General features: G+C 38.7%; 1 protein-coding gene and 1 long non-coding RNA gene across 5 annotated transcripts; both read left to right on the top strand.

The window, feature by feature from the left end:
- Positions 1–40,510: 40,510 nt before the first annotated feature.
- PIK3C3 (phosphatidylinositol 3-kinase catalytic subunit type 3) lies at positions 40,511–115,230 on the top strand. Of its 4 annotated transcripts, none has more exons than XM_048049995.2 (26): positions 40,511–40,727; positions 42,727–42,915; positions 43,444–43,587; positions 45,613–45,742; positions 48,643–48,729; positions 50,139–50,234; positions 57,849–57,920; positions 58,364–58,453; positions 59,043–59,147; positions 59,604–59,696; positions 60,335–60,520; positions 61,752–61,906; positions 63,142–63,229; positions 64,393–64,460; positions 67,991–68,096; positions 68,937–69,053; positions 70,739–70,870; positions 72,958–73,086; positions 73,381–73,477; positions 74,122–74,186; positions 78,164–78,248; positions 79,872–79,946; positions 94,436–94,604; positions 98,569–98,659; positions 111,276–111,401; positions 114,427–115,230. In XM_048049995.2, the coding sequence occupies exons 1-26, from the start codon at positions 40,660–40,662 to the stop codon at positions 114,439–114,441; spliced, it is 2,778 nt and encodes a 925-aa protein (XP_047905952.1). In that variant the 5' UTR covers positions 40,511–40,659; the 3' UTR covers positions 114,442–115,230. The 4 variants fall into 4 exon arrangements, with proteins under 4 accessions (XP_047905952.1, XP_047905953.1, XP_013038664.1 ...); XM_048049996.2 differs by having other exon boundaries at positions 40,513–40,727; positions 73,408–73,477; XM_013183210.3 differs by lacking the exon at positions 58,364–58,453 and having other exon boundaries at positions 40,513–40,727.
- A 23,528-nt stretch (positions 115,231–138,758) lies between these two features.
- Positions 138,759–143,310, top strand: LOC106037307 (uncharacterized). Its single transcript, XR_001207938.3, has 3 exons — positions 138,759–138,960; positions 140,117–140,350; positions 142,168–143,310. It is a non-coding gene; the product is annotated as an uncharacterized lncRNA (long non-coding RNA).
- Positions 143,311–144,179: the final 869 nt, after the last annotated feature.

Here is a 144,179-nt window from a genome sequence, read left to right on the forward strand (position 1 = left end):
CACTCTTTCTGAGAAGAAATGTCTCCTCATTTCCAATCTGAACCTCCCCTGGCACAACTTGAGGCCATTCCCTCTTGTCCCAAAGAGTTGGAGCATCCCTGAACTGCTAAACAGGCAACAAGACATAAGATAGGAAAGAAAACTTCCATGAAGGCACCTGGCCAGAATTATAGAATAGGTTAAGGAGGAAATGAAATATGGATCACAAATCTCTTATCTCATACTAAGTGTCTTTGACACATGGTAAAATATGAAAAGAAGTTGTTCATCTAGACTTTCTATTTCAGTAACAACCACTAGATGAGATTCTCCTACTCTTTGTCCAGACTAATTATACAATTTTAATGTTCCTGACTTAGTAAGGAATTCAAGTCCTGAAAGACTGAAAGTCCAGTTCATTCTGGACTTTTGTTCAGTATGAAAAGCAAAAGAAAATTGACCAGGAGAAGTAAAATCCATTTTCTTTAGCCTTACTGCAGAGACGTTCACGGGACACATATGTGTCACCACCTGATTTTCCCCAGAGAAGTCTACATAACCATATTGCTCTGTGCTCTTAAATAAAAATGAACATGCAGCCTACACACTCTACTTTTCTCCCCAACACCTGCCAAATACCTGTAAAACCCTAAATAGTTCAGGCTTTTCTCTTTGTAAATGTGCTTACTTGGGATATGAATTCAAGTCTGAGCCATGCTTTGCTCAATCTGGAACTCACTTTGCCAAGAGGATGCAAACAAGAACATATAAGTGCTGACAGTTCTCCAATGCCATCTTCACAAATCCTCCTCCAGGGACAGATAAATAATGAAGCAACTCAATGGGAAATAACACTAAAGCATCTCAGCCCACAGAACCACAGGATATGCACCAGACATACATGGGTGAATGCAGAAACGCTGAGAACATTTAGCGACACGGATAGGACTTTGGGAACCTTCATGCTTGTCTAGGCTAACCAAAGCGTAAATCTGGAGTAAATGGAGCATCAGTGATGCAAACTGTCATAACGGATTGAGAACCAGACTCAGAGCTCCTACTATCTACCTGCATGATAGAAAAATCTCCATCATCTCTGTATCACAGCATATTTCTTAATATTTCTCTTTCCAATGCCTACTCTGCCTGTTTTAGCAGTGCTGAAATGCAAATTGTTAATCTTACATTTTCCACAGCTGACTCCCATTCCACTAATTCAGTTATGCAACACTTGACCAAAATGATTCCTCTCTCTCAATTTTTTTTTACTACTTTACTGATATCTATAGCAGCCTTTATGTCCAAGCCTGTCAGTGAACTGAGTTTGATCAGGCAAATTTTTACTCCCAAGACTGCACTGCTGAATTAGAATGGCAGAGTGTGCTCTCAGCTAGTGCATTAAGTAAAACAGCATAACAGCATGCCGCATTTTAGACTTGTAGCCTACAATTTCCCCTCCTGCCCAGAACTTATCAGGGAGATCTATTAGCATCCTGCAAGCACAGGATTTTTCCATTCAGTTATCATTTCCTTTCCTATTCATTACTAACAAGCTATTAACTATTTCCATCACTACTGAGCATTGAGCTGATGTTTACAGAGAACTAAAACGATTCTAAAACAGTCTTCCTGACTGTTACGTATTTTATTAAAGAACTCTCTGAGCTTTCTTTATAACTACTGTAAGAATATATATGTTTATTTCCTTATTTAGGAGGATGGACCCCTCTAATTAGAGGGGGGCCATAGCCAATCACAGACCCACATATGACCTCTGAAACTTCTCAGACACATGAGGGTCTCCAAGATCAAGGATTTAATTCTTGTTATGGATAGGAATGACTTTAGTTTTCTCTAAGCAAAAGGCAAGTGTAGGATCTAGTTTTGCGTTGCAGTCATTAAGCCACACACAGTCCTCCTCTCCCCATTCAAGAGTTTACTCCTGACTCCACTCTTCTGAGCCAGTGAGATGAAGAATTGGCTCTGTTTGGAGAAGACATCATCAGTGACCCAATTTTCAATCACTGACTTTAGGTAAAACACATCTCTTTTTGTTATCCAGTACCATTATTTTTTTTTTTTTTCTGTCAGTATGGCTTTGGAGTACACTGTAGGCTCCTTTCCATTAATATGATATCTGTTTTTCTTTGGGAGGGTTTTTCTGATTTTTATGCAAGACTGCAGTGTCCCGGTCAGATCCACCTGAACAAGAGGCAGGAAAGGGCCTTTAACCAGCTTAAAAGGGAAATGCTTTTCATATAGCAGCTCTTCAGTTTTCATATGGCTCTTGCTCATTGTGCTTTGATCCTATTGACACTGAATGCTCTCTTGCTATACCTCAGTGTGATATAATGGAAGGAACGCCATGTGGTAGTCTGCAGAAAAGTCGATTAAACTAGCAGACATAAAACTGCAAACAGCTTTTATGCGTCACTAATGGACTGGGACCGCTTGGCTTTTATGATAGCTCAGAAAACCTTACACACCTGAGGTGTTGTAAAAATGAGTAACAGTTAAAAACAGGAAGAAATGTAAAGGATGAGGGGCAAGGCTAGATGGCTTTTGGCGTTAGCTGTTGAACAATGCCAGACCATGGTCTGTTTACAGGTACATACAAAATGAGCTCTCCTTCTCATGGGAGATTGCCTTTATCCCAAACACACCCTAGAAATTTGGTGATCAAAACTTCTGCTGTTAACAGAGTCCCTTCCCATCTGTTGTAAAGAGGTAATAGCTTTGGTCAATAGGGTTATTTAAATTGTAGGTTCAGTGTTTGGCTAACTAAGGATGTGCTTTGGCATTTTCCTCTGAGTTAGCAGAAATACTAGTCATTAAATATTTCCCCATATTGTGTTTATCTCTGGTTAGTGCTGTCTGACTTTGGCTTTCAAAGGAATTAGAGCCTCAAGGCTTTTTCCATTACCATCATGTTGCCACATGCAAGTCTTGCATGGTGCTGTTTTCCCTTTTAGGGCCCAGGACTGAGGAGGACAAAAGTTCTGCAAAATCCTTTTCTCCTGTCCTCAAGTTGCAGACACATGGGTTAATTTTCCAAGATGAGCTTCAGAAAGCGCTATCCGAGAAATGACAAATTTCTATAAATAATGCTGAATACTGCAAATTATATGCCTGAAAAATCACTTGATCACTAAACAATAGAAGATGCCTTCTATAAAATAAACAGTGAAAGGAGAAGGAAAAAATGAAGCTTATGATTAATATGGTCTGAACAGTTCAGGAAGTTGTTGGCCAAATGCTAAGACGCTGTGTGTGTCATATACCTTTGAGAGACCCTGTCCCCAAAGCAAAACTGGTTAGGTCTGACACTTGACTGATACCAACAGGGAAGACAGAGAAATCTCCAATGCTGGCTCAACTAGGCAGCAGACAGCAGGGTTTTTTATGGCAAAATCTTTTGACCATCATAAATTTTCATGGTCTGTACCTGGATACCACAGTGAATGGTGATAGATCAGATCCATTTGTCATTCCTCTCTGAGTCACTGCATTAAAGGAATGTGACAGTTAGCAATCTAGTCATGAAAAAATAAAATCTCGGTGTTGTCTTATTAATATTCCTGCATGTAGTTGGAGGAAAAAAGTTAACTTGCAGATAGTATAGCTCAATTAAGCGGAAAACACACATCCTAAAGAAAACCCGACCTTAATTGCATAGCTTTGACCTAAAATGAATTGGGTTTGATCATAACTGGCTGGGCACCAAAATATATATTCTATTATTTTTTATCTTGCTGTGCTAATTAATGTAAGAAATGTTTAATGCCAAGCTAGCTTTGCCTGTAGTGTCCTCAGATTAAAGGGAAATGGAAATAGCATCTCTGTCAGAGTGGTTGCACAGTGTTCTCATCCCCTGAAGGAAACCCAACTCTTGCTGACTAAGAAGACTTCAGCTTTTTGATCATGAGTTATTGGATATCGACCCGTCATTCAGCCAGGGTTGCAGACTGACTGTCCTGAACTGAAAGGGTTGGAATCAGATCATATCCAGGGGGAACAGCTCTCCCAGCAAAACTTCCTTCCCATCTAAATCAAGCCTACAAATAGCAATTCACGTTTGTCAGACATTCATCAAATGTGACATGCTTCATGGAGCCAGGCCACAAAAACACAGGAACCTGTCATAATAACCTCATGGAAGACAGCAGACAATTCTGATGCTGTATGACATGCCAGGTAGCGGATAGTGTGTTTCCTGAAAAGGTGAATGTAAAACTCGATCTCGTAGAAAGGGAAATTGTCACTCATAAATTGAAAACAAACAAACAAACAAAAAAATAGAAGACTATCTGATCCAATTAAAATGTACATTGATTACTGTCAGGTTGTGAAAATGCTGACATGCAGGGATTGATCCTGCTGAGGGATGTTGCAGAAAGCAGCAGGCCCCATAACTGGAAGCTATTGGTCTCTCCAAACACACAAGGAGTAGCTGTTAATCTCCAAAATTAGATATCTCTGCCTATCACTTAAAAGCACTACTGTTTCAGGCATCAATAATCACTATTTTTGTTATTTTGCAGTACAGCCAACTCTGATTTAGACATTGTGGAAAGGGCAGACTCTGGAACACCCTCACCCTGAACCACTGAGTCTCCTGCACTGAAGAGCAGCCTGCAGGGCTGAGGCTGGGTATGGACTGATGCAAAAAAGTCACAGAGAAAATCTGCAATGAGCAAGAAGACTCGGTGTTTGTCCAAGCCCAGCTTGATTCATAAGTGCAGCAGGACTGCATCAACAGGTAATGCAAGGGGAAGATTTTCAGGTGTAGCTGAAATCACCAGTGAAATAAAAGAAAACCAGGCAAAACTTTTCAAAAAAAAAATGTTTTTATATACTGTCTCGTTTTCAAAACTGGGGAACAGCTTTCTATAAAACTATTTTCTCCCACAATGATTTGTCTCTTCTCAAAATTTTCTCTTTTTGAACTGGATATTTCTTTCCTCCATCATTTTTTGATATACCTTTCTTTCTATCTTTCATCCTACCACTTTCCCAGTTTTCAGTAGGGGAAAGCAGAAATAAAACTGGGAAAATTAAATTACAGCTGAATATTTTTAATAATAATCCCATGACAAATAAAAAATAAATGAAAATTTCCATGTCTGCTAACAAGATCATTTATTTTCTTGTCCTAAAATAAATAATAATAATAATAAAAAAGGTGTGTAGCTTTGGTTGTTTTGTTGGCTTTTTCTTTAAAGCTTATTTTCCTATATGCTCATGTGCCAGTTTGATTGCATGTTGGGAGTAAAGGCCAAACATGGATCAAAGTACAGATGAGTACTGCTGAGGTGAAAATACAGTCAGTGAGGGCTCCCACTGTGTGGCTGAGGTGCCCAGCTGAGTCTGGCAGTGTTACACATGTGGATGTCTCCGTGCCAAAGACGGTATAAAATGACACGTACATTTAGGTAACTGAAGGGCCCTGTTGGATACTACTTAGATTGCATTCCCTTAGGTGAAATTACATTGATTTTCCTTGTATCAATTCATTCATCTTCAAAAAAAAAAGAATACTAATACATCTTGTGCATCACTTGGAAAATTCTATTTAATCCATTGACAAATTTATAGACACACAATATTAAATTTTTTGGACTTATTTATCTAACATATTGATATATTTTAAATCAGTAGATGAAGGGACACAGATACCAGGAAAATATTCTAATAGGATGGTGAGAGGAATGCAAAACTCAGCTTTCCACTGAAAGAAATCATCATTGTTCTACTGTCTTACATCCTTTAGCACAAGAGATAGTTGCTATAGGAGGTAAGAGCTTATAGGTGATTTTTCAGGTAAAATGATAGATGCCAGTAGTGTGCTGATAGAAAATTTTGCCCTTCTATATTACTGTTTCAGACATTTTATTGACAGCCTGTGACAATACAGTCTGTTTAGAGGTAGGTAGCAGTTTATGCACACCTATCAGTCTGTGAGCTAGAACTTACAAACCTCCCAGAACTGCAAGTCATCTCGGAAAATCTCCACATGGAACTTCACGCATCCTTCTTCTTAACGCAAGACATAAGAGATGTTGTATACCATGACAAAAAATGAACAAAAAAGAGCCCCGGATTATTGACAATCTGCAGCTAGAATGAGGAGCTGTATGATTAATGCCCCATGGGGAGGGTGCTGTAAACAAAACATTATTTTGTATTGCAAATAAATGGGTCTGCTAAGTACTGTGTAAATCCCCCCAGGTACCAATGGTCCATAGCTCTGACAAAAAATGCATTTGCAGAGCACTTAGTGTCAAGAAATCCCATCTCTTGATGCCAAAGGGTTGAGTGTCTCCAAATCACAGGATAAACTCATTAGAATGGGCCATTACTGAAGGAAGAAGAAGCCCCAAGACTCCTTCCCCATTTCTTTGTAGGGTTAGCAGGAAGAACCAAAAAGCATAATACAGGTTTGAGTGAACATAAAACAATAGTAAGCTCCATAAGGAGTGAGGATTCCTAGGTAAATAAAATACTGAAAGTCAGCAGAGGCAAAAGTTAACTTAATATAAAATACTTGACCCTCAGGTAAGGCATTAAGATGCTGTTTTGGCAGCCAGAACTGATAGCAGACTTGCTGAAAGGGTATTGGCTTCAGAAAGAAGACAAATACAATCCTAATCCCTTTTTCCTGCCACACGCTGGAGATGAGTGAAACCCAAGGGGGAAATTCTTATTACAGCAAATAGGTGCAAGTCCAGAGGAAAAATTAAGTCAACTTGACAATTTACAAATTTCCTTTCAAGCTTGAGAGGTGGATGAAAACAGAAGGTTATTTTTAAATCCAGACCGCAGTATTTTGTATGTTAATATCACTGCTAAAGAATAAGGGACACAGGAAAAGAGTTCATAATGAACCCAAGCTTCATCTCACTGGAATGAAGCCAAGACAAAATAACTTTTGTCAGACAAGCAATATTAGGAAATCTAATACAGGGAAGAGACATCCTTCCTTCTTCCCATAAGGGGCAGTGAGACCTGGCAGTTTAAATTTAGGCACAGCTTTTCAGGTGAAGATACAAACCAAGATAAAATCTGCTTATCCCTGACTTTGCTGGGATAAGGAATATACATCATGAAGTTCCTTGGAAAAGAGATATTCCTTTGCTGTTTGCTTCATGTTTGTCTTGATTTATTCCCCCACAGTCAGAAGAGGATTAGATATAATCAAAGTTTGGTATCAGCATACCTGTACTATTCCACAAATGAAAGACCTTGAGCTTTGTGGAAAATATCCATACTGTTAGGTGGGCATCTGCTTAACTTTTATGGGCCCTTAACATGTGCTTTAAAATGCTCAAGCATGCCAGGACCACAGACCTTAAGTCCTAGCAGTGTTAAATGTTGTTTTTGTAGGTGGACAAATTCCAATCCCTTTTGTGTTGTAGAGACGTGATTGTACAGATCTAGTTATATCCTGACCACTACACTAAGCTAGATACTCTCTGACGTTGAATCTTGGGCTCAGTTTTCCCTCTGATATCAAGCAAACTGCACAGTCACTCATCATTTTGCAGCTGGAAAATAACCCCTCTCCAAATTCAGAGCAGTTTGGGTTTACATCAACACAGGCATGATAGTGTCAGTGAAGATTATACGTGGGGTCAAAATAGCTAGTTTGGGATGAAATGCAAACCAGTTGAAATTACATCTTTTCTTGATGTTCCAAGAAGCATTTTCTTGACTTTTTTTTTCCCCGCTGTAGAGCCAAATGCGTCTTCCTCTTGAGTGAGGATATCAAAGCAGACTACTCTTTTCAAGGAGCTACATGAGCTCTAGGCACATGTGGCTGCCATGAAAGCATATTCTGCAATGAGAAAAGAACTCATGCTGAGGAGCAGAGAAATGCTGGAGGAAAAGAAACCACCTCTCAGGGCTGAGAAGAAGGAGTTTTGCCCTTCTTTGCAGACCAAAGAGGAGCTGAAGCGAGGTGGCAGATGACATGAGAGAATTTGTCCAGAAATCTGTTTTGTTTCTTCTCTCAGAGGTCAGCTAGGTAGAGAAATGCGTCCATTCCTAGGGGCACTCTGTGAACTTAAGGCTGAAGCTGTGGAGAGTTTTGTAGAGATAGTTGCCAAGAGAAGAGAATATCAGTTAAAATTCTGAAATGGAAAACCTCACGGAAGTTCATAAACAGACAACATTTAAATGTCTCTGTCAGCAGATAGGCTGGATTATCATTTGCTACCTCAGATTGCAAAAGTATGACGAGCCAATAAATAAAACAAAAATACCATGCCCGAATACAACAAAATGTCACTGAAAACTTCCATACCATAAGAGGAGTCCATATGGTGGTATATTTTTATGCTTTTCTTCCATACGACTTATAGATGATTTATAGCCAAATATGATATATGTGTATCTCAGCTAGCATAATGGGGTCTAGCGTTACACAGATAATGTTAATTATATAATTGTTACCATAAATAACACTGTAGTGGTATTAATATATAGAAAGTGCTTACAAGATTGGGGCCTAAGCTGCTACCTCATGCCAACTTTCCCCAAATCCCAAACAATCGTTTTTGAAAGACGGTTCTTCTTTGACAACATCTAATTAGAGAATTGCTTGGTGGAGAGATCTATATGAATATCTATACGCACATGTAAATATGCATGTAAATAAATATATAAATATATACCAATGAATATATAAATACCTTTATATAGAGAGATTTGAATAAACATTAAAAGACATCCTGGTTCCAGCAATGTAGACAAAACAATAACTAAGACAGAGAACAAAATTTCTGTTACTTTGGTTTTTAAGATGTCACCACAGATCCATCCTCTCTAATTCTATATATTTAGTTGATGGCAGTAAGTTATAAGTTGGTCACCTTTGAATTTTTCTATAGTTCAGAGAAAGGCAAAGGGAGAAAGATACTCTTTGAGAAGGCGACCTTTTGGGGGTTGAACGACCCTCCGGAGATGCCTATTTTATTCCCTGCCCAAGCAGCCAATGTAGAACTACTCATTTAGCATGCTGTTTGAAAAGCCAAACATTGAATACAATTTGGTTCCTATTTCCAAATTCCTTGATCATCTACATAAAGTAATGCCTGTACTTATTTGTTGCAGAGAAGCACGGTCCTTGAAATCAATGAATTTAGCATGATTTGTACAGCAGTTGTTCTCATCTTGGAACAGGCATCTGCAACTAGTGACATCAGTGCTAAAGGTGTCAGCCTGATGTGACTAGTCAGACATTAATGTCATAACTTCGCAACTTCTGAAGTTACATGATATCTTCTCTCCGCTTCACGATATGCATATTACCAGTCATCTGGGTGAATTCCAGATTTCCTTGCAAAATCATCTCTTAAAATTCAGGCTCAGTTGAGAAACACAGCAGATTTTTATCATTGCTAACAGCATTGTACATTTCAGGAAAGAAAATGATCGAAGTCTGAGCTAGACATCTAGGCTCTAACATAGATAATAAAAAGTGGTAAACATCTTCAGAGGGCAATTAATTTGCGGGCTCAGTCTTGCTTTTGGTAAAGTGAAAGTCATTTTGGGGTGGATATGAAATGTAGGACTGTCGTGCAAGAGTGATAAATATAAGAAGAGGTGTTGTGAGACAAAAACAGGGAAGATAACAGCACAGCTGCTAAACATCTGAGCTAGGAATGCACAGGCTGGAATTTATCTCATCCACCTTTATCCACTTTAAAGCTCATCATCAGGTCCAAGTTAATCATCTAGGCTCTTTTCTAGCTGATGAGACAGTGTGACCAGTGAGTGGTCAGTTCTCTGCATCCAATATTGGCAGGCTGAAATGCCCATGGTATGTGTTGGGTGTTTGTCATCAACTTCAGAAAAAACAAAATACTTCTTGATCCGATTACTGATTACTTACAGACAACTTAAGTGAGGTGAGATGAATCCCATACCACATATTTCCTATGCAGTCATGTTTGTTTCATTTAACTGTTGAGGTGGGAACTGGCCATGGTCCTTCAAAAAAAAACCCTCCTACTTTATAGGCTCAGAGAATGTAAGGCCTGGAAAGAGTTTCAGCACACCTAGTCTAACCACTTGGTTATCATCATTTATGGTCACACACTTATTGTATTAAACTCAATTACATGGGTTTGGCTAAAACATAATCTGTATTTTGCTGCATTAACTCTTCAGTCTTGAACTGAACATATCAAAACTGGAAGAATTCCCCTCTTTTTTTTTTTTTTTTTTTTTTTTTTTTTTTTTTTTTTTGGTCCTGATAGTTAACTCCCTGGTCCACTACAAATGTGCACCTTTTTCTGCATTTGAATTTGTCTGGCTTCCAGCCACTAACACTTGTTAAGACTTTATTTTTGAGATTCAAGATCCTTTTACGACCCAGCATATTTCCCTTAGGAGGCAATTTGCACATGGTCACAAAGGTAACGTGTGACAGAGCAAGAAACCAAACCTTAGCCTCCAAAATCTCATGATAATACACAGATCATCAGCTCATCCTTGCTGTTGACAGCCCTTTGGAGGATGGGGACGGATAATGGTTATTAATGCATAATGTAGAAGGGGTTTTAAAGGTGAGACTGCAAGAAAGGACAGTGTTACCTCTGCCTCTTCCAATCACACACCAGCTCACTTGCCTAAGTGAGCCACAGCTGGAGGACAAGAGAAGAGATCAAGTTTTACACAACATAAAGAGCTCCTGATCTCAGCTCTGTATGGCCCTGGACCCTCATGAGGCAGACTGTTTCCTATAGTTCTGCTTCAACCCTTTGCTAATGCAATGGCAAAGGCCTTCTTTGTTGTCCTCTGTCTGTCATGGCCTTGATGATGCTACAGCCACCAAGTGCCCATGACTCCAGCACCCTTCTCTTCCAGCTTTTCCTGCTCCCGGCACCCTGAGTACCCCATGAGTTTGTCAGTGTTAGGCGAGGTGCAGAGTGCAGCCACCTCCTCCAGCTGCTTGGGCCGAGCCCAGCTCCTGCCCAGCCTCTGGCACCACAGCCCGGGCCTGCACCCCTGGCCTGACTCCAGCAGCTGGCACTAAATTCACTCACACACACACACAGGTCCCACTGGGAGCTGGCACCTGGTCCTTCAGCACACATACACATGGGAGAGGGTGAATATGCAGAGAGAGTTGAGAAAAGATTTAATGAGAAAATATAAGAGCACAGGACAGACTGCAGTGACGAGGCACAGGCTTGACCAGACAAGAATACTGACCGCCCTGTTTTACACTCAACCAGCCCTTCTCCACCCTTTCTACTGATTCCCCTTTGATCCTGCTGTTCCTCTTGCCCTGCACCATCGATGGCACCCAGTTTCTGCACCCTCCCAGTCTGGGCCCCTCTTACCAGCTGCAAAGTCCAGGTTTATCTTCCTGGAAGTGGGCCTCTAGTTTGGAAGCCCATCGACTAGTGTTGACTGGGAGGTTTGTTTCTGGTCATTGTCTCCATTTTACTTTATCAGGTCTGTGTCTCAGCATTCTGACTATTGTTCACTCTGCTTTTCTTATTATCCCGATCCAGAAATCCTCAGTCAGACAAAACCATGTTTGAATCCACATCCCCATGTTCTCTCTCTCCTTATCAATTTGTACAACTGACTAGGTTTGCATCTGGTCTTTGTCTCCCAATGTAAGTCCTCCTTCAGATAACCCTGCTGGAATAAATATTCTCATATTCTCACATAATCATCAGTGAGTGTGACTGACCAGACTTTGTTCCCATCACTGCTTCCCTTTCTTATTATCCCTCCTTGACCATGTACCCTTAAAAGGAGCAGGGAATCTCCTTCTACATACATTACAGCCAAGAGCCATGAAAGGACTTGCAGCTTTTATAGAAAGTGGCAAATTTCACATATGAGAAAGCACCTTCCCCCTCCCTTGAACTTCACCTTGCAGTTGTGAACTGAAGCTCTTCTCTCTGTCTGCCACAGCCCCACATAAAACGAAAATTGTTTCTCATAAATTACTTTGGAAATGCACATAGCATGTTAATTGTAAAATAAACAGTTTAAATTCATTTCATTGAGCACAACATCAGAAAGAAAATGAGCCAACTGCAGTAGATTATTTTTGTTGGATAGGTTTCAATCATCTTTACTGATGCCCTTCATTCTTCTCCTGATTACCATCACTAAAAACCCCCACAGCAAATTTCATCTGAGTATCTAAAAATAGAGATATTTATAACTTGGCTGTTTTTGTCTCACATCTCTCCTCCCCCTTTCCTCCTTGCATTTCTGATCAGACTTATTTCAAACCCTGCTGAAATATGTAAAGCATCCATACAAGGACTATGTACGGAAGAGAAGCTGGGGGTTTCACCACCTTTTTTGCTATCTGTACCATAGCAGGCCAAAGGGGTAGCCACAGTCCATTCCCAGTTGCTCTGCCAGGGGTTGTCATCCCGTGAGTGTTGCCCTCTCAGCTGCTTGTGTGAATACTGTCTGTCATCACCCGGATTCAGCTGGGTTTGCAAAGACTCCTTAACCAGTGCTGTTAAGCTAATCTGCTTTTTCACTAGAGAAAGAGAGGTAAGAGCAAGCTACACAAATAGTCCTTCCAGAAAGCCAGGGAGAGCAGAGGTGAATAGATGATGGGGCTGTAACAGTAACTTCTTCAGCTGGTGGCGCTGCAGCCACAGAGACTGTGTGATCAAGGCCTTAGTGCTCGTCCTCATTTTGGAAGAGGAGCGGCATAGCTCCACTGCTAAGGAGCTGGCTGATAAAATAGATGCAAACCCAGCAAGTTTCACAAGTCTCAAAGAGATGGGTGAATGACACCCTTCAGACTTTCTCTTTGATCTTTTGGTTGACATGCCAAAAATTAAACAATTCATATTGAAGCCAGGAGTCTACATGTTGAGCCTACACGATCACTTTGTAGGTTGTAAGTCATACCTTAAGGCACAAGATAACTTGAAACTTAGCCCAGGCTTGTTTAAAATTCAGCTCAGGTTCACAAAACTACGAACCTCAGAGAACCTTGTGAACTTGGCTCGATTTTAGGGTTTGAACAGTCCAGGTCTAAACACATTTCAAATATACTTTTTTTTTTTTTTTTTTTTTTTTTTCACAAGAAGCCTGGGTAACAACTAAAAGCCTTGGGAAAAGTTCCCCTGCATAGGAAAATAGCTAATGCATCAAGTTATGGTTTCTTAATGGCATTCAATTAACACATCACCGTTGTTAGTTGATTAAAAATTAACTGTGAATACACATTTAACATTTAGTACTTACAAATGTTCCTTGATTTATTAAAATTGTCAGGAGTTAAGGAGTCTTGGGATAAGCAAGGAATATTTTCTTTGCCTATTTTGGTAGCTCTGTAATGAAGCAAGCAGCTTTTAATAGAGAATTCAGATTTGCCGAAAACTTTTCTGTAAAGCACATTATAAATCATTCTTCACATATTAAATACTCACTTTGCTCAACTCATGTTGTTTGCAAAAGCTTGTATCAGCTAGCAGCAATTGCATGAGAAGAAATCCCCCTTTTCAGGAGTGCAGCTGAGTTTCCACTTGTATCAGTCTCTCCTAACTGGGAACCTTCAGAGCAACACTTCTTCCCTTGGAATAACCTGATGCCTCATCCCTGGGTCAACATAGCCAAGTGGCACTATGGAGGTATTCCACAGTGAATTTTTGGGTTGCAATAGACCAGGAAATGCCACCTTTTCTGCTTGTCACCTCAGTGCTGATGCTGCATCAACAGGGCTAGAGGTGTCGTCCCCAGCCTGAGCCAGGAGCAAGCAGGCAGAGAGCCATGCTCAGATGCAGAGGCATGTGCTGGACAGTGGTGCTCATCCTCCTCATGGAAGTTTTGTAAGAGGCTGGTGGTCCCACCCAACCTCCGATGTTGTTTACAGGACCACCTCTGACAGACCTGATGATGCAGGCAGCCACTATTCCCTATCGTTTGACCCCAGTGTAGTTCCTCCTCTCAAGCGTGATTTGCCTAAATTTGGACATGTCAGTACTGATGCTGTATACAGGGCTGACTCTGACTGCACGTGCGGTTACTGCAATCACATGTTCAAATAGACATTTAAGCCTCTGAAGAAATATTTGTACTCTCAGATGTGGCTAATGTGTTTATTGAACCAGGTCCAAGCAATGACAGGCATGAGGACACTGTGGAAATAGAAACAGTCCAACCAAGAAGTAGCAATAGGAGTGCAAGTGCTCAACATCTCAGCTAAAGAAGTCAGGAGAAAGAGGGATTTCTTTCTACCTGAGCACTGACATTTCAGATCTGCCTGCTTTATCCCACGATTATGACTCTCTGATTAAGTGTGTGACATATGGATCCAGATCATGAATACAAGACCCCTACAATGTGAGCATTTGGTCACCCGGCTCATGAGATGCTGACAAAAATCTTTTAAACACAGAAGTTGGTTTCCAGCACTATAATTTTCTGCCTCTGCCCTCCCACGTTGCTCTGCCCTCAGTATAACACAAGCGCACACACACACACTCACAAAAGCTTGAGAGCACTTTATGTCACATCCCCCTCTCTGACTCACTCCTGGGGAATGCAACAGTGTTTTTCCCCAGTTCTGCACCTAATGTAACTCTTGATGCAGGGATTATTCTGATTATTTATTATTTGCATTAGGATGATGCCATCTGCCCTTCCCTCCCCTCTCCTCTCTCTGTCCCTGCATGATTAGGGATCTATTGTGTTGAGCAAGATGGGTACTGTGTTAAGAAAAGGTTGCTATCCCTGTTTCAAGGAAGGGAAGTGAGGTGGGGAGAATTTCTTGATTTAGATGGAGTTCACTGAAGCACAGTGGATAGCATCCTATCCATTTCTGGGGGCTCTGGACAAGCCTTTAATCATAAGCCCGCGCTGTGTAAGACATCACTGTGAGACAGAGATTTAAATTGGCTCCAAAATAGCTGGGTGTCTGCACTGCAGCATCATCGCCTGAAGAGAAGCCAGCCCTGACTGCAGGAGCAGGATGGCCATCCTAGCTTGGGGCTGGTAAACTGAGGTCCTGCAGCCTCCTTATTCAGAGCTGGCTCAGTGTGTAGTACTCTGAGGTGCATTAAGCAAATAAGAGCACAGATGCCCAGGATAACTTTCCTAAAATCACTGAGGAAGCAGTAAAACAACAACAGCAACAACAAAATAATGCTTCCATTCATAAGCCCTTCTTTACAACTGCCCAGTGTATAAGCACAACTGCCATGCAGGTAACACAGGGTTCAGGATGAATCCAAAAGCAAGATATAAGTTTTGCTTTTGTTTCTTCTCACATCTTCTGCCTTGTTTAGTGTGATCTTTATCGTGTCCAAGAATCCAGTTTAGCCAGCAGTTTAGTGAATATCCATTCCCCAGAAAAAGGATAAGCATTGCGTTATGATACCAACAGTATAACAACTAAACAGAAATGTTCCTTAGTGTTCACTTTTAAAATGAAGAACTTTTTATATAAAAGTTCCCAGGGAAATTTCTAAAGACATCTAGATATTCTAAGGATACTAATAGGTGGCAACTGAAGTTACAAAATAATGCTTATCTTCTGCTGAAGTTAATAGGAATGAAATTCATAACAACTTTTGAAAATCCCCCCTCACATCTGCTGATCTTTAATCTAAGCATCCTTGAAAATCTGTCTTGTGTGCACTTAGAAATGAGATTTCAATATTACCAGTGGCTTACATGTCTGACACTAACAGCATAAGTATTTTGCTAGCATTACTTTCAGCCTCTGATGCCCCAGGAGAATGCTAGCAGTAATATCCTCTTTTGTCAAATGGGGATGCTGACTTTCATCTGGTGAGAAGTCCATGAGCTGATCCAGGACTTCCAGAGCACTGCTAGGTACATCCTGCTCTATTTACTAGACTGCTCGTTTCACCATCTCTCTGCATGAACCACATTTCTGCTGTTACCAGCACTCACTGCTTAAGTCTGAGCCTGACATTGTTCAAGAAAATGAAGGGAAAGGGCTTTCTCACCCTGATGCTCTTCATGTAACGAGTATGACAATTTATGTGCCTTGGAGACAGAGCAGGATCTACCCAGGCAACAAAAAATCTCACAGAAAGCAGATATTTGTCAGATTGTGAGATAAAAGGCTCATCTCCACACACACAGGAACACAGAGCCTGGTGGTGGGGAGGAAACAAAATAACCCAAGGGTTCCTCCCCCCCCCCCCCCCCCCCCCCCGAATTAGGTTATTTAACCCGTTAGGTTATATATACAAAAATGATCCCCAGTCCTTCCCAGGGCTGCCCTGGGAGAGCAGCACCCCACAGTGAGTTACAGGAGCTGCTCTCTGGACCAGTTTGGGATGGAGAGGGATCACTGCTCACTGCTCAGGGACACGTTATGGGATGCACTGGACGAGCATTTGGGAACTGAGTGGGATTTCTTTGGGGATGTTTAGGGGAGGAAAACAAAGGTGGGAAAAGCAGAGATCAAGGTGGCTCGGGAGGATCAGCATCTGAAAATTGAGTAAAAAGGGGATTAAAATAGCTGTCTTTGTGTGAAAAAGGGCTGGTCAGCGCTCCTGTCTGGATCCACTCAGTGCGTGTGTGTGATGGTGTACTCAAGGGGTCTGTGCTCCTGGAGCAACTAGAGGGGGGCTGCAGCCTCAGGACATCCTGCGTCCAGGTGCCAGCAACTGGTAAGGCTGGGACCCAGGAGCAGTTACTGGGCAGACTGAGTGGCTGAATCCAACTACTGGAGGATCTGTATTTTATATTTATATATGTATATATGTACATATACGTGTATTTTGCACTGACAGACTTTCATCCTTATCAGCCAGAGAGGGGACAGGATGAGGCTGTTGGTGCAGACTGTTAGTGTGAGTGCTCTGTGTGTTTGTCTGTGACCTGTGTAGATCTGTACATATATATATATATATATATATATGCTGTATACGTGTGTATATGAGTGTGTGTCCACTGGGAATACATGCCCATACTGGTTAGACCTGGGGCATGGAGCTGCAGTACTCTTGGCTCTGTTAGACTGCTGTCTTTACCTAACAATATTCTCAAGCCGCAAAAAAATGTAGGAGTGCCATATGCTAACCTGCAACAAATTGCTGCAACGGTGATCTCAGTATTTGGGGTCAGACTTCGGAGAGTTAGAGAGGCTACTTTTGTTGTGATGCTCTGCTTGATAAGCTTCACCAGCCAGATCTGAGAAAGGGAATGAGAAAAGGAGGTGCTTTTGGTCAGGTCTGCCAGGAAGATGGACAGGGGAGCCTTTCTTTTCAGTTGAATGATTCCAAGCACAATTGCATGGAACAGTTGATGGTGCAAAAGAAAAGATAATAAGAACCTAATGTGGAGGAAATTTTCAGACAGCAACTGTCTTTTCTCTATCTACAGGCAGATATTGCTTGGTATTTTCATTTTCTGTTACTCCTTACATCCAAGCTGTGATCTATGTTGATGAAGGTGATGAGACAAATAGCAGTTGGGTGCCAAAATTTCTGTGGGTCTAAATCTCTCAGTGGATCTAGCTGTGAAGACGTTGAACACTCACAATTCAAAATGGGGTTAGATTTCTCCAGCTGCAGAGTAATAACTCTTAGAGCCTCTTAAGTCTAAAGTTGGAGACTTTAATAAGAAGCTTAGTGCAAATGAAGTCTCTTATTCTTTGAATGAAGACAGCCTGGAACTTGGAACATCTGATTTTTTGTTTAAATAGATAGACTTGTTTTATCTTTGAAAGGGGCCTTGACTGAAGGCCACGTGCTGAACTTGAAGATATCAATGATGGCTCAGCTTGTACCTATCAGATTCAGAGGCTTAATTTTGCCTGATTCCTGGATCTCATGGGGATTTATACAGAAGTTATCCACCTTTCTTTCAAATTGGGTTGCCCAGGGCATGTTTTCAAAGAAAAAATACACACATGGAGAGTTTATGCTTCCCCTGGATTAGTTGAAAGGAGGTGTGACTTGGATGATAATCTTAGACTACTTTTGGCACCAAAGTCCTTCCTTGGGACAGCTGCTGAGATGCACTCATGAGCTACAGAGCAATGAGCTTTGCAGGCAGTGTCCATAATTAGAAGAGGTTTCATCTCACCTCACTTCTCCCATTTCACTGGGTAGCACTGAGCCTAGAGGCATCTGGAGACACCTGGGCTCCCTCCAGTGACAGAGAGAAGCAGCAGGGACTCCCTTGTCTACCTATCCAGCATGAACTACCTTCTTCAGAGTTTTGTCTCTCGTTTGCCTACGAGAAGGAACCTGGCTGTTTAGCTTAGGCAGTGACTGACTTCAAGTAACAAAGAAGAAAAGATGGATCTTGCCCTATGTAAAAATCCTCAAAGCGCTGTCCTGGCTGGCCACTGAGCTCGAACCAGAGAAAACTTTGGGAACTGACCACTCATTTCAAAGTCTTACTGCATAATCAGCAGACGTTCACTAGAGCAATGCAGCTTGTTAATTATGAAGCACTAAACCCACATAGCCAGATTTTGATATCTTGACAATGATGGCAATGTACACTAACAGTCCTGCTACGATAAATGGGGCCATTTGTGCAGTGGGTCCTACCCAAGGCTGCCAGTGACTCAGAGTGAATCCAAGCCTGACACCTCATATTTATAACCGGGGGCTAGGCGACTCAGGGCTTTGTAACAAAACAGAGAGTTTTTCAGCCTCTGGCTACCTGCTTTAATCTCACCGCTGTCAGCAGTGACAAAAAGTCAGCACCACGTGACAGCTGTTCAGAGACATCCTAATGAGCGGGTGATGTTGGAGGACCTGGTGGACATCACCCGGGAAAGCAGCACCGAGGAAGCAGCAGAGGAGCATCAGCCTCCAGGTCGGGGTCGGAGCACATCGGGTGGCACAAAGAAAGCAGCATCTCAAGAGGAGAAAGGCTCGCCGCCGCTCACCCAGCGCGGTCTGCCCATCCTGAGGGCAGAGCTCCCATCAGCATGCATGGCAAACAAAACATCCCCCCGGCTACCTTGGCTCACCAGTGAGGCCTAAATCATGTATTCTTCAGGGAGCACAGCAAACCCAGAGACCATAATTAAAATATGTTAATCTACACTGGGCACTTACCCATGGATAAACACTTCCATTTGGCACCACTTCCCACACTCTTCTTCTGAGATTTGAGACTGATCTCAGAACCCCACTCCTTTCCCTTTTGACATTTTTTGGTCTTACTTTTGATCCAAAAAGAAAGAAAGAGGGAAAAAAAGAAAAAAGAAAGAAAGAAAAAAGAAAGAAAAAAAAAGAAAGAAAAGAAAAAAAGGAAATAAAATTTGAAAAAAATAAGGAAAAAGAGAAAAAACAACACTTGTTTTCTTCATAAGCCTTGTAATTCCAGTTCATTTTACTGGGTGTGGGGGAATGCTGTAGCTAAGCTATGTGTTCATTACAGCCAGGGGGGAAAAATGAGGTTGGCTCCCAGTTTTGCTTATGTTGTTAAAAGAGCCTCTGAAGCTGCAGTTCTGGAACAGGTCTCCTCTTTCTTTGAAAGCATGCTGTTTGATAGACTGTCATTTGTCCCCTCCTTTCAGAAGAGCCAGCTGGCAGCTAAGTGCTAAAGCCAGTGACTTGCATGTGTTTTTCTGACATTTAACAAATGGGAACAGCTTGCAAATCTGCATTAACTCACTCTGTCTCACAAATAATCATCGGCTACGCGGTGTAGACATTCGGAACATTAGCGCAAACACAAAAGGGAGCGGGAGGCTGTGGGAAAAACAAGTTGGCAAATAAAAGATGTTTTACTGAGGGACAGATATAGCTTTTTGGTTCAGATGGAGGGTTCGGATATAGATGCTGAAGGTGGGGGGGTGGGCGGAGGTATGAGCAACGTGTGGCGAAGGGAACTAATCCTCTCCCTCTAACTGCAGGGGAAGCTATCGGATTTGCACCTGAAATGAGAGCTCCCTTCACCTACCATTCACAAGTGTTTATCGGCTGAGCATTTCCATTTTGCAGCCACCACCTGAAATAGTCTGCGAAAAACAGAGAGCGCACCCAGTGCTAAGTTTTTTCCTCATCAGTGCCTCTGTGTGGGAGCTTACGGACGTCCCTGAGATTTTCTCTTTGTAAATTAACATAGTGTCTGTTACCGGGATAATGAATACCACGGTATGGTTAAGGTAATACGGGAGCACGGATAACCCAACACATGGTCAGTTCTGAGGTTAAAATACAGCAAGCAAAACATTTATCTTATAGGCTTAGCTCAGAGATTTGGACTTTTCACTTGAAAAAGAAATGGATACTTAATTCCTTTAGCCTTTCTAAAAAACATAGCCACAGCTTGTAGAAAGTAAAAGAAAAATCCAACTGTTCTTTCATCTCAAACACACTTTTTCCCCATCTGGGAGACTGAGAAAGACACGTCCACTAGTAACAATGTGCACATTTTCCCCTTCTCTAAACAAATAAAAAAAAAAAAACAAAAACAAACAAAAAAAAAACTTCTTTCTTTGCAGTCTCACACTCTTGTAGGTCATGAAGGGATGCAAAGCACATGCAAAATAAATGATGAGAAAGCCTCATGTACAGGCCATATCAGTTTGGGGTGATCATCACACTTTGCAATAGCACCCAGCCAGCATGTAGACTAGACCAAAATGCCTCTGTTGCTCAAGGTAAGGACTGAGTCCTGTCCCTGGGTGTCACCTCAGACTGGTGACACCCTCAAAGCAATGAGCAGTGAGTTGTGATTGCACATTTGGTTCCCTCCTAGGGCAGAAGAAAACCATCACAACACTGGCATAATTGACCGGATACTGAGGCAGGACATCTGATTTCCAGACAGTACCTGATGGATTTCAGTACAATTAAAAATTGTTTTGCACATGGGACAGGTATTTTACTTTCTAATAGTGGCAGCTGAAAAGGAAACATGCGTTGGTACAATCCATGAAGCACACTAATATTTCAGAAAATAGCATTCAGTGTGATCCTGGGATTTGATCTTTCCAGGGGCTTGATCCTGCCGGAAGCCAGACAGCACCTTGGAAAGGCTGCTCTGCTGTTTACCCAGGACCAGTCTCTATCCCACTCCCATCTGACACACGCAGGCTCCCCAGCCTCTCCAGCGCAGGGTGTTACCCTCTCCAGACACAGAGGTGTGTAGGCAAAGCTGCAGTGCATTCATTAAATTATAGACATCTGGACTCTCCTTCCATCAGCAGCAAAGCAGACCCGTACTTTCCTGGGGTGCCCTGTGCTGTGAGTGCTTCTAGGTGTGCAAAACCTGTCTCAGAAAGAGCAACAGACTATTTCCCTTCATCTTAACTTATGCAGGCATGCCTTTTTTATTTTGGGGTTTAAAGATATAGGATCCTAGTTAAATAAGAATTTTTGTTGTTACCCAGTTCTGTTCAAACCACCCCACTCACCCCAAACACACAGTCTATAAGAAAAAAATCATCTGGTCATTCATATCAGCTGCAGGACGTTCAAGACCAAGGACGATAAATTATATGCACCACCTCTAATTACTGTGTCATCTGTTTTCCCGTAAGTACTGGGCAATTTCAGTGAAGCCTTAAGTAGGGAACTCAAGTCACACTTCCTTATCACACGTGCACTGTAGTGTGTTTGCCTTCCTGAAATATAAGAGCTGCCATTTCTCCCGTAGCATCAACGTTTCTTTTCACTATATCCCTCTACCACCTTTTCTCTCTCTTTCCCTCTCTCCCTCACAGCACTTGGCAAGTTTCTCCCTGAAAAAACGTCCATCTGTAAAAAATAAACAGAACAATAACACCTTGTAGGCATGATGTAAGTGTTGCTTGGGTTTTATTTTTGTACTGATATTAATATATTTAATTAAATACAGTCCTGGCAGCTTTGTAATTGCTTAAGAGTATTCTAACAAAAGCCTAACTGCTGAAGTGGGCAGAATTGCATGTTCCTTCATTTTTCTTGTTCTCCTTTAGCGTACTCTGTGCAGCGCAGCAATGAGTGTATGATTTACTACTGTCCTGGAACAATCTCTGCAAAACCTTACCTTGGATTCCCCTCCCCGCCTCTGATGGTGCACAGACACGCATTTTGTGTCTGGAGTGGTCCCCAGCGAAGACTGTGGATCAAATTCATCCCCTGTATAAAATTCTTGACGTCAATGAAGTTTCACCATCACAGATGAGTTTGGCCCCCTCAAGTAAAGCTTTGCTGCTTTGCAAGAGGTTACAAGAGGTACATGAAACAACCCAAAAGGTTGTCAGTCCCTTCTAGACTGCAGAGCAGCAGGTTAGACAGACAGATGGAGCAACAGACAGAAACAGATAAGATTTGCTCTGATTAAAAGAAAAGGTGAATACTTTCACGGCTGTGTTAGGAGCTGTGCAGTTCAGGACATAATTTTGGAAAGGAATTTCAGAGGCTTGGAGGAAAGTTGCAATTACTACAAAACAAGTTACCAGCTGGAAGAAAGAACAAAGTGTCCTCAAGCATTCTTCAGCTGGGTCTGTGCCTTTACATCCTCCATATTTTAGGACACATCTGGCCAATACATACAACCAGCGTGTGACTTCTGAAGATGCCTGTAACGCATCATTATGAAACACCATAGAGCAAAATGAAAACTGCCCAGAAGTTTACTTTTAAACAACCTTGATTCAAGAAAATAAGTATGTCCTGTCCAGCAGATACTCAGGAATTGCAGGGTAATCCTCACGCTCCAAGATTTCACACACAAACTCATTACCAAAGCCAGGTCACCTGGTGCAAAGCTATTAATTCAAGAGTAAATCTCAGTGATGAGATCAATGCTACAGCTATTCCTGAACTGGTTATTGTGAAAAATATTCCTGCTCACTGGGGCTGCCGTGAAGCTAATAAATAGATTTGGACCTCAGAGAAAGCTTGTCCCAGACACAAGGAGCTCTGGATCAGGCCCAAATTGTTGAATTGGTGACACTTGTTATGATACACAGAGCTTCATCTTTTTCCTAAAGAAAAGTTAGGTCTGGGTAATAAAGCCATTGCCTACTAACTCTCTGTATGACCTAATACTTTATAACATTTCTAGACCCACCTTTCCAATTTGAATGTCTCTCATGGTTGTCTACATAAAGATGTAGCAGGATTGTTTGTTTGGTTTTGGATAATTAGCAATACCAAATAAATATTTGCCAGTTTTAGAACTCAATGCCACAGAACATCTCAGAGACAAATCTCAAAAATGAGATACTTTTAGAAATGATCTAGTGTTATTTTTTTTAAAGAATAGGAATCAGAATAACCTCTTCATGTACATTAAGCAATGGTATTGATCTGCATACCTCTGGGCGCAGTTTATTGGCAGAAGAGGTCAGGAAGAAGTGCTCCCTGTTGCAGAGCAGGGTGTTTGATGGGAGGAGCTCCAGGGAAATATTTGCTATTCCCAATTTTCTGAAAAATCTCATTGACCTCCTCAGTGTTCTTTCTTGCTGGAAAAACTTGTGTGAGGAATATCTTTTTGGAAACCAGAGCTGGCAGAAAGGAGCAGCTCTAATTGAGCTATCTTTTCTGTAGGTCCTGCTCCCTACCTCTTGCAGCCTTTTCCCGTGAAAATATAAAAATTGCGAAAGGTCAGAAAGTAACACATAGGCATTTCTGGGTTTGTGAGCATGTGGTTGCATGCATGTCAAAGAGAGAGATTGGGGAGAGGATTTCTACCCCAGAAGTGTGATTAAAACCAAAGAAGGTTGATAAAGGATCTACTGTAGTAGGATGTATTAAAAAAGAGAGTTATTGTATCTTCTGAACTGATCAAGGTGATAAAGTAACTGATCACAGAGAAGAACTGCTGGAACTGCACCCAATTCTACTGTATGAGTAAACAGAGTCCTGTGGCTCATTCAAGAGGCTATAAATTTGAGCTTACTATTTCAGGTCTATATCTAAAGAGTGACAGAACCTCATATCTCCTGATTCATCCAGAAAGAATGCATCATCTTTTTGTACCAATCTAATCAGGAACACTTTTGCCATGTCCATTTTTCTTTTTAAGTCAAAAAAAGTCAGATAAGACATTTAGTCTTTTTTTTTTTTCTTTTTCCCCGCTCCTTTTTTTTTTTTCCTCCTGGATATGGGGAAAATAAAAACAACCTCTACCTCGCTAAGCCTCAGACATAGGTACCTGTCTATCCATTTCACGCTACAGCAGTTCACTTCAACGCTGTACTTTAAGCACCATCTAGTGGTTAAAAATATATTTGCAGGTCTGTCGGAGGATTTTCAGATTTAGATTTCGGTACCTTCTAGAGATTATGTAGTCTCATCATTTTCTAAAATAAAATAAAAAGAAAAGGAAAAAAATACTTTTCCACTTATTAGTGTTCTATTTCTTTTTTTAAGAAACAAAACATTCGCGTCTTTTTAACCACTTTGCCTCGGTTCCACCAGAAGAACTGCAATATTTAGCAACTTAGTGAAAAAAGGGCTCAAGAAAAAATGTAGCTTCACCTCTTTTTTTCTTTTTTTGGATAAATAATAAATATAAATGCATGATCTTTCTTCTACTTATATTAAGAAAAAAACTAACAAACAAACAAAAAAAAACCACCAAAAGCCACAATAATTTTTTTTTTTTTTCATTGAGAGCTGAACCCATCAGTCTCTGAATATGCATTTCAGATCTGGCCTTCAATTTGAGCTATTTATTTGAAAGTATTGTTCCATCTCCCTGTCTGTCTTAAATTAATATCTCTCTTTGTGTGTTCCCCTCTCCATATTGCCTGCCATCTGTTATGTTATCACTGAGAGATAATGCCTGGTTCGCTTGTTTGATTAGTTATCTTGCTTTCTATTTCAGTGGACATTGGTTAAACGTACCCACAGCGCTCTGCTGCTGATACCAGCAACGTTACACCATAATCAGGTAGAGGTGACCCCCTCCTTTCCACTAAATCTCTGTGATACTTTTCCAGCAGAAGGCTCCTAACATAAGTTATGTAAGTCTTAGCTAGTCACATTCAAATAATCATTTGGGAGAAATTAGATTTTGTATCATCCTAAAATAGGCATTTAAGATAGATTAAATGACAATGCTGCTGAAGGCACCTGTCTGCTCCTCTAATTACAGAGGGAGCTTACCAGTGCAGGTTGGGTGAGGAGCATGATCTGACCACGATTCAGTTCCTCACCATCAACACCAAGCTCCCCCGGGCTGTGCAGGGTGCCTGGGGCTGGGTGAACATCAAACACCTTGCAAAAGACCTGTCCTCTGCCTGACCAGCAGCCCATGCTAGGGGCACTAACAGCAGGACCTCAAAGAAACTGAAATCAGACAGCCTGAAGTGAGTCCCGGCATGTCCTTAGGCTGTCCCAACATGCAGGGGAGGGACATCAGTGCAGACCCTGCGGCCTGGGGGACAAGGCTGCTTGCACAAAGCAGGCACTGGGACGGCTGAAATAGCTCCCCGGAGCCACTGGCAGCACTGACTAGCTCTGTGCCAGCTCTAATGACAGCTTAAACACCCACCTGAGCATCAGCATCCCATGGTATCTAAAGTCACGTGTTTCCCTTGTGCACACCATCCCACTCAATGTTTTAGTCAGCTAAAATTTGGCAAGACAAATTCCGCCTCGGAAGGTTGCTAATTTCATCCTGTAAGTCTAACTGGCAAGTGATGTGAGAAAAATAAAGACAATAAAACATTTATCATTCTCACACTGCCTCAGCACGGGTTATTACCCCCTCAGAATTTGTCCCCACAAACATTCAATTTGGCGTTTGTCACAAGTGATGGAGCAGAATCCCATAAAGAAGGTCCTGCTGCTGATGCAAAATGTTTCTGTCCCTGGTTCTTGGTCTCTACTGCTCATTCCCTTTCCCTTGCACTGGAGATTTCCAGCCAGAGCTGCAAGTAGCCATAATCTGATTCTGAAGATACCAAGAAACTGTGCACAGGAGGAATTCTTACATGACAGTTTAAAAAAGTCAATTAAGTTCCAATTGGGAAAGGCAAGAATCATTTAACTGCTTCCCATTTGACAAAATTTAGATTACCACTTCTCCTGTTTGAATACTGCTCATGCTGCCTGGATCATATATCATCAATTCCTGCGTAATGGCGAGCTGTGAAGTTTCATCCTAGAAATTCTGCTGGAGACATTTTGACATGAGCCCAAGATTTATTGCTGGGCAGCTAGTAGCTTTGAAGTCTGTGACGACAGATATTCTTTTCTTTCTTTTCTTTCTTTTTTCTTTCTTTCTTTCTTTCTTTCTTTCTTTCTTTCTTTCTTTCTTTCTTTCTTTCTTTCTTTCTTTCTTTCTTTCTTTCTTTCTTTCTTTCTTTCTTTCTTTCTTTCTTTCTTTCTTTCCTTCCTTCCTTCCTTCCTTCCTTCCTTCCTTCCTTCCTTCCTTCCTTCCTTCCTTCCTTCCTTCCTTCCTTCCTTCCTTCCTTCCTTCCTTCCTTTCTAATGAGTATAATGACACTGAAAGGAACAGGATCAACCCTAAAGTCCCTGAAATCTTTTTTTTTTTTTTTTCCTGTGTCTATACCCACATGCAGATTTCTGAGGACTCCCCATCAGCAGAAACAACAGCACCATGCAGGCTTATGGAGCAAGAAAAATGTATGTTTCTGTATTATAAGGCAAATGTATTTCACCTTCAGGAATGGGGGGCAGGAGGGTGTGATGAAGCCCTGGGCTTGAGACAACCTAGGGGGGAGATCCTGTTTTTACACTGGAAGATCCTGCACATCTGCACACTAAAGCACATTTTTGTTACTTTACCCAGAGCAAATAGTTTATTACGTATCATTACCTCCGAACAACAGATAATCAATTTGGATGTGTCCTTATTTACCTGGACAAACACTGGAAGGCTTTGCAATTTAATGGCCTAACTGTTTGTTAGAACAAATAGACCTATTCAATTCCGAGATCACAGTCAATCTGACGGTTTATAGCTAGTTGGTTTCTGCTTTCAAACTGTGAAACCCTGATTTGTTTTCAAGGTGTAAAATTAGTGGTAACATTTTCACATGCTAGCGGATAAGTCCCTTATTGAAACATATGACTGCACTTGCTCGTCGCAGAGTGAAAATAGCCCTGCTCAAACACCCAGCACAAAGCCCGTGGCCCACCTGAATTTCACGTGAGCCCTGGTGTGATGCCAGGTGTGAACCGGCCCAGACACCGGATGTCTGCACAAGAGCACGTTTCAACTATTAATTTACAGGTTGAAGCAGGAGGCTTCCCATTCATTATTGAATTGTACTATTTGTATATACTCTGTAGAACAGCAATGAGGTGCTTGAACTGCACGCAGCCGTTTAAAACCACAATTCTTCATTTCATCCCTGAAATGACTAGCTGAGGTTTATCTTTGTAACGTTGGATATAGGTGCTAAATAATGTCCCTTTGGTTTAGCATATTTCACCTTATAATAATACCAGTGTAAATAAGCACAAGGTTAAAAAAGAATAAAGGAACATTTGAACCCCGATCCCTGTCTTTAGATCTTAGAAGCCAAAGGAGTCAGAACAATATTTAACGAAAGAAAAGCAACAAGGAAAAAAATATATATATATATATTTTACTGCATTAAAGGGTCAGTTATTTTGTTGTTGTTGTTGTCTTCTGTTTAGTTATGTAAGTGAGATTTAACCCTCAAAGTCAGAGAGGCAAGGTAAATTAAAAAAAGAAAACATCAAAGTGGACCTCAGTGAGAGATTTGAAGATGGAGGAAAGAAAAGGCTGGAAAATGAAACAGGCTGCAGAAGTAGCTGCAGTAGTGGAAATCACTGGGTCTATAAATCTGCTTTTTGGCCACCGTGGAATGAGTTACTGTTTCCAGTATAAAACCCAACTCATCCAGAAATATCCCAGCATTAATCTGCTTGAGTGACTTGCCGAGTTTAGGCTGCTAAAGAAGCCACATATTAGACATGCTGAAGCACATATGTGGAGTGCATGTGATAAGGAGGTACTTGGGAATACACAGCAATGTTACACTGGATGTTTCAAAATGCCAATGTGAATCTTCCAGCTCTCTCCATCCGAAGACACCCAGCTATCCAGTTTATATGTATTTATCTTCATGCTTTTATTTATATTTTTTTTCTTTCACTTTGATAACTTTTCCTCTTTCCAGGGATTTGCTCCCAAGATGAAAGATACTTATACATTCATAGTACTATTTTCCTGCTTCCCCTCGCTTCCTTTGGTTTAATAACCCTGTCTCTTTTAATCGTTCCACATCAAATAGGTTCTTTATTCCCCTCTTCATTTTAATAGTCCTGTTCTATAGCTGCATTTTGGATGTGTCTTTTTTTTTTTTTTTTTTTTTCCTTTGGTCATTAGTGCCTCAAAGTTTCTGTCAGAAATCATTTGTACTTGTTTTATAGTTGCACCACCTTAATAATTCATAGACACATACAACTTCGAGAAAGTCCAGGTCTTTCCCCATTCTCAGTAAAAACTGATGATCTCTCTATTGAAATCAGAAATGGCTAGGTTAAAGTGTCTCCAAAGCTTACAGATGGAATCACAGCACTGGTTCAAGCAACTCTGAAGAAAAGATGTATGCCTGACACAATGCTTTGACATGTGCATGTGCAGTGAGATCATCTCACCCTCGTCCACATGGATATTTAATAAATATTCACACAAATCATATAGATTGAATATAAATACTTAGTGAATTGGGTGCTGCTTAAGAGGTAAGATTCACTAATCGACAGAGAGCATATGCTTTATTAGAGACACCATAAGCACCCCAGGAAGGTGAGAAGCAAAACTGCAGAGGACACAGAGAAGACAGCTGACCGGCAGCTCTGGCTCAGACAGAGGTACCCATAAATTTAGGATTGTCTTATTCAACACCCAGTGATACCATTAACATCTCTGTTTAAAGGCTCCACCCCCTTATATTAAAGCTAGTACATGCTGACACTTTGATTTCCCCATTGTGGAGCTTCAAAGCACTTTGAATAACTGGCGTTTTGCTTACACTTCCAAAGCCTGAGATTTTTTTGTTTTCAGTTCTTGACATAAGTGATCATATTTGTCAATCTTCCCTTGCATTCTCAATTGAAGGTTTTCATCAAATAGAAGGAAAAAAAAATCCCACAGTGAAACCTTCTCCTTCTTATTACCATTACTACTAATATTACCATTGTCATTACCAGATGCAGACATAATCTTTAGCTCCTTTTACAAAGACTTCGTGCATCAGAGTATCTGCAAGTGCCATCAGAAGGCTTTTATTGAAGGTCCCAAATAAACTTCCAGAAACATATTAGGACCAGGGTGCTGTGAGGATTTAGTTATTGCCAGGGATTCATCTTTAAATTAACTGTGCCTTTATGGTACTAAAATTCTCCTTTTTCATTAGTGACATAGCTTAATTTCTTCACAATCAGGGGAAAAAAAAATAGAAAGGAGAAGAAGAATGAAAAAAGAAGAGTAGCAAATACCTGCACGACTTAGCCACATTAAACAGCATGGTGCAGAATATAACTTAACAGTCCAGTGAACTGTCAGTGGCAGAAGTAATTGGAAATTGGTGGGATAGTTCTTCATGTGATGGGGATGGGAGTTTTTCATGCCCATTTTTAATAGGCAAATAGCTCTCAGGGCAGCTTCATATTCTGTCATTAATTTGTAAAGATCCTTTATAATGTAGAAAAGTTAAGATAGGAAAAAAAAATTCCAATTACATGTTTAATGACTTGGCATTTGTGGTAATGTTATCTAGCACTAATTCACCTGTTAGAAAACAGTCTATCTTGTAGCCCCTGGGGTTAATAGAGTGCAAAAGCCTAGTCTTATCAGAGGGTGGGAGAAAAGTGATTAATTTTTTCCTACAAATAAGAAAGCAAGAATGACAAAATTGATTATGAGTTTTTAACTTGCTTTTTGAGCTTAGGCTATTTATTAAATATCTTTTTAAAGAAAGGAAGAAACTTCCAATTGCTGGTGTCTGTCTAGCCCTCCCTTTTACAGGGAGGCCAGGGGGACTTCAGTCCCTCTGTACCCACAGGGGTAAGGCATATACCCATATGGTGGCATGGGTCTGTAGCTGAGATGCTACATGCTGCAATGGTTTGATCAACCAATAGGTGGATGGATGGATCTGTCCTGTCCTCAGCTGCCCACTCCTAGCTACATTGAAATCAACAGCTGATGCCTTAGTATAACTAAGAGCAGAATTTGTTCCACAGCTGCAAAGAAATACAGTTTAGGCAAACAACCACATTCATTTACATGTCTGTGTTTATCAGTCGCTGTTGTATTCTTGTCTTACTCTGGATAAAAGGCTAGCAAAGGCATTTGCAACGAACCCTTCCATTTTAAGATAATTAAATATTCTGAAAACTGGACATTGCAACTGACTGCCCTGGTGTGAATTTCTGTGCCTACTGAAAGGAGGAGAGACAACATTTACTGTTTATGCATGTTTAGATGTTTATGCAACGTCTTCCTTTGCTTAATACCAGATTTATCTGTGTCAAGGCTAAACCAGGATTAGCAACAGAAATATAAAATCATATTAGAATTCATGCTGTTCTGTCTGTTCCATGGAGAACATGGAGATACTGGTAATATCAAAAAAAGAAAAACAAACAAACAAAAACAAACAAAAAAAAAACACCAATTGTCATCCGTCCAATCTCTAAAACTAGGAGTTTAACGTTAAAGTGCTGTCTAATGGCTGGAAAACAAGCCCAGAAATCAAGGCTTATCTCCCCTGTTCTTAACTCAACTCCTGGTTCATCTGTCAGGAGCTAATGAAAGCTGAATACTGAGCAAGCAGAACACTGAAATCCAGTGATTTCATCTGGAACTCTGTAAACCTGGGTTTTCTAAGCAGTCAGACCATACAACTTGTTCCTGATCCCTTTAGGGTAAATTATAGAATCACAGAATCATAGAATATCCTGAGTTGGAAGGGACCCATAAGGATCATCAAGTCCAACTCCTGGCACCACACAGGTCTGCCCAAAAGTTTAGACCATGTGTCTAAGTGCACAGTCCAATCGCTTCTTAAATTCAGACAGGCTTGATGCAGTGACTACGTCCCTGGGGAGCCTGTTCCAGTGTGCGGCCACCCTCTTGGTGAAGAACCTCTTCCTGATGTCCAGCCTAAACTTCCCCTGCCCCAGCTTAACACCATTCCCGTGGGTCCTGTCACTGGTGATAACGGAGAATAGGTCACCTGCCTCTCCACTCCCCCTTGTGAGGAAGTTGTAGACTGCGATGAGGTCCCCCCTCAGCCTCCTCTTCTCCAGGCTGAACAGGCCCAGTGACCTCAGCCGCTCCTCATATGTCTTCCCCTCTAGGCCCTTCACCATCTTCGTCGCTCTCCTCTGGACACTCTCCAACAGTTTCATGTCCTTTTTATACTGTGGTGCCCAGAACTGCACACAGTGCTCGAGGTGAGGCCGCACCAGCGCAGAGTAGAGCAGGACAATCACTTCCCTCGACCGACTGGCAATGCCGTGCTTGATGCACCCCAGGATACGGCTGGCCCTCCTGGCTGACAGGGCACACTGCTGGCTCACATTCAACTTGCTGTCAACCACAACCCCCAGATCCCTCTCTGCGAGGCTGCTCTCCAGCGTCTCGTCGCCCAGTCTGTACGTATAGCCAGGGTTGCCCCGTCCCAGGTGCAGGACCCGACACTTGGTTTTGTTAAACTTCATGTGGTTGGTGATTGCCCAGCTCTCCAATCTATCCAGATCTCTCTGCAAGGCCTTTCCACCCTCATCCGAGTCCACAACTCCTCCAAGTTTGGTGTTGTCGGCAAATTTGCTCAAAACACCTTCTAGTCTTACATCCAAATCATTTATAAAAACATTGAAGAGGACCGGCCCTAAAATGGAGCCTTGAGGGACCCCACTAGTGATCATCCGCCAGCCAGATGTGGCCCTATTTACCACAACCCTTTGAGCCCTGCCCGTCAGCCAATTGCTCACCCATCGCATGATGTTTTTGTTAAGTTGTATGCTGGACATTTTGTCCAGTAGGATCCTGTGGGGAACCATGTCAAAAGCTTTGCTGAAGTCCAAAAAGATCACATCAGCTGGTTTTCCTTGATCGACTAGATGGGTGATCTTATCACAAAAGGAAATCAAATTTGTTAGGCAGGACCTACCCCTCATGAACCCATGTTGGCTGGGACCGATGACTGCATTGTCCCCCAGGTGCGCTTCAATAACTTCAAGGATCATCCTCTCCATAATTTTACCAGGCACTGACGTGAGACTGACAGGCCTGTAATTGCTAGGTTCTTCTTTCTTGAAAATTGGCACAACATTTGCCAGCTTCCAGTCCAATGGGACCTCTCCAGATTCCCAAGATCGTTGAAAAATAGTTGAGAGAGGTCCCACGATGACATCAGCCAGCTCTTTAAGCACCCTGGGATGGATCCCATCCGGACCCATGGACTTGTATGGATCCAGGTGAAGCAGCAAATCCCGCACACGTTCAGGGTCGGTTGGGAGTTTGTCATTCCCACCATCATGGTCCTCCAGCTCAGGGCACCCTGGGTCCCGAAGCCCATCACCGGTGTTGAAGACAGAGGCGAAGAAGGCATTAAACGTCTCTGCTTTGCCTATGTCATTGTCTGTGAGGAGACACTCCCCATCTAGTAGCGGACCTATGTTTTCTTTGGTTCTCCTTTTTCTGTTCACATATCTAAAAAAAAAACTTTTCTATTGTCTCCCACAGACGTGGCCAGCTTCAACTCTAGTTGGGCTTTGGCCACACGAATTTTCTCCCTACAAGCACAAAAAGCATCCCTGTATTCCTTCCTCGTCACCTGACGCTCCTTCCAGCAGCCGTACACTTTCTTTTTTTCGCCTAAGCTCCAGTAGAAGATCCCTGTTATTACATTTTTGTCATTAAATTCAGTTGGAGAAAAAAATTGAACTTTATATTACCTATCTCTCAATATCTCCCATCTGTGGTGTGGAAGCAGAAAAACCCGCCTGAAAGCTTTAGGACGGGTCTGGTGCTAAGAAAACTAGCATTTGCAATGTCCCCTCTAGTGGTCTGGTGGTTACAGAGAAAAATATATAAATCTCAACCTAAGTGTGGGATCCACCTCACCTAATATTTTTATAAAAGCAGTATTTAATACAAGTAGGTTATCTAGGCTCCTTTCACAAGTTTGGGAGAAAAACCAGATTTGTAAACAGTGGTACATGCCAGCCTAACACAATTATTGAAGGTAAATGTGATTATATTGCTCTTAAATGTTACTGTCTCCTTCCATTGACTCTAAAGCAAGGTGAGGCTAGCCTAGATGAGATAAAATGATGCATCTTGCTCTAGCAATCTAATTTTAAAGAAATGATCAATCTTTTGTTGATGGCCTGAAGTTTTATTTGGATTCAGATGAGAACAGACTCTCCTGTAAGTAGGACGGTGGGTGGGCAGGTGCAGGATGCGACGGAGAGAAGGAGGAAGGGATGGGCAGGCTACATTTTGCCTTTCACTGTACAGGCAAAACACACATTTGTTTGTTTGTTTTTTTTTAAAAAAAAAAAAGTTGCTATTATTGCTGCTTCTTATTTGGAACAACCTAAAAGAGATGTTCAGCTACTTTTGGAAAACAAGGGGTGCAGGTGAAACTACGAGCTCATTCTTACAAAAGAGTCAAACTTGTTTTCCCTAAGTTAGTTGAAAGGGATGTGCCCTCATTCCCATGGCAAGAAACATTTCCTTTAGTGCAGCTGACGGGTTTTTCAAGGTGTTTCTGCACATCCTGTAGGGAAAGCAAATTGTCATCAAAATTGAAAATTCAGAATATGTTTCCCCCCCCCCCCCGAAGGTCCTTAGGGCTCTTGAAATGCTAAGTAGAAAACCTAGCTCAATGCATATGGAGGAGATTTTCATATTTTAAAAGACAGACAGTGTCAGCCGGCAGACGCAGCAACTCCAAGAATCTTCAAAAAGGCAGAAGCAGAAAAGTTTACTGCTTGTTCGGCGGACATGTTATTTTAGCCTGTGTTCTGCAGATTGAGAGGCAGATTGCCTGGGGTGAGAGGGTGACCCTGCCCCGCAGCATGAGTATCATTCCTCTTTTTTTTTTTTTTTTTTTTTTAAAGTGCAAATTTACATTTGGCTGCAACCTGCCTCCTTAATGATGGATCAGCCTTTTGTGCAGGTATAAGTTCTGATTGATGGGGCACAGGGATAGGAGAGGAGAATGGAGAAAACAAGTTTATAAATTTGACATAAGATTTGAATCGCAGCAGGAACTCTGCCAGTCTCCTTAGGCATAAAATTGGACTGGCTGGAGATATGTACTGCATGTGTGATGTTTCAGCACTTATTGCTTTCATTATATCTTTACTTACTCAGTTAACAGACTACTGAACTTGCAAAATCTGCCAGACTGGATTTTTTTTAAAACAAATTTTGTGATATAAGGGATAGAATGGGGGTGGGAGAGAGAAAGAAAGAAAACTAAAAATTACATACCAGATCCTCATCTGGTATAATCCAATACCATTTAATTGATTTCACTGGAGTTACACTGATTTTCTCTAGCTGATGACCCAACTCAGTAGTTTTGTTTTGCTTTAGTTTGTTTTTTTTTTATCTTCTTCTTCTTCTGAACAGACTGTGTTGACATTTTATGTTTCCTATTATTATTATTACTTCTCTTTCTTTGTTTTGGGAATTATATGGCTTATTGACTAAATAGCATTAGAAAACTAAAGTTAATGGGCCAAACTCTTCCCTAGTGCAACTTTATTGAGTTAAAGTTATATGGGGATGAATGAGTTTAGGGACTCTTCTAAAGAGGGTTATTGCAGAGGATGATTCTATAATAAAAGGGAAGTCCACGGCTTTGTTGTCATTTCAATGGAAATTAAATGTTGCAAGAAGCTTAGTGCTTTCAGCTCCAACCGATGTGACAAAACCTGAGGGTACAGAGCACAGAATGGTAAAATCATACCTCCTTTTAATGGATTATAACAAATCCTTTAATATTATCAGGAATGTACTTAATAACACTCCTTTTCATGTCTACCTAGAGCACTGACTTCTGTGGCTGACCAGAATGGCCATTTTCTCTTCTCCACAATGTCTACATCAATGCCAATACAAAGAGGGATTACAGACGGGTATGACACTGGTCCTAGAAGCAAAGTGACACTGTAAGGATCTGTCTTCTTAAAACTGCAGAAATGCAGCACCAGTCTGGATTGGGTCCAGTGAAAACAGACTCTCATTGGTCAGAAGAAAAATAGAAGAAGGTTCCTAACCAGAAGTGTTCTGGGACAACCTTCTCATGGGTGAGCTGAAACACTTTTCACCTGTAAAGTGGAACTTGATGTGATAGATTTGAACAGTTGTGACTGGTAATAGTAAAAGATGGGACTGAACATGTGAAAAGATGCTTGCAAGTCCCAAGTTTCTCTAAGCATAAGGAATGATGCTGCTGTGCTTGGGCAGAAGGTTGAGAAAAAACGAATTTGAACTGAAAGCTTGTTCAGTGTCAGTGTCACTGAGAAGAGGGCTAGCACACACTAATGTTTAAGTGCTAAACCCCGTAAAAGAGAAGCACAGTAGAAATGCAGAAGGGTAGATGATTTCTTTCTCAAAGAACTCAAACCTAAATCTAATAGTCTTTAATTACGAAAAGATATATAATCAGCTGGAAAGTGCATCTTGTTAAGTAAAACATCATTCCATAAACCTAAGTTACTGGTGCTCTCTGTTTTCAAAAAGAGTTTTATGCATGGCTTTGTGCTATGTGATGAGAATCCACAGAATCACCCTTGTGAGAGCCTCAGCTCTCTACAGATGTATATGCTGTTGGCCAGACACTCTCTGATAGACTTTTCCCTGCTTTCTATCTAGATCTAAAGTTTTCTTAGCACATTAAAGGGACAGCTTTGTTCCAAGGCTAGAATTGTGAGAAGGGTAATTTTTTCTGGACCAAAATGATACTCCAATAAGTATCTCCGATAATGATACTTATTTTGTAACAACTAACTATTTTTCTGCATGGATATTTACAATTCTTAAATATCTACAGTGTCTGAATCAGTGGCACTTTCACTCATCTATAAATAAACATAAAACTTACATTTGAGGAAAGGAAAGGTCTTTTCTTAAACCTGCTTCTAATCCATTTTGAAAGGAAGTATGATAATCACTCCTGTGTTTCCAAAGACCTGTCCATCACTGTGGTTTTCAAATAGCAGAAATTCTCTTAGCTGTATATTCAGTATGTAAAGTCTTTCTCAGGATATTACTAGAGGGAAAAAGGCTGTTGCCTATTCAGTTTTGTTCCAGTTCATTAGTGACTGAAAGTCATTACCATCTGACAGATGTATAAAGGGTTATGTATAGTTTTCAGTCCTGTTTCTAGTGGACAGATGTCCACACTCAGAAAGAAAGAAATACAGCAAGTCTGTCAACTCAGCTACCTTCAGCAACTTTGCTGAAAGTCTTTGCCAAGAATGTGAGACCTGGCTGAACACCCGAAATGATCAATTGCCCTGCTTATCATGGTAGTCCCACTAGCAGAAGATGGATGGCATATGAGGAAGCATGCTGTTCTCTTGCAGATGGTATGTATTTCTTACCAGGACTGAGAGATGACATATTTATCTGTGGCTATCAATAGAATATGGACTGCGAGTGGCACTTTTGCTTCAAAACAAGGAAATAGCTCCATTCCCTCCGAAGAGCATCATGTCAGCAGCAGTGCTCTCTACTGCTCCCACTGTTTTCTTGATGCTTCACTTCATCAGACCTCAGGGACCTCCCAGGGAACTATCAAACTGAGAAACAGAAAAAGTAAGGAGGAAAAATTTAATGCATGAGCAAAGTAATGAAGAGTGCCCATAGTTTTGCATTGCTTACTACAGGTTTTCCAGTGACGGGAAAGACACAGTAGTAGTAGGTAACTAAATCTAGGCATAGCTAGACAGTTCCTTATACTCTTCATGAGAGAAATAGAATAGATTTCTCTTTGTGTACCTTTATTCAAAAAAAATGTAAATGCTTCCATGTATAAATCGGTGTTTCAAGACAAAAGCACTTGGGTAAACCTAGCTGTCGCAGAAAGCCAGGGCCTGTCCCACGACCCTGGCCAGTGAGCAGGCCAGGCTAGGAGGCAGCCAGAGCAGCCGCAGGCATCAGGCACCCCCATGGGGGTGGGCCAAGGCCAGGCCAAGACATCAGTCCATGAGTGGGACCTGATTTAATGGAGCCCATGGCCCAGCCATGGACAGGCTGACATCTATGAAAGGGTGTCCTGGGCTGTGGGCAGGGGAAACTGGTGACCATTAAGGCCTATTTGTCCCTCAGGCCCCTCATAGTTTCACCAGAGGTCTAGAAGTGATTGATGCCTTTTTTCTGTTTTCTGTTGGTATGATGAAAGTCGGAGTTTGCTTCACATTGTGCTTAGAACACTGAAAATCTTGATACTCCAGTTTACTTCCAGAACTTGATCATGCTATCACTTACATGCATATATACATTTCCCTGAACAATATATATGTTCATGTGGAAACCCCAGTAGAATTGCCAGGATAGTTTGCTTATGGGTGTACTGTAGGGTGAACAGATGTGCTATGTTTGATACCCAGTGTTTGGAAAAATCCTACACTACTTTGGTAGGACACAAACACTTAAATACCACAATGTGTCTTCATGCCATGCCCTAGATGTCATGCTATAAAAGCAACCTTCCTGTAGGCTGAAAAACAGTCCTTACGCAACACTAGGCACTTTGAGCTGAAAATCACATACAGAAATAATTATGTCTTTTGGCCACAAGAGTGGCCATCAAAACCTAGAGAGACAGGCCAAATTTTATTGCAGTTGGGATACAGATGGTCCAGTCTGCAGGGGTCAGGTCAAAATAGGGTAGATGTGAGCCACATGTGCTAGCTGATCCAAAGGCAACAGCCTACAGTAACTGTTTTCAACAGCACAGACATTGCCATCAAAGTTGAGAGCCCTGAAGGATTCACAAAAGTAGCAGCAGAAAGTAAATGGGATAATGTCCTCATCTAGCTCTGCATCTGCTCAATACCAAATGCACATATTCAGCTTTACTGTGTTACCCCAGTTGTAGCAGTATATATAGACACTGTAGACACTGCACCAGCTTAGGTATGTCATCTCTGGCAAGCTGTGTTTCAGTGGTGTAGACAGTGATTCACAGATATGCATGGTATGTTCATTTCTGCATCTTTATAGTCTTTTAGGATCCTTCAAGATGAAAAATACTCTTTCTGTCAGCCTCTATGACATAATCCCCATCACAGCAGTATTTGAGAACTTCTAAATGTAAGGTTATTAATATGAGAAAGTAGTATAAAATGACATTTTTGATTGAAATTGCATCTTTCCACAATTTTACTGTCAAAAATGTCGTTCCTAAACATTTTTCTCTTCTCTTGCCTCCCACAGACCTAATTTACTTACTTACTTAGACACACCAGGATCTGAGAAAACTGGATAATACACCACTTTGAAAACTTTTTTTAAAACACATGCCAGTTTCAGAGGTCTTCTATATTTTTCCCTGTTTCTAAGAAACAAACAAAACTTGAATAATGACCTAAAAATGTTTCTGTAATGGTGAAATCGATGGTGGGATTATTTAACTGATATTACTAATCCAGTTAACTGAAAATGGATCCAATTTTTCCTGAGATAAAATAATACTAAATAGGTACAGACATATGAATGTCTGAATACTCTGTGCACACAGAGCTAACCAACTGTTTAACTTTAAAACTGTGAGTTTTATATGTCTTTTACATTTTTACAGTTTTAGGTTTTACTTTTTCTCCACAGCCCAAAAGAGCAATATGTTTATTTATCTCTCTTCTGGAAAGCTGATTTTTTAATTTTAATTTTTATTTTTTGTAAAAAACTGGCCTGGAACCAAGCTAACAAGTAAACAGAACCCATCCGAAATTATGAGTGGCAGCTGCCAGAGTAGTAGCAATTATAAATGTGGTCAAAAAGTGACCAATTTAGATATAGAAAATGGAATAAATGATAACTTAAAAAAAATATATAATCTGTTTAAAGGAATTTGTTAATTTTATTGAGTTTAAATTATGTTTTTCACTCATGACACAGACCAGCTTGGCAGTGCTGGAAAGCCAAGGCTTCATTTTACTCATACATGGTTCTGGGTCACAGCCTTCTCTAATTTCCTAGAAATTTTGGAGAAAAAGTTAAAAAAGAAAGAAACAAACAAAAAACTCCTGGTTACTGCCTCTGAGGAAGCAAAAAAATAAAATAAAATAAAATGTTGAGGTGAAATGGTCCTTCTTTCCTTAAAGAGGCCTCCTTTCCCTTTGCAGTTAACTAGCAAGAGGAGAGGCCTAGTTGATGAATGCCCTTCCACACCTTCCAGTTAATGGTTCTTGTGAAAATAGAGTAGTAGAACATCATGGTTCCAAATATCAATTACATCTTTTTTTTTTTTTTTTTTTTTTTTTTTGTAGTATGAACAGCACAGATTAGGAGAGTTCACCTGTCCTGATGCTCCCTCAGTACTACTACTGCTATATTCCATCGCTCCAGTCAGCTACACCAAAATAGCACTTTTATACTTGCATTCAGGAGTTTTGAGAAGTTTGGACTGTCTGTGACCATGAAACACTAACCTCCTCTTTAATCACCCCCTTGCTGCTCTGCCTAGATAGACAGAATTGGCGTACAATAGTAATGACATGTATATTTATGTTGCTTGAAGTACCTGCAATCCTTATAACCCTCAAAATATTAAGAATTTTTCTACAACCATATCTTTATTTATAAAATATAAGTTCTGTGTGATTTTTGGTTGCCTGTAAGGCTCAGTTATAGAGTCATTCTGCAAATATATTTTTGTTGTTGTTGTTAGGTGATGACTGCAGATAAACTACAGATTCTGACAGCTGAGGCTTCAGAAAACAAATGAACAAAAAACCACCACCAACAACAAAAACGAATGAGCAAAAAATGCTGCCAAATGAAGTGTAGTGAGACTTATGACAAAATCATTACAGTGACTACAGCCTTCAACCTGTAATTTCGACATCTTGGCTGGTACTGTTTTGCTGTTTTGTGGGAGAAGACAACTGCTATTTTCGCTTGGCCTTCTTCTGTCTGTAATCTGAAATAAAAAGGATTGACTATATAATTAAATAGCACGTGACTGCTCCTAGAAATGCACAGGTACACCATGCAGATCATCCCTTTCCTCTGTGAGAAAGCAGTATCTCTGGGGGCACAGAAGGGTTTCAGTCAGGAAGAATTTTGCTGTAACTGCCCCAGATGTGCTGCAGCATGGAGAATCACAGCCTGAGGAGAGAGAAGGGGGTAAATGTAGGTGATGCTGGGGGCTCCTGCTGGAAAACGGGGCAGGAGTCACCTCTTTGACGCTCTCAGTCCCATCGCCCTGGAGGCAGCTGCAGCGTGGCCTGACCCTGCGCTCTCGACTCAGTCGGCCATCTCGCATCTAGCCGGGGGGAACGTAGGGGACGGAACCGCCATCTTGCGCACCGTACACACGGGGGCAGCCATGTTGGTGAGCGCGCCGTGGGCGCAGCCATCTTAGGACCGCCCCCTCAGCAGGGGCAGGCCGGCGGCCATCTTAGAGAAGGGCAGCTGGGAGGGGGGGCCTCCCTGCTCCTTCCTCCCTTGAGTAAGATGTCGGCGCCTCTCGGCAACGCCGGTCGTTCCGCTGCAGGGTTGCGGCGCCGCTGAGGCGGCGAGCGGACGGCAACAGCAGCAGCAGCCATGGGGGAGGCTGAGAAGCTTTATTATGTGTATAGCTGCGACCTTGACATCAACGTGCAGCTGAAGATGTGAGTGAGAGAGGCACGGACTTCAGTCTCCGCCGGCTCTGGGGGTGGCTGAGGAGGGGCTCGGCCCTGTCCGGCGGCTGGGGAGCGCAGCTGGGAGCCCCGGGCATCCCGCAGCAGTGCTTTCTGGGGGTCTCCGGGGCCGGGTCGGTGCTGCTGTATCCCCACTGAGGGCTATGAGCTCCCCCGGAGCCCAGCAGCTCCTCGGGAGGGAGCGGGGCACCCGTTGTAGGTTTTGCCCCGGCCGTCGTAGAAGCGCTCGTGGCCTCAGGTCCTGTGGGGCAGGGCAGTGCTGTAAGGCACAGGTTGATTGAGCTGAGTCCTAATGCCTCTGATAACCTGTCATCTGCTGGTGCTGCAGCTCCTCAGTGATAAAGGCAGGAGATAATCCGAAAACACTTCTTTAGCCTACTTGTTTGCATAATTTTTTGAAAGCACGTTGCTCTTAGGTTCTCTATTATAGGCAGAGATGCAGCTTGTAAGTATGTGCTTAGCTGGTTGTATGCAAGCACTCCTGTTGAACCTAGTGTTTGCACACACTGATGTATTTTCTGGTTCATATTTCCTTAAAGTTTATTTTCCTGCATCACAGGGATGCTTAAATTCTTGTAGAGTAGAAGTGGCTGGTTCTGAAATGTGTACCTAATGTAGTTACACTGAGGTATATTTCTCTATGGTGAAAAACTAACTTGAGAAAGCTTAATTAGGGCCTAAATAGTTTCATCTGAATAGAAAATAGGAACTAAAGTCAGTTGCATGTGTTCTCTTTGCTAATTGGTACTGCCTATCAAAAACTCTGATTCTGTTTGTGCATCAGAGTGTGTGTCTTCCTGGAATGTACTGTGCTTGTTTCTTGCAAGAAACTTGTTCATCTACTCTGAATATTTTATGGTACTGAAAGATTATTATTTGCTGGAAGATACATCTTACTTATTTCCACACCAACACCAAAATTCCTTTTTTTTTTTTTTCCCCTCCCACTTGTGCATCCACAATCAGGTATTTAATATGCACAACTGTTTCATCGCTGTATAGCAGAGGCCTGAGAAATTACATCTATTTGATCAAATGCTTGTGTCCTGCAGGTTGTTGCAGGGCTTTAATCATTTGGTTTGAATAGTTTGCTTAGCTGACCTTTGATTTGATGTTGAGTTTAGAAATGAATGGCATCCAAAGCCAGTCATACATTTCAAATTTCATGTGGCTTTAAAATAAGGTTTGCTCTTTTTTTTCTAAATTGTATTTGGAGCAAGTTTATGCTGATACTTACTGATGTAATTTTTATTTTGGATAATAGCAGTATATATCATCTCATTGTTGCCCTGCTTTGGGTACAGTCTAAGAATCTACGAGTTGTATTAGAAGTTACCTCCATTGGAAAGGCAAACAAGTAATTATTCCATTTGATATTCTTCCCCTAAATCAGTATTTCAATGTATTTTGTATTTTTTTCATCACTTCTAATCATAGAACGGCTTGGGTTGGAAGGGACCTTAAAGATCATTTAATTCTAACTCTCCTGCCATGGGTGGAGATGCCACCCACTAGACCTTGTTGCCCAGGGCCTCATCCAGCCTCCAGGGGTGGAGCATCCGCAGCTTCTCGGGGCAACCCGTGCCAGGGCCTCACCACCCTCTGAGTGAAGAATTTCCTCCTAACACCTAATCTAATTCTCCCCTCTTTGAGTTTAAAGCCATTTCCCCTTGTCATTGTCTGCCTGAGTAAAAAGTTGCTCTCCGTCTTTTTTATAAGCTCCTTTTAAGTATTAAAAGGCTGCAATGAGGTTTACCTGGAACCTTCTCCTCTTCAGGATGAACAAATGTAGAGTTTCTCTCAGATATTTAGATTTCACTGCTTGCTAGTAATTCAAAACAAATATAGCTGCCGTACTGAGTAGTCTAAATATACCTTATGGAAATAGAGTAGAATTTTTAGCGTGCATAAAATAAACTTTGATTTATTTCTTTTTTTCCTTTTTCTCTTCCCTCCCTTTTTTATATAGAGGAAGTCTGGAGGGGAAAAGAGAACAGAAGAGTTACAAAGCTCTCTTGGAAGACCCCATGCTGAAGTTCTCAGGACTGTATCAAGAAACTTGCTCTGATTTGTATGTAACTTGTCAGGTGTTTGCAGAAGGGAAGCCTCTTGCTCTTCCAGTTAGAACTTCCTATAAAGCTTTTAGCACTAGGTGGAAGTAAGTGACTGCCTTTTGTTTCATATATCTTAGATACTGGGGCATCAAGTTCTATAAGTAATTGTGTGGGTTTCATTTGTCAGAAAAAAATATTTTGTTGTCTTTTTCAAATAATTTATGTTTTAAGTCTCTGTATAGTTATTAACTGTTGCCCTGACAACACTAAAGCATTTTTTTTTTGTGTAATGGGTAAGAAAAAATATAATTATCTGTTTTGGTATGGTTCACTAATGTAATAACTTTTTGGGGGCCTGAACTAGCACATTCTACACTGTTTACTGGGTAGACTGATCTTGGGTACTTAGTCATAAATTTCAGGAACTATTCCTTTGATTGATGGCCTTTTAATCATACATGAATGTAGTGACTCAAGACAACACTTAAGTGTTTGAATAACTAAAGCCCATGGGGAAATTGTCAGTCTGTCGTTAGAAGTTCATAGTCCGAGGAGAACTTGTATTCTGTAAACTACTGTAGGGTAACTTGAATTCTGAGGTTTTATGACTAATAAAAATTGTTTCTTTGCAGCTGGAATGAATGGCTGAAACTGCCTGTGAAGTATCCAGACTTACCTCGCAATGCACAGGTGGCTCTAACCATCTGGGATGTATATGGGCCTGGTAAAGCAGTTCCTGTGGGAGGAACAACGGTCTCGCTCTTTGGGAAATATGGGTAAAATATATATATACACCTATATACGTACATATATATATATATATATGTTTAGAAAAATCAGATTTATTCTATTTCTTCCTCCTCCCCCCAAGCGTAGCTTCATATGTGTTATGGTTTTGAAAAAATACAGTTTCTCATGTAAAAAGACAAAGTTTAGGCTTTTTAAAAATACCACTTTCTTGTATATTCTTTTAATGAATTAATTCCAGTTCTGATTACTTAACATAATTTGTTTAATTGCCTTACAATTTGTCTGTTAATGCAGCTGTTAACTATCTGCAAGAAAAAAACATGTAATACAGGAAATAGGGAATTTTCAAAATTAATAATCTGTATGATTTAGTAGAGAGCAAGGTCAGTACATTTGCAGATAACATGGAGCTGGATGGGATTACAAGTACGCTGGAATGTGGCAGTGCACCAAAAGGATCTTGACTGAGTACAAAGGGGACTGAAAAATACAGGATGCAGTTTAAGGATAGTGTGTGTAATTTAATTCTTAATTAATTAATTAATTCTTAATTAATCTTTAATTTAATTAAATCTTAAGATTTACATGATTCGTTCATGATGTTGTGAAATATGTAAACAACATTGAATATATAAACAGTTCGCAAGTACGCACATCAGGGACAACGTTGTATCCTTCTGCTTCTTATTTGCCTCTGTGGGAATGTGTCCAGTTCTATGTAATTTCAGGCAAGTTTCTGGCAGCTGGGAGCCCAAGGGAATCTGTATCAGTGGACATCTAGTAAATAGGTGTAATGGAGGAGGAGTAAGGAGAGGTGGGGCTGAAGAAAAGTCTGTGGGAACACTTTCCAGCTATGTAGGTAGTGTTCGAAAATGGAGAGAAGTAACCTTTGTGTCTTGTGTGTGGGTAAGGAGTAATAAGGTTATGCTGAGCCAGGGCAAGTTTAGGTTGGCATTAGGAAGTGGTTGGCTCTAGGAAACCTGTCCTAGTGGTATTGAATGTAGAAAATCTCTGTAGTGGGAGGTTGCATCTGTCATTAAAGGTTTTCCTTTGACAAAAAAAATTGACATTGTCTTAGGGCAGAAGATTAGACTGGATCAATTGGACTGTGGCCTGAAGATTGCTGGTAGTTTTTAAAATATTAAATCATAATTCCTGAAAAAGATAGTATTTATAAAATTTATTTCCAGAGTGTGGGGGATGAGAGAACTAGGTGTACAGAAATATTTCATTTTTTTTTCTTGGCTTGTAAATGTAAACCATTGTAGTAGTATTCAACAATGTGTGAATTTAAGGTGAGATGGTCCTTCTCGTCAGTATTTCTTGATAATTTTTAATTTATTCGAAGTTGTATATCCCTGAAGATGTTAGTCAGCTGATCAGCTCTTATTTGCAAAAATATTGCACTTGATTTGTTGGGGCACCTTTTACAGGTGGATCGGTGCAAATATGCAAGGGAAACAGGGCTTTGAAGAGAAGAGGTGTGGTGAATTTCCCTGTAAATTTCTGCTCTCTGCACAATTTCAATTATCAATTCAATTTCAGGCATAGATGGAAAAAATGGTGTGATGAGGGTTTTTTTTTTCAGCTGAGAAAGCTGCTTTTTATCAGTTGACCTTCAGATGAAACTTACATCATTTTATAGTTTAATTTTTTTGGTGGACCTAAAGTCAATATTGTAATTTGCAAGTCAAGAGGAATTCTTTATGCTTCATTACAAATAATAAAACTATGAAGGTCAAGCTCTCTCTTCAGTTCATGTTTGTACCACCCTGTTGACTTCGGGAATTATCCATTTTTCTTCCACTTGCCAAATAAGTTATCTCAGATTTACTCATTTTCTTTTAAACTTCACGTGCCGATAAAAATGAAGGCCACAGAGGGCATAAGGTGCTAGGCACTTCTACAGTTCAGTTAACTTGTGCATGGCAGTATATGTTTGTAGGTTTGGCAGAGGAATCCCGTTCATTTTTGTACAGCTCCTGCTGTACTTTGATTCCTGACAGCTATGTTCTCGATTTGCCAAAGTGATCCCACATTTTTCCTTGCAGTATGTTTCGTCAAGGAATGCATGATCTGAAAGTCTGGCCCAATGTAGAAGCTGATGGCTCGGAGCCCACCAGAACTCCTGGGAGAACCAGCAGCACAGTTTCTGAGGATCAAATGAGCCGCTTGGCAAAGGTATAGCAACCTTTAAGATGTACGTGGAAAGTTTGAACTATCATTGGAGCAAAATTAGACTTTAATGAAGACAAACTTCCCATGTTGTTTTCTCACATGAAAATTATCTTACTTTGACTTAGGTATTTTACAGGATTTACACAAATGGATAAAGTACCTTGCCACAAGTATTCCTTAAATTGGCACATAAATACATTGAACAGCGTAAGAGACTTCTAATATGTGTAGCATTCTGTTGTAGCAACTTAAAATCCTTATTCTTTGTGAAAAATGAAAATATCAATGCACCTTGAAAATGTTCAGAAACAGAACTGCATCCAGTTCAAGAGGAGTAGCTCCTGAGAGTACCTTGTGAGGACAGTCAAGTTTCCTTCAGTAGCTGTCCTTTGGATTTAGGGCTGTCTGGTGTACAGTTCAGGCATGTATGATATACCTCTGCATTAGAGAAGAAAAATGAGTAGACCTGCAAAAATTAACCGAAATTGCATTAATTTAAGATCACGCATATGTGTGCATATTAATATTTCTATTCACAGCTTGTTGGCAGACTGTATTTTTGCCATCAAAGCTACCTCTGGAATTCAACAAAATGTTAGCTCTTGAACTTGACTAGCTGATCTCTCATTCTTCAGGTGAGCTTACCTCAAGCTTGCCAGATGTCTCAGCCCTTCTTATTTAGTGTATGTACTTGCATCTTAATCTTGGTTGCCTAGTTTTCATCCTCACCTTTGTTCAGCTCCAGGTGAAAGAAAGGGCCAGTGTCATAAATACGTCCATTTGTGATCTAGAGTTCTGTTACAGAAATAAACTTTGATTTACAGTCTATTTAATTAGTCTTGCTGACCTTGAATTTATAATGGAAAACTCATCATAAATGTTTTCTGACTTGTAGGAAGTAGGTCACTATAATGAATAAGGTTTGTTTCAAGAGTGGCTTTACAAGAACACTGAGATGCAGACATATTTTTCTTTGGGAGATACAGAAGTGATGTAATTAAATAGTGATTTTTTGTTGAGAGTTCAAACTAACATTGTATAGTATTCTAAAGAAAGCATGCGATGTGCAAACCTGCTTTATTCAGTGCAAGCTCAGGTGTGAGCATACCTTTTTTGGAAAGAACTACGCTAGGCTTTGGTTTGGGAAGAAGAGCAGGAGAATATGCCAGGAGACTTTTATATACCTGACAGAGGACAAACTCACCTTTGTCTTGGATTAGTGTAGTTGTATGTTCCTGTTCTGCTTAAGTGCATCTACTCCAAGTTTTCTGCCAGCCATGGTGTCCCATTTCTTGATCGTAGCAGAATAAATCCCATCTAGCCCAAGGAACCTCTGTAGATAGACACTGACTATCAGGACTGTTTTTACAGTTTGTTGCATGGTTATGTGATGGAGGTGGTGGGTCTCTGAGAAAGGTGTTAGTGTAGATCTTCACTTTCATGTTAGTTTTGTTGCAAATGTGATCATACCCTATCAGCGCTTTTCTTCCCCATCACTCCTTTCTGCTCCCTACTCAAGAAGAACAAATAACTAAGTATTGCAATCTCAAAACACATGGGTCTGTTCTAGCCTGTTCTTTTGCAGATGGGAAATGAGGGCCCAAAGCATTTCAGGAAGAGGAGGGGATTCTTTAACGTCCCAAATGAGAATTCTAATGAATAGCTAGTGAATAATTCTAATGAATAATAATAATTCTAATGAATAGCTAATGAATAGCTTTTGAAAGCTGTTTTTTCAAGATACTAATTTCTGAAAGATATTACTGTTTTCTTCACTGGTATTTTGTTGTGTTCCTTTATAAAGGCATTTTATCCACAGATGCTGCTGGCTAGCAAAGCAAATACGGTTTCTGAGTAGTGTCTGTGTGAGCTTTCATCTGTATAGCTGTTTCCATAGCAGACAAGGTTCTTGTGATGTTTCGTTTCTAAATAGCCATTGTTTGCATACAGCCAGCTTCAGATTTTCCTTTGATTGGCTCATCAGTTGCTGGATGCCTATTAATGCTACTGTGTGTAAAGGTGTCTGTGCAAACTGAAACACAGAACTTTTTTTTAAATGTAAGAGTAGTCCAACGTTACTACAGCAGATTGCTAGGAAAGGTTTTGGAGTCCCTGTCCTTGTGCAGTTAAAACCTGACTGCACAATGTCCTGTGCAATGTGCAGTCAGTAACCCTGCTTTGAGACTAGGTAATTTCCAGAGTCCTTCCAACAGCATTCTTTGGCTTCTAAAAAGAAGGCTGTGGCAGGCGAGGGTGTGCTGGGCAAAGCAGGGAGGCGGAATATTGGTGAGATGCTGCCTGCCTTCTGAGTGGCAGCTTCTGTGTACCGTGGGAAATAGCAACGAAGCAAAGAGAACTTTCCTGTCCAGATACTATCGGGCTTTCTGGTAGGCTGTTTTCAGATGCCTAAAAAGAAAAGGAGAACGAACTCTGATTTGCTGTAAGTCTTCATTGACCTTTTTCAACGTGTAAGTCTCAATCTGAGACCTTGCTTTTGTAAGGCTTATAAATGCAGAATTACTCAGTTTGGATAATTTCTGAAATACCTTCTTTTTGTGTTTGACTTGGTAAGTTATGCTGTATGAAAATCAGTAACTCAGTCAAGTGTTTTTGTTGTGTGACTGCTTAAAAAATAGGTTCCTGTTTTAATGTTTCACACATTCAAAGATTGTGTGCTTGTAGCGTGGTTTTGATTTTTGCCGTGATATTTTGAGATATTAGAAGTATTGCTATGGCACAGCTTAACTGTTTACAAGGATCTACTGTATGCATAATGTACAGGCTTTTTTCTACAGTTTCTTTTTTCCCTGATTTCCTATGCTAACGTATCTGTAAAACTGAGTTTGATATTCTTTTTCTTGCTCGAAACAATTTAAATATTATCATTGTGATTTTGTATGCAGCTCACAAAGTCTCATCGACAAGGCCACATGGTGAAAGTGGACTGGCTGGACAGGCTGACCTTTAGAGAAATAGAAATGATAAATGAGGTAGGTCATCCTAGATCAGATTTGTAATCTTCGTTTTGAATCTTGCTAATGTGGAACCTTCACATGCTTGGGAGACTAACCTGTCCTATTTTTCTTCAATTACTGATGTGTACAATCAAAGAAAAAATAATTCTTTAAGCTTCCCATTTGGACTTGATTTTGGCAATTATGAGAATAGAAAGCTCTCTTATCAACTTTTAAGTGACTTGTATTTATTAATAATTTGTTACAGCTTGGAACAAATGTTGTTAGATATGATTGAATAACCTCTAGGATTTAGATCATGATGGGAAGCTTTTTGGCCATACAGACTGTTCTTTGGCTTTAGACCTGTTCAGCTTTATTGGTTTTGATTTTTGGGTGTTGAGGAAAAACACTTATAAGATTCGAGTGAATTAAATAAACACAAAAACCACAACCTAACACCTGAATGAGGTGTTAATCACTGAGAAAAATGACTGCAGACTTGCTAACTGATTATACTTACCTTGTACAAGAGAACTCCGTTGTATTCTGCTTTGTATTCTGAGTTTTTTTATTCATACTTTAATTAGAGCTAATTAGAACTCTGGGAATTTATATTTATACTTGTGTTTTAACAACACCTCCAGTCTTTTTGAGAACTCAGCCTATCCTTTGTTAGAAATGGATATTTTTGTCTTCGTCCTTTTTTTATATAAAACTACAAGAAATTCAACATTTCTGATTCCTAGAGCTGTGTCTTAAATGCAAAATTGCATTGTTTCTTCTGGCAAGTGGAATCCATTATGAAGGCGTAAAATGAGCTTGAGTTGCTTGGTATCAAAGGGCATGTTTTTTTTTCATTAAATGTTCCTGATAGTGGTTTTATATATAACTTCTTTGTTACCCATCTAGATTTTAAAGATTTTAAAATTCTAAACACTTTTACTAATAAATCATTTAAAAAACATGTACACGAGCAAATCTTCCTCTAAAAGTGTAAAAGCTGCAAGTCTAATTTTGGTCCAAGCTTAATTTGTCTCTTTCATTGTTTCATCTAAAGCAGTGATTTTTCATGTCTTCTGGGTTTTGACTGATGTGCATAATTACATGTAATCATTTAAAAGAAAAGTCAGCTGGTTACTCTTCATTGCTTCTTTGTAGACTTTTAAATCCATAATTGCAAGCTACTGATGAAAACAATATGATTTTGTTACATGTGGATGTTTATTGTGAGTTGGGAATGTAAGTTAAGGAAGAATGTCAGGAAAATGGTCTCAAGTAGTGCTATGAAATGATTAACTGAATAATTGCTTCAACGACTGATAATCTAATTAATCAGTTACAGCACAAAGGAAGTGCTGTACTGTGTACAGATTGCTGTACTGTGAATGCTAAAGATTGATGCTCTTTAGTATGTGATACACATCTGGTGGTTCTCTTCTCAGAGGGAAAAACGAAGTTCTAATTTTATGTACCTGATGATTGAATTCCGTTGTGTCAAGTGTGATGATAAAGAATATGGAATAGTTTACTACGAAAAGGTATGTGCCTTGCAGACTTTATTATCTTCTTTAAAAAGCAGTGTGTGCATCTGAAATGGATATTTTTTTTCTGCTGAGGTGAAATATTCTGCTGCAGGATAGTAGCAGGCAGCTGACAGTGGCAGCTGTTTATGTACATATAAATCAAATGGTATGGATGCAATGAAATTACGGAAGTCATTCATTCATGTAACAGTTCAAGATTATAGAATTTTTAAGTGAGTGATTAAAAACTTTTTTGATTTATTGTTCTTCCAGTCACCCAGTGGTACTTTCAGAGTAGCTGTATGTAAAATTGTCTCATCAAGAAGAAGTGTACCTGTATTGATTGGTAATTTTACAAAATACAAAAAAACTTTAAAACTTTGCACAGGTGCTCAGCTTGTGAACGTTCTCTAAAGTCAACAACTAAAAGCTTATACTTCGATGCTGAAAATGTTATGAAAGTTAATTTAAGAAAAGACTCTTGATCAGAGTGTCTTCCATCTTTTCCTCCTGTTTATAGGAAACAGATCTCCAAAGCAGTATCTGAAGCTGGTAACTATTTTAATATTCTTGCACAGAAAGTGTGTATGTAGAAATCGCTACTAAAAGGGATATCCTGCTGTTATTTTTCAGTGTCTGTAATAGGGCTTGCCAATTTGTATGTATGCATGCAAAATTTAATTGTTAAAACACCACAACTCAAGCTTCTTGAGCAACTTTTAAATTTTGTTATTCTGAAGTATCCAGAAAAATACAGTTTTTTAAAAATAGATTTTGAAACTGAAAAGATCAAGACGTAAAGTTGTAGTGAGACATTTAAGGAGTGACATCAGTATTGTGAGTTTAAATTTATTGAAACAAAGGACTAACAGTGAGCTTTACAGGCAGTATTGTGGCTTTGGCAGGCATTATCAATGCTTCTATGGACCTGTGCGTTGTAGAAAGATCCACTGAAATAGAGAAGACAGCATCTGTATCACTTGGTTTCAAAAAAAAAGAAAACTTGACAGAAATTACCTTTTAAAGTTTTCAGTATGTTTCTATTAATAAGAATTCAGAAAACTACTGAATAATGCAGCTGTATGGAAAAGAGAAAGTAGAAGATGATAGACTGGAGTCCTGTTAAGCTTGGAGACATGAACTTTAAGTAGCATCTATTCTGAGAATTTAAAAAAGAAATGTGATTCAATATAGAAAATATTAATACAATGGAAGATAGGTTAGAATTATTTTTGTGGCAACATTACCGGTTGGTCTGAAAAGTAGGACTGTGATCTAGGTAAGGTACTAGAAGGCAGTGAGAAATACAGCAATAAATTGCAAAAAAACAATATTCCACCAAAAAAAAACACCCAAGAAAACAAATCAGAATCTGCCTAAGTTCTATTCTGTTGGAAGTTAGTTTTAAAAATTAGTTAAATGTAGTTATTTAAATAATTAGCTTTTCCTGTTGTCATAACAGAAATGAGCAGCTGTTTAAGAAATTTTGCAAGCCCTTGTAAAAGTTCAGTCTTGCAGACATGATATAGAACAGATGATGACAGATCATCTGATCAACAGATGCAGACATGATATAGCAGGTGGATGCTATGTTCTGTCCCATGTAGTAGTGGCTGTCTCTGTAGTGCTTCTGGAGGCGACAGTGGTTCTACTTGGCTCTTAGCAAATTCTCCTGCACACTAAAGCAGATCTGTGATGACCAAGCAGTGGGTTGGTGTAACTCTGAAGATGGTATGCAGGAAAGATCAGTCCGTCTGTAGGACCACGGACAGCAAGAGGCTCAGAATGTACTTGAGACATTAATCAGATAAGAGGGAACACTGCTGGGTTTGGGGATGAGTACTCCATTGCAGAGCTATGTTTTATGTGTCTTCTATGTTCTAAGGTGTTCTGGGTTCCAAGTAGAGAGGTGCCTTCTAAAAATGGCTTCTAGCATCTTGTCCCACTGTTGTGTTTCTTGTCACAGAGCCAGCAGTTAGACTTGAGTCTTCACAATTCCGTTTTTGATGACAGAGCTGATGTCTTAAGGCAGAAGTTATTTGTCCTTTCCTCTATGCACCTCTGGTGAGGAAACTGAATATGCTTATGCATCAAATACTACAGTCTCTGGTTATGTCTCGAAGTTCTGAAGTATTTGTCCTATTTGAACGAGTCACTTGTGAATGAGCGCTTATTGACCAGAGGGAGTGTATTAGGTGCTTTGTTATGGCATTAAGCACTAAAGAAGAATTTAAGGCTGACGTTTTAAATGAGCAGAGCTCATTTAAAATCTAAGAACATCCTGAGGAGTTTAAAAAGATAAAATGTTGATACTCTGTGCTGTAGGCAGGTGTCTAGGTTAAAAACCTGCTCAGTTTACCAGCTTACTGCCTGAGAGTCCAAGCGTTTAGCATTTGTTCTGGCAGACTGTGTTTGAAAATGGGACCCACCTTCCCAATTCTTTTTTTTTTGCCTTTAGAATACCTTGTTTGTTAGTGTTTCTGTAGATTTCTCTTAGAACCGTCTGTTTTAGAGGATCTTACTGTGACAAAATTCCATTATGTTACAAAGCACAAGGCAACTTAGTATGTGTCAAATTCCTCTTCAAAACCAAATAGTTCTTTACTTCTTTGGGAATCAAGGAAGTATTTTTTTTTTGAGAGCATAATGGAACATGGTCAAAACATTGAAATATCTTACTAAAACTTGTTAACAAGTTTACTCTGGAGTAGGATGAAAGCTTAAATTAGAATGTGTTGTATGTGTCACAGGTGCAAACTAATGAGCATGGCTAACGTGCAGCTTTGTATTGTCTTGACACTTTGTATAGTTGTATGTAATATTCCTAAAAGTGGTTTCTTCCCTCAGCCTCCAGAAACCTACCATTATAGATAAGTTATACCTGATTTGCACACACAATTTTTTCCAGTCGTCATTATAGTCTTAAAGATATAAAAAGTGAGGGAAAGAAGACTCAGACTGGAAACATGCATCTATTTCTTGACAGATTTTACTGAGGCATATTAAAAATGCATGGAACAAAATAGCTATAAATTGTCTGCTCTTGTGATGATAAAGTAATTGAATGTGTAATAGTACGTATTAAAACTCAAGCTGCAGTTAGTTATAGGGGTTTGTTGTTATGAAGTAGCTTTTCAGCAAGTTCTTGACCCTTTTCTGGCAGCAGTAGGAAACTACATAAATTAGTGCCTGTCTTCTCAGTATTTTCATGCTTTCAATTACAGTGTACAGTATACATACCCAGGATATTGAAACTAGGTTCTGTTGTCACCTGTCTGTGACCGATAGGTAAAGTGAAGATTACATGTCACAGTTGGGTGATAAATTTGTTTTCAAGTGTTTACAAAGAAATAGCCTGTTAAAGAATCTCAAATTCTATCATCTACTGCTTGACTTGGCCTTCAATTATAATGACGTAAAGTGGCAGTGGCTCTTTCCATGTTCTCTGTTAATTTTAATACAACATTCGTGATGTGAAGGATAGGAGCCTTATAGTGACAAGAGCGTCATTTCTGATTCATTTAGGCAAAAGTTCCCCGTGATTTTCCAAGTGCAAATAACACCAGGATTTTTCATTAATATGTATTCTTGCAAAGGTTCCAAATGAAACCTTTGAATAAATTGATGGCACTGCTGCATTTGGCTTCAAAAGTGTCACGTTCCCAGAGAACCTCTTTCATGTCTTGGAAGAAAGTAGTAAAGAATAAGATAAATAGAACTTCCTTATTTATTTATACCGTGAAGCTAATTTTCAGGAAAGAACTTTGTGGGTTTAGAAAGCTGCAAATTTTGTTGACTTTAAATAGTTTATAATGTTTATATAAAGTTCTACACTGACCTTAATGTATTGAAATACTTCTAAAATTCTTAAGATTAATTTAAAGCAAGTTAGTGCTTTTCAGTATTGTCATTGTTTTTGTTTCCCATTTGCAAAACAACAAGTCATGTCCAGCTCTGGCAATGTTAACAAGTAATGCAGCAAAGAGAAGCAGATTTCCCATGAGGAAATGGTTGCTGAAGGCCTAATGTCTGCATTGGATTCTTTTACTTGGGCCTAGTTTTACTCAAGTCCCCTGAGCTGAATGACTCTTAACAGTTGGAGGGTATATTTAAAACTTCAGTGTTGTAAACCAATTCTTATTACATGGGGATAATCAGGAGAGATATTTCAAAAGCATGCACCTGACCAAACTCAAAATGCAAATTTAAATTTGACCCTCGGTCCTTGGTGTGGTTTAATAAGTTTGTATGGTCGGGGTCATGGTGATCCGTGTGATGTTATTCAGGTATGACACAGAATTAGAGCTATGCACTGATCTAATTAGAAGGTGAGTAAAACAGCTGACTTCCTTCACAGGCAAACTATTCACATTGGCCTTCTTTGAGGATTTCACAGTCAGTTTTTAACATGTTTGTAACTGCTGACAGCAATTTGACATAAGTGCTTCATAGCAAGTTTGGTTGAAGCTTGTGACTTTGTTTTCTAAAATGTAATGAAATGCTAGGAAACAAAGGAAACAAAATTTTCCTAGTACTTGAGATGAATAGCTAGAACTTTCTAGCTTGGCTCTTCAGCATTATAAAACTGCATTTGAGCAAAGGTGGATAAAGAAAACCTTATTTTTTTCAATAGCTTACAGAGATGCATTACCAATGAGCTTGCAAATCATTATTTTTTTAATACTAGTCTTGCATTTAGAGGGCACTATAAACATTTTGACACTAGTCATTGGAAAGCTTGGTGTCTTTTTAAATTTTTGTTTGTTTGCTTGTTTAAGCAAGTTTCAGGCACTTGGTCATTTTCATCCTAATAAACTCTGAATTGGTACTCTCTGTCATAGACTTTTGATTGTGGTGCTCCATTTTTACAAGTCTAAAAGCTTTGTCAGAATTTTTCCTTCTTTCAGCTGCCTACTTTATCTGAGTGTATTTACTGAGGGAAAGATATAGTATGGGTATTGTTACTCCCTATCCCTAGAGACTCTACATGGGGTATGGATGTTAAAAATGCCTCAGTATGGGTTTTGAACATCTATTAGTTGCTAGTGACTCCACTGCTGTGTCAAGTTTTTCCTACAGAGCTGTTGTGGGAAGGGCCCAAACTGAGGGGAAGCATTGTTTGTCTCTGGAGCATTTGTAATCCTCCATTGCTTTTAAAGGCCACATCACATTGCGGCCTTACTACAGTTTTGATTAGGAAGATAACTAATTATTTGATGGAACTTTGTCTGTCATCCTTTGTCACTAAATTTATTTCTTGGAGGGTTTTTCCTGCCAAAATATTATTCCTTAATATTTCATTAGTTTTGAATAATATTAATATAACATGATTTGAAAGCATGTTTGCAGTGAGGTGACAGAAGTTTTAGTATAATGTGATCGCTGATGTGTGTATCTCCTACTTTATTCAGTCTACTGTTTATATCAGTGCGGTAGTATTTTTGCTATAATAGAACTACTTCAGAATTGATATTTCTATGCAGTTAGGTTAAGTGTCCTCTTCAGTGTGCATTTGCATGCATTTTTGAGGACTGATGGGAAGAGCAATACTGCTCATTCTGGGACCGTCATCAGCCACAGAGTGTGTGTGTATATATATATATAAAACATTTAACTAAGATGGATAGATGTGTAGTTGTTGCCATTATTTTGACCATAGCGTTGTACTTCAGAAAGACATCAGACACTAATAAATGCGGCGTTGTCTTCTTGAACATGCTTTTTTAATATTAAGAAATCTTTTACTGTAGTCAGCAATGCAGAATATACATAGATTAACAAAATACTCTTCTCCTGAAATGGTGAAGACAGCATTAATTCCTGTTTCTTGATGTTGATAATTATTTCCTTTTCCTCCTTGATACAAGTTCCTAAATTCTTTGAAAGTTACCTCTGAAAAATATAAAAGCAAAAGCATCCCAAGAGACATATGGGACTGAAGAAGGGAAAAAAAAAGGGGGGGGGAGGCAGAAGCAAACTGAAGCAAATTACCTCAAAGCATTACTGACAGAAGAGTTATATTTAAAAAAAAAAAAATTGATTTGAGTGGAAATGTCTGTTTCCCTTATAATGAAGCTGCTGAACCTATCTTACTGAAGTGCTTAGCTTTTACCTTTGTAATGTGTATTATACTCTAAAATGAAATAAAACTAGAATAGATTCCTGTGAAATGAAGGTTTGATACTTTTGTATGTTTAATGTGTGTACATTTATTAAAAAAAAACACACAACAAAATATATATATATAGTGTGTGTATATATAAAGTGTATATATATACACACACATAAATACATATATATAAATCAAAATATAAGAAGCTATTCTATTTGTGATTTGAGTAGACTACATGGAACATCTTTTGGCCATTAACTTTTAGTCTTGTTTTTTTTTAGCTAAGGCTGCATACTTCTATGAGATCTAGTAATTCTTTCCCCTCCCCATGCATCCTATGGAAACTGTGGAGAGGCAAGGCATTGAAGATGAAAAATAAATTAAGCTTGCTGAAGTCAGTGGGAAGATTCAGTGTTAGCGATAGTCTTTTTGATTAAACCCTCAGGGCTTAGTTTTTGAAGGTAAAATATATATTGTGATTGAGATAATAATTCCAGTTGGCACCTTATTTGCATCTTTAGTTCCTGCTCACATTTGAAAATTGGACTACATGTTCAATTCAGCCTTTAGAATTTTTGCCATTACTTCTGTCCTGTTTGACCATGCTGGAATCAAATCTTTTCATTAGGATTCATGCCTGAAAGTTACTCCAAAATAAATGAGAACAAACTTATTTAAATATAGTATAGCATGTATTATGCGAGTGGCTTGGTGGTTTTTTTAGTGACTTTTCTGTTTTACTGTTTTTATATTGTCTTTTAAATATTCTGTAGAATATTGTCAATTAATGCTTGGTTGCATTTCTAAAATAAAACAAAACCAGTCTTCTGGACGTGACTGAAAAGAAGGGAAACAGTATTGCTGGATCTTGTCTTGTGGTGGCAGACTTTATTATTTCTTTCTGCCAGGGTCAAACAAGAAATATTTTGCTTTTTCCAGTGAAACCAGCAACACCTTAGTCTTTTATAAGGAAAAACCATCAGGCATCTGCCTTATGGCTCCAGAGTAGCAAGCACAGCATGAACTTCCAGAAAAGACCATACCACACTGCATGTGGAACCTGCAATAGATGGGCACAAATCTTCCTAAATTTGGCTGTTTCAAAGGGCCTTTATTGTTGAACTGTTTTGAAATATTTTCTGCCATGTTGCTGCTGTTTCTAGGAAACTGTTTGTTTTTAGTGCAAGTACGGATCGGGATTTAGTTTTTCTTTGCGTTTCCAGAGGACATGAGTAATGATAACAGCAATTTTTTCCACTCACTTGTTTGCTTCCATGGTAGTGAGTTGCCAAGATGCATCTCCTCAGATGAACTTCGATCTCTATTGTGACCTTATTTATCATCTAGTGAAAACTAACGAAAAAATCGTTTTTTTTCCGCTTTATACCCACGAAAGTCTGCAAGGTGTAGCTGTATCGTTTTTTACTTCAGTATGTTATATAATGCTTTAATATGGCATGCTATTTTATTTTTAGAATTGGAAATATTTAATATGCTTTTAACTTTCTGTCATTCAGGACGGTGATGAGTCATCTCCAATTTTAACAAGTTCTGAAATTGTTAAGATTCCAGATCCGCAAATGTCTATGGTAAGCAGTGTGTGTAAAGCTTCCATGTAAAGCAATGTGTATAACAGTACTTTGTTAAGAAGTTTACAGAATTGGAGTTAAGTTTGTCATATCACTATTTGCAGTAGTTCAAAATTCCACTGGAAAGATGTATTTGACCAGTTGAAAAATATGTTGTTGTAACTTTTTTTTTATTCCTGCTTCTGGTAGATTTAAAATACCAGAAGTGATTTAATGCTAATGATGCTTCTCTTCCTTTCCATACCTCATGTGCTTGCTTCTGAAGTGTAGAAAAGCAAAATAGGGGGATTGTTGGTAAAAGAGGGGAGAGGGTGGGAATATAAGGTAAGAAGGAGCTGAAGAAGAGAGAAATCAAGTATAGAAGAAAGTGCAGTAACTCTTGGTCACTTCATCTGTTAAAATATTTTCTTCCTACACTCTCTTGTATGTTGTCTTTCATGTAGACAGTGCCTAAATACAGTTCTAGAAAAGATTTCCATTATTGTGGATGCCAATTCAGTGGGACTGGTATTGGCAGCTTTGGGAACCTTAATGTAAGTGGGCTTCTACTGGCAACACTGTTTGAGCACTGTTTAATCTAACACTGCAAGAGCAAGTCTGACAATGCTGAAAACTGCCTTGGCTGCTGAAATCTTGTTGACACTGTGGCTCCTATTGTGGCTCCTACTGTTGCTAACATGTTATTAACAGTGGGAAAACTTTTTGAGAATGTTTTTCTTGCATACAAAGCTTTATACTGCGAACATCCTAAAAATGTTTTCAAAGCAGCTAGCACGTTTGAGTGCTGCCTAAATCACAGATGCGTTGACTGGAACACTTGCATTCTGCAGCAATTCACCAAAAGGCAACATAGGGCTTGTAAGTCAAGTGAAGTTAAATAAACTAAAACCCCAACAAACCTTACTTTTAATGAGTAAAAGAGCATATTGTTGAAGGATTATCTTGTTAAACAGCAATGACGAAAAATAAACAATCCGGAAGATGCTGTAGTTTTAGATGTGAATTTTAATTGTCATGCATTATTTAAGATACTGGTGAGTTTTTGCTAGGATTTTTCACTTCAGTAGTAACTTTCTCTCGAGTTTAAATATTTATAAATATTGACTTACCCTCTGCATTTAGGAGAACTTAGTAGAAAGTAAACATCACAAGCTTGCTCGAAGTTTAAGAAGTGGACCTTCTGATCATGATCTGAAGCCTAATGCAGCTACACGAGATCAGCTTAATGTAAGTCACTCATCTGATGACTAAATTTGAAGTTACTAGGTAACTTGGTATAATATGTAGTGACAACTTCAGGGAAATGTTTCACCTCACTTTAAATAAAATCATTAATAAAGAAAAGTTGTTTCTTACACAGTTATATGGGTCCAACTCAGGAATGAGCAGAATGTACTTTTTTTAACTATTGCCGCAGTTTTGTTTGGATAAGAACACATATTGTACCTATATGTTGGTGTCGATGGTAGTCTTAAAAATAACTGCTTATGTTTGCCTACACTGCCAGTTCATTCAACATAACTGAGGAGCATCACCACAATGGCATGAGAAATTTGTGTTGTTGGAAAGCTTTTTTCTAGCTGTATTTGTCTCATCAGTGTTCTGTCAGAGTATAGTCTCTTAACTCGGTGATTATGCCTGCTTGTATATTTTAAACTCACTTTCTGACTGTGTGTCTAATAGATCATAGTGAGTTATCCACCAACAAAGCAGCTGACATATGAGGAACAGGATCTAGTTTGGAAATTCAGATATTACCTTACTAATCAGGAGAAGGTAAGTTGAATTATTTGAGAAGATTTACTAATGCAAGAAGCATTTCATCTGGCACTGATTTTTACAGTGTTTTGTCCATGCAGATACAGAGTTTCTGTCTTAGCTATTCAATATTATTTTAACTTTTTCTATAGTTGTACTGATTTAAAAATTAAAGACCATAGTTTTCCTTTTCAAATCCTAATAACTATTATTGCAGCAGTCTTTCTGCAAAGCCTGAGTGACGGCTTAATATACTAGTGGTGCCAATTCTTCTGAAGCAAACTAAAATGCTTCAAAAGTAGTTGTATATCCCTTTTAGACAAGGGTTAGTGTTACCAAAATACGTAGCAGAACACCAAAACCCCAAAGTATATCAAAGTATATTAAGTAATCACCCAGCAGTAAATACTGTTGTGTAGTTGCAATGGTGTTTGAGCAGTAATCACTGACTTTACATTTTGCTTAAAGATCACTCACAGTTTCAAAAGACGTATTAAAATACTTCAAATTGTATTGTCACTTATGTCAGTAAAGCTCCACAGGTCTGTGCTTATATAAAGGTAGTTTCAATCTGGTTCTGCCTTAACTTTTCATTTCTGAAATAGATTTGTTTGTCCCAGGTTTCAGTTGTCAAATTATCCAATCTTTCATTTTAGGCCTTGACAAAATTTTTGAAGTGTGTCAATTGGGACCTACCTCAAGAGGCAAAGCAAGCACTGGAGCTACTGGGCAAATGGAAGCCGATGGACGTGGAAGACTCTCTAGAACTACTGTCATCTCACTTCACTAATCCAACAGTTCGACGATACGCTGTTGCTAGGCTTCAGCAGGCTGATGATGAGGTATTCGCTGTTCCATGAGTACATGTGGAAGTTAACTGATCTCAGGGCTTGGAGCACGGAGGATTTTTAGTCTTACCAAGTACTTCAGGTGTTTGCTACATTTAAGTGATAACAGCAATAGATAAGTTTAAAACAAAAATTCACCATGATACTCTTTACTAAAACCTTTTTATGGAGGGAAGTTTAAAACATTAATTGCTATTATTGAATACTCATTGATAATTGTCTTAGCCTGAATGGTCAGTGACAGCTCTTTTTTGTCAAGTTGAAACAACCCTATGTTCTCCCCACAAAGCAGTGATAAATTTTCTATGTTAACCTGTTAACTATGCTAAACTTGAATAGTCTAATACAAGATTTCCAAACAAAACTGCCTGGTAGATTGAAGCAGAATATCATCATAAACTTTCTGAAGAAAATGAGTAGAAAAACATATGTGGAAATAAGGTATTTCTAATTGTATACTGATTAGAATGTGATGAGGTGTGATTTGTGAGTAGAGCCCACTTAATAGTTGCTAATCTTCAACATCTGAGTGGAAAAAAAAAACAAAACACAAAACTGTGAATGTATTGCCATAGCTCTTGAATCCTTGGTAATCAATTGAGATTAAAATAGGGAGCATAAATTTCTCTAATTTTAGCAAGCCCTCTTCAATAGCCAAGGTCATACTGCTTTGTCTGTAAAGAGTACCTTTTACAAAACATTTAAAGCCAGCTGAGCAAGTTGAATAGTAGAGGAAATTAATTCATTATAAGCAGCAAGTGATTAAAATTCTATTCTTCAGTCTTAAGTAGATCAGATGCATTGATTCATTACTAAGGATAAAAATAAATACTGTACAGAAGAGAGGAGGAAAAGTGAATTCCTGGTACCATGGTCCACATTTTGTGCTCAAGTTTCATTCTCAGAAGCCCCAAACCAGAAAGTTTATTGTGTGGATGCTGGAAGCCAGTAGGGTAGCATAAAGGCGTATTTTAAAGGTGTATTTTCACTAAAATCCTTAATTAGCACTTATTAAAATTTGAGTGAATTAGTGATGTGGTAACTTGCTGTCTTTTGGGAGTCAAACTCTATCCTAGATCAGTTTTTTTTCTGTTGTGTATTTGTTTCTGATGAGACTCTCTTCTGGTTCCTTATAGTCAATAAATTCCGACCAAGTTTTCATGAGATTAAGAAACTGTGCAGCTTTGATCCTCTTGATTAATTTTCCTTTTTTCCCCTCTGTGAGGATTTGCTGATGTATCTGCTACAACTAGTCCAGGCATTGAAATATGAAAACTTTGATGACATAAAGAATGGACTGGAACCTAGCAAGAGGGATAGTCAAGGTTCAGTGTCAGAAAGCATGACAACATCTGGAGCTAATGGTACAGAAATAGACAGGTAAGAAGCTAAGATTTCTAGTAGAAAAACAGAAATATGTAACAAGTCCTCAAATTCTTTCCCCTTTTTAGGGACTGTTGCATATTCAATGTTCTTCTATAATCTGAAGTGGTGACATTTAAATTAAAATAACAAACAAAAAATCCTAAACTTTCACAGAATGTATTTACTGACTTGAGATAGTTTACAGAACTAACATGCTCAATCTAGAAGTTGTGGCCTTTGGCCTTTTTGTGCAGAAGAAAGGTAACTTCAGGAGGAGCAATGACATTGCTTACTTCTGTCCTTACAGAAGGTAGGTTGCTTTCCATGAAGTAGTTTCATGACTCCACTTCTGAATTTCATCAAAGAATATCAATCTAAACATCTGATCAGTCTGAAATGGAAATAAATTTCTTCCTGCTCCTTCAAAAGAACATGTAGGGATAATCCTGTGAATATAAAGTAGCTGCTGGCGGCATACTTTCTATTACTTGGAATCCCAAACAAATGCTGAAATACCTGATTAATACCGGATTAAGGTGCAGACAAATTTGGTTAACAGAAGTCTCCTTCTGAGCTTCATGTGAATATGTATAACAGGTTTCCAAATTTCTAGTATTAAGCTTCAGTGTCTAATCACTTGTGCCACTCATATGTACTCTTTATGTTACAAGATTTCCACTGATCTTACCACTAAGCTATAGATTAGGTGTCCTGGGATGCATGCTGCAATGACACTCTGACATCAATAGATCTGTTTGATTACTTCCTTTTAGGTAAATTTACTGTGTCATAATTTTACCTAACAAGCATTGGATGTGTCTAGTCTGGTATGTGTGATTGCATTCCAGATCTGGGTGCTTGCAGGTGTTGTGTGTTGGTAATTTAATTGAAAGTGTATTTTTAAAACAAAAACTTATACTGAAAATGTGGATTTGCTAAATTCCCATGAATGTTTGTTTATTTTTCATGGAAGCTGAAACAAAATACTAAGATTGATGTAACCCAATGTTCTTTACAACCATAAGCTGTGTAACTAATCAGACACAGCGATCAAAGCTGCTGTTCATGCAATTTGTTCCAAAACAGAATTGAGAGGGAAGGGTTGAGAGTGTTTTTTAAAGATAATTACCTTACAGTTTTCTGAGTTTATCATGCTGTGGAAGTGAAATGCATTGCTGTTTTCTTGCATGCGCCCTGTCCCCCAAGCAAGAACTTTGAATCATGCCAGTTACATGCTTTTCTTTATGTAGTTCCCAGATCATGACTCCTATTCCATCTGTTTCCTCGCCACCTCTTACCTCTAAAACAAAGGAGCCTGCAGACAATGAGAACCTTGATGTAAGTTGAATGTTTTACCTTGCATTTGTGATATTTGAGACTTCAGTGACTTAATGCTATTTTTACATTTTTGTGCATACTTGCATTTTTCTACTGTATTTTGCTGAATACTTGAAGTGCTCTAAGAACATGCATGTTAATTAAATGCTTAAAAAATAGCAATAGGTTATCTGAATTTTTCTTACAGGCTGTCTATTTATCTTCTTGGTCACATTACCCAAAACTGGGGGACTAGGCATTGATTTTTTCATAATAACAAACTGTCTTTTAAAGTAGAAAATTACTGCAAAGGTGATCACGTGCTGGTTAGATACTGACAACTATGTGTATTGGAGGTGTTTTAAAGCCTTCCTTTTTTAAACAGAAAACAGTTATCCAAGTATTTTTTAATGCCTGCAATGTGTTCTTCCTGTGCCCAGATTCTTCGGCATTTGTGCCATCATTATAGACCTTAAAGACGCTGTGATTTATATCTGCCAAGGATTTTACTCTTCTGCTTTTAGTAGAAATTGCAGGAAGGAAAATTGCAAGGTAAAGACAATTTGGGGGAGTCTGTTTTTAATCTGGTGTACAGTTAATTGGTCTTTAAACAAAAGATCCATTGTCTTTGTAAATCTTCCTGTTTGGGTCTCAGGACTGCATGGAAATTAAACCTCAAATGGAGCATACAGGTAAAGATGTTCATTTTTTTTTTGTTGGACTGCTACACCTTGGAAAAGCAGCTAAATGCTGTGTATACTCTACAAATTCATTCTTTATGTTAAGATGTAAAACATCTTAATGGGTTTCAGCTCTTCTGGATGTGAAACAGGTAGCAAATCCCTTTCAGGGTAGATTCGCACACTTGGATAATTGCATAGGAGAAAAGTAAGGTATTGTAAATAGAAAGCTAACATTGAAGGTTTATAGTTGGAAAACATCATGTACTTGTGATATGTTGGTAAATATGCTACCATGATAGACTTTTTTACTTAGTGTTGCTGCTGGAAATGTTTGAAATAAAATTAAAAATATGAATTCAGTCCTAGGTTGGATTGGATTCAGCCTTTACAAAGGAACATCTCTCAAACCTTCATGCATTTGTGTTTTTTCCTTACCGTCATCTCTATGATGTGTCAGACTTACTTTATAATGTAATTTTGCTTTTCTTAAATCTCTCTCAGCAAGACCTTTGCACTTTCTTGATATCACGAGCATGCAAAAATTCCACGTTGGCGAACTACTTATACTGGTATGTTAGAAACTATTTATTCATACTGTATCAATGTGTAATTGAAATCAAAGCTATAATACCCAGAAGGATGCACAGCAATAGATAACTTGAGAATCTTAATTTCAGTCAGGATGAAGTAGTATATTTACAATACGCAGCTGAACAGAATAATCACTAAAAAGAGGACACTGATTTTTAAAGCATAGAAAAAGTGTTTCTCTGTTAGACAAAGTAAGGTGATCTGTAAGGCATTAAGTACAGTGTTTGGGGGGGGGGGGAGTCCCCCAAGCTAACCGTATAGTTTTTAAGTTGTCATTCACTTTGTTTCTGGTATTGAGTAGGAAATCAAGTTCATCTTCTGCACTGCTTTTGTTTGCTTTGTGTTTATACTTTTGGCAGTGTTGACAAGAATATTAAAGTTACTTAAATATGTCAAGAGCATACTTTATAAACATTCATAAAGTTGTTAATTAGATTGTGCTAATCTAATTGTTTTTTTAGATTAAATTTGTGGTTGTGTTGTAAGCACAGTCATTGCAGATGTATGCTTTCTTTAGGGGGAACTTTAGTTATGAATAGTTTATGTAGATGGTGAAGAGGTAAAATGTTGTCTCACTTAAGCAATTTTTAGGCATTTAATTCTTAACTAGTCGTCTGCATGCCTTCTGTACTTAATGAAATAAGCATTTGCAGATACGATCTCACTTAAAGAAAACTGAGGTGACTAGAGCTGTACTCCATGAAATGTACTCCCTGAAAGTGTCGATGTGTATATGCATATAAACACACACGAGCATATACTTGTATATGCACATGTATTTTATAACGGACAGCTTCGGTACCTTTCACATGGTTAAAAATGATTTAAATCAAATAATTATTATATGTATCCTTTTAGATTCATCTAATAATTTAAAATATTCATATGCATTAGTATATGCTTATTAGGTGAATTGGGTGTTTTAGGTGGTATAAACTTAAAACTGTTCCTGCTTAAATTTAAGAACCTATCTTGAGAATGACCCAGTCTGTAAATTTCTTAAAATCTTTTGCTTTTTCGGAAATTTGAGATGTGTAATTCAGTAATTTAAATGAAAGATAATTCAAATGCATTACTTACACATTTATGCAAGGGAACTGTACTTTTGTAGTGGCAAATATGATGTTTGACTTCAGAATAAAGATGTTAATAAATGTAAATGGTTAAAATAATTGCAGGCTGAATTGGAGTGTGTAGAAGCCAAATGTTTGACCTAATTAAACTTTCTTCATGAAAATAAATGTCGGTGGATTATATCAACATAATAAAAATGAGCTAAACTCTGCACTTAAATTTCAGCAACTTGTCAGAATCTACAGAATATTTAAAAGTTTCCAGGACTCCACAGTTTTTGTCTTCCAACTGCAGGAACAAACAATAAACAAAAATAAAAATAAAAATCCACCACCACAAAAGAGTCAATTCATTCATTGTTTTCTTTGCAGACATCTTAATCTCAGTGACAAAATACAAATGTTGTAGCCACTGTTTGAGCTGACATAGCCATAAATCCTTGTGGCTGCTGATCAATTGCTTGTTTCATCTATCCAGACACAGGGTGCACCAGAATAATCAATGGAAAAGTACAATGTCCCTTGAAAATCAAACCTCCCTGCTCATTCACTTGTCGTTGTAAAGTTCTCCTATTCTTATACTTTAACAGTGCCTGCAGAAGTCACTGCTACTGCTTTTTACTTCTCCCCCATCTGGATGTATGAGACATTTACCTATGTGTGGAGTATTTCTTCCTCCTTGTTCTAAGGTGGTTTAGAGAAACTGCCCAAATTTTTAGCAAATGAAAAAGGCATGTTTCAATTAATGACACCCTTTTTTCCCTGACGTTTTAGTGCACAGATTTTTTTTAAATGTGTTTGGTTTTTTTGCTAATATTGCAGCAATCTAACTTTGTCACTTTAGTAAGGTAACAGTGTGTAGAAAAAAGTATCAGCAAAGATTTGGAAGTAGTTTCTGGTTATAGATTTTCTTGAGATAATATGCATAAAATACTTTACATGTACCTTAATGTATATAATGCACATTTGTAAATAAAATTAGTCAAATTTGACACAAGCAAAGTTAATTTTGAATCACTTCTAGTAGATTTCTTACATCAATGTGAAAAAGAAAATTCAGATTTTTTTTTTACATCCAAAACTTAAATAAATTATTTAGTCAGAAGTAGACTAAAGCTGCAGTGCAATTTTTCCAGGATATCTGTCTGTAACTTTCCAAACAGTCCAGGGGTGTGCTGGTCTGTAGCTATTTACTTTCAGATGGATGTGCCTTTCCTACTTTGCCTGTTCTTTTCAGGAGGAAGGAGGTTTGAGTTATAGAACAAGGGAGTTGTTTTTAACTTAAACTATTTACAAGTGATTTCCTTACTTCTCCCTTTTATGATAGCAATTTTCTGGATTATCAGCTAAAATAGAAACCCAGGGTGTTTTGGCATTTATCTCTTACCATGTAAAGCTGATTTGAAATCAGTGTAAAACTAAAATGTAACAGCCACCACCACCAAGTCAATCTATGTGGTGTTCATTTGATTCTCATCTGCAGTCAGCATTCTTTAGCACTAGCTGAAGTTATAGAAGGCTCCAAATATGACATTACTAGTTGTTTACAGAAAGTCTTCTATCCATGTGAAAAGTCACCTGTAAAGGAGAAGAAACGTCACTTTCAGCTGCAATCAAGACCTCTAATCTTGTCCTATAATCATTCAGCTGCAAAGAAGTTGCAAGTCCAGAAAAAGGAAAAAATAGTTATTAGTGTGAAGTGTGAGCATGCTTATTGAATATGTAGAGCCACTTTTGAATCCAAATGCAGTGTTTGAAAACAGTTGCTAATCTCTACCTTTTTTTTTTTAAGTGAGATTGTTTTGCCTGGGTAAAGCTATGAAATATAGTAAACAGAAGGAAGACCTCTGCACAGCTGCTTTTTGTTTGTCAGTTCTGTGAATAGAAATAAGCACAAAAGTGTTTCCAAACTGCTAATTAGCACATCAAAATAAATTGTCAGTGTAACTGTCTGGAGAATTCTAGAAATGAAAACCTGATTTGAAAAGCCTTTGCAGAGCTACTTCAGGATCAATACGGTTTCTTCCACTGTTGCTAATTATAAAATAAGGAACAAGTAGAATAGGATTTTTTTTGAGGCGTACTTGAATAGCAAGTTTGCAGCAACTATTTTATCTCTGTGCTGTAGAGGGTAGTAGTGTAGTGGACTACCCGCTTTTCCCGTTTGAAGTGTTCTTGTGATTTGGACTTATGTCCTGTCTGAGTGATGATTGACTGCTTCAAGTGAAGCACCTCAAACTTTTATAGGCTGCCCTATCCAAATGGGAATTTATTACTATGCAATTTTGAAGAGGTCAGCTAGTATCAGTCAAAGAACAACTTTATTTTTAACAACTTTACTGTGCACCTGGAGCTAAAAATACAGGACTGCAGTATTTCACTCAAATTGTGCAGTGCCAGAATACAGTATAACTTGAATTGTTTCTGTGCTGCAGGTATGTAATAGTGGAATGTGAAGACCAAGACACTCAGCAGAGGGACCCAAAGACTCATGAAATGTACTTAAATGTGATGAGAAGATTTAGTCAGGCTTTGCTAAAGGTAATGCTTCTGTGTAAGAAAATAGGTGATTCTTTTCTTTTAAAAAGACACAAGTGTCTAGAAAGAGGACAGCTTGTCATTATCATGTATTGAAATCTAGAAAACTTCTACTTCTGTTTGAATTTTCAGTGATTGTGGTAAAGCAAAGAACAACTATCAAGAAAATTTTTGTCTTATTGCTTGCTCCCATTAATAACATGCTTATTCTGAAATCCTATGCCTTGTATGATCAGTCTAGTTCGCTTCTAATTTGTTTATTAGAAACTTCTAATTTCTTTCCTAGAAATATTTCTTTACCAGTGCAAATTTAGACAAGACGCCTGTCTTTTGAATCCAAAAGCTGTGTTGTTCTGTATGCCAGCAGCAAAGGGTGCTGTAGCAACAGGAGAAGAAAGCAAAAACAAAATAAAAAAGCTTTTGTGAATTTCAGTCTATAATTTTATAGTAGATGCACTAAAATCAAGTGAGACTGTGAATCTTATACTTCATATTAATTCCCATTTTAGGGATGCTGTGTAAATCTGACTCTTAACACTTCATAGAGTATTTCTTGTGCTTGTGCTTATTACCTTATTTTCGTTGTGTATTTTTTTTCTGCATGAATGTTCATAACTAAAATTGTTGATTCAAATTAAAGTGAACTGATAGGTCAGATAATTGATTGTCAGCTCCAATGATTCTGACTGTGCTTTACAGAAAATATCTTTTGAATTGGGAGGAAATAGATCTTTATTCACTTAAAACTTAAAAGCCCAAAGATGTAAGAATAAAGAAAAAAATATTTCTAGGTAAAATAATTATTGAACAAATAACTAATTTTGTTTCTTTTAATTCACTTAGGGTGATAAGTCTGTCAGGGTGATGCGTTCATTGTTGGCAGCTCAGCAGACGTTTGTAGATCGCCTGGTTCATGTAATGAAAGCAGTGCAGCGTGAAAGTGGGAATCGTAAGAAAAAGGTAAATAAAGGACTGGAAAACTTACATTGTCAAATTCTACCCAGAAACGAATGTTAGCCTTTCACTAAAAATTCTTACTACTCAAACGTATAACAGATGTCCGTCTATCCTATAACAATTTTAGGTAATTTTAAAGAAACCTAAGAAAGGATTAGATGGGTCAAAGTTACAAAATGTTCTGAAACTTCAGAAATGGAAAAAGAGAAGAGGCCCTTCAGAAATGTCTCAGGGTATTTTGGCTAAAGTAAGGTATAGAAATCATTGAAGTAGTGATTTGAGGGTGAGCGAGTTGTAGAAGATAGGAGAAGGGAGCAGAAGTTGTTGTGATATGAGAATTATCTGTCACGGAGTCACGTAATGGCTGAAGCTGGAAGGCACTTCTGAAGGTCATTCTGTCCTACCTCCCTGCAAGTCTGCCTACAGCAGCTTGCCCAGGGCTGTGTAGTGGGTCTGGCTGGGATGTTAACTTTCCCTGCAGCAGCCCATACAGTGCTGTGCTCTGCAGTTGTAGCTAGAACAGCAGTGGTATCACACCGGTGTTGTCTGCTCCTGAGCACTGCTGGCACAGCATCACGACTCTCTCTAACCCTCCTAGGGGGTGGGCAAAAAAGTGAGAAAGAAACATCACCAGGGCAGCTGACCTAAACCAACCAAAGGGATATTCCATACCATATGATGTCACACTCCACCATAAAAGGTGGAAAAGGGAAGAAGAGGGGAGGGGTGGGCTCCCATTGCGAAAACATCTGTCCTCCTGAACACCAGCTACGTGCATTGAGGCCCTGCTTCAAGGACATGGTCAAGCATTGCTCATTTGTGGGAAGTAGAGAGTAATTTCTTTCCTCTGCACTTCCACACAGGCTTTACTTGTTTTATTTTTTTTATTATTTTTCCCTTTCCCCCTCCCTATTCCCCTTTCCCTTTTTTCCCTTTAGTTAAATTGTTTAATTAATAATAATCTTTCCTTAATTATTTTTTTCCCTTAAATTAAATTATCCTTATCTCAACCCATGAGTTGTTCTTTCCTTTACTTCTTCCCCTCTTCTAAGGAGGGGGAGTGAGAGGGCGGTTGTGGTGTTCAGCTGCCTAGCATGGTAAAACCACCACAGGCTGCTGTCCCGTCACTGGGCACCATTGGAAAGAGCCTGGCTCTGTATTCTTTGCACCCTCCAGTCGAGTATTCATATACATGGATTAAAATGTCCACTGAGCCTTCTCTTCTTTGGACTTAGAAGTCCCAGCTCTCTCAGCCTTTCCTCCTAGGAGAGGTTCTCCAGTCTATTAATGATTTCTGTGGGTCTCTGTTGGACGTTCTCCAATATGTCCATGTCTCTCTTGTACTGAGGAGCCCAGAACTGGACTCAATATGCTAGGCATGGCCTCATCAGTGCGGAATAGAGGGGAAGGATCACCTCCCTTAACCTGCTGTTGGCCCATGTTTAACTTGGTGTCCACCAGGACCACCCTCAGGTATTCTTACATCTCTGTTCTTATCACATATGGAGAATTTTTATTTCACTGCATTTAAAGAATGAAATCTTGATTCTTTGGAATAGTAATTGAAGAAGCTGGTGATTTATTAGTAATAGTTATCTGCTGTTAAGACTTTAACTGTTCATGTATGCCCAATAGTTTTGCTTGGTGGGGGGGGATAAAACACAAGATTTTGATTCTTTTTCTTTTAGAATGAGAGGCTTCAGGCGTTGTTAGCGGATAATGAAAAGATGAATTTAGCGGATATGGAACTTATTCCACTTCCTCTGGAGCCTCAGGTGAAAATTAAAGGGATAATCCCTGAAAAAGCCACACTCTTCAAGGTAAATAATGTCTGAATAGCTGAAATATAAACGAATCTAATGAGCACCAAGCTTAGAAACACCAGTTGAAAGATTGAAAGAGGCTGATGTCGTCAAGGAGAAATCTAATTGTAATGTGCTCTTAAAGTGATTCATTGCTTTTTTCTAAAGCTGATTTCAAATTAATGTGCTAAATTCACAGCAGCTTTTATAAGACTGATATACTTTATTAAATAACCATAATCTACTTTGAAAAAGGTGAAATGTTATGCGCAAATCTTCTTAAGAGTAAGTGGTTCACAAGCCGGAGACATTGTCTCCAAGGTAGCTGAATGCTTCCTAGTTCAGAACTTCTCTGAACCTTAGTCTTTGTCCAGAGGGATCATCACTTATGCTCAAAATCTTACATGTAGCATACCTGTTTTGATTTTTAATCTACATGTTAACATTATTGTACTGCAAAATGAAACTTAGTTTATTAGGGAGTGGGAAGAAATAAGGTGGTCCATTTCATTATGTTGCAGTGGACTGCCAAGTAGATGATGTATCCCAAGTGTAAATAACTCCTTAAATTGAACCACATCAGTTGCTTGTGATTACATAGCCATTCCTTAATATAGTTATTGGACAGTCAGTATGCTGTTAAAAGGTTTGAATTCTTTTGCTTCATATGCTACTTGAAGTGTAAGTAGCCCATGCTCATCATAAGTTTAATTTCAAGTGATCTAGTTGACTATTACCCAGTTTTAAGATGACCAAAATGTGTTTTACCAGTCAGGTCTCTAGCCAGGAGGCATTCTCTGCTAGTTTTAAAGAAAAGAGGGGAGGAAAAAAGTTCAAGCTTTTGTTGCAACAAATGTGATTTCTAGTAAGTTGTAAGTATGCCTTCTAGTTTCACGGGAATCACTTGTGAAATCCAATAACTTCTGTTTACTTAAAATAAGAGTTGAACATTTTTGATAGTTTTCTGCCACCTTTGGTTCCCCACCCTTGGCTTGTTTCTTTATATACCTATTACTTACGTAGAAGAGGACCCATCTTCCATTCTATGCTCTTAAAACTTCTTTTGAAGTCAGAGATGGTTTTGATTGTCCTGATTCTGAATGCTTTCTCATTTCCACTTAATCTATAATCCTGTGCTACGGGATGATAGTCAGAGGTGAATGACTGATTTTTGGTGCTCTTGGTTATCACATGGCAGCTTTTGTAGGACTATTCAAACAATCATTTTTCTTTTATTTATGGAACTTTTTTTTTTGAAACACTTACTGCATGTGAAAATATTAAACCGTATTCTTGATTTTTTAATTGTTTTTGCTTTGAGGGAAGTGACTTGGTCAGTTGCAATAGATGAAATTCATGTAGGTAATTGATCCCTTTCAATCCATTTTGTTCAGAGAGAGAGCAAACAAATTGTTCTTCACAAACAGCAATGTAAAAAGGCATTTTTTTCTTTTACTAAATAGATTAAGAAAGTAATTAATTAAGATGACTTGCCCCTAGCATTTCTTCAATGTTTATCCTGTAATTGCCTCTCTTTGATCTGGTCAGTTACAATTTGTTTTGTTGTGACCTTTTGCACAGCATTTTTACATCAGTTGTAATTAATTGCACGCATGCAAAACTTGAATCCTTCTGTCTTTTCCTCTTCAGTTGCATGAGGGATGGGGTGGCATGCAGGGGAAGAATGTATCCTTTGTACTTCTTGTTTGGTTTTTCTTCTCTAAACAGTGGAGAACCTGAGTTGTTGGTTTTTTTTTAAACATACCTAGATCACAGTTCTGGTAACTGGAAATGATATGGTCTGAGACCTAGACAGTAGGTAACTGCTTTTAGAAATATTTTAGAATTGCTTCCTTACTGCCAAATTTGAGGAACATTAAGAGACTTCTGGTTCTTGCTGTTATGCTATTTGTAACCGATGAGATTATTCTAAGCTTTTTCCTAACTGAAATTTATATCAGTATCGTATGATCTTATTCATGTTTAGTTCACGTATAGTTAATAATGCAGTAAATAAGGATTTGTATCTTAGGAATCCACTGTAGAAAGATATTAATGTGAACATTGCTGTGAACGTGCTTAGTGGAATAAATTTCCTTTTTCAGAGTGCCTTAATGCCTGCTCAGTTATTCTTCAAGACAGAAGATGGAGGTAAATATCCTGTAATTTTTAAGCATGGTGATGACTTACGTCAAGATCAACTTATTCTTCAGATTATTTCACTCATGGATAAGGTGAGAATTACTTACCCATGTTGTTGTTCTAAGTTCTTGATTCTCCTGGTCAAGAGCAAGACTGGTAGAAACTGTTCATGTGGGTAACATTGCTGTTGATGTTGCTAATACATTCCAGGGTTTTTAGACCTCACTTGGCTTTTTTCTTTATAGACAGACATAGATTCTATAGAGATCCAAAAAAAAAAAAAAAAAAGTTTGGCAAACTGGCTTTTGCACATCACTAAGTTCAATGAAGAACTGCGTAGATCACTGTCTCCTGTTTTTTTTTAAATTAGCTGGTTTCTGTTTCAGTTTTTTTTTCCTTCTCCCCACTCCCAGCTGTTAAGAAAAGAGAATCTGGATTTGAAGCTGACACCCTATAAAGTGCTGGCAACTAGTACAAAACATGGTATGAATACTTTTGTTTTCTAAAAGTACAGTATTGGGAAGAATTTTCTCCATCAGTTCTTAGACTGTTGTGACATAGTATTTTCATGAAAGATGATTTGTTTAAGACAGCATTCTAAAGAAGAGCTTGTGTAAGAAAATCCTGTCCCACTATAAGTTGTGGAAGTAAACAAGTTGAGTGGCTGTGGTATTCCACAGGTGACTCAAATATCTTCATAAAAGAAACCGGTTATTAACTTCTGAAATGCGTGACAGTCATTTAGACTATTTACAGCATAATCTTTGGTGCAAGCTTGCTGTGTGATCTTGGGCAAATCATGTGAACACTCTTATTGACCTTTGCATGAAGATAGGGGGGGAAAAAAGACCAAAACAAAATGAAACTTAACTATGCTTTTAGATGCATTGTGGATAAACATTTAGAAAATGACTGGTTTATTTCCTTTTTCATGAAAATTTGGACAACTTGCAGTTACAACTGGTTGTTAAAGAACTACTGAATTTTGGGGAAAAATTGGGGAAATTTTTTTTACTATAGAGAAGCAGTTGAATGAAAGCATGTGTTAGTGGTGCCCTTTAATAAAAATGCTTTGTGGAGTAGCTTCAAACTTGTATGCACTGGAGACTTTTTGGTTTGTGTCACAGGTTTCATGCAGTTTATTCAGTCAGTGCCGGTTGCAGAAGTTCTTGCTACTGAGGAAAGTATACAGGTATGTGATGTGTGGTTCTTTAAGTCTTCTACTGGTAACACAGTATGAATTGCAGCCTTAAATCTCACACGTCAGTCTTTACAGTCTCTCAACTGATCTTTACCTACTGTTTAGAAGACAGATTCAAACTTGAAACACATCAGATTTTTTGCTTTAGAAAACACTTAAATCACCCCATGAGTGTCTTATGACCTAACAGTAATAACATTGAAATAAAGTGTAGCTCAGTTATGATGTTGAAGTTCTGGCTTTCCCCTGGGCAACTTAGGATAAGAGGAAATTGTTGCTTGGGAGAAGAGACTGGCCCCACCCTGCCTACAGACTCCTTTGAGGTAGTTGTAGAGCGTGGTAAGGTCTCCCTTGAGCTTCCTCTTCTCCAGGCTAAACAGCCCCAGCTCCCTCAGCCACTCCTCGTTAGCCTTATTCTGTAGACCCCTCTCCAGCTTCATTGCCCTTCTTTGGACATGCTCCAGCACCTCAACGTCCTTCTTGTAGTGAGGGGCCCAAAACTGATCACACTTCTTGAGGTGCAGCCTCACCATCACTAAGTACAGAGGGACAATCACATTCCTGGTCCTGCTGGCCACTCTATTTCAGATACAAACCAGGATGCTGTTTGTTTCTTGGCCACCTGAGCACACTGCAGGGTCATGTTCAGCCAGCTATCAACCCATACCCCCAGGTCCCTTTCCATCAGGCAGCTTTCCAGCCACTTTCCCCCATTGTGTAATGTTGCAGGGGGTTGTTGTGTCCCAGGTGCAGGACCCGGCACTTGGCCTTGTTGAACTTCATACACTTGGCCTCAGTCCACTGGTGCAGCCTATCCAGATCCTCCTGCAGAGCCTTCCTACCCTCGAGCAGATGAATACTTGTGCCTAACTTGGTGTTGTCTGCAAACTTACTGAGGGTGCACTTGATCCCCTCATCCAGATCATTGATAAAGATATTGAAGAGGACTGGCCCCAGTACTGAGTCCTAGGGCACACCACTAGTGACCGGCTGCTAACTGGATGTACCTCCATTCATCCCAACTCTTCAGGCCTGGCTACCCAGACAGTTTTTTTTACCTAGCGAAGCGTACACCCATACAAGCCACGAACAGTCAGTTTCTCCAGGAGAATGCTGTGGGAAGTGGTGTCAAAAGCCTCACTGAAGTCAAGGTAGACCACATCCACAGCCTTTCCCTCATCCACTAAGCGCGTCACTTTGTCATAGAAGGAGATCAGGTTCGTCAAGCAGGACCGGCCTTTCATCAGCCCATGCTGACTGGGCCTGATCACCTGGTTGTCCTGTATGTGCTGTGTGATGGCACTCAAGATGATCTGCTCCATGAGCTTCCCTGGCACCAAAGTCAGACTGACAGGCCTGTAGTTAGTTCCCTGGGTCTTCTTTCTGGCCTTTTTTGTAGATGGGTGTCAGATTTGCTAGCTGCCACTAGGCTTGGTACCTTGTCAAAGCAAACGTGTTAATGTTTTCTAGTTTAAACAACTAAATAGCTAATCTGTGTAACTTCTGAAGTCTGTTTCCATGTGTGGTTGATGTGTACTTTGTGTGATTTGATTTGGAGCAAGCTTTCTTTGATTATAATGGAATTGAGTAGGGATATGTAATTGAATAATGACACACAACTCCTGATAGCTTCAAGCACAGCACCAGTTAGGTTGCAGAGCTTACTTAGTTGGTCAGGATAAATACAGATAAATAAAACATACCAAGCTTCCATATAAGATACATAGACACAAATAGTGACAGAGCACTGAAATAGGCTCTCAAGAGAGGCTGTGGAGTCTCCTTGGAGATCTTCAAGAGCTGCCTGGATATGGACCTGAGCATTGTGCTCTGGGTATTGCTGCTACAGCAGGGCAGTTGGACCAGATAACCTCCAGAGGTCTGTTTCAGCATTAACCATTCTGTGACAATACGTTCTGAATGAAAACACAGCATATTTATGTTGCATTTAGTTCATTACGTTACCTTTTTTCACATTTTTATAGCTAATACTGAAGCTTGCATTTGGTCATAATGCAGTAACTGGGAGTCAAAATAAATAGTTACACCCTTCTGTTAACTATATACATTTGAAAACATGGAGATATATGAAAAAAAAAAAAACACTAATCTCTCCAATTGTACAGTGACCAACATAAAGTTGCACAAGTTTCTTCTCACTTCTGTGAAGATTGTGATAAGCTACAATTACACTGAATCACCATACAGTTTCTGAAGTGTTTTCTTCTCTGTAGTCCTCTGTAATCGTAGAATCCTACTATTTATATTCTATTCCATTATATTTTCATAGAATAATGCATTTAGAAATGAACGTGAAATTGTCATTTTGCAATTATAACATCCTATTCCAACATAAGGTAGATGCCTCACTGTTGCTTGCTGTGCAGACATATGGAGCAATTCTTCCTTCGAGGAACTACTGATCTCGATAGACAAGACAACAAAAAGAAATGTAATCTGAGATTACTTCATAGAGCAATGACAAAATACATTACAGAACCCAGATTTCCTGTGCTGTGAAGCATGATAAAATAGCTGTGCATTGTAGGCAAAGGAGTAAAAATTAAATAAGCACTGAGTGTGGTGAAAGTTTTTTCTGTTGTTTTTGTAAATGTTTGTTTTGGGCATCACAGGTGTTTCAATGAAAATTGGCAGTATCTGAAAATGAAAAAAAAAGTCTTCTGAAGTTTCAAAGCAAGTAATTTAATATGGACTGATAATACAGATCTGCAGGAAAGAAAAAAATGTTTTGATGTTTGAATGTTATTTAACTTACATTAATAATCTTGAGATTTCAGTTTTGTGTTTTTGAGGGTTTGTGTTCCACTCTGCACAGCTTGCCATTTGGATTATCTGAAGTTGTTTTTTAACATAAAGTGTCCAAAGTTTTGGAGCACTGGAACTAGAATTTTCTACTACGCTATTAAACAGTTAAAATTTGTATTCCACATTGCTCTTATGGACTTCATTTTGAAGAATCATAGAGTATCCAAAAGGAAGGGGTGCACAAGTATCATTGAATCCAGCTCCTAACTCTGTACAGGGCAACAGAATCTTTCTGCTGTCAGCTTCTTGAATGTGTCTTTGAAGTGCTTAATCCTGTGTAAACAAAGACAATTAAAGCTTTTTCCATCTATAACAAGGCTGCTTTTCATGCAAAACTTTCTTAAATAGTCAACAGGTACCCGTTTTCAGCACCTCCTTATTTTGTGAGATTCCTTTCAGTGTTTCATTAGGGCAGTTATTTGTTCTGTAGATACACAGAAAGCTCCTCTTCCAGTGCTTGCCTAGCTTTTGTGCCTTTACTTTCATTTAGTGGAATAATCTTATGTTTAGGCTTGGATATAATTTACACATCTTTTTATCTTGGTCAAGAAAAACAGTCTTTTTAAGTAGTGGGAAGGACTGTTTTGGCCTCATTCATGTACCATTTGGTGATTTAGATCTTCCTTTTAAACTCAGTTGTATTGAAGAATATAGAGGCATATCATGTTAAACTTTGTAAGTTAGAATGTGTGTCCGAAATGTCTGAACTTAGTCCTGTATGGTTTTCATAATCTCACATCAACCTGTTCCTGTGGAAGTATTTTTGTATTCATAATTTATACATAAAATTTATATAATTTATACATAATTTATACATAATTTATACATAAAAATATGTATTCATAATTTATTAAAGTAAATCTTGAAGGCATTGTTAATCTGAGGCTGTTTTAAAGAACTGCATTTCAATTTAAATTTCAGATCTTTTTATGCTGAATGTAAAAATATGATGATTAAGACAATATAAAGGTAGCAATATAGAAGTAAATTAGATCTCACTGGGTTTGTTGGGGATAATTCTTTGTTTAACAGTTTACATTACTGGGCATTTGTGGTCTTGTTTTAAGTCTTTGATTACTAGTTATAGAATCACATTTGAGATCATGTGGAGTAACTAAATATGTTGACGACTTTCCCTCCAGAACTTCTTCAGAAAGCACGCACCTAGTGAGACTGGGCCTCATGGAATAAGTGCAGAGGTGATGGACACGTATGTTAAGAGCTGTGGTAAGTTAAACTTCTACAACTGATAACTTCAGATATGAAGTATAAAGGATGGGATCAGTGAGCTGTTGAGACACTTCAGATTAGATCATAGAAAGTACCTGCATAGTTCCTTACCTACAGTCAGAATACCTGTTGTAGATCTTAGTAATGTCACCAGTGAGCTCTAACACTAATTCAGCAGACCAGTCAAGTTCAGAGTCAGCATTAGGGTAGGTTTGAATTGGTCAAGATTCTACTGAGTATCAGATATTTCTCAATTGACTGTAATAGCAATTCGTGTTTGATATTTAGATGGCTGTATGTGTACTTCGTGTCTTAATCTGGAGATGAATCCTTCTTGTTGTTACTATTAAATTTTCATTTCTAGTTGTCAGATTGTAATAAGTGAAAAGCTAATCTTTAATTTGTCATGACTGCAACAATGTACCAGTTCAGGTTTCTTGTAGGTTTCAGCGTGGAATTAGAGGTCATAATTTTTCCTGGTCATCAGCATCAGTGCATAGATTTTTGTGATAAAGGAACATAAGAGCTAGGATTTTCTTTGTATTTAGTGCCTTTTGTGAGCATTGTAAATTTTTTCTGCTTATGTTTCCCCTTGCGCTCAAGGAGTCTTCGTAGCCCTTGCAAGGGAATGGCATTGTCTAGTGAAAAGAGTGGTTTTGAGTCAGACATGTGATACACTGATATTTCCTCAGACCTCTTTCCTTCTCCTTGAAGGAGATTAGAAGTACACCCTTCTTTCTAGCAAAAAAATCCTACCTATGTTTCCTCCACGTCATGAGTTGGGATATTCATAATTTGGGGAGATGTAAAGTAATGAATCATCAGTATTTGAAGTAGAAAAGTTCAATTTGTTTTTTTTAAAAGTCATCTTTTCCTTGGAGGTTGTGTTCAACTTCCTACTCCATTTGATAAAAAGAAAATGTAGTAGTGTAGTTCTTGTTCAGTAAACTGATGCTGATGTTAAAACATTGCATTTGCTGTCCATTAAATTGAAAAGTTTTTTCCTATCAAAAAAGTCATCCAGTTGTTGCTGTACCGTATCTCTTACTTTTCTATTCTTTCTGACAGTGCCATCCTTAAAACTTATTTAAACCTTTCTGGTTAGTGGGTGAAAGAAATATAACAGTTTGCATTAGTTGTAACTTATCACTAAGCCTTACTAAGCTTATTATCACTTAGCCTTACTGCTTAGCTTGTAAATACTGCTGACATATCCATTCAAATTCACATCAATGTCTAACACTTGTTTGTGGGTTTTGTAAGTATCTAGAGTTCAAAATGTGTACATTTATTTTGCTCAAAATACCTCATCTTACTTTGAAGTATCTTAATCCTAATATTGAATGGAAGTGTTTTTATATACCTGTTAGGTGTATAATAGGGTAGTAAAAGCTGAATCTAGGCAGTACTGAATATATTTCAGAGTTTTAATTTATTACTTTGTGTACTTCATACTGCTGATAATCTTGATTATTCATTCCCACCTTCCCAGCCTCTGTGGCATACTTACTACTTGTGAACAAGAATTAAGATAACATTATATGCTGTTGTTAATTGTGTGGAACTTGTTGCTCTCCAGGAAAGGTACTTGTATTGATGTTTACAATTTACTTGTTACAGCTGGTTATTGTGTAATTACTTACATCCTTGGAGTTGGAGACAGACATCTGGATAATCTTTTGCTAACAAAAACAGGTAATTCTTTTTAGCAGTATAATTTTATAACAGCGGTTGTTTAATTTCAAGTGTGTTGGTAACGTTCAAATGTGTTGGCTCCATTTTGCTTGCAGATACAGCCCATTGAGTACTGTAGAATATTCTTATATTCTAAATGTAAAGGTATATTGACTCATCTGAGGTAATATTTGATTCAGTGAATCAAAGTTTAGATTTAAACTGTTAGTAGTGTGAAGTGGTAGTTGAAGAATAAGACAGCAAGTAGATAAAGTGCACTGTAATCAAATTGGGCAAGAGATAACAACCAAGATGTGGTATTGATGTCAGTGTAACAGCCATTTATGCATCTGTAGGTAATGGAAGTCCTAAATTTGCCTAAACTCAGGAATGTTTAAAAGCACTGGATTTTTGTGTAGGTTTCACCTGGCTTATTTTACAGTCTTGTGTTCTACTGTCACGCTTCTTACACACATGAAAGCTGGACTCGTAAGTTATTTTTGTTCAACACAATTTTTTTCTTGAGTGATGCTGACCTTTTTTGAAAGTAATATGGGCATACTACAGGGTAAAATTTGACTGCCTTTCCTTAAGATCATGAAACCTGTCATTGTCATCTTAAACTTTGGTAAAAATCATTCTTAAACTTTGGTAAAAATCATTCTTGCTGGTTTTTTTTTTTTTTGGAACTTGTTGAAAGCTGAAAAAAAGGATGCTGTGATAAGTATTTGTAAAGTAACTCTAAGTCCAAGTATCCTAATTGTTCTTTATCAAACAATTTTCTAAATTGTTACACCCCTATTTAGTAGGTATTCTAACATGCTATCAGAAAGCAATTTCAAGATCTATTAAGTGGATTGTGGCTGTATTTTAATAAGTTTATGTACACTGTTCAAAATACAGTAGATATTTAGACAAATATATTTAGTAGTCCTATGGAATCCGGTATAATCTTGATGACTTCAGTGAGATCCTTGCTAATTCCTGTCTCAGATTGGATTTTCTTTTAACAAAATCGATTCTGTGAGCTTTCCAGGTCTGCATGTTTTTCTAAAAAACTATAAATATGATGCATCCCAAAACTGGAAATGCCACATAAGACCTGTCAGAGCAAGGCTCACTTCGGCACTTTCTCCTACTTATGTATTTTGTGTTTTTGATGAAACCAAACCACTATACAACAAAAATCCAAGTGTTTCATCAGTCTGATGGTCTAGACTGTTCAGCTCAAGCAGAATTATTTTATATTTTTTCTCCAGCTTTATGTAAAACGATAGGAACTAGACAGAGTGCTCCACTTACTACAAATTCATGGTTGAAGGCGTGAAAATAGTAAAGGTTGCCATTTAGTCAGATATCCTTTGTAGCAAACCCCATGTATCTCAAAAGTTCAAAATAGCAGGTAAGTGTTTTGATTCTCCCTCCCTACCTTGTTTAACTTTTTAATGTCATTTTTGTTGCATTATGTGTATTAAAAATGGATCAGGTAGAATATATAATTATAGTAATTCTAAATCAATAACTCAGTTTAAAAAAATATTTTAATACATTTTTCTAACTAAAATAATTCAGCAATTCAGGAGGAGTTCTGTGCTTATTTGAAGTTGAATTGTGCTTTGTATGTTTTTTTCAGTATAAAAAAATGTTTAATTTGAAGTTAAGAATTTTTTAGAGAGTGGGGGAGGTTTAAACAAAAACAAGACACAAAACCAGTAAAAACAACAAAAAAATGAAATGCTCAATCTATAAGGAAACTGTTTTCCACGAAAGCATTAAGCAGCTTAATTGCAAGTGACAATGAAACCATTTAGACAATTAGCATATATTTTCTTAAAGCTTTTTGTTTATATAATATACTTGGCATTTAGAAATGTTTGTTTTCCTGAGTAGTGAAATAAAAATGCTGGATATCTTAGATTGTTTTGCAGGTGGAATTCTAGCTAACTTAGCTTCATTTATCAGCTCATCTTCTAGGATTCCTCTAATTGAACACTGGGAGTATTGAGAAAAAGTCTTGGATGAGTTGCATCAAAGATCTCTTCTAGATGAAATACAGCAATTGAACATCAAGCTATTTATGCCTTGGGTTAAAGGGAAATTAAAATATTTTATTTCAAAATAAGTCTGTTTCTAGCTAGATAAAGTCCAGAAACTCTTAGCAAATATTTTGGATACTTTTAAAAAAAATTTTGGCATGCTTACTGAAATAAGGCTTTTTGGAGCTGTGCCGGGGGAACAATGGCAAGGCCTGGGGAGAAGGCAATGGCCCAACTGAAGTGCATCTACACTAATGCATGCAACATGGGTAAGAAACAAGAGGAGCTGGAAGCCATCGTGCAGCAGGCAGGCTATGACTTGGTTGCCATCATGGAAACGTGATGGGACCAGTCCCATGACTGGAGTGCTGCAATGACTGTCTATAGGCTCTTCAGAAGGGACAGGCAGCACAGAAGGGGTGGTGGTGTGGCTCTCTATATTAGAGAGTGTTTTGATGTTGTGGAACTTGAGGCTGGGACTGATAAGGTTGAGTCTCTGTGGGTTAGGATCAGCAGGAAGGCCAACAAGGCAAGCATCCTGGTGGGGGTCTGTTATAGACCGCCAAACCAGGATGAGGAGACGGATGAGGAGTTCTACAGGCAGCTGGCAGAAGTTGCAAAATCATCAGCGCTTGTTCTTGTGGGGGACTTCACCTTCCCAGACACATCCTGGAAGCACAACACAGCTCAGAGAAAGCAGTCTAGGAGGTTTCTGGAGAGTGTGGAAGATAGCTTCCTGACGCAGCTGGTTAGAGAGCATACCAGGGGTGGTGCCCTGCTAGACCTTCTGTTCACAAACAGTGACGGACTGGTGGGAGATGTGGTGGTCGGGAGCTGTCTTGGGCAGAGTGACCACGAAACACTAGAATTCTCTATTCTTGGCGAAGCCAGGAAGGGGACCAGTAAAACCGCTGCCTTGGACTTCCGGAGGGCTGACTTCGAGCTGTTCAGGACACTGCTCGGCAGAGTCCCTTGGGAGGCAGTCCTGAAGGGCAGAGGAGTCCAGGAAGGCTGGGCACTCTTCAAGAAGGAAATCTTAATGGGTCAGGAGCGGTCTTTTCCCAACGTGCCTGAAGACCAGCCGGCGCGGAAGACCAGCCTGGCTGAACAGAGAGGTGTGGCTCAAGCTTAGGAGAAAAAAGAGGGTTTATAATCTTTGGAGAAGAGGGCAGGTCACTCATGAGGACTATAAGGCTGTTGCGAGGCTGTGCAGGGACAAAATTAGAAAGGCCAAAGCTCATCTGGAGCTCAATCTGGCTACTGCCATTAAAGATAACAAAAAATGTTTTTACAAATACATCAACACAAAAAGGAGGACTAAGGAGAATCTCCATCCTTTACTGGATGCGGGGGGAAACTTAGTTACAAGGGATGAGGAAAAAGCTGAGGTGCTTAATGCCTTCTTTGCCTCAGTCTTTAGCGACAAAACCAGTTGTTCTCTGGATACCTGGTACCCTGAACTGGTGGAAGGGGATGGGGAGCAGGATGTGGCCCTCACTATCCACGAGGAAATGGTTGGTGACCTGCTACAGCACTTGGATATATGCAAGTCGATGGGGCCAGATGGGATCCACCCGAGGGTACTGAGAGAACTGGCAGAGGAGCTGGCCAAGCTGCTTTCCATCATTTATCGGCAATCCTGGCTATGGGGGGAGGTCCCAGTCGATAGGCAGCTAGCAAATGTGACACCCATCTATAAGAAGGGTCAGAGGGTAGACCCGGGGAACTATAGGCCTGTTAGTTTGACGTCAGTGCCAGGGAAGCTCATGGAGCAGATTGAGTGTCATCACACGGCACTTGCAGGGCAAGCAGGCAATCAGGCCCAGACAGCATGGGTTTCTGAAAGGCAGGTCCTGCTTGACGAACCTGATCTCCTTCTATGACAAAGTGACACGCTTAGTGGATGAGGGAAAGGCTGTGGATGTGGTCTACCTTGACTTCAGTAAGGCTTTTGACACCGTTTCCCACAGCATTCTCCTGGAGAAACTGACTGCTCGTGGCTTGGACTGGCGTACGCTTCATTGGTTTAAAAGCTGGCTTGATAGCCAGGCCCAAAGAGTTGTGGTGAATGGAGTCAAATGCAGTTGGAGGCCGGTCACTAGTGAAGTCCCCCAGGGCTCAGTACTGGGGCCAGTCCTCTTCAATATCTTTATCGATGATCTGGATGAGGGGATCGAGTGCACCCTCAGTAAGTTTGCAGATGACACCAAGTTAGGTGCGTGTGTCGATCTGCTCGAGGGTAGGAAGGCTCTGCAGGAGGATCTGGATAGGCTGGACGGATGGGCTGAGGTCAACTGTGTGAAGTTCAACAAGGCCAAGTGCCAGGTCCTGCACCTGGGGCGCAACAACCCCAAGCAGCGCTACAGGCTGGGAGATGAGTGGTTGGAAAGCTGCCTGGCAGAGAAGGACCTGGGAGTACTGGTTGATAGTCGGCTGAATATGAGCCAGCAGTGTGCTCAGGTGGCCAAGAAGGCCAACAGCATCCTGGCTTGCATAAGAAACAGTGTGGCCAGCAGGGCTAGGGAAGTGATTGTCCCCCTGTACTCGGCTCTGGTGAGACTGCACCTTGAGTACTGTGTTCAGTTTTGGGCCCCTCACTACAAGAAGGACATGGAGGTGCTCGGGAGAGTCCAGAGAAGGGCGACAAAGCTGGTGAGAGGTCTGGAGAACTAGTCTTACGAAGAGCGGCTGGGGGAGCTGGGGTTGTTTAGCCTGGAGAAGAGGAGGCTCAGGGGTGACCTTATCGCACTCTACAGGTACCTTGAAGGAGGCTGTAGCGAGGTGGGGGTTGGTCTATTCTCCCAAGTGCCTGGTGACAGGACGAGGGGGAATGGGCTAAAGTTGTGCCAGGGGAGGTTTAGGTTGGATGTTAGGAAGAACTTCTTTACCGAAAGCGTTCTTAGGCATTGGGATGGGCTGCCCAGGGAAGTGGTTGAGTCACCATCCCTGGAGGTCTTTAAGAGACGTTTAGATGTTGAGCTTAGTGATATGGTTTAGTGGAGGTCTTGTCAGTATTAGGTGAGAGGTTGGACTGGGTCATCTTGGAGGTCTCTTCCAACCTAGACGATTCTGTGATTCTGTGATAAGTTTGAACTGCAGCTTCTCATAGGTGTTATGATATCTTGAATACCTTAATTTCCTCATGAAGAAGAGTTAGAAGTTTTGTTTATAATATAGTAAAGCATTTCTTGAAGGAGAAATGTGTAAATAAAAAAATCTTATTTGGGGAAAAGAGAAACATCCGCATCTTGATCTAAGCTCATGTGGGAACAAACAACTAAAGCAAATGTATTTCCCCTTATCTGCCTGGGATTGTCTAAATGGACATTTAAAAATATCTCTTGAGAGGTTCCTATCACTTGTCAAAAGTGACGATATAATGTATTTTCTATAGCAGGCACTGTTTGGATGCTCAGAGTTGTCATTAGTGTTTTAGTTTGAGGTAATGTGTATCTTGTGTTTAAAAAGTAACCACACCATGGCTTAGTTTGGCACTGTTGAAGAATTTAAACAGAACAGCAGAGGGCAGCACACATCCACAGTAAATTCTAAGTCTGAAATTCTTTTCATCTGCTACCTAGGTTCTGTAACATACCAAGACAGGTTTATGTTGGTCATATTTTAAGAGACTTTATTAAGCTACCAAGAGAAATTCTTATGTTTCAAACACTGCATAGACTTGCTACCAAGGTTTCTGTTTCTTGCTACTGAAAATCTCATTGACTTGTAATGAAAAAGTTAACTTATCTAGAAGAATATAAGTTAGAAATAACTTTCTTAATAAATGATTGGATTCATATATGGTCATTTCTTAACTACACTTCAATTTTTTAAGTTTCGAAGAGTAAAAGACAGAGCCCCAGTTTGGGGTTCACATACTTTTTTTTTTTAATACGACAAAGTATATCAGTACATTTTTTGTATCTACCTGTCTACCTGAGTTTCAGTTTGGTGGATGTATCTGCATGTGTTGGACTCATTCCAATAAAATTGTTGCATCATCTTTTATTATGTAGGTGGCTATGTTTATAACAGATATGGTATAATTTAAATATTAAGCAACAGATACTGAAGTTCATAAAAACAAATTGTTACCCGCTCAAACTCTTTTGCACTGAGGGGTGAAAATGTCTGTCACCTAGTTGAAAAAATTTCTATCATCTTTCATGACTCCTTGCCTCTGATTCTAGAAATATGATGGCTTGTTTATGTCAACCTAAAATAAATAAATAAATAAAAAGTATTAAGATTTGTAGATGCTGGACCATTTTACTTCAAAGGCAGCAGTAGTAGTTGGTTTGGAAAGAGATGCTTCTCATATAGGGCACCTGCAGTCAAAACATCCTCATCTGTGAATAATGTTTAAAATAAGTTATATCTCAGAAAGAGTTGCAAGGTAAGACAGCAAAGATCTGAACATTCCCATATGCAAGATAGCACTCACAGTGCTTTTCAGTTAATAGCATCTGTGCCGAAGTAGATTTGAAGATGATGACAATGGAAGAAAAAAAGTAGGAGTCAAGCACTCCTTCAGCATTAGTTTTTAGATAAGTACTTTGCTAAATACAATTACTAATGTCGCCAACTACGATAATATGTAAAAAGCGATGAAATTTTTAAATAGGCATTTAAATGTTGCTGATCTTCACAGGGTATCATCCTTTTTTAAAAAAAGCAGAACACTAAGACATTAATATTATCCTTTAGATTTCTCTGTGCAACACCCATTTCTGTGATACCTGCTAAAGAGAATACGTATTTACCTGTTGAACTGCTGATTTTTTTCCTCTTAAAGGTATCTTGAACAGTATTTCCTATTTAACAATATATACCTGGTCTCTTCTCTGTATGCAGGCATAGCATAAGAATATATTTTGATAATGGACAGCTTAGGGGAAGGATATTAAAATGCTTAGCACAAGCTGTGCCCTTATCAATTATATGGATGATGATAAAGTTTATCTACAGCTATTGCTTTTCTGCCAGCATATTGAGTTGAAAATCTGTATCCTAAGTAAGTCCTTAACAGTTCATACTATTTCGTCCTATTTTTGCACAGTTTTAGAAAAGTTAGAAGACGTGAAGATTACTGATGACAAATTAGGCATTCTGATATTTTTTTCACTATGGCATTGCTCTATTAGTAAAGGAGAGATTTTGATGGTGACATCAGAAATTGCTGGGAAAGCCAGGAAATTACCCTATCTCCCCACCTATTTCCATCAGAGGTCTTTCTGTCCTGTTCATATTTGAAACAGGAATTCAGTTAAAGTAGTCACTAAATGGTATTTTTTTCTGCATGAACCAGGTTAAAATAATAATGACGGCTGTTTACAGAAAGTACACTGAAATTCAGAATTTGATTTTTCTTTTACCAGTAGAGGGAACAGATAATTTTGGAATAACTTGAGGCTTGCTTGCCTGTTAAAACAGAATAAGACTGGTGGCAGTCTTTAATAGTTGTATCTAATTTGCTTTGCCTTTTGTTTAAGGATTGTGGAGTTCTGTGCAGGTTGTTAGTAGCTCTTCCTAATAGTATTCCAGTGAAATAAAACAATTTCTGTGCTGCTATATAGGAACTTTCTCCTGCATTAGAGTCTAGATATTAGCAGTAAGCAATGGGGAAAAAAACAGCCTTCCCAGCTGCAGTCTGATTTTTTTATTGGCTATTGTAAGCACCAGATATCAATTTTTAGTCTCCACAAGTTCATGTTTTAGTTAATCAAAGTTCTCTTCAGTCTCAAGGCTGGAAGGAACTAAGACTGACTTTCAGATTCCTTGTGGCCTGACTGCTGGTCAGGGGATCTTTACATGTTTGCCATTCCCTTGAACTCACCAAGGGCCTGTCCTCCATTTTTCTGCTGAACACCTGGTTTTCTAACATATGGAAAAGATAGTCAACCTTGTAAAATTTAAAAAAGAAAATAAAAGTTTAAAATATACAACTGTATCAGCTCTTAAGTTTTGAACTAAATTTTGTCTGCGCACATCATAATTGCATATTTCTGGAAATATCCAATCCTCTTCCAATCAGTAAATGCCTTCTTTCTTGTTTTTTATTTCTGAGTTTTTGCAGTAAAAGTAAAAAATCCTTGAGCAGGGGAGTGGGGGATGGTTAGGGCACTATTTTTTAAGATCTGAGTTTACGCAAAGTTGTTCCACAGTCTTTCCCACTTCTGAAAGGATGCTAATGTTGTCCTTAAAACTTCTGACGAGCGAGATGCTTTCAAGGTCAGAAATGTTTGTCCAGAGCTGTGTTATTTGACTATATGTAGGCACCTACATACAATCCTGCTTCTGATGTCAAAACATGGCAGGAATTAAAATATGGCAGGAATTTCAGGGGTATTTCTCCCTCAAGGCATTTCCTAGATCTGTATGTATTTTCTCAAGTGCCTAAAGTCCTGTATTTTTTAAAGGAACTCAAATTTCTAAATAGCTGTCTGAAGCTAGTATCTATATACTAGAAATACATGGCCTTTATATCTAGATGTGCAAAACCGGAGGTGACTCAGGATCAAATGTTTCACCCATTTTCTTAAATTCTCTTTCTGTTTAAAAAAAAAAAATAAATCACTCATGAAAGGTAGGGGGTTGGGATTTAGAAGTTATTCAGGAACAGTAGTAAATCAATATTTGTAATCTAGATTTGTCTTTAATTATAAGCATGGCTAATAATTTAGAGCCTTCTCAAATTAAGATGTAATAACTGAAGAAGATGGATTAGAAGCCAGAGTAAAAACATTATATAAGATTGAGGTATACATGTGTTATGGCACTGACTGTAAGTTGAAGGAGGGAAATGTTTGATTTTAAAACATGGAATTTAAAAGCCTTTAGGAAAAGCAACGTGTTGCACAGATTTCACAACCAGACTAATACTGGGAGGATTGATGATAACTGTCCATAAATACATGTGGTGTGAAATACTGTGGTGTGAAATAGTGAGGGGGACCAGAGCCCTGGTACAGGCTACCCAGAAAGGTTGTGGAGTCTTCATCCTTTGAGATATTCAGAAGTCATCTGGACATGCTCCTGAGCAGGCAGCTCTAGGTGGACTTGCAGTAGAATTGGACCAGATGTCCTCCAGAAGATCCTTTCTAACCTTAACCATTCTGTGAAATAAAATTTTAAGAGTAATCCTCTAAATTCAGATGAGAAAAGTTGGTTGGTAAGAAACCATCTATGTAACTTTAAAGAACCTTCAGTTGAAGACATCATAAATTTTATGTGACATTTCAGAATTAAAATTTCAGAATTAAAAAACATCACTCAATAATTGCCTAGATGTGATGCTGATTCTCCTGTACTCTTCCAGATGCGACTACTAGCCAAGATTATTTTTCAAAAAAAGTTGTCACAGCTGAGGCTGCGAATTTTGAATGAGTAGTGTTTATGAGGAGATGAGCTCTTGCAGAAAGGTCATGATTAAGCTGACAAACTAAGTTGCTGGCACCTTTGCATCCTTCATTGCAGGTGTGTAACAGGAATGACATCTATGTTAAGGAGTATGCTACTCACAATGCAAGTCACTTCTCACGGAATAAAACTTCTAATTAAATATCTTTTCTCTCCTCTTAAACTTATTGTACCGATTGTACTAGATCAAAGTGATTGTGGTGGTTTTACTCGGGAGGGTGGCTGAGCTCCCCCTTAGCTGCTCACTCACTCCCCCTCCTCAAAGGGAAAGGGGGAGAAAATAGGATGCAAAGGGCTTAAGGGTTGAGATAAGGACAGGGAGATTGCTCAACAATTATTGTGATGGGCAAAACAGACTCAGCAAAGGGGAATAGTAAGATTTATTGCCTATTAAAAGCTAGAGAAGTGAGAAACAAAGGAAAGAACCCAAAAAATGCCTTTCCCCTATATCCCCTGAGCGACACAGGGGAATGGGGGCTGTGGTAAGTCTGCAGGGCTTCGTCTCTGCTGCTCCTTCTTGGTCACTCTCTACCCCTGCTCCAGTGGGGCCCCTCCCACATGATGCAGTCCTTCCTGAACTGATCCTGTGTGGGTTTCCCACAGGCAGCAGCTTTTCAAGAACTGCTCCAGGTATGTCTCCGTACCGTGGGGTCCATCCGTCATGAGCAAACTGCTCCAACCTCGTCCTCCACGGGTGGCAGCTTCCCCCCCAAACCCCCTGCTCCTGCGTGGGCTCCTCTCCGCAGGCTACAGCTCCGGCCCGAGGCCTGCTCCTGCGGGGGCTCTCCATGGGCTGCAGCCTCCATGAGTGCAGGTCCACCTGCTCCACCAGGGGCTCCTCCACGGGCTGCAGCATGGAACACTGCTCCATCATGGGACCCATGGGCAGCAGCGGGACAGCCTGCTTCACCATGGTCCTCACCACAGGCCACAGGGGACTTCTGCTCTGGCGCCTGGAGCACCTCTCCCCCTCCTTCTTCACTGACCTTGGCGCCTGCAAGGCTGTTCCTCACTCCTCTCACTCTCCCAGCTGCTGTGTGACAGCAGTTCTTTTCCTCCTTTCTTAAATATGCTCTCACAGAGGCGCAAACACCATCGCTTATTGGCTGGGCTCTGGCCAGCAGCGGAGCCCTTACCTAACATGGGGCAGCTTCTAGATTCTTTTCACAGAAGCCACCCCCGTGGGCCCCTGCTACCAACACCTTGCCACGTAAACCCACTACGGTGATATTTTTGTTTGAAGCTCACATAAAGCTGCTGTTCTAGATTATGTACAGCTGGAGAGTTCAAGTTCCTATTTTTGTCCTTCTCTTTCTGCTGCTATTTATTATTTTAGCAGGTTTTGGTTAAGTTTGCACTTTTTTGTCTTGGTTTCTGATTTATTTTTTGTTTTATCTTTACCTGTTACGTTCTCTGCTGTCTGCATAATACAAGGAAGTAGCGTCTTCCACACACTGTATTTTCATAACATGTTTTTGTATAGGTCATCTTTATGAGATTTAACAGGTGATATTTTCCGTAGGGTGCCATGGGGAAAAAACACCACCCTCAACATCATCGACTTGGGATGAAAAAATGCTAAAAATATCCAAGAATGCAGCTGGGCTATCTCAGTCATTAATCATCTTGAAAGTGAGATGCTGGTTGTCATGCCCTGATACAAATTTTGCTTTGGACGATCACTTGAGATACTTGCGACCTTTTATCTTAGCATTAAAAAATTCAAGTCATGAAATTTATTATCTTGATAAGTTTATTATTTATTAACATTAATAATGTAAGTTCCACCTAATTTCAATATTATACCACCAATTTAATTTGTCCAAAATGGGATTGTTCTTCATTTGTTCCAATTTTAGTTAAGTCCTCAAGGACAACATAAGTCAAGCTTCTTTGTAGAAAGCCCTGAAACAGCAGTGTTCCCTCCAGCTGTGGCTGATCAGTCTTTTCTTTAGCATAGTAGCAGTTTCAGGCTAATACCAAGGGAGCGTTCTGTCTCTATTTTGTAATTTGGTATGCTGGTTTAATTGATCTTGAGCTGTCCAAAAGAAAACGAATTATAGCTGTGTTTAGTACATGAATTTGAAAAATATTAAATATATTTACTGTATTCAAGTTAAAGCATTTGACATACATTTTGAGTCAGCCTAAAAATCTGCTGAATTTCAAAGTATAGCTAGGGAAGCTGTATTGTTAAGTGGGGATGGCCTCACCTTATAGTTTGCTTACTCTTTTCTAGGACTGAGATATAAAAAAGTATTTGCCAACTAATGTATATGAATGTATATCACTCAGGTGTTAATGTTCTAGAATGATTTAGATACGTTTTAGTTACCAGGCTACATTATTAATTAGTACCTATTATTATTTATCTGTAGAGCAAACTAGAAAAAAATACTGCTACAAAAGTTGTTTTATTCAAGTGTTCTCCTTTGATTCTTCATGATGACAGCTTTGAATAAGTTACAGACCCCTCCCCAAACTTTAGTTAAACACCTTTTGTAATGTAATCTGTCTGTGTGTATCAATGTCTACTTCAAAATACTTAGTTTACAAAAGTGAACTCTAAGAGTAACCAGTAACAACTTGAAAAAACTATTGAAGGAAATTCCTTAGCACAATTAGATATGCAAGAAGTAATGATTGTATTTATCAGCTAGTGAATACTTATTAAGCATCCTTGTGATCTCCCTTAGAAAATTGACTGTGATGGAGTTTGTTTCTTGGCTTGAAGAGTGCTTACGACAGATTTCAAGTAAGCTTCTCCAATGATAGAACATCTATTATTCAATGAAATGGACAGAGGGATGACTAATTGAAAAATACTACATGTTCCTTTTTTTTCCAAGAGTGATGAGCATCTAAGCTTATGAAAATATTAAAATGAATATAGATACTGCAAGTTAAAACACCCTCAGGCAAACAAATCTCTGTTCATAATGCAGTTCTGTTCCACAATGCTGAAGCAAGACTTTGTATTTGTATGTTCTGTGGTATCTGAGAATAGATAGGTCATGCTAATCATTTTCTAGTTATTATTAAAAAGTTTCTCCATTTTTTTTTATATCCACATTTCATTTTATCCACATTTCATTTTCTCCTATGAAGTAGTCATCTAAAAATAAATTTACTAACGTTACTACAGAGCTCTGCTTTGGATGCAAAACTCAACTTACCTAACATTTCAAATGCACGTCACCTGTTTGTACTTAATTTATTTCCTGATACGTCTTAACGTGGACTTCAGGAACATGTTTCCTTTGTCTGAAGGCAATCATTTAACAGGCCAGCAGAAGTAGGGAAGTGAATGTCCCCTATTACACAGCACTGGTGAGACCACACCTTGAATATTATGTTCAGTTTTGGGCCCCTCACTAGAAGAAGGATATTGAATTGCTCAAGTGTGTGCAGGGAAGGGCCGTGAAGCTACTGACAGGACTAGAAAACAAGATTGAGGAGTGACAGAGGGAATTGGGATTGTTTAGTTTGGAGAACAGGAGGTGTAGGGAAGACCTCATCAGTCTCTGCAACCTACCTGGAAGGAGGTTGCATCAACGGGGGTGTCTCTTTTCTCAGGTGACAAGTGATAAGATATGAGGAAACAGTCACAGGTTGAGCCAGGGGAGAGACAGAATTTCTGTCATGGAGAGGGTGGCCAAGAATTGGAACAGGTTGCCCATGGAAGTGACTGAGTTCCTGTCCCTGGAGATAAATATTTACGATACAGTCGTGATAGTAAGGGATATGGTTAAGTGATGGGACTCAGTAGGGTCAGGTTGATGGTTGGACAAAATGATTTAGAAGGTCTTCTCCAACCTAGGTGGTTCTATGAAATTTCATTTATGTACCTTCTATATAAACATTTTGACATTGGCAGAACTGAATTCTTTTTTAATTCAGCTTTAGTATTGTTTAAATTCTGCAATTTAAAAGCTTAGTATCAAACCGAAAATTTGATTGCAAAACACTTTCACAAACACTTTTTTGCTCTGTGTGGTCAATATTTTCAATTTAGTAAGTCAGGAATATTCCTAGAAACTGGCTTTGTAGGGTTTGTAAATTGAACCACATTTGATGACTGTTTCTGTTTGTATGTTCATATAGTACTTAATCTTTAAGTTATGTAAATATTCTAGTGGTTTTATTTGGAAATTGCTGTTTCAGTTTTTCATTTTGCCCCATGTTGCATCTCACGTGAGATTTGGCACTAGTGAAAGGGAACACAGTGAATGCTTTCCAATGAAGTTATGGACAATCCTGCAAATACGCAAGTTCTTTATAGGAACAAAAGTTGCCTTGTGCATTTGAAATGAGATGTATGGAAGTTTTTGTCAAGTTAACGACAGGAACATTATAAACATAGTTGCACTGAGAAGGGAAAAGTAGAGATCAAGTGGTGTAACTCATGCATTTTTGTACTGGAAAAACTCAGCATGTTGAGACTTAAGAGCATTCAAAATACAATTGAAATGGTATTAATGTTTCTTCAAAGTATTTCAGAGGTGTTAAATTCTATCTGTACTCAGACGACTCTTAAAGGATTTTAGGATCATGATTCTTATTTTCCCTTTGGTTAATGTGACATATGACTAAAATAACTTATTGCATGCTGGGGCAACCAAATGGTGTACTAGGAAAAAAGCAATATGTGCCTTAGCACTTTAATTTGTTAAGAAGTTCTTAAGAAAGAGCAAAGAATTAGTAGTATCTGTAACATGACTATATACTTAATGTCTATTTAATGTCTACTTATTTTGAACATTGGTTCGGTCTTTATGAATATACTCCATATGTTTAAAAAGCAAACGAAATCCTTACCTTATTTGTTAGTACTCTAAGTGAATTTGAGATCAGCTTTATTTAAGTCCATAATTTCAAGTTGCTATCTGAAGACATGAATTACAGTTACAAGCCTCATAGAAAATAGTGAATTGTATTTCTTGAGAGCAATTTAGCATCTTCAGGAAATTGTACTTAAAGATTTATTTATTTTTTGAGTATTTCTGCCATTTGATATGTGAAATACTGAGGTAAATGTTTGCCTTTCATCTGTAGGTAAACTGTTTCACATAGACTTTGGTTACATTCTGGGTCGGGACCCGAAGCCTCTACCTCCCCCAATGAAGCTGAATAAGGAGATGGTGGAAGGCATGGGAGGCACGCAGAGTGAGCAGTACCAGGAATTCCGTAAGCAGTGCTACACAGCCTTTCTCCATCTCCGCAGGTAACAAAACTATTTGGATAAGTTAATAGAGCCACAGTAAAATAGAATATTGCATGAATCAGGGAAGGTATTCCTGTTGAAAATTCAAAACTTGTGTCTATGTTCAGAATTCAAACAAGAATTTGTACAAAACAAAGGAAGGAAACCGTCACAACACTGGTATAATGCGGAGCTTGAATATAATTGCCTTTTAAGTTAAGGTCTTTAGGTTTACTTGTTTAATAACACAGCTTTTTCATAAATTTTGTGGGGGTATTAAATTGGTTTTGGATGTGTTTTTGCCCTTAAGCAACTTCTCTGATTACTGGTGATCAAGTATCCTTTTAACTCTAAATCATAATTTATTTGCTGCTTTACCCTCCTCCAGTTCAGACAAGTGATGATCAAAATCAAATTCTTTGCCTTGAAGATGGTATATATAAGCTTAGTTGGATGAAGGGCCCGCCGAACAAATACTAGCTGCTGCGTGTGGTAGTCAAGTATGTTACCAACTTCTGTGGATAGACATAACAATGGCAGCTAAGGCCTCTTTAGATTTCTATTTATGGACGAATTGATCACTGCTTTAGATTTTGAAGCAGCTTCATTCCTTTGTAGTGACCATATAATTTACCATCAGCTTTCTGAGCTGAGTAGCTCGTCTTTGTGTTTGCACAGAATGCAGGTAAGCACTCTTGGTGTGTCCAGTGACTGATTTAGTACATTTTCCCTGGAGATGAAAGAATGTCACTTTAATATCTAGATCACACAATGTAAACCATCAAATACATGAAATAAAGCAGAAATATGAAAAGAATGTGAAAAATACCTATATGAAAAGTACATAGCCAGTGTTCTGAAATGATACCAGAAAAAAGTCACAGGTAGTTTCTCCCTTGTTAAAAGGAGAAAAAGAATAAGGTGTTGTTTTGTAGACTTACTAAAAGCATTTTAGTAGGATGAAAAAGTGATGGCATGTTAGTGGCAAAGAATGTGTGACTTCAGAGAACAATCAGGAAGGCTAATATATATTCAGTGTTTTAAATTTTGCTCAAATCAGAAATGCAGTATTATGAAAGTAATTCTGTTTTTGTTGTTTAAACTTAGTTTTTTTCAGTGGAAAGGTCTGTTATGTCAGTGAAGGGTTATCCATTGCATTAACTAGTTTATGTAATGTTTAGCTACAGAGGTCATATTCGGATGTGGAGTGCAGCAGTCATTTTGGTATAAAACTGAACTGTAAATTAGGATAGCTTCATTTTTAATTCTGGGACTGTAGTTGTAATTCTCTCTCCAATATTTGTTCCGGTTTACAGGAAAATATTTTTAAATGGTTCTGAATAAATATTTTTAAGGCATAAGATAACAGAGGAGGCATAGGATAATATTGGTATTACAATAACTATTACTTTAAGCAGCTAGAATTAAAAATGATCAAGATTACTTGTTTATTGAGGCAGGAAAAAAAAATAAATATGGAGGAATGTCTTAGCTCTAACGGTTCTACACACTGATGCCAACCTGTTCACAGAGACTTCTGGCTAAGTATGGTGAAATCATAACCTCTAATTGCTAAGTCAAAATGCAAATTCCCTATTTGTTATCTCTATCAGTTCCTGGTTTATTCTTCATTTCCCTGGGGTATAGACAGTGTTCTGCATATTTCAAATCTGCCTTGCAGGGTTCCTGGTAGAATACTGTTGCAAAGCAAAAACAAAAACAATTTCCAACTTACAAGTGGAAAAAGTCTTGTTCTTAGTTTTAGATGAAAGAAGTTTTGCATATGATCATTTCTGAGGGACTTTTGTGGTTGGTGTTTTTTTTTTTTTTTTTTTTTTTTTCCCCTGGGGAGAGATGGCTTTCCACTTTTTTGAACACCACTGACCAGTTGTATGTGGTTGTCAGCAGTGCTGTAATTGAAGGTACAGCCCACGTGTGCTGAATGTGCTGCAGGGCAGGTTGTAGCTGCATCCTCACTTACGGCATAGCAGCATTTTACACCTTTTTTATACATGTTGAGCTTACTTAAAAAGACTCAAGTCCTATTGTGTGTCAGCTTTCCCTCCCCTTTGAATTCCCAGTTTACAAGTCTTTAGCAGGATCCGTCAGAAAAGAATCTAGAATCAATACCTGAAGATATTTTTCCAACAAAATGTCTGATGTTAGGGTGAATTTGGGTTGTCAGTGGACCAGCTGTGAGCATCTTGACACCCCATGTCTCGTGCCAGTATGCACCAGTATGCATACACCCTTGCTTCTGGCTCCTGGTTTTATTTTATTTCTGTCTGTCCCTGGCGTACCCTGCTCCTACAGAAGACTCTATGGGGAGTTAGCATCAGTCTCTGCACTCTTGCCCTTTGTCTGTCACACCCTGTTACACGTCTTGTTCAGTCTCTGGTTTGTCCAGCCCTTCTTTACCTTCTCTTTCTGCCCAATTTCTTGCTACATAATTCAGGTTGCTTTCGTCTGAATGCTATTATAAGGAGCATGAAAAGCAAAGAAGGTAGTCTGTCCTTGGCAATTGCTATTGCTGTAAGCTACCAGTGACCTAGGAATAGTTTTGAGAGCGCTTAGCTGTAAGCTTTTAAGTATGTTTAAACTGAAATTTGCTAGTTTCATGCAAGTAAAACAAATCTTCATGAGAACCTGTGGTAAGCATTTCTGGCACCTAAAGCAACTCAACTGCCAGAGTTTGTAGCCAGATTTGAAACAAAATGGTAGTGTAATTTTTATTGTGCTAAAAGACATTTTCCAAATTCCAGCCCCTTGCCCTTGGGAAAGTGAAGCAGAACAGCTGAAACAAATTAGACAAACTATTTCTGTCCAAACAGTTTAAAATAATAGTGTTCTAAAGAGATCTTATATTGAAATCAATCTTATATTGAAATGTACTAGGTAGTGCTAGTTCCTGTTACTAAGTGTCAAGAGTTTTTGATAGAATTAAGCTTTCCAAGAGAGATATTTGTTGAGCAATATTTACTTCGTAGAGTATGGCTAAGAGTCATTTTCTGTAGTTAAAATATTTCATACTATTACAATTGCCAATTTATATGTATTCACAAGTTTGCTAATAAATTTTACTGTTAAGAATTCTTTTTCTATCATCAAAGAAGCTCCTGCTGCTCTTAGGAAAGCAGTATTTCAGATTTTGAAGCTAGTTACTTACTTTGTCTCTAAAAGAAGACCAGCTCTCTTTACAGAGTAAGGGAAGTTTCAGTTTACATTGAACAGCTTGGAAATTATCCTTTCAAATAGCAGCTTAGAGCTAATTTCCTGCAAGGGCAAAATGATGTTCTTTAAAAGATTTGCAAGTACTACCAACACCATATTAAAACTGAAAACTACTCTGTCTTTTCTCTTTAAATGGTTATAACTGACATCTGCACTACCAAAGTTATTGCAGCTTAACTGAGCAACTGCAGACTTAGATCTGGTTAAACCACTCATAGTCAACCTGCTATGGCGAAAGCCCTCGCAGCAACATGAAAAATCATTCTAATTGTGAAGACTTCATTTGTTTGAGTGCTTGAATGCTAATATATATAATATTGCTATATAACTGTTACCCCTGTTAATTAAGTTAACCTTTGAATCAATATCCAAACTTATGCTTGGTCTCCTAGGAGTGGGAGAAGGCATTAAATCTTACAGTATTTGAAACTGTTTATATTTGGTGTGTCTCTGGATAAACATTGTTCTAAAAAATGTTCTATTTTTATGAGATTGTTTAAAAAAAAATCCAACATAAAAAACACCAAAGAAAGAGTGGTCTGTGTTCAGTTTTGGCAGTTCAAGACAAGGCTTAAACTGTCATTCCTATTACTGGATATCTTAAATATGTCCAAATAAAGTGGTGTGTATGAATCTCCTCTAAAATATTACCAACACAAGTTGATTTTATAATTTCTTATATGAAGTTGTTTACAAAATGTTGTCTTTTGTACATTTTACAAAGTGTATTTATCTAATCTGCTCTTCTACTCAGGTATTCCAACTTGATCTTGAACTTATTTTCCCTCATGGTGGATGCCAACATTCCAGATATTGCTCTTGAACCTGACAAGACTGTAAAAAAGGTAATGGGAAAGCTTTCTTTGTCTTTCATTAACCAAAGCCATCATATTATGAAATTTTCAGTCACTTCTGGTGACTTGTGTGTAACCAATGACCTGAGGAGGCTTACTCGTGTTTTATGAGGACTGAGTGATTTCTAGAATCACTGAAGTTAAAGGCGGTAATATACATTTGAAGTTGCCTAGCATGTGTGCCCATCCATAATATGCAGCATTGATCTCAACCATCCATGGAGTCCATGCCTAGTCTGCTCTAGCACTCTGTTCCAAGAGGTATTTCAACATTCTACTAAGAACAGTGATCACCTTAATGAAAAGCAGTCATGAAGCAGTCAATGCTGACTGTATCATGAAAGATTGCAGGATTCTAAACTAGACGGAACAGTCACATATAGTTTTATAAAACAGTAACTGAGACTGTTTTTACATCTTCTTCAGTAAGAAATCTTTGTTTATTGTGAAAACAAACTCTGACGTGTGTCCCCTATTTCTGATTTTGTCCTGTTGCTCCACCCTGAATCATTCTTCTCTATTTGGTGTTTCATCTACTGTTGACGTTGAAAATGCCAAATAAATGTTCACATAAATTTCATTGCACTTACGTTTTTGGGCAAATGTTGGCTTTGTTTATAACCTGATTTATAGCGAAGGGCTATTTCTTTTAATTCTACAAAAGACTTTGTGGAGCCTGTGAATCCAATGAAAATCAGTTCAGTTCACTTCTGATTCAACCAAGTGTACTTTCTCTAAAGATCCACCTGATCTTTAGTGTTTTCAATAAGCTATGAATGCAAAGATTCAAAATTATTTAAATTAATATTTCATGTTCTAATGCAATTCTCTTGAAGGTAAGTGAATTGACTCCAACAAAGTTTTTCTTGTAGCCTGTAATAATAAGCATCTCTGTTTAGAATTTCCTAATTTCAAATTGATATAAAAGAGTTCATATAGTCATTGTTTCATTTCTGTGAAGGCTGACATAGTGTGGTTTGGTTTCTTTTTGTTGTTGTTTTTTTATCAAATTCAGTCTCCTGGTTTCCATTGCCAATTAACATACATTTTTCTTGTTAGTATCTTGGCATCACGTTTTATCTTGGACAACACTTCTGTGAATTATACCAAGGCTAGATTTTTTTTTGTAGTATATGATAGTAGGATGTCAAATTCTCTAAAATATTAAAAGGTGCTTTTACTGTAGTAACGTCTGAGTGTTTCAGATGCTCATAAAATTTGTACTTAATAGAAGTTTCCTCCCTTGTTTTGAAATATTAAATCAAGATACAGAATTGAAAACCAACAAGTCTTTTCTTCAGCTGAGAGGTATGTTACAGTTCACTGATACACAGGAGCTAAAATCGGGTTCGTATCAAGCATGATTATAGTTTATCCAATCGGAGATAAAAGAAGAAAGAAGCAAAATCTGAAAGGAAGTTCATAGGCGTATGAATTAGATCAATGTGCTTTCCTCTATATTTCATTACTAAGTATAAATAATAGTTCCTTTTTTCATGAAAATAGTTAGTTTATTTGCTGTCTGGTAGGTCACTTAGGTCAAGTACAACAAAGTTGTTGTTATACTGAGCTCTGGCAATGCTGCAGCTTAGATCTGTGGTTTTTACCCTGATGAAGTCCATTGTCATCTTAGAGGCTTGAAAATGCGGAGAGCTAGAACTGAGTCAGTGAGGCAAGTATTTGTTATAAGGAATGCAGATCTCTTTCATGCTTTAAAATGTGGTTTAGCTGGGGAAGAGTGAAGACCTTAAAATTTGATGCAAAATAATTATAAATGGGTAGAGTTAGTGTACTGAGAGAACAGATTTCACTGTCGCAAGTTCTGTAAATTCAGTTAGTGTGCTTGTTCCTTAAAAAAGCAAACCAGAGTAAAGCAAACACAATAAGGTATTATCAGAAAGATAACTAAACTGTTTGGCTTGTTCATAAATGTTTTTTTTTTACTGTATAGTCTTCTCAATCCTTTGCCCCAAGTATTGTTATTTTGAATAAACTCATTTTTTGACAGGTCAGCTGTTTATAATTCCAAATAACATTCTGTTCAGGTTTGGTCCTTTTGGTTTAAAAATTGTCCTTTAAATATACCTCTGGAATTTCTGCAGAAATGGTATGTTATGGTGAGATCTTGAAAGAGCAGGTGAATAGAGGACTCTCCTGTAAAGCAGGTGTTGATGTTATGATCTACTGGATGAACACAACTATGTTCAAAGCAACTATGAAAGTATTTTGGTTTTGTTCTGGTTTTGGTTTATCTATTTCTTTTCTTGCTTTAAAGAAAAAACATTAGGTAAACAGCTATAAAATGGCCTCACAGCAGGATCATCTTAATTCTTTGTAGAAGGGTGAAGAGGTCACTTTTTAGATAGTGTTAGAAATTTTGTTTTGAATGTTTAATACCCATTAGTTTGTCTCAAATCAGTTCTGAGCTTTGTTAGTACCAATAAAAAACGAAACAAGGTGTCTTGTATCTCTTCGGCTGAGTGGCAAGTTTGTTCAGTCATTTAACAAGATAATACTGTACCTTGTTGTAGGAAAATTGAATAAATGCCTTCAGCATCTCAATTGATTTTTTTGTTTGCCTTTTTCTAAAGGTTTAAACAAAAAATCCATACATATTTCAACAGACTCAAATTAGCTAAAGATCCATTTTGGACTGACCCGTAAAATTAAATTACCTTTATGTGAGTCAAGTCAATAGCCATTTCAACCATGATATCACTTTCATGGGAGACAAAGGTGGAGATTTACAAACATTTCTGTATCTAAGAAGGTATTCTTCTCAATAGTTATGGTGGAAAATTTTTTCTTTACTTTCCTTATTGGTGCCGTAGTAACACTCATTCTCTGTTTTGTAGAGCCTTCATTTTTTTTTTAGAGGGGCAGTGATCTAGTTAGGCTCTGATCTCGCAGGCAGCTGAAGTCAGGTCACTGAGGAGACAGGATAGGTTACCTTTATTCAAAATCTCTGATACATCAGAATATTACTTAGGATGAAACTGTAAGGAAATGTATATAGTACAAAAATTAATTTTCCTTTTTAAAGAAAGGAAAGCTTATTGAAGGTGGACCATTATATTTCAATATATTTTGGTGTTCAAACTGTTCAGCATTCCTTGATATTGGAATTTTTTAGTAGGTGCAGCAATCCTGCTATTAGGAGCAGGTATAAAGTATTCTAACTATACTTCCATAGGTTTCTCCTAACAGGATCAAAAAAAAGGCACCTTATAACATACTTAAAATGAGTGTATTCCGAGCAAATTCATTCACTGAAATGTTCGTGCCTCACAGGTTTCTGTTCTCATTGAAACAGGTATGCTAGAGTACAGTCCATGGAGTCGAGGTAGTAAGGGGGATTTTTCTCGAATGGCTACTCTTCTGATTCCTCAAAGGGAAAGCATTATGCTATTAGGCAGTACCTTGGGCTGTGTTCTGAGCAGCTTTGCAAAGAGATGTAACGTGTCATTCTTGCTTCAGAGAGGTACTTCATACTGCAGGAAATATCTGCCTGCTGATGGACAAGATATAAAAACACACTGGCGAGTAAAACATAACATCAGAAATATTTGATGTTCTTCTTTTCTAAACTTTCAGAAAATAGTATGTCTAATTATTTGAGTATGAATGAACGTTTAATTTTTATTTTTAATTCAAGTAGAGTAAAGAACACTACAGCCATTTTATATGGCTTAATTTCTTGTACTTTCTTTTGTCACCTGTGGTATGTGTGTGTATAACAAGACACTAACTAATCACTCTGAAAAGGTAATTGGAAGTCTGCCACCTTTTGCCTTTCTTAAGTTCAGACAAATCAGAAAACAAACCAAGATAATGGAAAAAGTATGATGTAGAGTATGCCCTCTTTAATGAGGATGATCTGAATTGTTCTTTGTTTTTTTAACAGTTTCTTTCTGCTATAATAGAGACTTTTTAGAGAAATCTGAATGAGAAGGCACACCTAAGGAAAATGTTAGTAACCTAAGCAAGAAAAGGGAAGGCAGGATCTTTAGTTGTAAGCTGTTTTTGCCAAAGAAACATCTACCTTCCAGTAACACTTTATAGCCCAAGGAGCTAACTGGAAGATCTTAAGCTTGATTATAAAATTACATTTAATCAAAAAGCATGTTGTCTGGGTGTCATTTCTGTCCAATGCTTGTGATATGTCTTGGGAGAAATATGTATCGAGTCGAGGCAAAATTGAAATAGCAGCTTGTCATGTACAACTTTCTGTAAAATAAGTATAGATTACACCTGTTTGACATGGTTTATGGCACAGGACGGAGTAAGCAGAGCTGGGCTCTCTGTTTATGTCATCTTTGAAGGTACTTTCACATTCTTCTTGTTCAAAAGTGAGCAAGCTCTACACAAACTGATTTTGCCTATCAGGGGGAGAAGACTGGATATTTTCTTCTCGTTAGTGTTAAATGTACCAGAAACTTCTGATGATTACAGCTGGAGTTGTGGATTTGGAACACAACACAATTTGACAGTACCTTCTTACTTGCTTTGTATAACATCTGTGTTCAGAAATTAAACCAATGCTGACCTTAATGATGCTTTCTCACACCTAAAACTGAACTGCAAATGAATGTCAGTATTGGCTGGGCTGGGGGGAAGAGGAAAGCTCTTGGTTTCAAGTTTCACCATTATTCTTTCATGTATAGAAAATATTTTTTTAACCAGCTCTCCACTTCTAGTGTGTGCACCGAGTAACACTAGGTAGATCATCTAGTACCTTTAAATTGAAAGAAAGTTTTGCTTTATTGACTTAATTCCCTCAATCCAATTTCAATCAGTATTTTTCCCAGTAAAAGGATGGGGGGGTGAAGGGGGGGGCAAATCAAAGCAGAAAAGTGGTTGCCAGCTATACAGGTTATCTCCACCCCATAAAACTTTAGAAATGCTCTTCAGATTCTTGATGTTTTGTTTAACTTGAAAACATTTGTCAATTTTTGGCCAAGAAAAAGGAGCAGCAAAGCTTGAAATTAGTTGTCTTTTTTTAACCTTTCATCTCCTTTTGTCCTCTCCATACTATTCATAAAGAAACCTAGTGTGTCTAGTGTGCTTCACCTCATGGGTCAGGATACCATCTCCTACTGCTACCCTTAGATTTCGGCTTCCCTGAGAACCCCCTTTGGCTCAAAAATGTTACAAAATGAAATTAAATTGGAAAATAGCGGAAGGTTCTCCCCAGTTTGCCTCTTGCTTTCGCTGACCTCTGAGGTAATTGCCTTTAAATTTTCCACTCTTTGTTTATTCTTTTCCAAATCTCAATTTTCGGGAAAAGGACTGGGCTGAAATCTGTTTACGTTGACTTGTCAATGCATAACTTAGGATATAATGCAAATCCCCCCGTGTGCCTTTGTCTGCCACTGCTACTTGCCTTTTTATTTCCTGTGCAGCTGCAATGCTAACTGTCAATTGTTACTTTTTTGAAATAATATAATGCTGTAATTTTAAGTAGTGGTAACTAGAATCTGCAGTCAATTACGCAGCCAGTTTTGTGTAAGGGGGAGGTATGCCATCCCTCTTCCAATGTAACAAATGCATTCAGCATTGTCACCTCTCAACAACAACAAAGAAATAATCTGATTTTTCTGCAGGAAAGCCAGATGGCTTCTGTCTGTCCTTCATAGGAAGTTTGACCTTTAAATTAGAAAACATCAGGGACCAGTGATTCATCGGCACACAAAGAACTCGGCAGGCATTAAAGGACAGTGTTATAATTGACTGAACTGTGTTTCAGATGCCCATTGATTAAAGAAGGTGCTGCAAAGATGCTGCAAGTGTGTCATTTATAGGTGAGCTTAAAGGGATTGTAGATGGAAGGTAGCTTGTTTATGAAAGCCCCGTTCAGATTTGATAGCACCTTTGGATTTACACAGGAAAAGGTTAAATTCTCATGATTCAGCAGAGTGGGGAATTTTATTCTTACAGAATGTAGCACTTAAAACACTTTGTGTTTCCAAATCTATGCAACCTTTAACTAGGTCTCACCACACCTGATGAGAAGTAAGTGGTAGAAATGTTGGAAACTGGGAAAAAGAGAAAACAGTCATGCTTTATTTCTTTTGCATTAAACACATCAAAGTGAAGTAATTCTTGTTTACAGGCAGAAAAGCTGAAACAGAGAAACAATGTGACTTGAGGTGCAGAGAAAGTTTGAGCCAGCTTGTTTCTAATGCTGAGTTAATTTGTGAGGTTGCAGTAAAACTCCCTGTCTTCTTTCTCCCTCCTCCCTGAAGTCAGTCAGTGGATAATTGAGAGTTAAGTCCACAAGTCAGTGAAAAGGAAAAGGTTTCTCATTTGTTGTCTGATCTTCCTTTTTAGACAGCAGTGGATATCTGTCCCTTTTTACCTAACTGAAAATACTAGTGTTTTTTGAAAGGTGGAGCTAGGAAACATTTCTGAGGTTTATTAATGTCAAGAGGAGTATTATTTCTCTGTAGGAGGAATAAACTCAGTTTTGCTTGGTCAGTCTGTCTGTTCCAGTATTTATATTTACTTCCTCTTCTGGGGAAGTTTATTCTTTGTAATAGTGTCACATTGACATTGAGCTCATTTTGCCTAGGCAGACGTTCATCTTTCTATCCATTTGGGTAATGATGCTGCAGCTGCACACCCAGCTTTTCTCTTTCTAGGCTGTTGATTCTGCATGTATATTAATTTTGAAGTCCAGAAAGGCTGGAATAAACCTCACAGAGTGAAGTGAGAGCAAGAACACCCCTGGTTCCCGGTGCTTTATATCATGCTGCTCATTTGATCATAATTATTTGGCCAATATGATGAAATTCTGAACAGGAACAGTGTGATCTTTGCATATTGCATCAGCTAAAACCCATATTCTTATGGAAGTTCAATTTACAGATCCTCACTAATGTCTTTATTAGCTTCTGTTTTTTGTTTTGTTTTGTTTCTTTTAAATAGAAGTCTGCAGAGGCTTGTTTAGAAAGTGCTTTTTGTTCAAATCAAAGCCTGGAAAACAAAAGCTATTGTCGGAATAGTCCTTCAAATAAAATTATTCATTCAAATAGAGCATCTGAAGAGTTTGTACAGTGAGTTGTTTGGACTGTGTTGTAATCAAGCAGCAAGGAAGGCAGGAAAGCCCTTTGCTGAAATAGGTGAAACGTGATAAGGGTTAAGCCAAGAATTTAGTGCTCATTTCTGCTACATGTACATTGAATGCTAACTCTTGGAGCAATCTTACGGCAAAACAGTAAAAATCATTAAAACCTCACTAAACATTACTTTTTGGCTATCAACTATTTTATATGAGCTTTAATAGTAGTTGGTGCATATTATGACCCAATCAAAAAGAACACTGAAGTTTCTATTCAATCTGAGTAGCTGACTTTGCAAAGAGCAATCCCATATTAGAGTGATAAAACTACACAATAACTAGCTACTTAGCTAGTTGTCGCAGTAAACACCAGCAGTGCTGCTTAATGGTGCTGGAAGAATAAGACTAGAGCAACCAGCAGTCTTGGAATGGCTGACTTGCAATTAGTCTGAGAAAAATAGGGTGGAGAAAGGGTTTTCATATGTCCGTGTGATGTTAGCTCAAAATATTTTGCTACTTTCCTCAGTAATTATGTCAATCATAGCTGCAAATGTTCGTGAAACATAGATTGGTTAACTACACCGGCAGTACTTCTGAACTGAGTTTGTGTATGATCTCTAAATCTCAGGCCTGTCACACATCCAAAAATGCAAAATAGCAAAAGGGAGAAGGACAAACCTGGAGATCTACTTGCTGGAAGAAAACAGAGGCCTGTTCCTTATCTTAAACACTTCTGCTACGACTTTTAATATGGTGGTTAGGCTTTTGAGTATAGTCTCCTCTATGCTGCCATCCAGATGTTCATAATGTACAGAGATCTGTGGACATGATGTGGAGTTTTCTCTGAAATGAACTTCATATAACACATTGATACAGTTTTGAAAATTAGTCTTTTTAGTTTTCTGTGAAGACACTTCAAGCAAAAATGAAGTATGAATTTACGAGCAGATAACTTTCTGTTATTCTGGTTGATGTTATCTTCTTTCCATATCAGTTACCTTTGCAACTTCCCTTCTAGTGAGTTGTCACATGAAATGTAAATATACCTAATGTTTAATTTTCTTTGAAATTTCATATATTTGAAACAGGTGTTTGGGTGTGCAGGATTATGTGGTGGGAATAATCGGTATTTTGCATGAAATAGTTTAATTTCTGCTGTAGTCTGATCTCTCATGATGTTCTACTTCCCAGTAACAATGCTTGTGCTGTGGGACTCCTTTTAATTACTCCAGAAGTTAGCAGGTGGGATTCTAGTTTGTTTGCTTTGGTCAGGCTGCGTCATTATAAGATCCTGGGTTTTCTGCTATGCGTGGGTAAAGTGACTACTTGATTTTCTTTTTTGGGAGGGTGGGGGAGCATTAATTCTAATTTTGATTCCATTTCTAATGAAGCACAGGTATTTCTGTAGCAAAAGGGTAGTCAGAACTGATGACTGTTTGGTTACCACCCATGTGCAATAAATGTTAACACCTTTCCATTTGTTTAAACTATTCTAGAAAGCATAATACAAAAGCATAATAATATAGCTGCAAATTGTGACCTGATTAAAATATGTAAATGCAGTTTTAGACAGTAGTAAAAGTGCTGTGTGAGTTTATCTTTGCACAGAAAAGGAACTTTCATTTAATGCTTTAATTTTCAGTCTCTGCAGATACTGAGAAATTCTTTGCAGAGAGTGACAGTTACTGGCTGTGGGAAGACCTTTGATGTTTCAGTATCATTTACCAAACCCAACCAACCAAACACCCTCTTTCTGTTACTGTATTGTTTGCAACCTGTGGTTGACCTCTAATTTGGGGAAGGTGCAGAAGCTGTTAAGTATCCAGTTCCTCCTCTTGTACTGCTTTTCACTTGAGTTTGCTTCACCAGCAAACTTATAGCTGATAAGCTTGTGATTTTACGTGGGACAATCATGGTGCAAAGTGGTATTTATTCATGGTTATACCATAGAACTTTTTTTTTTTTCACTTGTTACTTTGCAAAGTTTCCTTCCTCTTCTATATGACACTGCAGCAAGTGATTATCAGGTTTTATATACCCTTCATCAATTCAGACAAAGGTAATTAATACTTAAATACTTACTGCTTTGCTCTCTTGCACCCAGTCACACACACACACCATGTTTTCTTCTTCATGCTTCATCTGTACCTCTTCCCCTACTGATTTTTATTTTCTTTTGCTTTGAAAACCAAGCTCTATCATGATGTCTCTAAGTAGCTTTCTTACAGGACACTTCCAATTTAACTGAGCTACAATAAAATTCCTAGTCACGTAAATTCATATACTATGCATTTATTTTCTTTTACCCTGTATTTAGGACTAAATTATCCACTGTGCAGGTGGATAGAAAGTGAGCAATTTGAAACCTTTAGGCTGAATGTCAGTATTTTCATGGGTTCTGTCATTCTTTATACAGCCTTTTCACCCTTAAATGTTCAAGGTTGCTGTTGAGACATAAAGGAATGTGTTTAAGGTTATTGTGTGCATACAGTATGGGGTTTTAAACTTTCCTTTCTGGAAACAAAACAAAAGCTTAACTAGATTCATCAAGTATGTTTCTTTCCTCTTCGGCCAATGCTAATAGCAAGCTAACAAGACTCATTTAATTCAAATGCCAAAACGAGAACTCCAGGTAAATAATTCAGGTGGGATGTTTTTGATGCATTCATGGTGACCATTTTTCTTAAATGTGTAGAATGAGAAATTTTGTTCTTAAATGTGTAAAATGAGGTAATTGTATAACTCATCAGAACTTTCCCCCGAATTCCCTTCTACCACCATGCAGAAATCTCTTGCTAATTGCACCTCCTCTGTGAGAAACCCCCATCTTTCACAATATATGGTTTAGTTTGGAGCTGAGAGATTTCAGATAACAATTACTGTTAGTTTTGTTACAAGAACCATAAGTCAGTATATATTAATCTTGTTGCTGCTGTTACAGCAAAAGAGGTAATTTGTCATCTTGCCACGTTTCTTCTCAGCTAGGTTGCAGCAGTCATTTTTAATTGCAGTGCTGAAAAACTTCCAGGCAAAGATCTAGTGCTCAGCATTTGATCCTGCTGTTAATTGCAAACTGATTTTAGGGTCTAGCAGTGGCTAAATTTCTTTCCACATATATCAGTGTGCCAGTCTGTTCCTGAGGAAGGTGGGAAGTAGTTTAATTCTTAATCCCATAGAGTAAAGCAGCATTTTAACATCAGTAACTGCAGGACTGAGTTGTTCTGTGAACGGATTAGAAAACAGCTGAAGTGCTCCATTACTAGAGTTTTAAGAGTATTAGTGATTTGTTTTTTTGTTTTTGTTTTTTGTTTTTTTTTTGAAACTGCAGTTAGAAATTTTGGCAAAGTCTCATTGCATCACTTCTTCTACAAGCATGAAAAAAGATCTGATAGAAGTCTGTGGTCTCATTTGGGGAGGTATTTAAGCTTGTGTATAATTGCAGGCATGTGAGTAGTCCAAGTTCAGTTGGATTCTTCTGCATGTTTTATTGACTGTCAAACTTCTAACATATATGGGAGATAACAAACTTTTTCTTATTTTGTTATGAAAATGAAAGTTTTATAAAATTAGCCTGAAATACCTTTTAATTCTCTCCCTGTGATCTGCTTCCTTGGGAGTTTGAACGTTTTTCAGCTTAATCTAGCCTTTCATACTGATGAAACTTTTTGAAGTTGCAGAAGAACTCAATTTGTGGCAGTATGTTTGAAGTAAGTTTAGAGTTACAACTGTATTTTGAATGAAGTGGCGCTTTCTGTACCTGGCAGGCTAACTTAGGCTTTTATGGTAGCACTGAAGGGCGCTCCTCTGAAATACCTTGCCTTTGGAAAAGATGCAGAGTAATAATTAACTGATATCTCAGAGAATTTTCTTATCATAAAGAGGGTGGTTTTCTATGTGGTATCCTTGATGTGTAAAAAGAACGCAAAAGGGGAAGAGAAGGTGATACTATCTCACTAATGTCTTTATTAAGAACGTTGCTGAAATAATTTGGTATTTTTTTTCAATGCGTAAAGGTAAATGAATGGAAAATATTCAGGAGAGGCTTCATTCTGTCTCATAGTCTGTTTCTTCAGTCTTAGCCAGGATAAGGTTAAGAAGCAACTTAAATCATTTGATATTTGCCTATGTGAAAGATACCTGTGATGGACAGTTCTTTAATGTAAAAAAAATTAATGAACTCAACTGTTTGAGATGCAAATTGGACAACTTTAGATAGGAAATAAGCCACAATTTTTAAACAAGGCAATTAATCATTGAAACAACTTACCTAGGATGTGATGCATTCTCTCTCACTGTAGAGACTCTGTAAAAGAGATTGTCACAGATAAACTGGAAATTATCAAACAATTTTTGCATCAAGTCTATACTATTTTACCTAGCTCATTATGCAAGAGATTGAGTAGATGGATATGACGGTCTCTACAAGAGCTCACATCCTTTGAAATTTACCATTATGAACATAAAGGAAGTGATTAGATGGCTGCAACTATTTTCTGCAAGTAATGGGAATTTGCTGAGCGATTTTTATATTGTGACCAGTGTCACTTTGCAAAGGGAATGCTGGGATCTTAGTGTCCTTAATTTTATTCAGGGAGATCATGGACTTGCTAGGAGTTCTTAAACAGCACAAATGGCTTTCCAAATTGAGCTCCCATAGCTAGCATTGTTATGCAAGAAATTTGTTTTTCCTGGAAAAAATCTGAACACTCACCATTCCTGTTCGCAAACTTTGCTTTACAGACATCACTTCATAAAACTGAGAAAATGATGCCTTGATATTTTTATCACTTTACTGAATCTATGCATCAAATTACATTAACTCATCCAAAATGCTTACTTATGAATCTACCTCTCATGTTCTGAGGGAAAAGGCACGTCTGCAAAACTTACTTGGCTCTTAAAAAGCAAAATGTTGTTTCTTTTTCTGAAACTGTTTAAGCTCTTGCCAGTTCTATGTACAGAGGTTCTGAATATTAAAAGAAATGTTTGTAGTAACGGTGCTTATGAGATGTTGCTATCTGCAGCAGTCCTGAACAATTGCCATGGAATCAGTTGGAATTCACAAACAGGCATCCATTGTACCTTTGTAAATATTCGTGGGTGAGGGCATTACCAAGACTGTAATAGGGGAATATAGATCTTGGTGCTCTATTCTTAATTACACTGCTTTAATTCTTAGAGAAATTGCAAGTACCAAGCAAGATGTTTTGTAGGTGCAATAATTATAATAGTTAAAATATATTGTCAAAGAAAAATCAGTGTAGGGCGTAGCAGTGTCTCCAGTTGACTGTTCATGGAGGAGGGTTGGGAGGGGTTTCTAGCTTATTTAAATACTCATTTTTATGAAACAGTTAAAAATCAGACATTTTAAATAAAAGTTGTTAATTTCCAGTAATCTGCTGTAATTCAGAAGTAAAATAAGGATTCTTTACTGAACTTTGACAGCTTAAATCATGTCTGCTACAGGGTAGGTCTGCATACAATAGTGTATGTTATAACTATTGAAATCATATTCGTCATCTTTTCTGTCTCCCCACCCCATTCCAGGTGCAGGACAAGTTCCGTTTGGACCTGTCTGACGAAGAAGCAGTCCATTATATGCAGAGTCTAATTGATGAAAGTGTCCATGCCCTCTTTGCAGCTGTGGTGGAACAGATACATAAGTTTGCACAGGTGAGAGAGCTTCTCAGTTGGTTGTCTTACTGAAAACTGAGTAAGGTGAGAGGTCCAGAGTAGTAAGTTCAAGACTTGAGCTCATTGTTAATGATGTTGTAGTTCATACAAGTTAAGTGTTCTTGCTGCCAGGACTGGAGAGCAAGCTTGCAGTGGTACTAGAAAATTATTTTAAACTTCTTGGCAAACATGCCAAGTGGAATGTAACTGGTCATTTTACCAGGGGTAAGAACTGCAAATTGGAAGGGTGGGGTTCCATGAGAGGAGGGAAAAAATCTTACATTGAAAGTTGTTATTCAAATTTCGTTTTTGAATTTATAATGCTTCTTCCTTAAAGCTCTCTGGCTAGTTTGTATTTATCAGGGATTTAAGGTACTATGCTATTTGCCTTAAGTATTAACAATAATATAAAATAACATAACAAGAAATAAAATTGAAAAATTTCATTCAAAACTGATCAAAATCTCATAAAAATACTTCTCAGTTTCTATGGCTATCTGTTTTGGGCTATCTGTTTTGCTGAAGGTCTTCCAACTAATCTATTGTTTCCTGCAAATCGATTTTTTATTTTGAAGAACTTCATTACAGTGCAGGGTAAAAAGTAAAAACATCTTTCTGCATGTGTATTTAACAAGGGTGATCTTTTGCACAGTGTGGGAGAAAAAAGAGTAATTACACGAAAGTATTGCAAAAATTGTTACTCCTTATGGATTACTTCGGTCATAGGATGTAGGATGGTAATTTCATAAGACAAAGTGAAAAAGTCTAGCATCTACCTCAGGTTTTTAAAAATAAACAAGGCCATTACAAAGATTCAAGATTAAAATTAAGTGACTCCAATATGCGCCTACACCTTTCTTTTAATGACATACTGACAGTCACTTTTTTTAAGACATCTTTTTTACTTCATTGGTTTTAGGTGACTGCCAGTCTGTCCCAGATAATTGTTAATGCATTTGTGAAGCTGTATTAATAAGTCAAAGTTTATGGATTTGATTTAGGTGACCTTTCCTTTCTCCACTCAGATGTATACTTGCTTGACCTTTCTTCAACACTTAAAATTGCTTTTAAAATTGCAAGACAGATTTGTTCAGAATAGGTAAAGTAACTAAGAATTTGAACCCAAGGATTTTAGATCCAAGGAAGGGTGTTTAAAGTAACAAGCTGTTTTTCATGAGGTTGCGAACTCTATGTGGCGCTGTAGAGTTTGACAACTGTGTCCTTTTAGCTATCCTTTTTCTCTCCTGGGATCACATGAAATTGCACATTAAAATGTGAACAAAAGTGTGTTATTTTAAATGCTTAAAGCATTTTTAACCTCAAGCGCTGTAGGATTCTTCTGGTTTTGGAGTTCTAATTACTGCCTTCATTCATATTCTGTAAATAGGTACAGTTGCAGGCTTCCCCCTGCAAGTACATTGGGTAGTATCAGCGTGAGGAGGACACAAAAATAAGTCATAAATGAATTGGCAGTTGACATGTATTAAGATTCTGACATGTGTTCGTGTATTAAAAAAAAATTAAAAAAATCCATCAAAATTAAATGTAATAAGTCTATTATCTTTATAGTACAAGTGAGGTAGGACACTTTGTAGTGATATTTAGTATTTCATTAGTCAAAATCATTACTTTTTTTCTGAGACTGTCTTTGTTAGAGGAATTTGCTGCTGAAGTCTTCAGAGTCTTTAAATCGTTGAACAAATGAACAATTAATGCATAATTGAATTTGTAGTAAAGCGGTCATCTTACACAATGGCCAATTGAAGCTTTCAATTTGTTCCTGGATAATGCTGCACTGAATTACCAATGGCCTTGCTCTAAATAGTAATAAAAACTGTCTCAAAAAAAAAAAAAAAAACTATGCGAGTATAATGACACCTGCTTAAATAGCAGATTTGGACCTAAAGCCACACAATTTTTTATTTGAAATGCTCTTAAGCATGTTTTTCTTTAAATTTATCAATAGATATTTGTTATCCTGCTGCCTTCAGTATAGGTCTGCAGGGAATCTGTGATATCTACTGCGATAGTTAAAAAGCTTTTTAATAAGGTTAGTTATTGTAGTGACCATTGTGTGAGCATTCCATGTCACTCTCTGTGAAAGTGGAGCTCTTCAGTAAAGCACTCTTAGATATTTTGGCATCGACTTGGTCCTGTTCTTTCATAACAATATTATAAATTGGGTTCAATTCAAAACTCTGTTATGAAGCCTTTAGTTTCTAATGTATCTCTAATTTATTGTCATACTAGATATTTTACAGGCCCTTTTATGTGCTATTTATTTGTTTCCTTCTTAATGGTTATCAACAAACTTGTCTCAAAAGTAAATAAACTTAACATTTAGAACAAGTTAATGGCGTGGTATAATACTGCTCAACTGCTCAAGATGAGAAAAAGTGCACAGTAATTTCACTTGATACTAATGAAGACTGGATAGCCACTTCTCCCAGGAGAGTCATTTTCATTCTAGCATTATTTATTTCTGCCAAGAAGGGAAACAGTCTCAAATTGAAGTGACTAACTTCACATTTTTTCTTTGTAAATTCACAGCTTAAGTCATTTGCATTGTTAATCAGTGACTTTTAAAGAGTGAAAACTTGGGAGATGAGGGGTGTCCCAACTAAAATATAGTATTGTAACTGAGGTTGTACTAATAGGCAGTTGCTCTTTAAGGAGCAAACTCAATTTAAACTGTAAACACAAAAAGGTTTTAGGATATTCGGAAGCTGTGGTCCAAGTGCTGCTGTGATTCCTTTCACTCATAGCAGGGCTTCTGTTTTTCTCGTTTTGGAGAAGCCTGTCTTGCATGCTGAAAATAAAACAGATGGAAAATCTACTACCAGGACTGTGTATATTGGATGAAACTGTTTGTCCAGTGTCAGACAGTGTTGGTTTCCAAATGGTCTGGTCTCCTGAAGGGTTGTGTTCAATGGTTTTTAAACCCAGTTCAATTTACACATAACTTTTGGTCTCTGAGAATAAGGCAGGTTGAATAAATTCTGTTCTGTTTTTTCTTCCCTTGTAGTACTGGAGAAAATAAGCCCTTTGCTTTCCTGTGATGGAAACAAGCCTCAGCAAATGCTCAAGAAAGAGACTTTCTCAAGCCCGTGTGGACTTCATTAAACAGTTTTGGAAGGCAAAAGCTGCCAATTTGGTAGCATGGAGAACCGAGAGCTCAGGAGGCAGAGAAGCTTTTTGAGTCTCATTTCTTTAAAGGTTTAAAAATAACCATTTTAAAAAAAGAAAAAAAAAAGAAAAAAAAAAGAATGTTTATTTATACCATCCTTCAGGCTCAGATATAATGACATTTCTTTCTAAGAAAAATGTCAGCCTCAAAGGTTGAAGTGAGCAATTTCCTCCCACGCCAAAGATAACTGGAAGAGGCTGGATTTGATGGTAGATTCTTGTACCTGTTAAAATATTTTATTTACAAATGGAAATCATTGCTATACTGAATATGTGTATGTACAAAGTGCAGCAGTGAGGCTACAGTTCTTCAGTGGAATAAAACACGAAACCACGTTAATCTCCTCTCCTCCCCTCCTACTAACTTTAATCCTTGCGTAAGTTTTAAATATGATTCGTGTGTTCCTTTATTTCTCACCTTGGACAATGTCATCGTTTAGAAAGGACAATCATTTCTTCCCTGCTTACAAAAATGTTTTTAAGTGCTGATAAGTTCGTCGGCTGTACACAGTCAATTAAATTATCACTAACAGGCTCAGCAACCAGGAAGCACAGTGAGGCGTTCAGTATTTCACACTTTAAATACAAATGTTTTCTGTACAGCAATTATATATTCATGACTAATAAACTCTTTGTTGTTGCAGTCTTGAGGTATTCTGTTTTGTCTTTTTCATCTCACCTGCTGAGACATGGCATGCTGGAGGATTATGTTCATAACTCTTGGCTTTCTGCAAGGATTTTCACTACTGAGTTTGTTTGATTCGGGAATAAGGCCACTGATCAAGTGACTTCTGTGCCACATGTTGAGTGCATAATGAATCTGTTTTGAATAATCAACAATGTAATTAGCTCTTCATAAATGTGTGGATCTTTTGAAAGAGTGCACTTACACTCCTTTTTTTGTTTGTCAGGAGGAAAGTCCTCCCAATTATGAACATAAGAAGGACTGATTTGAATCCGAATCTGGTGTTTGTGAATCAAGTATTGCTCTTTGCTGCTTCTGCTAGCAAACACAAGAAGCGCTTTGATAGAGGAAAATCCACTAAGGGCTGTAATAGGCCCTTAGTTATTTCAGCATATTACCAAATTTGCTAGTTAAACACAACATTGTTTCAGCTCCTCTTCTCCACATAAGGTGCTACTTAGTAGGATCTATATTACCCTTGTTACTTTGTGTTAGCTGGCAAAACTGCTGCAGAGGGGGCACAGCAGTACCTACAATCTTTAGCTGACTCCTCTTTGGAGGAGCACTAATTATCATTGTGGGGTGTTTTTGTTTTTTAGTCTTGCTTCATCTGGCAGAAATACGGATTTCTCTATTGCTTTTATTTCCTATTGTTTCATCCTGGATGCAGAACTTTCTTGGTATTTTCCTAAGGTATTTCTGAGAGGTTGGGATTTTCAGCTACTTAGAGAACATTGTACCAAAAAAAAACACATTTTACAAAATTTGTTTTGAAGGGGCATCACACGATTTGCTCACACAATTTGTTGATTTGTGTGATGTAGCCACACTTCGTTCATCTCAGCTCTTCACTTTGATCCCTAGTCCTTTGCACTTTATATATTCTTGGATTTTTCCTCCAGTTCTTTTGAAGAAAACTTCAGGAGGAGATATTTAGCAGTTGAGAGAACTTGCTCCAGGCTTAGTTCTACGGTATTCACATGCAGTGCAGCAATCATCAACCCCGAAATCAGGGACAGTTTCCCATTTCTGTCATAGGAGACTTTGTCCTTCTCTGTCTTGTGATGAAGATACTTGGCTACTTACTAGGAGTTTATGTTCACAGCACTGAGTAATACAATTTTTTAAATTTTACAGTCATGTTTCAGGAAGGTCCATAGTGGTTATACTTTGATGCATGTTGGTGAATTCATTTCCAGTCTGTTAAGCAGTGCAAGAGTTCTGGTTCAGGGTGTCAGTTAAACTATTTGCTCTCTGTGACCTGCTACAAAGAGAACTGGAAGTGCAATTCAGAATAAAAGGTTCTGGGAACCTTCAAGGTGAGAAACATTTGTGATGTATAAAGAAGATTGATCTTTCTAGGTTTTTTTCACAGATGTCCAAAGCAAAGGGGAGAGTGGTTGATGGAGGTGTATTGGTTGGAAAGGGTGAAGAGAAAGCGTATGTTTGCAAGTTGGTTAAGGTGCAGGAGTCCTCACAGCTAGGAGAATGCTGTTCATCAAATTGTTCTTCTACTGTGAGATATGAGTGTGCAGGTGGACTTACCTGTGTCCTGTCACAAGGCTGTAAGTGCTGGTCAGGGCCAGGCATACACAAACAGAGTGGTGTTGAGACCCATGTGAAAGAAAATTACTAGCACCCTAACACAGGTTGTACACAGCACAGCACTCATTGCGCCTGACTGCAATACCCCACCTGCCAGCCAGCTGGGATCTCAGAATCGTCTGTCCTGTGGTCCATCAATACAGCCGTTGTCCTGCTGCACACAGGCATTGAGCACGTGGAAGAAAATACTCTCTGGCTGTCAAAATGCAAGCTTCAGTCCAGTGCTAAAAAATGATAAGCAGCAACAGCCAAGGTACACTCTGGTATTTGAACCTTCTGGTGTCCCTGGGCTTTGGAATTCTGTAGTGTTGTCATCTTGAGCTTCACCAGTGAAACCGGGCCATGATTCTCTTATGGTGACTGACACTGATCTGTAGGATGAGAGAATTAACAGGCTGTACTACAGACAGCTTCCTAAAAGGTATTTGAGGGTTGTCTGAGCAGTGTCTAAATGGTACACTTTAACAAGCCCTCTGGACTGGGAATCTGTCTGAAGCCCTGCATAACCTTGAGGGTGTGGCTGCTGCAGACCACATGGATTTAAGACTTGAAGGATGGCATCTGAGAGGGATACGCATACTGAATTTCCTATTTTCCAACTGGTGATCCACTTGCCAGTTGAGAGTTTGATCTCCACTGATCAATGGATTTGTTGAAGTCTGTACTGCACCAGAGATAAAAGCCTCATAGTTATGTGAGCCATGTACTAATGGCAGGCTCTGCTCCAAGTGTTGATCATTGTTACTTGTCTCTACTCCAAGTGTTGATCTTTGTTGTTCTCCCTGCATAAGAGTAATTATGAAAACATGTAGGCTTGAGGCTGGCTGCACCACTTGACCAGACAGGCCAGGGATGACTCCTTGTTATTAACCCAGAAGACATCATCAACGTGACCATAAGGCACTTTTCAAGTATATTTGTAAAGTGTTAAATGTAACTTTTATGAACACTACCAATGAATACAGGGTTTTCACTATGTCGTCTAGTTTAAAATGAATATAATAACCTGTTCTTATGCTGGACTGTGCAGCAACCTATAAAAACTGTACATTAACTCAGTTATAAACGTTAGCACGTGAATCCAAAATGAGATCTAAGTATGATATGTGAGGCTTAGGAAGACAATGATTTCACTGTAAATCACATTATGAATGAAGAATGTATGTTGCAGAAATCAAAAAGGTTGTGTGAGTCAGTGAAAGAGAAACAACTAGTATCTATCCGTTTCTACTTGTCGAATAACCACACATTTTTTCCGCATATTTTCCTAACAATTTAATAAACACCAGCTGAGTGCTAACAAACTGTCCAGGTGTGTCTCTGATCCAAGAAATGACTATCTTCAGGCTGACTGCTAAAATATATTAGCTGTAGGTAAGTTCATTACTTAAAGTATTGTATGATAAACATCAAATATCATTGAAAATTGTTCTTGGAAGTCCACACATCAATATAGTTGTTTTTATTAAATATATTTTAAATCCTGATACCCAAAATAAGTTCTTGACTTCAACTTGATTTTGTAAATTCTAATAGCTCTTAGCATTGTATACAACATTATTTAAAGCAAAACTAAAGTAGAATTTGGGAGGAATTAGCTATTTTATTTTAAATGAAGGTTTATCTTTCAGTACGTTAGTCTGAAACCTTGACTAAGAGGAGTAAAAAATGCTTAGTTTAACAGGTTTTCTATTATGGCTCTATGTAATCTAGCACTGTGAGCACATGTTATGTGTCTGTCTCCAATTCTGAATCCCTTGAATAACTACTGCCAATTTTGACTTGAGGGATGCTGCAAGTCTTAAAGGTGAAATCCCTACATGTTTCACAATGGTAGATCGTAGAGGAAGGCTCCCAGGGGAAAGTCAGACAGCAGTTTCACCCTGAACAAGTATTTGTGCATATACACGGAGAGAGCGTGTTTGAATACCCACGAAATTTTACATAGAGTCAGGATGTGAGCTCCGTCATATGTATCAAAGCATGAAGCAGTAGTTGGTAGAAAACCAGCCAGCTGAGTCACAGAGTAGCCTGTCAAAAATCATCCTGTTAAATCTCTCCAGGAAGCATTACAGAGAAAAATAAATACAACAGACGGAAAATAATTTTGCTAAAGACTTGTTTTACCCAGCATTTGTATTTCGTATAACTAGGGACAAAAAGTATTAGAAAGCCAGCTTGTGAGTTCTTTATTTGCCTACTGGCATTCATGCCTTTCGTGGTCTCACCCTCATTTTCTTTTTTCCTGTAATCTCTGGTCTTTCTGTTGGGTTTGAAAGTGAGGGAAGCGAAAGAAATAGTTCCTTTTCCTTTTCCCTCCCCTACTTATGCGCTGTCATCATGGTTATTTTCAATTACCAGAGCAGAAAGCGGTGCAAATTTCTCTTTTTTTTTTTTTTTCCTGGGGTGTATGTGTGTCTTCAAGCAGTAATTGCCAATATATATTTCATGGGGAGAAGGGGAAAAAAAAAAAAAAGAAAAGGGAGGGGCTCTTAGCTTTAATATAAAGGTCATATATTCTTTAGCAAGAGATGTGCCTGTTCTTATAGACAGTTATCTTGCCTTTTTGTGTGCACTTTTGTAAGTCTTTGGGGGAATAATGGCTTTGGAAAGGGGAAGGAGGAGCAGAGAATGTGAATCTTAGCACTGCCTCATGATGTCTTTGTAGCAAAGAGGAGTGATGTTGCTAAATGGCACTTCTTTTGCAGTCAGCAGAGGTTTTACGTACAAGACCTAGTATCATCAGTGGATGGAAAATACAGCAGTTATTATGAAGTATCTGAAGTGCGTACATCTAAGGAGTCTTAAGGGAGTAATTGAAAACAGATTGCAGGTAGATTGTGTTAAAATAGATTTTTTTAACCCCTCTAGCTGATGTGATGATTCTTTGTAATAGTGAATCTGCTTAAAGTACAATATTGGTGTCCTCCTGTCCTTCCAAGCTTCTGTGATTTAGAAGGGACTCTTCCTTAGGGGAAGAAATTTCTCTTTGGAGAGGAAAATCCCTAATGGTAGTTTTTTCTAGAGTACTGAGCCATGAAGTAGTTCACTTGCACAGATTCTAACCTGAAATTGCAGGAGTGTTCCTTGGAGGGTAGTTCATAGCTCATCTACTCACGGATGTTAATCAGTTAAGCTGGTGTGTGGAATGATCGTTTCAAAGTGGATTAAGCTTTGTGACAGTAAGGTACTTGCATTCCGAAAAAAACCTCTCCACAATTAGAGGTTGTGCAAAACATAACAAAACCAATTTGAATTCCTTCCCTTCACAGAAGTGTGTTTATCCAAAATTTTTCCCCATCCTTCTCATCAGTGCTGACGGATTGGAAGATGATGATTTTATAGAGTTGTTCAAGGGAGGATTTACTATTCATAAACTGTGACAGACAATAAGTAAAGTGACAAAGGAGGATTGAGCCAATGTGGGGGTTTCTGGGGAGCTCTGGTATCGGTTCTTCCACAGGCAGGCTGTACAGTTTTCTCCAATGTGTACCTTCACAGTGATGATGGACAACAGCACCTTTCCTATCTTGATAGGTGTTTAAACATGATTTGGAATATATAATGGGTAAATCATACAGATACACTTTCCAAAAAAACTGCTGCTTCTGTCCTTGATCAATAAAATAGAGATTGTTTTGTGCAGTCCTTTCTTCAGTGTCTTCTTTCACTTGGAACAGACTGTGAAGTTAATTGTAACTAAAGCCTTTTCTCTCCCATGTCTGCTTAATGAATCATTTCTGGCTGATTAGACAAAGAACCCACACTGTGAAAGAAAAATGTCTTTTTTTTTTTTTTTAATAGGTATCTTTTCTGGCACAGTCATATATAAGTAGCTTCCTAACTGAGAAGATGGGAAAGAATTAACAAGTCAAAGTGCAAGGTTGCCCTGGGTTGGGGCAATCGAGTGGGAGAAGAACTCGATAGAGAAAACTCGATAGAAGAGAACTCGATAGAGAAAAGCCCTGCGGAGAGAGACTTGTCTGGTGGACGAAAAGCTCGACATGAGCCAGCAGTGTGTGCTTGCAGCCCAGAAGGCCAACTGCATCCTGGGCTGCACCAACAGAGGGGTGGCCAGCAGGTGGAGGGAGGGGATTGTGCCCCTCTGCTCTGCCCTTGTGAGGTCTCACTTACTGCTGTGCCCAGGTCAGGGCAATTATCTTTTCCAAGGTCAGGGGCCCCCAGCACGAGAAAGACAAGGGCCCAGAGGAGGGCTATAAGGATGAGCATCTTTCCTACAAAGAAAGACAGAGAGCCCGGGATGTTTAGCCTGCAGAAAAGAAGGCTCCAGGGAGACATTTAAGAACTCAGAACTCAGAGGGTGCTGAGGCCCTGGCACAGGCTGCCCAGAGAAGCTGTGGATGCCCCATCCCTGGAAGTGTTCAAAGCCAGGCTGGGCGGGGCTTTGAGCAACCTGGTCGGCTGGGAGGTGTCCCTGCCCATGGCAGGCGGTTGGAAGTAGATGATTTTCAAGGTCCCTTCCAACCCAAGCCATTGGATGATTCTATGACAACAGCATGCATGGCAGGAAGCTTTCTATAAAGAAGTGATTCAGCTGAGATTTCTGACCAGATTCTGCCAAGGCAGCATTACACTGGAATTTAATTCAGTTTCTTTTTCCAAGGGAGAGCACAGCAACAATGCAGATTTTAGCACGAAGAATGAGGCCTTTTTAGAGAAGAAATATACAGCAGAGAACTATCTACCACAAGAGCAGTACTTGTTAAATAATAAATGAGGAAAAAAGTGGTGTTAAATAATTTGGAGGTGTTTTGTGTGGCTAGTCCACACAATTTACTAAAATCTGTGGGTGGTATCTTTTCAAGGATATTGGGCCATATTGCACTTCTCTTTTCCAAGTTGCAAACAAGATGTCATCAACAAGGTGCTGAGTGGCATCTTAATCTACAAATGAGATGACAGATCTTAGTTCTGGTTTTGCTTCAAATTTGACAGACGCTGCTTTTGAAATGAGAATCAAGAAACTGTTACAGTTCTGGCTGTAGCTTTCATTGTCCATTGGCCTTGAAGATTTTTCACTTTATGAACTTCCATTTCCCTCTGAGCTCTGTAAACTTGGTGGTGCAGACCCACTTTTAACTTCTCACACTAAAGTGCCATAGCTTGGGGCTCTAATTACAGATGGATCCAGAAAGTGCTATTATAATCTGCCAAGCAGCAGTTCGTTTTGATTGTATTTTGCATTCAGCCTTGGTTTGTTGGCTTGTGTTCATCCCATACGTTACAGCTGAAAGATGCCTGAAGAAATGTACTTGCTAGAGCTCATGTTCCTGTCACACATTGCTTTGCTGGTTCTCTCCGTATTAGAAAGCTGTAGTAAAAAGAGTGAGAATGCGAATGTGGCTTTGCTTTCATTAACTAATAAAACAAAACAAACAAATAAAAAAAGTTAACTGAAATATAGCAAAATGTGATGATTGTGTGTTCAGCTTAAGCAAGCAGTAGCCACAAGGCACATTGTCAGGCCCTTTTTATCAGGGTCCACGTTTTATGCATGAACATCATCAGATTTATGGGTACCTGATCCTGATTTAATATGCAACAGCAGATAAATTCTTTTATTCAATAACAAGATATAGCCAGAAGGATATCTTAAAGCTGCACAGTTTTTCTAGCTTAGCACTGCATGGTTTGTAAATGGGTGTGTTCAAGTACAGCTAAGAACTGCGAGTTCCAAGTTTCTCATTTACATCTAAAGCTTTATAATAAGTGAGCAGTCCAACTCATTTAAGATTTGTAAATCGGCATACCCACAGTTCAGTCTTACACCTCCATTATGTATGTGTACAAAAGGTTTAGCGTATGTTTTCCTGCTATTTCATTATTTTATGTAGCACATGTTAAAATCCCTGGTCATGTACCAACTAATGCTCCTCAATAACAGTTTTAGTTTTGAGCCTTTCAAGACATAGGAACTGTTCAATTTGCTCAGTTTTTCACATACTGAGCTCTACTGCCTTGCTGTTGTAGCTTGCCATTTCTCAGCCATGGTGTTACTACCAGTACAAAGGCAGGAACAGGTACAGTGGTAGGGTTACCAGTTATCCTAATTTTTGTGCCTGCAACGTATTGAACTTGGACCAGAATAACTCTGAAGATGGCAGAAGCACAGTGCAATCACTGAAAGCTGTAGACAAGTATTTGTGCAACATACTGTACTGTAATAAAGAAGCATGGAAAAGGAATCTGGGATCAGTGCAGTCAGTGCCATACAGACAAAGTTTGGGGGCAGTTAACTAGACAAAAGCTGCTGGATGTATGTATGCTCTAATCCTGTGGGTAAGAGCATCTGCAGGATCCTGGTCAGTTCTTTGGTGCCCTTGGATAACTACTGAATGATCTCTTCCTTTCAGTTTTTCTTGTTAGTCAAGCAGATAAGGATCATCAACCCTAGCTTTATATTGTGATATTTGGTTCATAGATGAGGATTTCTAAATCAGTTTGTTTGAGGTAGATAACAAATTTAACCAGTATCTCTCCCGGACTCCAGCTATCGCTGCCGAAGAGCATGAGCCAAATAGAGTTTCCATGCTATATTTACCAGCCTGCCGTGGAGGTCTTGGCTACCCCCAGACCATTTCAAATGGTGGCACTGCGTGCTTAGTTATAGCCAAATTGAATCAATGCATATGTGCCTGCTGTAGGATGAGCTGGTTCTGAAATCACTAGATTTCACTTACTGTACTGAGTAATTTCCATGGACCATGCTGGGTTAAGTGTGTATCCAATTCACATTTAGGCTTTACTTCGACTGTATGGTCACACATATTGTTTTTTTTTTAGAGGATACAGAAATGTTCAGAGAAAGGGTTAATTCTATCAGGTTTTCATCTAGTTAACCTTAAAAAATAGCCATTTCCATGAACCCAATCTCTGCAGAAGTTCAGAGCTTCGCCTTTAGTGAAGGACTAAGAGTACAGACCTTTTTGATGAACACTGAAATACTTATCCCACATTCAGGTGTCTGTGAACTTAACTAGCATGATGTGGTTGAGAGATCTCCCCCCAAAACAACAGGAGATGATGGTGTCCCAACAAGACAGACCACTTTTACCTAAGTTTATTACTGAATGATGTTACCGCAGAGGGTTCCAGGTTTCTGGAATGCTGTTTTCTCAGAAGCTGGAGCAGAGTCAAATGTGTTTCACACAGCTAGACACATCAGCCAAGTTTATATCAGAGTAGATGACTGCATTGCATCAACTAGCTTTGCTGGAGACCAACTAGCTGCTCTGTTATGCCCAGCTTTGGGCTCTAAATAAACATGTAGCATTCATTTTCAATGGTAGCAAGGTTTCAGCTGTGCTTGCTCTGATCTCTTGCTTCAGGTGTTTTGTGAAGCTTACAATAACAAATGTGTTTAGATACTGGTATTAGAATGATGCTAAGTGAGGCATAAAATATTAACTTTTATGATGTAGAATTAATCTGAAGCTAAAGATGAATTGTACTGATCGCAGTTTTTGAATATTTTGAAACTTTTATTGATTATTCCTCCTAATTTATTTAATCCCTTTTAATCTAGTGTGACTGAGGGTGGGAAGGAGGCTGCTTCTTGTTATTGGTTTTGGGTTTTTGATCTAAATAAATTAGGAACACTGTACTTGAAAGGAATTTGAAATCACTACGGTGAATTTCTGCTGGCACAATAAAGAAGGGACCTGATCCCAGTGCTCTGTAGATATCATGCAGCTGTTTGCCATTTCATATGTATGAACTTTTTATCCAGTCTCCTTGAAATCCTATATACCTGGCATCAGGGATCCAAGTGGTTCTTATTTTAACTGTTGCATCTGTGTTGTCTTCTCGTGACCTTTTAAATTTGTAAGCTCATCTGAGCAAGGATCATACTACATTTTCAAAGTGATTCTCTTATGCCTGGAATCTCTGAGCACCCCTATAATAGAAATAATTATGGACGGAACTATTAGTCCAAGCTCAAATGAAAAGGCACATGTAAATAACATGTCTGGGTGTTGATGGTTAATCTACTATAAAATGAGAAAGGAACTTTCAAGAAAGATAGGAGAAGCCCTCTGAAGGTGTATACATTGTGCTAGAAATAATTCACCTCACACACTTTCAAGTTGGTCAACCTGTATATATGGGGGGGATTGTTTTCTATATCAAAGTGAGAAGTGTATAAGCACCGGATGAAATCCTTTGTCATTCTGCTGCACTGTACCTGATACGGTGGAGAAGAAAAAATATATTCAAATATCTCTGCACCCCTTACCACTATGTGGAGAAGAAATTCCTTGTCCAAAACTTCAGTCAGAAAATTATTACTGTCAAGATGGTGGTAATATATTCCTGTGAATTTCTGACACTATGCCAAGAAGCTCGTGTTGGGTCACAAAAACAAATAGCTAAGGTTTGCCTGTAGCAAAATAGTTGTGTCTTTGGCCCTCACTATGTTTCCAGTATTTCTTGTCCTTTTGGAATGAAATCCTAAATTACTCCAAGTCCTACCTCACTCATAATGTGACATACCTCTTCTGTCCCTGAACAGCTCTTTCTTACCAAATCCTGTAGGGTTTTGTCTCACCTCTTTTATTCCTGCCATTTTCTAGACCAGCACATAGACCAGCAAGTGAGTGTAGAAGGCAAAAAGCTATGCTGTAACCATCTTGAAATGAAAATCACTTACAGAATCAATACATTACTTCAATACCACATCTTTACACATTTCCACCCTTTTTATCCTTATCTATTTTTCCCTACTTTCGCTTTTATGTTTTCCTGTTGGAAAATAATTGAAAGGGGGCAGAAATGCTAATGCAAAATCAATTCCTTTTTTCAATTTTTGAGAAAGCAAAGCAAAAACTGAAGGAAGAATAGAAGGAAGCATTCAGAAGTGATTCTAATAATAATAACACCATAAGGAAAAATCGGCATTTTACAGCCCCATCTGTTAAATGCTCATTCAAGAAAGACATCTCAGAGTTCAAATACATAGTTTCAGGAAAACATCTTTTCATGCTCAGTAGCAGTCAAAGAGCAATTGAAAGTTAGGAATTTTTTAGAAAAGAAGTAGAGAATGTACAGAAAACATTCTCATGCCCACTGCTTGTATACACATGCATGTCTACACTGAATGCAAGCAAATCAAGTCCAGCAAAGTTCTACAAATATGACTATGGGACTTGTCCGTTTTTCTAACAGTCTAAGACAGGTGGGTTTGTTCAGTCCGGAGAAAAGCAGGTTCAGGGAATACATAATGTACATAAATACCTGATGGTAAGAGGGAGCCAGACTCTTCCCAGTAGTGCCCAGTGACAGAACAAGAGGCAATGGGCACAAATAGAAACACAGGAAAATCAATCTGAACTCAAAACTTTATTTATTTATTTATTTTTTAATGGGGACAGGTTGCCAATAGAAACTTTGAGGTCTCCATCAGTGGAGGTACCGTTCTTGACAATCTGCTTGAGCAGGAGGGTTGGACTAGGTGGTCTCAAGAGCCCTCTTCCATCCTCACTGATTTTGTGAAAATCCTAAGTAATAAGTAAAAAAAAAGTGAACCAGAAAGAGATTGTTTGCTCTCTTAATGAACAGATGGTATCAGAAGGAAATTAACAAGAGAAAGGTTTGAAACAAATAAAAGTGCTTTTTACACAGTGCATAACTGAACTGTGGAACTCGTTATCATAGTGTTTTGTGGATGCTAAATAGCAATTAGATAAATGCACAGAAGAAACATTCATCAAGGTCAGTTAAACACAATATTATATACAGTTCTTGAATTTCCTGAACCTACTAATTATTGGAAACTGAGAGACTGCAACAGAGGTGTATTAACATATTGCTACCCTTCTCCTTATTCTTATTTTGGCTTTTGTCACTGGTCAGTGGTGGAGCTGACCTTGCATAGATGGTCATATATTTAGAAGTATAATACATGTGCACCTTGTGATGCCTTGTCTAGCTTAGGAAAGGAAAATATGCCTTGAGTAGAGACAAGTTGTTTGCATAGATGCAGATTTGAGCAAGGAAGTTCCATTCTCATGTCTTCTTTTGACCAGTACTCTAAGATGTTTAAAATTGAAATTAAATGTATAAAACAGAAAATTCCATACCAAAAAACTTACAGAATTACAAGTGAAAATGTAGCATGCTTTTCAGAGACTTGATATACTTCTGACTTATAAAAATATAAACCAAATGACAGAGTCAAATGGGACTTAGGAAATCTGTTCCTTTTGCAAGACATAGAAGTATATCTGTTTACTAGGATATCAAAGAGTTTCTCATTTAAAAAAAAAAATAAGATTCTTTAGGAAAATCTGGAATATATGATGAAGGAACATTTTATCACTAATTCATAGGCAAAATAATGAAGAACTTAATTTGCACAAGACAGAAAACTGTCAATCTCCATAATGGACTAAAAGGAGACTGAGCCCTGGGAGTTAGTTTTGGTTATGTTAAATAAAGCATATCAAAAGGCAGCTATGGTCTTATCACAGTGCAGGGAAAGAGAAGTCTGGATAGATAAGAAAGTTTTCTTATTTCCTTGTGGCTGAAGACCTGCATATTAAAACTGAGAAGAAAACAAGTGAAAGAGACAGGATTTTGTGCAAAGAATCTGTACAAGGTTGAAAATGTTGAAAAATTAGGCAGCATGGGGATTAATTGAAGTCTGGGCAAGAAAGTTCTCTCCTGAAGATGAGAACAGCTGAAACTTCCTTTGAACTGATGTCAGTGGGACACTGTGATTAAATACATCTTGTTTTTAAAGTACTGCTGTCCCTGTGGAGCAGCGATTAGGAACCCAGATCAATTATATGTCCGTATTGGTTTTAGACTGTTTTTTTTCCTCCTGTTGCCTGCATTGCAAGTTATTGGAATGAGATGGTAAAAAGGAGGAACTCTAGTTTAGTAACTTACCTGGAACTTGCCTTTGTTTGAGTAGAAAGATCCCATGGAATACAGCATCTGCTTCTTCCTCTGAGTGTGTTTGGGGTAGTCCAGCCTCCCCCCAACACACGTCTGCCCTGGATGGCTACTGACCTGCTGTGCCTGGCAACTGAGCCTGCTACTTTCTGCAGGCTTCAGGCATGAGCTTCATCTGAGAGCTGAACACAGCTGTAAGTGGCTAAATCCCTTCATCTATAGTCTGGTTGCGTTGATAATATTTTTCCATCATGTGCTATGACAGAACGTTTAAAGCATTGGACAAAAAAGAAACGTGAGGGAACAGTGCTGGATGCAGAAAAAAAAAATAATCTTCATTTAAATAATGAGATCTTAAAAAGGAAAAAAAAAAAGTGCTTGAAATGGCTTTTGATGAAAATTTTTAATGTCCTTGGTGCTGACACCACCCACTGAGTCATGCAGGACTTTGACACGTCTCTCAGTTGCTCTCTTTGACCTTAAAGTTTGTGCCTCAAGATAATATTCTGCCTGCTTTGCTAGGTTTAAAGAAGACTGAAACTTAAATGAGGAATCAGAGAGCAGGTGATCTCAGTTCGTGGCAGGCTCATTGAGATGGCTTTGCTTTGAGGAAGTGTAATGCCCTTCAGGAAACTCAGACATCACATGGGATCAATACAGCCACATCACACCAGTTGCCTGCTACTTATAAAACTTTTCCAGAAAAAGGAGGGCCAAAGTCAGGGCCCTTTTTGGGTGCCAGGCTGCAAATCAGGGACTGAAGCCCTTTTCCAGAGCATTAATTCCAGCATTACTCCTGGTTTAGAGCAAGGAGATGACCAGAACCCTGCTGTCTGCCCCAATCCACCGGGCTGTTGGACTCATTGTTTATTAGAGTTCCCAAAACAGCTAGTTTTGGTGATTGGTTGATATTAATTGGCTTTAAAGTATAATCCCTCCTGTCCCTGACTATGCAAATACTCTGCTGAAAAATGAAGAGAGAAAAGAGGAAAATCAGAACCTGTTTCCATATCCATTACTTGTTGCCTATTGGCTGCTAATTATTAATTGTGCCTGAGCTCACATTACCATGCATTGCAGAAAAGGCACCGTGAACATTGACTGGTGGAAGATGTTACAGATAGCATTCCTGAAGACAAAGAGCTCTGAAAAACTACTTTTAGTCCATAAGAAAGTCTAGCCTATACACCAGTGAGTCAATGATTCTCACTGGACATTTTGATTGGACATTTTTCTAAAACTAAGCATATACTGATTTTGTTCTCTTTAATTATTCCCTTCTTCCATGTAGTGACTTGCTATGAAAGCAGACCTGGCTATGCTGACAAATGGGATTGTGCGCATTAGGGTTTTCTCCCTTCTCCCAAAGCAGTAAAATATACAGATGTATTTATACATATATATGTAGTTCAATTCAGTTTACAGAACAGTTTTTTCAACTGATGGAGCTGTGTTGTTCATCAGATTAACTATAGTATATGTGAATACTATTAGCTACAGAAAAAATCCAGCGTAAAATAGCTGTACATGAGTCTGCTCTAAAAGGAAGAGTTTCCCCCTGAAGGTCTGCAGAACTGATTCTGGGATTCCACTGTAAGTTGTGTGTCATTGCCTCTAAGTATGTAAAAGAGACCCCTGTCAAAAGGAAATTACTGCCTACAGGTCACCTGGTCAGAGAGACATGAAAAATGATGTGCTGCTTCTAGGGGGAATGATTTCATGTCTCAGCACCAGGAGCAAAGAAAAACCTCTTCTTTAATTTTGTTTCTTCCCAAAGGATGAGGAAAGCTCACATGTGCTGCAGCTCGGGATACCTATTTCAAATCTTATAGTAAGTTCCACATCACATCAGCAGAAATCCAGTCTAAGAAAGCGTTTTCTTGCCATTTTTCTTTCCAAAGTGTCATTCTGTAGTCCCAAAATAATGCAGCATATCCACTTGTTCTTTGACCAGTGGAAGCGCTGAAGAACTGAAGAAATCAGTGTGTTATTGAGTAGACTCTTGGCTGAATTTTTGGGGGCTTACTAAAGTACAAATAGTGACGGTAGGGATTTTTGGTGTTTGTCTTTTTCCTAAAGCTAAGGATATCATAAAAATGTCTGGTGCGACTTCACTTTTTAATGATTCTTGCTTTCAGACTACAGCCATTTTAATCAGCAGAGAAATTAATAAGTTCTCCCTTCTTGATTAAAGATTCATTTCCATGAAACACATAATGTCTTTGAGACCTCACTGGTTCACCACATATAGCTGAAATTGGCTAACAACTTCAACAGTTATACTGGGAAGAATGGACAGGTAGATGAAAAGTGATAAGCCTCCTAGCTTCAGCATAATATCACTAAAAATGCTGTTCTTAGATTTGATATCTGTCAAATAAAATTAAATTAGCTACTTTTCCCCCTACCAATCCACAAAATAGGGTCTAATAGTAGCTTGGATTTTATAAAAGTCTAACATATGAGCCTAACTTGGTGACTTGTTGAAAAACATTATTTCATTTTGGATCTAGGAAACAAGCCTTCATCTTTGCTAGGAAACCTTTGTCCCTCTTTTCTCCTCATCTGCACTGAACAAGCTGTTTTGTTACACCTTTTATTGTAATTAGCGTTAAATTTACATTCATCAATATTATCTATGCAGTTTCAGCTTTTGAAGATGCCCTTTTGACCGTCCTTCAAAGTCCTGAAGAGCAGGGGGCAAATTTAGCCAGCAGCTAATAGATGTAAATTTTCTGTGCTACCGCTGAAAGTCTTGGCCTGCAATTTATTGCAAACAACTTAAGCAATCTGAGCCTAATGAAGGTTTAAAATCCTGCAATGCAGCTTGAGGAGATCGTCAAGTTTATAGTCAGCCCAAGCAAGGCGAACAGCTGCATTTTGCTGGGATTAGAGCAGAGTTCAATCAAGGTGCAACTGTTATAGCTGCTCTACCCAGCTTTGCAATTCTGGCTCTAAGCATTCCGATAAATTCCTCTTTCCAAAGCCTTGGAGGTCTGTCATTTCACCTCTCTCACAGAGGAGCCATTTTTTCCAAGATTCAACATCTGCAGAGGAGCTGAGTGGCTGTATGTGAGACAAGGAGGCAGAGAATGATCCCTCTGGCTATGGCAGGGATGCAGCTAAGGGAACAATAATCTCTTTCTTGCCAAGAAGTGATGGAAAAGCTCCATAGCAGAGCAGACGTTCCCTGAACTGTACAGATGTCACATTAATGCCGTACCCCGGTGTCCAGCGGCACCTAATTGAGACAATTGAGCCCAGGATTGGTGCAGCGCAGAAGATGTCAGGCCTGCATGGAGAACCCAGGTGTTCTGTGGGAGCTAATTAGGTTGGGGAGTGATGGAGAGGCTTTGACAGGGGAGACAGGAGGCTTGGGAGGGAGAAAAAGCTAAAGAAAGGAATAATTAAATTAAGGAGTTTGATATAGCAAGGAGGGGGCATACAGCTGAAAAAAAAAAAAAAAATCACAGAGTGTGGCTCGGTGCAGAGCTGTGGGGCCATCAATAGGATGTGATGCATGTCCCACCATGACGTGCAGGGAGGGCTCCTCCTTATTCTTCGTGCTTGGGGGCGATGCAGGCTGGCAGCATTTGCAGGTGGCTATGTTCCAGCAGAGCCTGTGTGTGTGTGTGTAAGGCAGTCTGAGGGCTGCTCTGATGTGCAGCAGGAGTACAGACCTTTGTCAGTGCTGGGTGTGGAGGCTTGGACACACTGGCAGCTGGGCTTTTCCCATCTCTGGGGCTGATTTAAGGACCCATGGGACTGTGGGGCACAGTCTGCAGCTTTTTTTTCTCCCTGGATGACACAGGGAGACCAAAACCTCTAGCTTAACGTCTCAATATTAGAGTTGCCAGCTTCAGGTGAGATGCATCCTGACCCAGGGTGGGACCTGCTTCTAATCCTAATCCAGCAGCAACCCGAAAACATTGCTGCAGCAGGGTGCTGTTGCTGTAGGAAGACGTAGTATCTGCCTGGCATGCTTGTTTGCAGTCCATGCAGTCACCCATTATCATTTTCAGCTGTTTGCAGGCTGACTGCTCATTTTGTGCATATTAAGTTATTTTACTGCTTGTTCTCACTGACACGCTATAACAGCAATGTGAAAATGATGTAAATCCTGAGTTTCCATGGAATTGGGTTTGTTTTGCCACAACCTGTCTGCATTACTGACCATCAAAACTGTAGACAGGGAGATAGACTGCATCAACAGCTATTAACTGATAGTTTTGTCGAGCTGGCTGTGGTGTTTAGCATTTTCCAGGCAAACTGATGAAAGCACGTGTTGAATCCTACTAATATCTTAGAGGCAGAGAGTAAGCTCTAAAGTAATCAAGTACTATCTATTCTGTAATGCCCTAGCAAAAGCTAATGAAGTGCTTTAGACCTCCATGTGGTGGCTCTTGTATAGCTCTTTGTCTTCTTCAAAGAAGATACAAAGAAATCCAAAACACCTGGGGAGGAGTGATTTTTTTTCTCTGAACAATAGTTTGTGATGAAAGAAATAGGTCTGTAGGGGGTGTGATGGGACCCAGTGTTTGAGCTGGACTTGTAAGTGATTTCTGACACTGGATGTCAAGAAATACAGTCAGATTTCCATTCATTTGCCGGTGGTAGAATGCCTGCAGACCTGTGAAGTGCTTGGAGCTCAGTATTTTTAGCTTCATAAAAGACCCTGGTGAAGGTTAGTTTGATGGTGTTTTATACACAAATGGTCTTTAAAAGGTAGGATTTCTAACTTGCCATCTACTTCTGTGTTGGTCAGGGAGACAAAAAATTTTTTCTGCTGTTTCCGGCATGTAATAAATTGAGAGTTTATCTAATTCACGGTAATTTTCATGACACGGTGTCTTGGGTATTTAGATGACTCCTTGGACTTCCATTTTTCTTGTATAATTTCCTCTTAGCCTCATTTAGAGTCTGTAAAGTCAAAATTAGGTTAGCAACTTAGTTTAAAAAAATCATTTATGTACATTAAGTCGGGGGAAAAAAATCATACAACACGTTGGCATTGAGCAAGGTCCCAGCTGCAGTGCAATCACATTGAACTGAATCCATCCTAAAGTTTGTTCTCCCCAGGCAGAATGGGAATACCATTTGACTGAATGGCTCCTTGGGGAGTGCTTACATGCTACATTTTCTTTGGCAGGGAAGCCAACTTGCAAAGTTCCCCGCTGTCCCTTCAGCTGTGTTGATACAGCTGTGTGGGGCTCCAGCATAAAGCAGGTCTCTGAAATTATCTGGGTCAAAACAAACAATGCAACCTTTTTTTCTCTGATTTATTTTATCATTTTTGGACGTTTTGTTTTGCAGAGCAGCACCAGAAACTGTTGTGCTGGTACAGCAGAAGGCAGGGAGGTGCGAGGGCAGGGAATGAAAGGATGAGAGGAAAGGGAAAAGGATGAGGGCAATGGGAAAGTCTTTAGAGAAGAAAACTAAATAAATGTGCACAGCTTCATTCTTGCTTGTTGTGCTGTTTGCCTTTTTCATTGGCAAGGGTTTGAGCTGGGTAACAGTTCACTTTAAAAGGGAAAAAAAAAAATGACCCCAAGTTAGAAGAAAAGGACCAGCATGGGAAAGCTATATATTGTTATGCATTTTCCTGGCACATATGATGGATTCCTTTTTAATACCCCTAGCACTTTGCAATTTGAACTGCTGCCCGCTATTTATTTAATTTTAATCTATGTCATTTTTCTCAGTTATTTTTTTTATCTTCCTTCCCACTGCCCCTCAAGTTTTGTATTTCTAGTCAGACTCCTATAATATTAGGAAGTCTTTTCAGGGTTTGGGGACTGGGTTTGTGGGGAGAAAAAAGCTCAATAAATTATATATGCAATTTGTAACTGTCAGAGTACAAAACACACAGTACTTTAAAAATAAAGCAAATGTTTGAATTTACATTCCATACTGGGAACTTATATTTTAAACTGAAACTAAAGCCTTTATCTGAAATGTCAGGGTTATAGATGGTGCCTTTATATATATATAAAGATTTGTATAATTTGTATCAAAATGATGCACTTAGCTGATTTTACATTCCAGCCTTTTATTTAGGAAGGGGGAAAGATAATATTTCAGAAGAATATAAAAAATACCTCACTTTTATTCAGGCCAGTCTATCAGTCTGTCTTGTACTGGTTCACTTTGGACACAGGAGCCTTTTTTGGTGGTTGTTCTGGACATGCTCTACGGGAGAAGGATTCTGGGTCTGGTCTTCCTTCTTGGTTTTCAGACTTTACCTTGAAAGTGTCACTCCTCCCATGCTCTTTTTGCACCAGAAGTACTGCACATGATGGTGAATGCCTTGACCAGTACTGAAGATTAATTTAGGAATCTCCAGTTGGAGCAGTGAAGGTTTTTGTTTTGTTTTGTTTTGTTGTTTTTGTTTGTTTTCTCATGGGCTTTGTTTTCTTTTGAAGCCCTATATTGAGTTCAGGGTTCCATCAACTTCAGGTCCCCTTGTGATCAGCTGCAGCCTCCCAGTCGCTGCGTGCTCTGGGACCTTGCTCCAGAGATGGTGCAAACCAACTGCAGTTCTCCCAGATCCTGAGTTCATCGCTGCCTAACTCAGCCCGTCAGAGCTGGCTTCCCCTGTCCCAGTGCTGGTTAGCCGTGTGACAACCCAGCTCAGGAAGCAAGCCAACAGAAACCTGATCCATCTCTTTGATAGCATTGTGTTTCTTCTGGCTGAACTCCCTGAACTGATTCACTCAGCAAGCTCAGGAACAGGAGGTCTGGTGCAGGTGGGGCAGGGCGCCTGTCTGTGACAGCCCTATTAGAGCTCATCCTGCCATGGAGCAACGCCTTTGAACTGTCTAATGGTTGTTGACAGAATATTTTAGCACTGAAACTGCTTGTTTCAGTCCCTGGTGCTTGGTGTGTGGCAGGTATTGTAACCATCTTAACCAGGGAAATAAAATTAATGAGTATTCTATTCAGTGCACTAACGCATAATAGAACTGGATAGTGGGAAGTTTAGGTCAAATAAATTCAAATGGGAAAGAATGAATTCTGTCAAGGTGCTTAAGCACACCGTGAGCTTACCAGAGAAGGTGGTAAATTCACAGTGGAGTGTTTATGCCAGGACTGGATGTCTTACTTAACAATAAGCTATAATTCAGCCACCAGCAAGTTATTGGGCTTGATAGTGTTCAGTTAGGAAGAAAGAAAGAATAATTCCCTCCACAGTGGTGGGTGAAATTCTGTGGCCTGTGTCAAACAGAAGGTCATGCTTGCAGAGGGCTATGATTAATTCTCTTTTGAGATCTATGAATCTCTGCTGGTGGGTGTTTTAAGGCTGCCGTTTGCTATGTGTTTTACTAAATATGCAAAAGGAAGTCCCAAACCTCACATACATGAAACCGGTCGCAGAAGTACTCAGCTCTCAGAATTACCTAGCCTTTCAACACACACCCCTCAGTACAAACAGTAACTAACTACAGCGTTGTCTGGAAACTCACATATTGCCATAAAATTCGGGTTGTTGTGTCAATGCATTATATATCTTATTGCCAAGAAGGTAATGGTAATTGGAAATGCAAAATCTTTCACATTTGGCCCCTTTGGCCCCTGTGACTTGAATGGAACCCACAGCCTCGCTATTAGGGAGCCTGGATTCCCATCTGGGAGAATCCAATAATTGGAAAAGTTGTGTCCAACTCCTATGAACAGAGCAGATGGGATCCCACGGTAGTCTGTTAGAAACATCAGATGATATCCATCCTTTCTGATGAAGGTCTAGCTCTGTGCCCCAAGGGGAAGGAGGAGGAAACAAAAAAACCAAACAAAGAAAAAGCAAAAGAAAAGCCAACCAGCCATGATCTCCACTATAAAATTAACCTCTGCTGTCTTCTCTCTTCACTGAAGTCTATACTCTTCGTGAAGCATCTCCAGAAGTTCAATAAAAAGCTAGAATCAGGGTTCAGAAATTGTTCCATCTCCTAGGTTGATCTGTTGCAATTGTCCCCAGGCTTCGCTGGTCCATGGAAAAGAATATTAACCCAGTGGCATGCTGCAGCCTCCATAGTGCATTCCTGTTTTTTTCTCTTTAGACCATTAGACCTTCCAAAGAACTTTAGTAAATTGGATAGTCTTGTAGGCACTGTGTTTTCCACAGAAGTGTGACAGAATTGTTACAGGCACCCATGCCCTTTGGTCCCTTTGGTTATAAAGCCCTGCCATCTGGATTCAGCTTATTCATGTAAGAATCTTTGATTTATTTTTTTGAAGATGAAAATCTCTCTCTATGTTACAGAGAGTTTACATCTTCATCTGAAAGAGCTGAAAGTTGTAAATCACAACATAAGATTTTTTTCTTCTTTTTTAATATTGATTTCTTAAACACAATCTCAATTTTTGGGGTGGGGAAGGGCAGACTGGTATTGTTATCCTGCCTCCCTCAGAAACCAATACCTCCTACTATTTATTGCTGCTCTGCAGAAAAGTGAGTTTTACTATTTGTCGAGATTATGTGAATCCAAGGCAATGGAAATTACAATGTGTTATGTGCAGCCTCTGGGCATAGGGCTGCAATTCGAATGTGGGCAAAATCCCCCACTGCTGTCTCTTCCTAAGAAGCAAACATCTCATCCATTTTCCTTGTTTCCTCTCTTTGATGTTCTTACTGAAATTAATCATTTGACAGCAAAAAAGGCTTGCAACTGGCCTCCTGTGACTTAGCTATCTATCATGGATTTTATTTAATATAATAGTACAAAGCCTTCTTGCATTCAAATCTGTTTTGATGTTTGTTTGGAAAGTTCACGAGTTATCTCCTTTCCCCCACTGATTCAAGCCATGTAGAGCTTAGGAATTGCTGTTTGTCATTCCATAGCTACAGTAGCCATCTGTAGTGTTTGTGGTATTAAACTAAGCTCATTCTGCTCCTTAAGCACAGGTTGCCACCTTCTTATCTCTCCTTGGAGATAAAAGAGAATCTCTTTACAGCTTTGCGCAGGGCTTGTGAGATGCACCAAGGCCACAGCAAACCCACAGTGCAGCACACATTTGGGGCCAGGGATGGCTCTCTTATTTGTATGTTTATTGGGCTGGGATCTCTCTAAAACAAGAACAGATCTGAAACAAACATGGGAGTGAAACTTTCCACTGATAGGGCTGTATTAGAGGGAGATGGGCAGGGAACCAAGGTGCACTTTAACGGCCTTAAAAGCTGTGCATTTTGTCACAGACAGTCATTCTGTGCAGAAACAGGCACGTAGTCTTGAAATAGATGGGCACACAGAGCCCATTTGATTGGCTTGGACTAGATACCATAGCTAGGTGAGATGAGATACAACCTGCGTGAACTACCCAAGTTCATGTAGTAATGTATGTTGTCTTGGAGAAATCTGAAGTTCTTTGCTAGTGCCTGACCAAGAAATGCTTTGTCTCCTCTTTATCATCTGTGGGGTTTTAAACTGCTCTGATAACTGAACTGGTGAACAGTAAGTGGAGATCATCTGGGGACTTGTCTCAAAATTGTGCTACAGCTCTACAAAAAAAATCACTGCAGCCACTACCAAACATATATATATATATTTACAGGAATACAGCAAAGGGATATGTTGCTACTAGAGACAGGTCCAGAATAAAACACCAAACCAGTGTTCTAATTTGGGATTGCAATTTGAGTTTGTCAGTGGAGACTCCCATTTCAAGACCACAATCTGTCTGATCAACTCAATAACACCCTTGTGCAAAGAAATATATGTGTTTCCTGTCTTTAGCAATTGGCTTCCCAAGCCCATTGCCTAACAGTTGAAATATTTTAAGAATTATTCCTGTAGTGTTCAGACAAAAATATTACATTTACCCATTTTTCTGAAAGTGTTTTAATAACCTATTAAAACAGTTAAAATAGATCATTAGTAGGATCGGTAAAAATAACTGGGGAAAATAACATTTAAAATACTAATCAGTGTTTTTACCAAAACATTTCCATAATTTCTCTTAAAATAAAATAAATCTTTTCAGTCAGCTAAGGAAAGGACAGTTTGGTGGTATTTAGTAATGTCCCTTTTCACACCTTCTGAGATTAAGTCTTTGAGAAGGCTTTGTCACTGGTTAGAGAGCAAAGGCTACCTTCTCAAAGGGCTTTGAGGGTTAGAACTAAAGCTCTAAAGTGAAGACGGCTGGAGAGTCTGGAATGCTTTTTAAGAAAATAGAGATGATGTCTGAAGGATCGGTTACAGAGTCACAGGGTGGTTAATGTTGGCAGGCATCTCTGGAGGTTGTCTGGTCCAATCAAGCAGGGACCCCCAGAGCAGGGTGCCCAGGAACACGTCCAGGTGGCTTTTGAAGATCTCCAAGGAGGGGACTCCACAGCCTCTGGGCAGCCTGAGCCAGAGCTCAGTCACCTGCACAGTAAAGAAGTTTTTCTTCATGTTGAGATGGAGCTTCCTCTGTTTCAGTTTGTGCCTATTGCCTCTTGTCCAGGCACCACTGAAAAGAGACTGGCCCCCATCTTCTTGACACTCTTCCTTATGATATTTGTTGGCAAGATCCCCTCTTCTCTTCTCCAGGCTAGACAGACCCAGCTCTCTAAGCCTTTCCTCATAAGAGAGATGCTCCGGTCCTGTAGCCATGTTTGCAGTCCTCTGCTGGACCATCTCAGCTTTGATTCAGACCAACTCTGTCCTTCTGGGTAGATAAATTAGTTTTATCAAATAGAGACAGCTAAATCAGACCGCACTCTTCCTGTAGTCACAGATGCCTTCAGTGGGGTCGCTAACAGCTGTGCTTTTGGACCTCCTCTTTTTTCTGTTAACACCACAAGTAATCTGAGTTGAGCTAGGGAATAGAGAAAGCACTCCAAATGTTGAATCATATATAGAACTTATGATAATAAAAATATAAAAGATTTTTGTGTGCATCATGAGATGAAAAGCTGTTAAAATTAGTTGTTAATTTCTGCTCCTGAATTTTTATCTTAGAAAAAACAAGTGCAGATTAAATTCAGAATAGCTAAAAATGAGCTATAAAAAGAAAGCTGAATTGGAAATAATATATTAATCTCATTGGTGTATATTTATTTATTTAATTTTTCATCAGAGATCTGGTGTCTGCTGTATTGCCTGAAATATTGACATCATACCTCTCTGTCAAAGGCCTTTCATTGCTTTGGGACATTACCTGTGCTACAGCTGGTGTGGCAGACAGAGACAGGTAAGTTGATTCTTTAGTATTCTTCCATGACACTAAACCTTAAAAGTTAACACTAACTTTTTGACTAAAGCACTAGACCATGTGGAATATTCAGAATAGTTGAGTTGATGTGCTTTTTGACTCCAAAGGCAGAGCAAACAAAAGTATTCCTTATGAAATCTAATATTTTACATAAGTATGGTTCTCCCGTGCTTTCTTATTGCCAAAGGCAGAAACATTAATAAACACAAAACTGTTGCTGTTTTAGGGAATGGATTCTTCTGTGTAGGAGAGCGGCTGTTATCCCAAAGCCACAGTTACATACGGCTAAATCATCAATTCTCTTTCAAGTCCTTAGGGAAATTCTATGTTATGCTGTAAAACCAGACCGTGGTAATTAAGAACAACTACAGCAATGTGTTAATAGTGGTGAGAGTTGAGGAGGTACTGTTAAAATCACCCAACAGGAGCTATTTTTTTCAGTCTAAGTCAAGACTCCTTTATTGTCTGTTGGATTTCCCCCAGGAAAAACTGCCAAGAGACTGGCAGAGCCACATATGTAGATATTTGCTTCCTTTACCTGCTAGGTCAACACCATGTTGGTACATGGTAGGGTCTTACTGAAAGAAAAATATCTCTTTGTTTAATTCAACAAAAGCCAAAGTCTTTCATACAGTAATTTCATCTGCTATCAACCTCATAATTCGATTTCATTATGTATTGTATTAATGTAGTGATTTGATCATTCTGAGTCTATTGATTTACTGATTTAATTTTAATTGTGACCTCAATTTGACCATTGCGTTGTTCAATCTTTAATTATCCTAGTAAAAATGTAGTATATTAGTTCACTAATAGGCACTTTTAAGTGAACATTTGCTTGCTCATCCTTTTAAATAAATCCATTAAACGTATACAGAACCGTTTTATTCCGTCTGCCTGCAATGTGGGTCACACGCTTTGAAGATACAATTAACCTCAAGTGAGAAATTTGCAAGCCACTAAGTTATTGTACTGACAAGTAAAACCAAGGTCTTTTCACCTTTAAATGTAAGACACTATAAAGCCTTCAGTTTCTTGCTGGAGAGAGAATTCCAGAGCACAGATGAAAAGATAGGATGAAATGAACAGAAATGCTGAAGTTTGGGGTTTTTCTTTTTCCTCTGTTTGCCATTAGGATATCACTCAGGGAATACAGTACCACAAAGGGCCCATCTGGTGGCACTATTAGCTGAAGCCTTTATTTCACAAACAGAAGGACAGATCTTATACAAGAAAAAGAAAGAAGGAGAAGGACATTTCTCACTAATGGTGCTACTCATGTTGCAGTGGTCAAGTAAAATGCTCAAGGTTCATTTTATGTGCCTGTAACATTACCTTCTCTTCAGTCCCATTCTCAGGATTCCTACAGGTAGGAGTACCAGACATTTTGTTCCTTTTCTTTATTTGCAGTTACAGCAATATCAGAGAATTGAAAAATATCCCTTGTTAAATAAATGCATAAACGTAAAATCATCTACAGATATGTGGAAGTGGGGGAAGGAGGGTCTATTTTTTTTTTTTTTTTCCCCCATTAGCACCAGGAAATTGGTAACACTGAACCTGGTAAACTTATTAACATTCCTAAGTAGAAATTCAGAAATCTGAAATGCAGATGTGCGGAGCACATATATATATATGAAGGAAATTTTATATATTAGTTTATTTTAGATCTTAAAGCATTCAGCATGATTTTCCTTGAAACTGCTTATGAAGATACCCTTGTTCTTTCATGCTTTATGTGTTAATGAAAACCTGATAATTGTTTTCTTGGACTCCATACACCCCTTTAAAGCCATTGAGATTACTGAATTTTTAGTGGCAGTGACCTTGGGTCACTGATAGATAGATTCTGGTGCCTAAACATTGATGTCCGTGGCCTTTTTAGCTTCCTTTGGGGTATCTAAGACACCTCCATTGTGTTTCAGATAAGACACAGAAAATAGGGGGTGCCCACATCCCTTTGCATATGGGCACCAGGGGAGATGCCATTGGTCTCCTCTCCCTGAGTGGTATAAGACCTTTGTAAACTCAGGATGCCTCAGTCCTCTAGGGAATGAATGCAGAGGGAGGTCATAGAAGCTACCCAGGCCCTGGCTTGCATCAACCTGTTGGTGGCAGTGAAGCTGAGATGTCTGAAATCCTGCCTATTCACATCAGCATTCGCACGTGGCTCTGGACTGGAGCTCCATCCACCTTCCCCTTCTGGGTGTTTTCACCTGCCCTTTTTTGGTCCTGGCTTTGGCATTCTTAGGACATTTGCATGAGCTAATCTATCTCACTAAAATGGGACAAAATATCTTGGGAGAGGGAAGAGTGGGTAGTTTCGTGCTGTTTTAATCAATTAAATTAGTTCAGCGCAGGGTCCTGCAGCAGCCAGAGTCTGCTCAAGGGACAATGGGACTTTGTTGTTGTGGCAGAGGTATAAGAAGGATGGACAGAGACCTTTTCTGACAGCAGAAATCCATTATGGCATTTTCCTACACTTGAAACAGAACAGTACTTCTTGCATCTCCCCTTGGAGTGACTTTGACACTCTCCATTAGGCCAGCTGCCTGTTTTCAGGCCCAACGCCAGCAGCTCTCCCCCAGACTTGTGCTGGGAGGATATTTGGCACCTCCCTCAGCACTCCTTATACCACCTGCAGAGCTACTCCCCTGACTTTGTGGTGCTGGGTGTGTTTTTTGTCTTTTGAAAATAGTATTTAGCTGCTGTAATTAGAACAGCCACACCTAAAAAAGCAAGTGGGTAACTCAGAACATTTCTGAAAGCAACAGAAGACAGGGCACCTAACTTCAGATGAGCACTTGGGAAAGTCTTGCTATTGTCTCCAATTTCTGGTTCAAAAAGAGATGTGATAGCTTATTACTTACCCCGCCTAGGTAATTTAGGTACTTAACTATCTAAAATACTTCTAACTAGGCTTGTAGGGATGGACTTCAGTTGTGATTGTTGTGGAAGTTTCATTGAATTTAGGTCTCCTTCTTAATCAAGCCATTAACTTTTAAAGAAGCAGAAGAGATGAGCATAATGTAGTAGCAATAAAAATAATTAAGGTTGGAAATGGGTCTTTGTTGCTGTCTGGGAATTTGCAGAGGAAATCTAAGTTTTGACTTATACTGTTATTGTCATGCTGCATTGATATTCAGTCTGATGGTTGCACAATGAATCTCTCTCTCTTTTTTCCAGCATAATGTGAGACAAATCTACACAAGATGAGAATATCTACGTGTTCAAAATGCAGACTTTTAACCTGATACAGTAAGAAAGGAAGTTTGTAATTGAAAATTAATTCATACTGGGATGTGCAGTCAATAGACAATTACTAAGATACAGCTTGTGTTTATTGCTTGAGGAATTTTACACAAGATTTATAACATCTAAAAGCAATTACCTTTACATGTAAAGAACAGTCTAAAAAGATGAAACTTAATTACTATAGAAGCCTTCAAACATTCTTTATCTTGTATATATAATCACCAACCAGAGAGTAATTAAAAAACATAAAAAATTAGATGTGAAAGTCAGCATGTTATCCATGTCAAAAAGATTATATAAGAATCCCTACATTGTCCACAATTCTTGTTCTATCAGTTTTACAGGAGAGTGGCACTACTATTTTACTCCACATGTAAGAAATGAAAATCAGATCTAATGTTTATGAACTTGAGGTCAAATAGGATCAATTTTTTAATAGTCAGGTGCATCACTGTCTCTTTCATCTTATATGCCCACTCTTTAGACCCCACTGATAATCTCAGAAACATGGGAGATGCATTCTTCCTTTAAAGAAGAATCTAAAGGTATTTCACCAGGTACATTAATTTAAGTTAGTCGGAATGGAAAGATTGGTTTGGGAATCAATGACCTGGTCAGAGCTCTACTCACGAGAAATTCCTAATGACATCAAAATGGGATTGTCATTCCAGGTCCACTCTTCAGCCCCTTTTGCCTGAGCAAACAGGCATATTTGGTGAGACTGTTCATTCATAATACATCCTTGAGACAAGTTATAGTGGTGACAAAATGCCTGACACACTGAAGACTGTGTTAACTTGGAAAGTGAGATACTGAATGCATGACATGAACACATTTGAAAAAATGTCAAAGTAAAGGATCTGTAGAGATACAAAGGAAAGCAGCCACATACAAGTGGGAGTCCCAACACCAAATAGGGAAGGCGGTTCAGAGTGTGAAGACTACCTTAGCTAAGCAAGAGACCCATGGCACTGGCCAAGTAGGGTTAGTATTGAAGAATGCAAAGGTGAATGCTATTTCTTCAGACTCTTGGTTCTTTGTTGTACACAGCCCCACAACCAAACCTTTGCTGAATTCAGGATGTTTTGGTTAAAAAAAAAAAAAAAAAAAAAAAAAAAGTGTGTGTCTGTGTTCTTTATTGTTATTATTATTATTATTTAATTTTTACTTCATAATGGTATGGCTTACACTGAATAGATTTTGGTAACCCAGGGGCCTTGGACATTCATGTTATCTTGGTCTTTTTTTTTTTTTTTCTCTGTGTGATACACAATAGTTTAGACTCTCAAGCACTGAAATGCCTAACTAATGAGGTGTGGGATGAGCATAATGTACAGAAGACACACATAATGGACTATAGAATAAAAAAAGTCCAATGGGATACAGTAATGGCTCATTTTTTCCCCCTTTTTAAGTCTGTAAAGTTCAATCTGTGTACTTGGTCTTTTGTTGAGTTAGTATTTTTATAATATTTTCCTTGTACCAAAATTGGAATGGAACATCCAAAAAGAGGAGTGTGAAAGTTCTTTTCACTTTCTAATTGCAATGACCATAATTGATTTTCAGTTATGCTTTCTGTTGTGTTCTCCCTTGCCTTGCCTTGCCTTATCTCACCTTGCCTTGCCTTGCCTCACCTTGCCTTTCCCAATACGTGAATAAATGCTTAATGTTTCACATTTAAGATAATGAAGAACTCTAGTCTGAAACCCTGTAAATACATTGTGGTAGTTGCAGGGGAGTTTTGACTCCATGCACAGGTGCAGAGAAATGATGAGAATTTTAGTACATTTTCACCCTGGAGTGAAAGGAAGCTGCAAATTGGTTATAGAGAGAGAAAGTAAGTGTGTGTGAGTGGAATTTTTTCTCAGATCTTCCGTCTTCAAATTACTTCTGAGATTAAAAGAGTAATTAAAAAAAAAAAAGCCACAAGAAGATTTATTGGC

This window comes from Anser cygnoides, chromosome Z, assembly GCF_040182565.1.
Source record: "Anser cygnoides isolate HZ-2024a breed goose chromosome Z, Taihu_goose_T2T_genome, whole genome shotgun sequence".
In the NCBI taxonomy this organism is placed as follows: Eukaryota; Metazoa; Chordata; class Aves; order Anseriformes; family Anatidae; genus Anser; species Anser cygnoides.

What these genes read in the sequence shown, in the direction of transcription:
- PIK3C3 (XM_048049995.2), top strand. Translation starts at nt 40,660, where the DNA reads ATGGGGGAGGCTGAGAAGCTTTATTATGTGTATAGCTGCGACCTTGAC. An exon ending in AAATAGAAATGATAAATGAG is followed by an intron (nt 48,730 to 50,138) that starts GTAGGTCATCCT and finishes TTCTCTTCTCAG; the next exon opens with AGGGAAAAACGAAGTTCTAA. An exon ending in GCAGCTTTGGGAACCTTAAT is followed by an intron (nt 58,454 to 59,042) that starts GTAAGTGGGCTT and finishes CTCTGCATTTAG; the next exon opens with GAGAACTTAGTAGAAAGTAA.